A 127,520-nucleotide genomic window follows, 5' to 3' on the forward strand; every position below is an offset into this window, starting at 1 on the left:
GAGGCTTACCAGCCTGGTGATCTGCTCATACCGCACCAGTTCCAGGTTGGGGACTCTGTCCTTGTGAGACGACATCGGACGGGGTCGCTAGAACCACGTTGGAAGGGGCCCTACGTGGTGCTCCTCACTACACCCACAGCAGTCAAGGTGGACGGTATAACTTCTTGGGTTCACGCCACACACGTGAAGAAGGCACCCCAGAATGCAGCAGATCTTTGGAAGGTGGAAAAGACTGATAACCCTCTTAAGCTGCGTTTGCGTCGTGGGGACGGCAGACAGACCGTCCAATCCTAACCCCCACGCTCCTCAACTGCTCACGTGGCAAGTCGTCTCCCAGGTAGGAGATATAACCTGGTCAATCCAAAAAACTGCTTCCCCTTGGACATGGTGGCCAGACTTACACCCTGACTTTTGTAAACTGGCTATAGGAACCCCCGACTGGGATTTCATGGGTCGACGAGGGGGGGGCAAAACAAGCCGGAGGATGCCACTCCCCCCATCGCAAGGGTAAACTAAAGGCATACCCCTATTTTTGCGTGCTTGTGCAGTTAGTGCCTAGAATTTACTATCATACTGCCAATAGTTTCGAAGATGAGTTTGATCAGAAATCTATACTAAGGAAAAGAGAACCAATATCCCTCACCCTAGCTGTGCTCCTGGGACTGGGAGTTGCCGCGGGCGTAGGAACCGGCACTGCAGCCTTAGTTGCAGGGGAGAGAGGATTAACTGCCCTGAGCAATGCTATAGATGAAGACCTCAGGACTTTAGAGCAGTCTATCTCTAAACTAGAAGAGTCCCTCACCTCCCTGTCTGAAGTAGTGCTCCAGAATAGAAGGGGATTAGATCTGTTGTTTTTAAGGGAGGGAGGGCTCTGTGCAGCTCTTAAAGAAGACTGCTGTTTCTATGCAGATCACACAGGAGTAGTCCGAGATTGAATGCAAAAATTAAAGAAGAGATTGGACATGAGGCAGCGAAGCAGGGAGGCCCAACAAAGCTGGTTTGAATCCTGGTTCACTAAGTCCCCCTGGGTGACGTCCTTACTATCCTCCCTAGCAGGGCCTTTGTTAATTCTTTATCTACTTTTGGTTTTTGGACCGTGTGTTTTCAATAGAATCACTACTTTCATAAGAAAAAGAGTCAATGCAGTGCATGCTATGATGCTCCAACGCCATTACCAAGCTCTCCCACGCCATGAGCCACTAATAGTAGACACCGAAAACTAAGTTCTAAGATTAGAACTAGGGACAAAAGAAGAAGTGGGGAATGAAGAATGTAAATTATGTTAAAAATTTAATATGTTAACACCTTAAGGGGCAGTTGGGGCGAGTCTTCTATGAATAGAGTCTATCGATCCCAACTGACTCTGTTCGCGGAAGACTCACCCTAAACTTTTCAGAGAAAATTGAGAACAAGGGAGTGCTACAGAGGGATAAGTTTGGGAGGGTCGGGGTGGAGGGGGGCCAGATGGGGACATGTGTGTGCACCTTGATAGCTGTTTCGCGCCGTAGCAATTCGCGCCATAAAATGTAACTGTCTGAATGTTTTAAATTAACCAATCATGTAAAACCGCGCCAACCTTTTCCCGCTTTATGCTCCCAAATCCTATAAAAGAACTTGCCCCCTAAGGCTCGGGGTCGACCCCTCTGTCTCCTGTGAGAGACACGAGTCGACCCGGAGCTCCGTTCAATAAACCTCTTGCGTTTGCATCAAGTTCGGTCTTCTGTGTCTGTGGGCCCGCGTCATCCCGAGACCTGGTGAGTTGGGATTTCCCTCCCCTTCCCCTTGGGAATCCAACACTTTAAAGAATGTCCCAACCAGTCTTTGGGCTACACATGCAAATGAGGTAGGATTGTTGCTTAGTGCTGAGCCCGTACACGTTACTTGGAAAAAAAATAAACCGTTTCCATCAGTAGCCCAATACCCGCTCTCCAGAGATGCCGAGCGAGGAATTGAACCCATAATAGACTCCCTTTTGCAACAGGGTGTACTAGTTTTTACTTCCTCGCCCTGTAACACGCCAATCTTGCCAGTAAAAAAAGAAGGCAAATTTGACTCAGACGGAAACCAAATCTATAGATTTGTACAAGACCTCAGAGCCATAAACTCTTTTGTAATTCCTCGGCATCCTGTGGTCCCTAATCCAGCTGTCATCCTGACCTCAATACCTGCTGATGCAGCCTGGTTTACAGTAGTTGACCTCTGCTCAGCTTTCTTTTCAATCGCGTTACACCCTGACTCACAATTTCTTTTCGCATTTACATTTAAAGAGAGACAATTAACATGGACTCGAATACCTCAGGGATATTGTGAGTCCCCCTCAATATTTTCCCAGGTCCTTAAAGCTGACTTGGATTCTGTAGTCTTTACTCAAGGCTCCACTCTTGTTCAATATGTTGATGACCTTTTACTCTGTAATCCAACTAAGCAGGGGGCTCTTACAGATTCTCTCCTTCTCTTGAAAGCCCTAGCTGAACGAGGCCATAAAGCCTCCAGGTCTAAACTTCAGTGGGTGCAAATGACTGTTACCTACTTAGGACATGAGATATCTCAAGGCATTCAAAAGCTAACCCCCAAACGCCTTAAGTCAATTCTATCCATCCCTCTCCCCAAAACAAAGAAACAGCTACGTAAATTTCTAGGAGCTGCTGGTTACTGCCGCCAATGGATTCCTAATTTTGCAGCCCTTGCTAAAGCTCTGTATTCTCTTCTCCCAGATATTGTCCCAGAGCCTATTTCCTGGCCCTCAGAGTCATTAAACTCCTTTGAGGCCTTAAAAATAGCTTTGTCCATGCTTCCGGCTCTTGGCTTACCTAATTTTGACAAGCCTTTTCATCTATACTGTCATGAAAATAATGGAATTGCTGCAGGCATTCTAGGGCAATCTTTTGCCTCTCAAATACGTCCTATAGCATATTTCTCATGCCAACTGGACCCTGTGGCATCAGGCATGCCCCCATGCTTACGTGCGGTGGCTGCAGCTGCCACCCTGATTGATAAGGCCAGTACTCTTACATTAGGCTCTCCCATTCACCTCTATGTCCCACATTCGGTATCAGCTATTTTGCAAGTTCATAGGACGCAACACCTCTCTACACGGCGACAGACCACCTATGAACAGGCTCTTTTAACTAACCCTTCCATCATCTTACATCGTTGCAACACTTTAAATCCAGCTACTTTACTGCCCCTTCCTGATGATGGAGAGCCCCACTCCATACCACGTGATTGCCTTGCAACTACAGAAATGGTATCAAAGCCACGAGAGGATCTTTCAGATATCCCTTTAGACAATCCAGACTTACTTCTGTTTTGTGACGGCTCCTGTAAACGAAATTCCCGGGGAAGCATAATAACTGGTTATGCCATAGTTTCCCCACATGAAACTCTTGAAGCTTATTCTTTGCCCACCATAAAATCAGCCCAAGCTGCTGAACTCATAGCTCTTACTAGGGCCTGCACATTAGCAAAAGGAAAAACTGCCACTATTTACACAGACTCCAAATATGCTTTTGGAGTCTGCCATGCTGTTGGCACAATTTGGAAATCCCGTGGTTTCTTAACTTCTGCAGGAACTCCTATTGCTAATGGACACTTAATTGCAGCCTTATTACAAGCTATTCACCTTCCTTCAAAAATTGCCATTGTTCATTGTTCAGCCCATACTAAGGAGACTGATGTCATATCTTTAGGGAATGACAGGGCTGACAGAGCTGCTAAACATGCAGCTCACTATGGACCCCCTTATCCGTTTTCCACCCAACTTTTAAACCTGCCTTTATCCCTGACTGATGTTATTAACTATTAGGCAAATGCCCCACAATCTGAAAAAGACAATTGGATACAAAAGAGTGCCAAACAATTATCAGATGGATTATACATTGGACCAAATGGACTTCCAGTAGCTCCTTTTCTTTTGACTTTTTGGCTTGCACTTATCTCCCACCAAATGGGACATATGTGCAAATGGGGGATAGTTAAGGAACTGAAAGACAATTGGTTTTGCCCTGGCATCCATAAAATTTCTGACCAAATCACCTCCCAGTGCACAACTTGCAAATCTTACCAAGTCTCTGGGAGAAATCAGTGTGATCCAGGAAGTCCTCCCAGGCCCACGTTGCCTTTTGCGGCACTCCAAATGGATTTTATAGACTTGCCTTCAGCTTTAGGTTACTCTCACTGTTTGGTTATTGTCTGCATGTTTAGTGGATGGACTGAATGCTATCCGACCAGACATGCAGATGCCACAACAGTGGTAAAAAAATTAATAACTGAAGTTATTCCTCGTTTTGGCATTCCTTTATGGATTGAATCAGACCAAGGAACTCATTTTACAGCAGAGATAAACCACTTGCTTGCAAAAACTCTGGGGTATTCATTAAAATTTCATACCCCATATCACCCTCAGTCATCAGGGCAAGTGGAACGTAAAAATCTAGATATAAAAAGAACTCTAGGAAAAATCTGTCAAGAAACTGGACTTAAATGGCCAGAAGCTCTGCCCTTGGCCCTTATGAAGATTCAAAATACTCCAAATAGAAGGCATGGATTGACTCCTTTTGAAATAGTTTTTGGACGTCCAATGCCTACTGGTGTCTCTAAACCTTCAATTCCTGGATTAAATGAATATTATGGGAACTTAAGTGAACAATTTGATGCTATGACTTGTTATATACAAAAATTAACTAGTATACTTGAAGCATATCGTCAACAGGTAAAAGAGGCATGGCCACAACCTTCTGACAAGCCTTGCCATCCCTTTCGACCAGGAGACCGGGTGTACATCAAGGTCTTTAGAAGAAAACACGCACTGTCACCTCGCTGGGAAGGACCTTATGAAGTCTTACTGATGACCTGCGCTGCCATCAAAATAAAGGAAAAATCTTCCTGGATCCATGCGAGCCACGCCAAAATAGACCCAGAACATCGCTCTCAAGACAACTGGGAGATAATCCCCACAGGTGACCTTAAACTAAGGATTTCGAGGGCCAAAACCCAGGCCCCAGAAGCAGCCGACATCACGAAGTAGACAGCTTTTCCCAAGATCACGGATCAAGAAAACCATTTCCCCCCCTTGCTTTAAAATTCCCTATATATATATATATATATATACACACTCACACACACAATCTATTAGTGGATATATATATATATTTTAATCATTTATTAGAAAGCTGACTGGAGAGTGCTGGTCTCTATCTGTCCCTCTTCCCTCTCTAAGTCTCCGCTATGGGCTCTTTTCCGATCTGTGTCTTGCTTTTACTAACCCTCTCCTTTTCAACAGGTCGGGCACAGACCAAACACCCCCTCGTGCCAGTTTACCAAGCCCTAGCCACGCTAACTAATCAATCTGACTGTTGGTTATGTCAACAGCTAGATAGTGCAAAAGAACCTGAACTCGTCTTTGTTCCTGCTGATGTGAACACCTGGTGGACTAAGTACGGAAAATGGACGAGTAACAGAGTATGGTATCCGCAACAAGGGAAACTTCACTCTGCTTCTTCTCCTGGTGAGTCACTTGGGCCCCAGAAAGTTTACTTAGAAGGTCAAGGACTGTCCCTTGCCCAAGCACAAACAATAAGTGAAAGTTTTTCCCTCTGCATTGAAAGTAAACATGGCACTGGACCTTTCCTGGGTGATATACCGAGACAATATTGCCGTCAAACTCTGTGGTTTGATTCCGCAGGTGGCATCTTCAGAACTCTCAAGGGAATTGTAAGTGACTCTATCACTACTCCCTCTGGCACAAACATTTGCCAAATCACCAAGTGCTCTGGATGGCTTACGAGCCACTCGTGTGCAACTTGGGGTATAGCAGCTATCCGCATGGTTAAGCTGCCCAATGCCACAGACTATATATGGGTGGATCAAAAATCTGGACTCACCTGGTCAGGTGACAAGACCAGGCTTTATAGCTGTCAGAATCAGACTGCAGGCCTCCTGTACCAGCTATTCCGCAATCTGTTCTGTTCTCGCAGACTGACAGGAGTTCATGGGAAATGGAGATGTTTAGGTAGTAACAGTGCAAGTGGCACAGATCATGAAATAGTCCAGATCCTGGGAACTACAGACTCAATTCTAACCTTGCCTTTAAACTACACTGGTCTTTTCATTTTATGCGGCAACAAAGTGTATAAAGGATTCCCACCTAATTGGTCAGGACGATGCGGACTTGGATACCTGGCTCCTTCTGTCACCAAACACTCCACCTTAAATGCTAGCCAAATTACAAACTTGGGTTCGTTTGATCATAAGATTGTGCCACATAAACGTGCCAGTTGAGAAATCGTGGAAAATCCACTTGTGTATCACAACTCCAAGTTCTTTTCAGCCTTGAGAGTCCTATTCCCCGGCTTTGGAGATTATGAGTTGGAGAAAGCAGTATTAAATCTCTCTATGGTAATGGAACAAGAGTTCAACACCACCATGCAAACCTTAAACATACTCCAGTCAGAGATTAACAGCCTAGCATCTGTGGTGCTCCAAAATCGGCGTGCTCTGGACGTACTCACTGCCCAGCAAGGAGGAGCATGTGCAATCATTGGAGAAAAATGTTGCTTTTATGTGAATCAAACAGGTCAAGTAATATCTAACTTAAATCTATTAAAAGAGAAGATTGACATTTTTCATCAGATAAACGAAGCTCACACATTTTATTGGACTGACTTGTTTCCAGGATTGGGGGACTGGTTTAATGGAGTGTGGGGAAATGTGCTCCGATTTGTTCTTTTCTGCTTGTTCATCCTCATTCTAATCTATGTTCTTTTCTCTCTTTGCAGACTTCTTATCACCCGGGTACTAACACGATTTCTCTCTCCACAGTCACCAGCTCAGCTTTTAATATGTGAAACTTCTAGGGAAGTTTCAGAGGAGGGAACTGATGGTGCTCAGGGCAAGCTGCCCCAGGAAGCACCACTCTGGTATGCGGATTATTTCGAGCTGAAGACAATAAGGACTCAGAGAGCTCAGGAAAAATATTTGAGTTTCCCCTCCCAAACTGCCTAAAGAATTTAAAACCAAAAAATCTGTTTTAGGAAGGGGTTATTATCATGACTGCTATAAAAGATAATTTAGGATAGAGGTTACAATAGAAAAGGCACCAACAAGCCCATCTTATCGGGAGTCCTGTCTCTCTGGCCACATTCTTTGGATGGCCCTGCGAGGAGTTGTCAGACAATCATTTACAAGGGAAGTCTCCATTTGTAAAAGTATCTCCCTCTCTGTATTGAGAAAAAGGGGGGGTGAGCTCATTTCTAGTAACTTATCAATGTGGAAGATGAGGCCTTGGGGCTGTATAATAAACCTTACTCTTGTTTACTGTGCTTTAGTGGTAATCTCCTGTAACTGACTCCCCCACCCCCAAAATCCTCCTTTGTCATTGGCTGAAAATGATATTTAAGACGAGAATTTCTGCTATTGTGTGGAGAAACGCAGTGTCCCTGCTTTCTCCCATGTATACATGTTATTAAACTTGGTATTATTTTCTCCTGCTAACCTGTCTTGTTGATTATTTGGCCAGCCAGAAGAACCTTAAGGGAAAGGGCAGAGGGAGATTCTCCCTCTTCCCCCGACAGGCGTCATGAGATATGTTTGGGAGCAGGGAATGGGAACCTTCAGGAGCCGTTGGAGGCCTAGAGGGCTGGAAACCCTAGGCCGGCATGGGGCCTTCCTGGGGATGTGCGTTTGCTTCACATTTCCACTTTTCCTCAGCGGCTCCTTCAAGGGAGGGACCTACCCTCGCCAGGTGCCCATCACCAAGTTAAGCAACAAGACACTGGCAGTACTAGGCCGTGTATTTGATGCCCATGTTACACATGAAATGACAGATTAAAATTCTTTCTCCAGGTCACAGTCTATATAGCCTGGAACCCATTCCATCCCTTGCTCCTTGACTCCACGTTTGCTCTCTTGAGTTCTGCATAATATTTCAGAACATTTTCTAAAACTCCAGCCTCTTTCACGCCTTCAGGGTGGTGCTGACGAGAGTGAGGCGCAGTCCTGCCTCCGGTGAGTGCGCCTCACTCCTTTCCCTGCAGAGTGAGCAGCCCTGGGAGGCAGGACTAGAGACGCCCGAGGCCAGGTGCCTGGGGAAGATGAAGACAACACCCGCAGCCCTGTTGCTCCTCACGCACTGGGCGTAGGGCTCATGGCTGCTGTCTCACATTTAGTCATCTTTTCCACAGCTCAATGGTGGCACGTTAACTTCTTTGAAAGATGAGAACACCTGGGGTTGAACTTGCCCAGGGTCCGCCTGCCCTCCCACTGCATAAGGTGGAGGTCTTTCCGGGGAGGGAACAGTTTTCCATGGAGAACAGCAGCTCTTTCTCCAAGGCCTGACAATGTAGAGATATCCATTCACATGGGGAGTGGCCTCATCATGGTGCCCAGTGCTTGCTGGGGAGGCCCACAGCCATGTCCTCAGGCGAGGTCACTTCCTGAAATGTCACACTGACTTGTTGCCAGAAGACGGTTCCTGGAGGAGGTGAACTGAGTGCTTTTCCATCTGTGACAGTTTCAAACAGTGCTACACGTGCCCAGCCATTCCTCCTTCCTGGAATCTGGCCAGGCTTGTGACTGCTTCCACCAATAGTGCTGGCAGAAGTCACACCATGTGACTTCCATGAGATGAGGTGATAAAGGATGCTGAGGGCTTGTTTCCTCAGTGATATGAGAAGCAGGATCGTCAGCTGAAACTGACTGGGCTGCAGGATGTTGGCAGTAAGGAGAGAAGAGTGACATTGTCCCCTCAGAGCGAGGTGAATGGATGGGGATGGGCTTGCCCAGCAGCTCCCCCAGGGCCCCTGAGGTTTGAGGATCACTTGCTGAAAGGCGAGCTTGTTGGCCTGGTTGTGTGTCTTACCAGCTTTGTTCTGGTGCCCGTGAGCAGATGAGTGGAAATTTGGCCTTAACTGGGAGTGAGATTTCTTTTAAACTTAATTCACTTAATTTTTGTGTGTATGTGTGAGGAAGATCAGCCCTGAGCTAACGTCCATGTTAATCCTCCTCTTTTTTTTTTTTTTTTTTGCTGAGGAAGACCAGCTCTGAGCTAACATCTATTGCCAATCCTCCTCTTTTTTTTCCCCCAAAGCCCCAGTAGATAGTTGTATATCATAGTTGCACATCCTTCTAGTTGCTGTTAACTTAATTTTAAAGAATGTAATTCCGTGGTTTTTAGTATATTGAGAAGGTTGTGCAACCATCACCACTATCTAATTCCAGAAGATTTTTGTCGCCCCCAAAAGAAAACCCTATACCCATGAACAGTTACTCTATTTTTTTCATCTGCCCCTGGAACCACTAATCTACTTTCTGTCTTTGTGGATTTGCCTATTCTGGACATTTCGTATAAATGGAATCATACAACATATGGCCTTCGGTGTCTGCTGCTTTCACTGAGCATAATGTCTTCAAGATTCATCTATTTTGTGGTACACATCAGAACTTCATTCTTTTTTATAGTCCATTGTATGGCTAGAGCACATTTTGTTTATCCATTCATCAGTTGATGGATATTTGGGTTGGGATTTTGCCCTAAAATTATGATGGAAGGAGAGAAGGGCAAGGGAAAATTGTGATGGGTCATGAATCTAAAAAGGTGAGGGACAACCGTGAAAAGGCAGCTGGATGAGCATCCTGGAGATGCTAGTGGGGTTGACAAGTGTTTGGAGTGAGGGTCCCAGGGAAAGGGAACCAGGAAGGAGGTGGTGGGACGGGCACTGGGTGGACCTGGGAAGTAGTCCTGCAGGGCTAAGGGGTGCAGGTGTGGAGGCAGGTGAAGGAAGTGCGCTCGGAGCATGATCACAGGTGGGAGGTGGGGTGTTGCATGAACCTCTGCATGTGAATAGACATCTATCAGGATTATGGGAGGAGCCTGGATGATGGAGTGGAGGATGGTCAAGGGAATGATGGATAACACCACCAGGGGGGCCAGCAGGGCCACAGTCTCAAGGCTTGAGCCTCTCCTCACTTGCCACTCTTACTAAAGGAACTGTGAAGCTAATAAATGCTTAGCTAGGAAAGATTGAAGGCTATGGATAATTTAATATCAGAATATGAAATCCAGTTAACTGCTTCAGAAGACCAGAGAAACCCATCTCTGAAGTGAATGCAAGAGCCTCCAATTTCCTTAAAGTTGGATGAGATGATGCAAGACTTGAACATACAAAGCTAGTGGTTCCCAATCTTTTTCTACCTCCACATAATTCATACCACTAGCACCCACTGTTACACCCATGAATTTGTCCTCAGGGCTCAGAGTGTTTCTGAATCTTCTGGGGGATTGTGAGAGGCAGAGATGTCCACTGCTGATCCCTAGAACCTGTCCATATGGTGCCCCACATGGCCAAAGGGACTTGATGTGATTACATTAGGATTTTGAAACAACGAGACTATCCTGGATTACCCCGGTGGATCCAGTGTTATCACAAGGGTCATTATAAGAGAGAGACAGGAGGGTCCGAGTAAGAGAAGGAGATATGATGACAAAAGCAGAGACTGGAGTGACACAGGGCCATAAGCCAAGGAATGTGCATGCCCTCTGGAAGCTTAGAAAAGGCAAGGAAACGGATTCATTCCCCAGAGCCTTCAGAAGAAATGCAGTCCTGGTGACACCTTGATTGTAGCCCTGTGATAGACTTCTGACCTCCAGAATGATTAAATAATAAATTTGTATTGTTCAAGCCACTAAGTTTGTGGTCATTTGTTTCTGCAGTAATAGCAAACTAATGTAGGGGTTATATGTGACTTGGAAGTTTCCACGAATGGATGCTGATACTGTGCCCGAAGGGATGGTGTATCCCCCTGGGAAGCACTGGATCCAGGTAAGGGAAAGTGTAGGCATTCTGCCTAGGGTTGGCAACTCGAAGGGAACTAGGGGTTTGTGGTTTGTGGAATGGTTCTCGGTTCTTACAGAAATGTGGGGATTGGTTGAGTAGGAAAAGTCTAACAGTCTGGCTGAGTAGGATGCTCAGACTCTTTGGTGAGCTTGGGACAATGACATTTGTCTGGTAGTAAATGTAACGTCTAGGGGAGAGGCAGCTGCACTTGCAGAAATGGACGAGGATAGTAACTGGTTAGAATTATGTTGAGTCAGCTGAAGGCTGGGGAAAATGGACAAGGGTCCCGATCATGAACTAAGATCTGGCTTTCGGCTGCTTCAGATCCCCAGATCACAGAACACAGAAACAACCGCCATTCCTCTTCTTGGAGCTGGAATTTAATGAAAGCCCACCATCTGGACAACCATGAGATCCCCCACTTGATTTCAGTATCTTCTTGGTGCTCACAATAACCTTCCCAGGTCAGCAGTATTCCTCCTGATTTGTGGATGAGCAGGAGGAAACTCAGAGTAACTTGTCCAAAAGGACAGAACTGGTGAGTGACAGAGCCAGGAGATCTACGTGCATTGAGTCATTTGCTCAGCAAGCAGTCCTTGAAGGCCTGCAGAAGAGAACTCAACGGCCACATTGAGAACCATCGCCAGCCCCAGGGGCTTGGATTATAGTTGGAAAAACATTGTGTCGCTTAATGACAGGGATACATTCAGAGAAATGCATCATCAGGGGATTTTGTTGTTCAAACATCGTAGAGTGTACCTACACAAACCTAGATGGTATCACCTACTATACACCTAGGCTGCATGGTACTAATCTTATGGGACCTCCATCATATATGCGGTCCTTTGTTGACCAAAATGTCATTTTGCAGTGTGACAACTTAAAAAGCAAATTTGCGTATTATTTTACTCTCAAAATGAGTTTATTCAGGAATAGCCAAAAGAATTGCGATTTGGGATGTGTATGCTATGGGGAACCATAGGCAAATCCAGAGAACAAAGGAAGGAAGCTGGCCTTTCTAGAGAAAAAGAGGGAGTAGGGAGTGGCTGTTCTAAATGAAAGTTCAGGGGCTGGTCTGGTGGTGTAGTGGTTAAGTGTGCGCAGTCCACTTCAGTGGCCTGGGGTTTGCAGGTTCGGATCTCAGGTGCAGACCGACACACCACTTGTCAAGCCATGCTGTGGTGGAGTCCCGTATAAAATAGAGGAAGATGGGCATGGATGTTAGCCCAGGGCCAATCTTCCCCAGCAAAAAAAAAAAAGAGGAGGATTGGCATCTGATGTTAGCTCAGGGCTAATCTTCCTCACACACACACACACACACACGAAATAAATAAATAAATGGCAGTCCATTAGAGTAAAGAAACAGTTTAGGGTGGTGACTGCTTGTCATTGGCTGAGCTGTGGCATTTCTCATTGGCTGAGCTGTTGCTGGGCACTGCGAGAAATCTTCCTTCAGTTGTAAAGTGGTTGTACTTCCTGTCAGAGATGCAAGGATACCTCTCTTCCTATTTGAAATAATTGACAATGTGTGATAGGGCGTGAGAACTCCCCCTATAGGCCTTTCCCGCTCCAATTTAGTTGAGTTTTCTCATTCATTTCACAGGTTCACGACTGTAGTCATACATGTAGTAGCTGAATACATTTTGTTCCAGTGGAAATGTGACAGCAAGACAGAAATGATTGTGTACAACTGATTATGGAGAATCCAGGAGAAAACTTTGTCCCAGACCCCTAACCAGAATACTGGGGCTTCTAGCTCCATCAGTGTTTGGAAGCCCACATTTTCTGAACCAAGAAATCAAAATAGATTCTAGGAACATGGCAGAAAGGACTCTGGCCCTGATGCTTCCCTTTCCAACTCCTGCATGGTTGTGGGCCATTGTCAAGTTCAGGCAATTAAGCAAGAGAGGAGCTGCACTCAGAGATTTCACAAAAGGTTTGCACACCATTGAAGAGTCACAATGATCTCTTCTTCCTCTGTAAGTTGTTGTGTCTAGGTGTAACCCCTGGATCTGTAGCAGCCATCGTGAAAACACAATGGGGCCAAATGTGAGGTGCAGCCAAGGACAACAGCAGAAGAGGAAAGGACCCTGGGTCCATGATGCCTCACCAAGCCCCGGAGCCCCCCTGCCTCAGCACTTGTTGGTATGTGGGCTGATGTTTTCTGCTTTTAAAAGTCAGTTTACAACGCACACTGTGTACTCAACTGCTAGTCCCCCACTGCTTCTTTGTTCTTGGAGTTCCAGTTCTTTCAGGGGCTCATTCTCTCATGCATCTCAATCCCTGGGGCTGGATGTGTATTTGTGTAAACCAATCAGCAATTCCATCCTCTTTGCCAGAGATGGTGTAGGTGTGGGCATGCGACCTAATGCTGGACAAGAGTCTTCTTTTCCATGGTTCTTCTCCATGTGAAGACAAATGCTGCAGCCATCTTGTGAACCTGTGGAAGGTGATAGAAAAATGGCAAGTGTTTGGGTCCACAGTGTCTTCACTTGCCACTGACCCAACCCTGCTACCATCTTGCTTCTTGTTATATGAAATGAGTCTCTTATTGTTAAAGCCATTTTAGCTGGGTCATTATGTTATTTGTATGTAGCCAAATGTTTTGAGAGGTTTGGTGGATTCGATCAGAGATGTAAAAGAAACTTTCCACTACAAACAAATGGACTGAATGTATATTTTATTATATAGAGAAGAGCAAAAGCAACAGTCCACAAACAGATCTGAATAGGTCAAATAACAAGAGGGAAATGACACAAATTGATCGGAAAGGGAAACACCAGATTGACTGAGATAGAAGCAGATTCGAATAGGTCATATAATAAGAGGGAAAAACATCAGATCAATCAGCAAGGGAAACACCAGATTGACTGAAAGGAAATGACACAAATCAACCAGAAAGAGAAACACTGGGTTGACTGAAAAGAAAACACATCAGATCAACCAATCTGATCCATGCCCCTGTGCTGGGGAGAGTCCCTTCAATTGACACGGCTAGGTGGGAGTCCAATTGTCAGAGGTCCTGGGCAAGGCGTCCCCCCTACAGGCAAGACTCTCACCAGGCCTCAGTTTCCAGTAGTTTATATAGCATCAGTAATCTTCAGAGTAAGCAGTTACAGAGTTTGCAGAGCAAGCATTTAGTGTTTCCATGCACAAATGGTTATCAGTTGTGTAGGTGCACTAAGCCCCCTGGCTATCGTCCCAGCCTGGCAGTTGTGTACGTGCCTTGTTCTCCCTGGTTGTCATCCTAGCCCAGCACAGATGGCCAGTCCATTCCGAGCTACGATGCCCAAAGAGCCTTGTAATGTTACAATTTGCAACTATCTCTGTGGGAGAATGGCCAGTTCCCACCACATAGAAAGCAGCTTTATATTTCTTTGTGTGCTGGTGGCTGTAGGTCCATGGAACAGCCAAACATGGCTGTACTCACGTCAAGACAACAAAATGTCCAACTACAGAAGAGGTGGTGAAAACATTCTAATATATTATATTTCCCCATGGTGGAGATGGACATGGAGAAGCAGTGATGGTGTCATGGCTGTCCTGCTTAATATCTAATATTCATGAGGTAACATGTTATGATATTTGTTAGAAGTGTCAGAGTGGGAAGTCATCAGTGATGAAATGGAAAATCAAAATAACACTTTTAAAATAACGAAAGGAGAAAAGAAAATGGAATGTATGAGCAAAAATAAGGGGTGAAAAAGGAAGAAGTGAAGTAAATAATAAGCATAGAGCTATAGGAATAATATCAATTATATAGGGTGACCCTAAATTTGAAAAGACAAACTCCTTTATTAAAAAACAGAGACCAGGGGCTGACCCAGTGGGGTAGTGGTTAAGATCACGTGCTCTGCTTTGGAGGCCCAGGGTTGTTAGGTTCGGATCCTGGGCACAGACCTACACACTGCTCATCAAGCCATGCTGTCGCAGGCATCCCATATAAAGTAGAGGAAGATGGGCCTGGGTGCTGCCCAGGGCCAATCTTCCTCAGCAAAAAGAGGAGGATTGGCAACAGATGTTAGCTCAGGGCTAATCTTCCTCAACAACAACAACAAAAAAAAACAAAGAAAGAAAGCAGAGTCCATTATATTAGGTGAAAATAAAGTCTAGTCACATCCTTCTAATTTGTGATACTCTAAACCAAAATGTTAAAGAACAATTGGAAATTAAGCACCACACAAAGTGGCATCTGACAAGAGAAACAAAACAAAACGTGTCAATACTAACGTGGAATCCAACAAAAGTGGAATTTAAGGTTAGAGGCTTAAATGGGAGAAAGACATGTTGGTGTGATCAAGGTGCTATAAAAGAAGATATGACAATTCAAAACCTATAGGCACTTAAAACAAAAATCAATTTTGAAATACAAGGAGAACTTGATTATAGCAAAGAAAAGAAAAAACAATTAAGGAGAAAAAATTTAATATACTGCCTTCAGAATCTGATATATCTAATATACGAAATAAACAAAATAAAAAATTGAGTAATACAATTAACAAATACAATTTAATAGATGTATATAGGATTTTGTACCCTATGGTTTCAAGAACATATGTGTGCTTAACCACACAAAAAAACTTCAACAAATATTGAAGTATAGATTTTTATAGGCCACATTATCTGATGATAAATTGATAAGAGTATACGTAAATAATAAAAAGATCACCAAAAATATTTTAATTACCTGGGCATTAAGAAGTAACCTCCAAACTAATCCTTGAACTGAAGAGAAAAAAATCAGATTACTAACTCCCTTTGAAAAAGAGAGAGAGAATACAACACATCAAAATAAATGGGGCACAGCTAAGCTGTGTAACAGAGTAAAAAATTATAGCCTGAATTGTATTATTAAAGTGAAAAGATCAAAAATGAAGGAATTAGTTTTTTGTCTTAAGGAATTGGAAAAACAGCACAATAAACCAAAAATAAAATAGAAATTTATTAAAGCTAATTAAGATTAAAGCCAAAGTTAATGAAATGGAGAAGAAACGGAAAGGAAAGAATGAGTCTGAAAGTTGGTTCTTTGAAAAGGTGAAGATAATAGATAAACCCCTCGCAAGCCTGATTAGGGAGAGAACAAAAGTGTTATGATATGAATGAGAAAGAGGATAACCACAGGTTCAGAAGAGATTAAAAGAATTATAAGACTATTACACAAAACTCTATGGAAATTTTCCTAATATAAATGAACAAAATTGACCCAAGAAGAAGCAGAAAACTCAAATAGAACAATTATCATGGAAGAGACATGGGCACAAATCCCAGGAGGCTTCATGGCTGACTTTGAATCTAACCTTTAAGGAATAGATGATGCCAAATTGTTAAACAATTCCATATCAAAAGAAAATGGACAGCTTCACAAATTATTAAATGAAGATAACATAATACCCGCATCTGATAAAATGGTATAAAAAAGAAATCTCTCACCCAGCCTCATCTACAAATATGAATACATAAGTTGAGAATAAAATATTTAATCAAATTCAGCAACGTATCAAGAGAATGACACTACGACCAAACAGTTTATTTCAGGAATGCGAGAATGCTTCAGTTTCAGAAAATTTATCAAAAAAATTTAATCAACAGTCTAAAGAACTCATACCCAAGAAAAACTCCATGTAATCAACATGGGAAGTCTTTTAGCTGGGACACCCAACATGTTAGACATTATATAACTCATACTGGAGAGAGACTCCACCTATGTCATGAATATGAGAGAGCTTTCAGCAGGAGGTCTCAACTAATTAGGCATCTGAAAACTCACACTGAAGAAAAACTATTCTGTTGTAATCAATGTGGAAAATCTTTCAGCCACATCCTTGATTTTAATGTGTATGAAAGAGCATAATGAAGAGAAGTCTTAAGAATTTAGTCAATGTAGGAAATCTTTCTGAGTTCTGACTGCTTTTCACACCAAAGAACTCACACTGAAGAGAAGCTTTCAGAGTGTAATCAGTGTGGGAAATGCTTCAGCTGGAGTTCTCACTTTGTTACTCATCAGAGAATTCATACTGCAAAGAAACTGCATGAGTATCCTGGGTGTGGAAAGTCTTTCAGCTGGACTCCTTTACTCGTTAGGCATCAGAGAACTCACACTGGAGAGAATCCTTATAAATGTAGACAATGTGGGAAATCTTTTAGATGGGGCTCTTATCTTATTGTGAATCAAAAAATTCATATGGACAAAAAACCACATAAATGTAATGAATGTGAAAAAGCTTTCAGACTTTATGGAACACCAGAAAATTCATAGTGGAGGGAAACCCTATGCACATAATCAGTGTGGAAAGGCTTTCAGGCAGTGCTTTACCCATCAGAGAACTCATTCTTGAAGAAAATTGTTAAATAATATTTTTTAATGTAATGACGTGGTCAACCTTTGCTCTTATGAAACAGTCCTACAAAAGTTGATCAACTAGGCAGTGTTCTTAATAGCACTGAGACCTAAATCTGAGAAAGAGCCATTACAAGGACAAGAAAATGAATAATATAAACACTGATGTGGGGAAAGTTGTTCTTCAGATGACCGCATGATTCATACAGACATTGAAACCATAGATGGAAATGTAATATTAATGTTCTTGTTTACTTAGACATTTTCCCATTTGGGGCCATTCGTGTAGTTTCTAACCTGTTTTAGGCAGATTCTGTAAGACATAATTATGATGTGAAGTGATAAATGCATGATGTACATGATTGTGCTGTCATATTAAAATGCTTGCACATGCACAAGAATAAAAGTGCAATAGATAAATAGTTGATTTGCTTTTCCCATTTAAAAATATTTAACTAGGGCCGGCCCCGTGGCTTAGCGGTTAAGCACGTGCGCTCCGCTGCTGGTGGCCCGGGTTCGGATCCTGGGTGCGCACCAATGAACTGCTTCTCCGGCCATGCTGAGGCCACGTCCTACATACAGCAACTAGAAGGATGTGCAGCTATGACATACAACTGTCTACTGGGGCTTTGGGGGAATAAATAAATAAATAAATAAAATTATAAAATAAATAAATAAATAAAAATAAAAATATTTAACTAAATGTTCCTGTGATAATTACTTGACAACAAATAAAAACAGTTGAAAAGGAAAATAGAAGCCTGTAGACTACCTCCCTTGTCTGAGGATTTCAGGAAGATGAGGGACAAGGAATTAAGAAGCTAAGTACAACCTGGCTTCTGGGAAGTATTTCTAGAAAAGTGTGAGACAGCCACACTTTCTATCATTTCTATCCATTGGAGAATCCCATCACAGGAGTAAAAGTGTCTGGGCAGCGCAAGAGGTATGTATGCTCAAAACAGTGTACACAATAGTGCCATTTATCCAGTGAGGCAGGGAGCCTCAAAGTGGGAGGGAATCACTTCAGGCCATTGCCTATCTGGTGAGTCTGTCTCACCAGCGTGTCTGACAGGAAGCCAGAGTGGGATCCCTTCCATGAGCTGGGCTGTAGCTTTCCTGGTGGTCAGTACTTTCCACTTTCCCTAAATCAGGAGATCTTAATCAGGGTTTCGCTGACCCCTCGTGCTTCAGGCAAGGGTTTCTGTGGAATGTTGGGTGTTGTATGTCAATGCCTCCTCCCTGGAGGTGCTGGTTCATCAGGCGTTTTTCTTTACACACTTAGAAATTCTAGGGTATATGGCATCAGCAAATGCCTGATTAACAGACTTCTCAAAACAGACCATATATTTATAAATTATTTTTTAATCTTGGCATATAAATATTTGTATGGAAAAATCTTTAGTGCGGCTGAGTGTGAGTCAGGCACTTTTTGGATGTTTTGGGTTGTGCAGATCCATGTTCTATCAAAAACAAGTGACTCTATACTCTCCATAACTGGCCAGAAGTTTCTCCCCTTTTGCTGCCTTTATTAAAATCTAACCCCACCTCCCACATATGGTGCTGTGTTTTCTATGGAAACTATTTGTAGCCCAGTCATGATATACCATCAGCTGGGAAGGAAGAATCGCCACATTTCAGGTGCTCTGCAGCCACCATGAACACCTGTGGGACCCAGCTCCCTTTCTCTCCATACTCAACTCCAAGTGACACCTTCTGCTTAACCAAGTGGCTGCGACTTGTCAGAGATTGCGTGAAGGTGAGGCTGGGGAGAGAACTGGTGTAGGATTCTCTCCAGGGGGCGGGCATTTGATGAAACAGGAGCATCTAAGCCCAAGGCAAGGATCAGAGGGCTTCAGATCCTAGGAAACACTTGGAGCAAAAGGATGGGTGACGTCTTAGTCTGTTCGGGCTCCTATAACAAAGTACCACAGACTGAGTGGCTTATAAACAACAGAAATTTATTTCTCACAGTTCTGGAAGCTGGAAGTCTGAGATCAGAGTGACAGCGGGGTCAGGTTCTGGTGAGACCAGGTTGCAGATTTCTCATTGTCTCCCCGCCTGGTGGAAAGAGAGAAAAAGCAAGCTCTCTCGTGACTCTTATAAGGGAACTAATCCCATTCATGAGGGCTCCACCCTCATGACCTCATCTAATTCTAATTACCTTCCAGAGCCCTTGCCTCCTAATACCATCATCATACCGGGGGTATGGTTTTCACATATGAATGTGAGGGGGACACAAGCATTCAGTCCATAGCAGGTGGTCTGTTGTGGGATGGTGTACAGCAACCCCTCAAGACTTGATCAGCTTTCCTCTACCCTAAAGGGCCAGGGGGTGTCACATTGTCGCTTTGGCCTCCCTGACTATCAGTCTCCTGAGAGTCACTTATAGGGACCTTTTCTCACTTATAGGGACCCCTGTGATTGTACTGGGCTCACCAGGATAATGTCCCCATCTCAGGATCCTCAGTTTGATCACATCTGCCAAGTCCCTTATGCCATACAAGGTAACATATTCACAAGTTCCAGGGGTTAGGATATGGATATCTTTGAGGAGGGCATCATTCTGTCTACCACAGAAAGTTCCAGAAATACCAGATCGGGAGTCTGGAGGTGTGTCTGGGGCAGCAGGGCCAAGGAGGGCATCTGGCTAGAAGGTCTCTGCCGCCACTTCCCTGGATTCCAGCCCTGTTCCATGCCTACTTCTCCAGCTCGTCCTGGCCTGAAACCCTTCCAGCAGGGCCCTGTTCTGCTCAAATTGGCCACTGTCATTTTCTGTCATTTGCTACCAAGAACGACCAAGTTGACCCATTCAGAAGATGTGAGGAGGCGTTTACTCTCCTGCGTGGCTTCAGTTAGTAGGTCCAGAAAGGACCAAAAGATCCTTCCCTACACTAAGCCGATAGGATCCTGTTATTTGCTGAAATCATACCCTCAGCAACAAATAATCAACCTCAGAGCCAGGTCCGCTCTGCACACTCCGAGGTGCATCTTAGGTGTTAATTCAAATGAGACACCGACTCTCAAACTCTTTGTTTAAACGTAAAATCTAGCAGAAGCCTGTAATTCCACCCGAGGCACGGGGGGGAGAGACGAGATGTGGCAACAACCCTTTTCTGGAGCTTAACAAAGAAACTCTCCCAGGACCTTGCAGGCATCAAATGAAAAGAAATCCAGACTGAAGGAGAGACTTTATTGGGAAAGAGTCCTGTAATAGAGAGGAGGCTCTGACCCCAAGATCTGGGTCTCAAATGTTGGGCAGAAAAAGGTTTTGCTTTTACTGAGATGCTGGAAAGAACAGGCATTGGACAGTTGCTCAAGGAATGCCTTTCTTTTTTTTTTTTAGCTGATTTGCGGGAGGGGTGTTTAGGAGGGGCTGTTCTGCATTCTGATGCTGGCCCAGCCTGATGGTATGTCAAAGTCAGGGTCCTGTGGGGAGAAGGGAAGGTTAACTACATTTGGTCACGTCATGGTAACAAGCATTTTGTTCCAACTGATCAATGGGGACAAACAGTTCAGCTCATCATGTGTGAGACAAAGAAAGGGAAAGTGCCTGGCCTGATTCTAGATGAACGAGGGGGTTGTCCTGAGTCTTATCTAAGTCTAAGCCGGGAATGGTGGTCGTTCTTCCCAGTAAGACGTTTCCAGGAACACAAGCGGGGAGAGATTTCTTCCACTGCTGCTGTTTTCCAGGAATACAGGGCTGGGGTAAAGTTCACAGGAAGCAAAGATGTTAACAGAAGTCTATCATCAGGGCCACGCTGGTGACGAGACAACCAATCAGAATTAAAGGCTGTCCTTAGAGGGTAACCTTCCTCACACAGGGCATGGCAACGTCTCAAGTGCAGGTGGCTGGCAAGAATCCTCCCCTCTGCAAGGTGACGCCCTGATGCAGCACGGAGTCTTTCTGCAGCCCTAGTGGCAGAGGGCATGTTCCTGCCCTGTCTCCCTGGGGTTTTTCTGCCCGTATCGGGAAGAGCCAAAGGCGGGAATCCCGTTCGTAACACCAAGAGAAAGAAAAGCAGATTTGAGAAGCTAAAAACTCACAAAATGGGAAGGAAAAGGAGGTGTGAGCAGCACCCTGCCTGGGAGTGGCGCCCTCTGGAGTTGCGTGAGGGACTCTCCAGAGGGGGAATGTCAGGCGGGGCGATGTTTTGTGTCGGGAGCTGGAAACGCACCCAAACCTGGGAGGCGCGGCTGGGTCGGAGGAGTGCCGGCCAGCAGTGCTGCATTCCGTCCTGGGTCGGGGGTGCTCTGGGCTTCTTCTGCCTGCAGTCTCCCCTCATCTGTGTGAGACGAATGGTTCCCGCCCGTGGCACCAATGCCCAGCCTGTACACCCCGACTGTGAGGGCTCCTCCTGGCAGCACTGAGGAAATTGAGGTTCCAGGAGAAGAGGAGACATGGCTGAGACCAAACCAGGAGTTGAGGGAATCTGGGATTTCCAAGCCAGTCTGGTCTAAGACTGGCAGGTAGTGGGAAAAACCCAAGCTCTGGAGCAAGATGGCCTTGGTTCAAATCTGGGCTTCTCCACTTACCAGCTGTGCCAACTCGAGCTAGCTACTTAACCTCTCTGTGCCTCAGTTTTCCTATCTGTTCCATGGGGAAATTAATATAGTGTCCATCTGATAGGGCTGCTGAGAGGAGTGCTGACTTAATACACACTCATGCTTTACTGGGCTGGCAGTCAGTCAGCCCTTAACTACTCCTATTGATATTATTATTATTACTAGCTCTTCTTCCAACCCTCCACAATTTATAAGGGCTAAGTATTAAAGAAGCAAGAAGAGCCAGAAACACTCTTTAAAAGAAGGGCAATGAGGGAAGGCTAGCTCTACTAGACAGTAAAACGTATTACAAAGCATCTACCACTGAAAAATAGTAGTATTGGCACATGAATAGACAGACCAATTCAACAGAAAAGAGAATCTAGAAATAGATTCAACTGCATGAGGAAATTTAGTGTATGATAACAGAGGCACCTCAAAACAGTGAGGAAAATGTAGCCTATTTACCTAGACTACCTAGTGTAACTGCAGAGCCGTATGGCAAAAGATAAAATGGAAGTCGCTCCTCACACCCTACACTAGGATGCATTCTGAGTGGATCAAAGATTTAAATGTAAAATATGAAGCTGTACAAGTACTAGAAGAAACATGGGTGAATTCCCCCATAACTTGAGAATATTTCCTACCCATGAATCAAAATCCAGAAGCAGTAAAGGAAAACATTGATAAATTTCATGATGTAAAAATAAACTTTTGCATGGAAAAAAGCCCACAGCACTATCAGTGACATAAAAAGACTATAAACTGTGAAAACTTGCAATTTGCAATTTAAATTACAGGTTAATATTGCAAATAAATAAAGAACTTCTAAAGTCAGAGTAGAAGACTAACAACCCCATAGAAAAATGGGCAAAATATGATCAGTTCACAGAACAAGAAATGAAATGGCTCTCAAACATATTAAAAGATGCTCATAATTAGAGAAATTCTCACTCACAATTAGAGAAATGCAAATTAGAACTACATTGAAATACCATTTCTTATCAGATTGGCAAAGATTCTACAGTTTGATGCCAACCCAGCTGATGAGACTGTGGGGAACAGGCCCTCCCACACATTGTTGCTGAGATACAAAAAGGTACAACTCCAAAGGAGAGGAATCAGGCAAAAGTACGCACACGTTTACCTTTGACCAACCTTCTAGGGATCTATTCCAAATACACACTGGCAAAAGTACAAAATGACGTAGGCACAGGAACATCCGTTGCAGCACTATTTGTAGGAGCGAAAAGCTGGACATAGCTTACATGTCATCAATAGGGGGCGAGTGGAAGGAACTGCAGTCCTGCCACATAATGGTGCCCCAGGCAGCTGCCAGGGGGTGATCTCCAGCCAAACGGTTAGGTGGAAACTGCAATGTACATCACAGCACTGTGTGTGGTATGGAATCTCTTACCCAAGGAATAGGGTGGGATACATGTGCAGAAGGTATTTGCTTATATATTTCAAATGGAAGGATAATCCAAGATTTATATAAAGGTTACCAGTGGGAGAGGGCAGCAATAGAGGGAGGAGCAGGCATAGAGGCTAGGCTTCTCCGAATGTACGTTTGTTTTTGTAGTTTTCACTTTGGAACCATGAAAATGTTTTTGCATAATTATAAATTAGGTTATTTTTATTATTTTTTTTTTGTGAGGAAGATTAGCCCTGAGCTAACATCTGATCCCAATCTTTCTCTTTTTGCTGAGGAAGACTGGCCCTGAGCTAACATCTGTGCCCATCTTCCTCCACTTTATATGGGACGCACAGCATGGCTTGAGAAGCAGTGCGTCGGTGAGTGCCCGGGATCTGAACCTGCGAACCCCGGGCCACCAAAGCAGAGCACGCGCACTTAACCACTGTGCCACTGGGCCGGCCCCAATTAGGTTATTTTTTAGTGACCTCTAAAAATTGAAAGTAGTCTGAAAAGCTTACCACACAGATAATTATTTCCAGCAACTTTAAAACACAGTAACTTCACTGTGGAGATATATCCTAAAGACAAAAAGAACTGCAAAGAAATCTTGAACTGCAAAGAACTCTGTCAGTAATAATATTGGAGATGAATTTGAAACACAAAGCAACTATGTAACTCCGCTGATATAATTGGGAACTAAAATTTTCAGCATTAGAAAAAAATCAAAGCATAAAATAAAAAATTAAAGAGGCCAGCCCGGTGGTGTACTGGTTAAGTTCGTGTGCTCTGCTTCAGTGGCCTGGGGTTCTTGGGTTCGGATCCCAGGCGTGGACATACACATCACTTATCAAGCCATGCTGTGGCAGCATCCCACATACAAAATAGAGAGAGATGGGCACAGATGTTAGCTTAGGGTTAATCTTCCTCAGCAAAAAGAGGAAGATTGGCAACGGATGTTAGCTCAGGGCCAATCTTCTTCACCAAAAAAATAAAAAAAATTAAGGCCCTGTCATCCTAAATTTGAATTAGAAATATCACGGCAAATCCAAAATGTGTTTTCTCTTAAAAAAAAAATCCCAACTTTGTCCACTGAAGAGGTTTATAATAATAATTACCCTGGTAGTAATGAGTACTCCTAGTGCCCAGAGTGTGGTCTCTGAATCACATTTCCCAGTAAAAAGAACCAGGGCTCCTCAGACAAATGGCCAATTCAAGAGCCGGGATAGGAAATTTACAGGATGAGCCTTGCAACATCTTCTCAGACGGGAAAGCAAAGAAGCAAAGAAGCTATCGAAGGCTACTGAGGGCCTGTCAAAAGGACTCAGGAGCCAGCCTGAAGGAGCTGCTCCTGGCCGACATCTGGACAACTGGAGCATCCACGTATTCACTGCAGTAGATTAAAACACAGAATAAGTTAAAAATCCATACATAAAACACACTCCCTGGCTACCTCTGGAGGATGCTAGCACCTCTTAGTTTTCTCAAAGCAAAGCGAAAGAATAAAGCATTTATCTTGACTTTCCTGAACAAACTGTACCTCAGGGTAAACTGACAGAAGTAAAGCCACAATGGCCACTCCATGACCCTTAGAAACCATCTGCACTGAAGAAATACAAAGCAGTTGCTTGTGATGGGAACTGGCCCTTCTCCCACAATACAAACTGCAATTGTTTATGTCTCAAGACTCTAGGAGCGTCGGGAGCAGGCACACACTGGCCATCTGTGTCCTCCAGACAAATATCGGGAGTCAAGTGCACGGACACACTAGACAACACCTAACGTCTAAAGAAAAGAAACACCAGATGTTCCCATGTGGGCCCTCAATGAAATCCTAAATAAAAACCCTTGCTTAGCATTGCCTGGGCGGGAGTCTCACCTGTGGAGGGGACGCCTTGCCCAGGATCCTTTCTCTCAACCGGCACTCCCTGCCTGGCCGTGCTGTTGGGACTCCCCTGGCTAAACCGTGGATGTTGTGAGTACCCAGTTTGATGTCACTTTCATTTTCCCATTCTTGTATTCTTGCATTTTACTTTTCTTTCGCTGTAGGTGTTTCAGCCTAATTTTGTATATCTCTATTAATAAACAGTCATTGCTTACTTATTAGATATTTGCTCTGAGTGGTCCTTTGGGCAGGAAAGATGCTATTCTTCAACGAATCGGACTCCTATTCCCCGGTTAAAACATAATTGGCACTGTGAGCAGGATTCGGTGAAGAAATGGCTTTCCTGTTCAAACGTGCCAATGTAACCACAACACCTGTTGAGATACCCGGATGGGAAGAGCCCACTTTTTGTGTTTTGGCTGCTGAATGGGCTCATAGATCGGGTCTATGTGAGTCTCGGGACGTCCGGCTTTGCTAGCACCAACCTTTGGATGTGGCTAAGGCACTACAGTCAGTAGAAAGAAAAGGGAAAGATGACGTTTCTTTCCTGGCACGACGGAGATGATGTCTGTTGACTGCCTACCAGTGGGCCATGGAGGATAGAAATAAGGTCCAGAGCTCAATTGACCCATTATATAGATGATATCTTATTACAAGGATTAACAGAGGAAAATATACAGAAACAATTAGTCAAAGCAATAGAGACATTAAAGCTTGATGGATGGGAAACTAACCCTTCTAAAATACAAGGACCAGCAACTACAGTAAAGTTTTTAGGTATGTTATGAAATGCAGGATGACAGGAAATTTTACCTAAAGCCCGCCCAAACATATTGGATTTTGCAGCCCCCATAATAAAAAAGAGGCACAAAAACTTATTGGATTGTTTGGATTTTGGAGAACACACATTCCCCATCTGAGCCATTTGCTGGTAGCCCTATATAAAGTAACCAGGAAAAAATATGATTTTGAATGGGGTTTAATGCAACAAGAGGCCTTTGAAGCTGCCAAACAGGCCATACAAACAGCATTAGATTTATGGCCTGTAAAAGAAGGGCCAATAGAAAGACAAGTAGATGTTACTGACTCGTATGCTAATTGGAGCCTTTGGCAGAAACAAGGATCTAAATGTTTTCCTTTAGGATTTTGGAGCCGAAAACTTCCAGAAGCTAGTGAGTGTTATACTCCTTTTGAAAAGCAATTATTAGCATGCTATTGGGCCCTCACAGATTCTGAAGGCCTAACCTTAAATCATGAAGTACTGCTAAGACCTCAAATTCCGATTATGTCATGGATACAAAGTAACCTCACCACCCATAAAATCAGCCATGCTCAGGAAGCCAATATCATAAAATGAAAATGGTATATACAAGATAGGGCAAAACCTGGGCCTAAAGTAATTTCATTATTACATGAACAGATCTCTATACATGATGCAGAACCCTCCCCTCCACGAGTCTCTCCCCAGACGGAATCTCCCATTAAATGGGGAGGACCTTACGATTCATTATCTGATAAACAAAAGAAGCATACTTGGTTTACAGATGGGTCAGTTAAAATGGTAGGAGGACAACGAAAATGGAAGGCGATGGGCTGGCCCCTTGGCTTAGCGGTTAAGTGCGCACGCTCCACTACTGGTGGCCCGGGGTTCGGATCCTGGGCGCGCACCAATGCACTGCTTCTCCGGCCATGCTGGGGCCACATCCCACATACAGCAACTAGAAGGATGTGCAACTATAACATACAACTATCTACTGGGGCTTTGGGGAAAAAAAAAAAAAGAAAAAGGAGGAGGATTGGCAATAGATGTTAGCTCAGAGCCGGTCTTCCTCACCAAAAAGAGGAGGATTAGCACGGATGTTAGCTCAGGGCTAATCTTCCTCAAAAAAAAAAAAAAAAAAGGAAGGCAATTGCATATAATCCAAACACCCAACAAACAATCATAACTACAGGGGACAACATGAGTAGCCAATATGCCGAATTATATGCGGCATGTCAAGCAATACAACAAAAACAAGGGCAACAATGCCATATATATACAGATTCATGGACAGTAGCTCAGGGAATGGCCACCTGGATACCTCAATGGAGGCATCAACAATAGAAGATAGGGGACAAACAAATACGGGGGCAACCTTTATAGGAGAATATATGGACTTGGAGTCAAACTACTGTAGTTACTGTTTTCCATGTTGATGCTCATAGCCCCTTGATCTCAACAGAAAGAAAATTTAACGCTCAAGTGGATAAGCTTGTACAAATACGCTCCACAGCCACCAATCCAGGATTGGCGAGATGGGTCTACGAGAAAAGTGGACATTTGGGGGAACAGGCGTCATACAGGTGGACAACGCAGAGGGGAATCCTTGTCACACATGATGATATCACTTCTGCCATACAAAATAGTACTGTTTGTCAACAGCTTAACAAAAGAGAAATTCCACATCCATATCGCGGGCAAATTAAACAGGGAACCTCCCCAGCTCAAATTTGGCAAACAGATTATATTGGACTTCTTCCGCGATCATGAGGCTGTATATATATTTGTACAGCAATTGATACCTTTTCTGGATATTTAATAGCCATCCCATTCCATGCAGCTACCCAACAAAATACTATAAAACTCTCAAATTTGATTGTCAATATTATGGTATCCACCAATAAATACAAGGTGACAATGGTTCCCACTTTACAGGTAAGTTGGTAAAAATATATACAAAGGAAAATTATATTGATTGAATATATCATATACCCTATTACCCTCAAGCTGCTGGTCTTATTAAACAAATAAACGGGCTCCTAAAACAACAATTACATAAATTGGACAATGGGTCCCTCCAAGGTTGGCATACTCATCTGATTACAGCCTTAAATATATTAAATAATAGGCCTATAGGGCCAAATGACACTCTCCTGTTACCATCATTATCCTCCCCACCCCCCTGCACAAACAAAAGCCAGTTCACAAGGAGTTGTCTCCTTAAAATATTGGCCCCTTTCGGATAGGGCCATAACCCCATACAGGGCCATGGCTGGGGCCACAGGATTAGATTTGACAACTATTGCTATCGTTCATATACCAGCAGGGGGACAAAAACTTATCTCCACTGGACTAGGGATACAATTCCCGCCCAACAAGTTTGGGCTATTGCAAGGAAAATCAGGCTTGGCTATCAAAGGGACAAATGTTCTGGGAGGAATAATAGACCCTCACTATCAAGAAAAATTAAAATTCACCTTGTTAAATACCAGCACTACTGATATTGTCCTAAATCCAGGGGACAGAATTGGGCAATTACTAGTACTCCCTTTATTAAATCCAAAAATAAAAAAAGGGGATCCTCCTACCATATTAACAAAAAGAGGATTAGAGGGATTTGGATCTACAGATAAATGAAAACCTGGAGCCAAAGTTTGGGTGACATATCCCCCGAATACGTCTCCCAAAGCTACTAAAGTAGTGGCACAGGGACCTACTGCCACAGTAATAATTATGTATCCACAAGATACCAACTTATATCATGTTCCTAAACACACTATCTCTTTACGTGAATAGATGATGTTGCTGATGCACTGTCTAATCTGCACGATGCCTATAGTCACCTCCTGCTTCCTGAGGATACAAGCTCCAATGAACGTCACCGTGGGGACCCTCTACATCAGCAATGTTAGACCAACCGTTCCACACCGATTGGACCAATAACCTGGACCCTGAATGGACAAACTATTTGGGCACATAAACTGACGGTTACTTCCCTTTATCCTAACATTTCAGATCAATCTCATGGTCTCAATACTAATTATTCTATCGTGTTGCCTACTGTTACTCTATGTAGTGGAGGTACATGTGCCTGTATTAAATAAAAAAAAAAAGCCAGATACCCCTTATTTGAATCAATCTCAATTTGTTAGCATATTACCAAATGACACAAGTGCCTTAGAAAATTCCAATATATGGCTACATTTGGCTAAAAATGTGTTAAATGTTACCTCCTTTTACTTACGTAATAGTGATGACCCCAGTAGTTTGGTCCAAGCCAATTTATTAGGAATAGGCTTATCTGATACTTATACGTCCCCTCCCTCTCCTAATACAACTACTGTCTTTTCTATATCTTTCATTCCTATTTCTGGGACCATGTCCACCACCTGTTATTGTCTCAATTGTACTTATATCCCAAATTTTTGTAATACTACTATAACACCCTGCCCGGGGCAATTAACTCTGCCCACAGGGATATTCTGATTATGAGGAGATAAGGCTGTCTCCTATATTCCTGCTGACAACCCTATGGCTTGTAGAATGAGAGTTATTATTCCTTTGCTAGCTCATTATCCCCTTGACACGCATCGACATACTCGTGCACTGGCCACAGATTGTAATCCACATATAAATTTATTACCAGTATCTACTGTTGCTACTCTAGCCTCTTTGCTATTACCTGACCCTAGATTAATTATAACTATCGACAGATAAAACATTTATTCTGTTTATTAACACGTGTGATAAATGATACTGTTAGAGCTCTATTTGTCATTTCAAAAAAATTACAAGAGTTAAAAAAAAAGCCCTGATTCAACGGGCTACTTTAGATCATCTGTTCCTATTGCACAAATTTTCCTGTACCCAAATACCTGGGATGAATTGTTTTAATATTTCTAATAAAACCTCAGCTATAAAAGATATGATTAAGGATCTACAAAATCAAATAGACAATATTTCTTATTCTAAAGGTTTATTTAACTGGTTACTGTAAAATGTTGGATCATTGTTTCAAAATTGTTTACTACTTGTAGTACTTCTGGGTATCCTCTTTATGGGATTGTGTACAAAGTTCACTGGCTGTGCGGCTGGTTTCCTATGAATAATGGAGAGACCACTGCCAAACATAAATTGACGTAAGTATAGCCAAGATGGACGCTTCATGACCCTCAAAAACCATCTGCACTAAAAAAATACAAAGCAGTTGCTTGTGATGGGAACTGGCCCTTCTCCCACAATACAAACTGCAATTGTTTATGTCTCAAGCCTCTAGGAACGTCAGGAGCAAGCAGAGACTGGCCATCTGTGTCGGCTCCGGACAATTACTGGGAGTCACAGTGCACCGACACACTAGACAACACCTAATGTCTAAAAAAAAGAAACACCAGATGTTCCCATGTGGGCCCTCGATGAAATCCTAAATTAGAATCCTTGCTTAGCATTGCCTGAGCAGGAGTCTCACCTGTGGAGGGGACGCCTTGCCCAGGATCCTTTCTCTCAACCGGCACTCCCGCCTGGCTGTGCTGTTGGGACTCCCCCAGCTAAAGGTGTGGATGTTGTGAGTACCCGGTTTGATGTTACTTTCATTTTCCCATTCTTGTATTCTCGCATTTTACTGATGTTCTTTCCCTGTAGCTGTTTCAGCCTAATTTTGTATATCTCTATTAATAAACAATCATTGCTTACTTATTAGATATTTGCTCTGAGTGGTCCTTTGGGCAGAAAAGACACTATTCTTCAACTGATCCAACCACTTTTCCCTGGTTAAAACAGAGGGCAAACAAAAAATTGGTAAAGGAAAGTTTTTCCTTATGGAAGAATTCCAGCAAATAGATGCAGAAGGAATGATATAATTAGAAAACCACTATTTTGTAACTCCTAATGAAATAACGGGTATAAGCAATGATCGCCAATGATTGCTAAGACCATTCTGTGAAAAATGTGGAAGAACTTCGTAATAGGTGGATCAGGCTGTCAATACTTCAATGATCAAAATAAACATCCCAGACGTGCCCCAGACATGTGAATTCTGATATGATGTAAGAAGAAACATATGCAACACCTATGAAAGACTGTCAAAGAAAAGTACAAACTTGAATCTAACTAAGCCTCTAGATCCAACTACCAGTTTAAAGGAAAAACAAGGGAAAGAGGAATGACACCACAAGGGTACCATCACCGAAATCCAGAATGTGGTAAATCCTATGAGAAAAATTTACCTGGTTTCAACACATAAAAGGAAATAAAAGGAAAAAGCACATGAGGGGGAAATCCATAAATTACAAGACTTAAGCATACATTAACTAAATACTAGGTGTGAACTTTGTTCAGTTCCTAATTTGAATAAATAAAATGTAAAAAAATTGACACAATTGGGTGTAATTTAAACACTGGATGCTAGATATTAAAGAATTATTATTAATATTTTCAGGTGTGTTAATGATTTTGTGGTTATGTATTTAAAAATCATTTTTCCCCATTATATCTTTTGTTTCCAATAGGTGTTGGTAACTTTATGTACTGATTTTTAAACAGCTTTACTGAGATATAATTCACATACAATTCATCCACTTAACCTGTACAATTCAATGATTTTTTTTTTTTTTGGTGAGGAGATCAGCCCTGTGCTAACATCTGCCAATCCTCCTCTTTTTTTTTTGCTGAGGAAGACTGGCCCTGGGCTAACATCCGTGCCCATCTTCCTCCACTTTATATAGGACGCCGCCAGAGCACGGCTTGCCCAGCGGTGCGTCAGTGCACGCCCGGGGTCTGAACCGGCGAACCCCGGGCCGCTGCAGCGGAGCCCACGCACTTAACTGCTTGCGCCACCTGGCCAGGCAGGTGATTTTTAATACACTCAGTTTTACAACCATTACTACAATCAATTTTAGAACATTTTCATCACCTCCAAGAGAAACTGATATCCATTTAGCAGTCACTCACATTTCCCCTCAAACTCCCCCAGCCGTAGGCAACTACTAATTGACTTTCTCTATGGATTTTCCTATTCTGGAAAGAAATCGTTATCCTTTAGAGATAGACTCTTAGGTATTTATGGGTGAAATGACATATGTGGGATATACTTAAAAATAATCCAGTGATAGCTGGGAGCAGGTGGGGATAAGACTAAGTTCAAAAAGCAGAGTGCTAATGAAACCGAGCACGAAGAGGTTAAAAAATCTTCCCTGGGCTAGAAGTTAGCAAAAACTTGGAGATAAGCTTTGCTAACTGCAGCTGTGCATCCTCAGCACAATCAACTGTTGTTTAAAACTAACCATATCTTTCTGTCCCTCCTTAGTATATGAGTGAGCTGTCTTTCCCAGGAAATCAAGGTCCAGACATCAAGATTCAGCCTCAAGGCCAAACGCAGGCTGAAGATGAAAACTAACCACAGAAGTCCAGTCAGTCAAGAGAAAGAAATTCAGTCTTCAAGGCCAAACGCAAGCTGGTGGGAAGGTGCCAATCAGCACGGCCACGTGCTCCCCCCTCCCTTACCTAAAACCCCAGCACATGCTCTCCTTCAAAACCTTTAAAACCCCTTGCCTTGCATCTTTCAGGGAGACGGGACAAATTTGAGAGCTCTTGTCTCCTGGCTGATGTCATCCGAAATAAAAACTCTTTCCTTGCCATAAGCCTGGCATTCCAGTTTTTATTTGGTACCTCTTGTGTGGCGGGTAAAGACCCTGGGTATGTATCCGGCAACACTAACAGTAAATAAAGCTGGATAACGTATGGGGTTTCATTACACTATTCTCTTTACTCTTGTATAGTTGAAATTTTCTATAACAAAAACAAAAACGGTGATTTATTATATCATAAGGAAAAGTCCCAAAGTGGGCATAGGCAACATTAGTTGATTCGGTGTTAGCTGATTCAGTGACTCAAGAAGGATCCCATTACTGACTCTGGTTCTTTCCATCTTTCTGCTCTGCCATTCTCAGCATGCTGACTTTGCCTCATGGTGCTGGCATGGCCATACTGTTCTAGACATGACATGCAGACAACACCATCCAGAGGGAATAAAAGGGGACACACTAGTGTCCTATGTCTATTTTTGAGAGAGAGGAAAACTTCCCCGGAAGCCCCCAGCAGACTTGTCATTTCCCCTTGGCCAGAATGCCCTTGCCTAATTCAATCTCATAGCAAGAGACATGAGACCACTTCATAAGTCTCTCCCTTTGGAAGTTAGACTCCAGACTTCCTGGAAGACTCTACAAATCTCAGGGTCATTTTAGCAAGTATGGGGTACGCAAGTAAGGTGACCGCTGTTGGGTAAAGCAACCAACGAGGTCAGCCCCAAGAGAGTCAGGCAAGGAAGGCTGGCCACAGGAGCACCAGACACAGAAGCACAATCCAGGAGCTTACGCGGCCTGAGGTTCGAGCAGAGCCAGAGTGGTCCCCGCCAGAAGGTCGGCCGGGGAAGGTTTCCTGCGGTCCCTGCTTGAAGAGCCAGGGCGCGTCAGCAGGCGGTGGGTCTCAGACTCTGCTCCCTACAGGCCGTGAGCCTGAACATACACACAATGGCCAGACCAGACACAACACAACTCTGACCCACAACCCCTGCAGCCATCGGCCCCAAACAGTCAGGACTTGGTCACTAACTGCCAGCTTCCCTATTTTTTGCCCCTTGTCGCACTAAGGACCACTGGAGAAAGCCAAAGATGCTCCCCTCAGGGAACATGGGTGACGCGCTTCTAGTTAGCCGGCCTCCAACTTCCACACGCGATCAACCGGGCGCACGGAGCCCTTCCTGTCTGTCTCATGAAGCTTTCCCTCTCCGCCGCCGGCACCGAGCCTTGCCAGGCGCACGGGACGGCGGCGGGCGCTGAGGAAACAGCTCTTCATCGTCCTCCTCAGGCGGTCCTCGTTCGCGCCCACGCAGGCGAGGCGTCGGGAAGGCCCACGAGGAGCAGACGAGGCGCAGCACGGATCAGACACGAATCCAACCCGCGACGTCGGTCGCCGGCGTCCGCGCCGTGGCGTCGCGGCCTCAGTCGCCGGATGAGGAGAATCAGAGTCGTCCGTTGATCCGGGGCCGCGGGGAGAAGGGCGCCAAGGAGCAAAGCCGAAGGAAAGCAACGCCTTAAACCACCACACGAGCCGCTGTAAAATGAAAAAAGCTGTCTCGTCGACACCCGGCCTCAGGCTCCAGCTGGCGCCCAGACACCGTTACCCTCCACGCCACAGCCGGCAGAAACCGCCACCGGCGCGCGGCCTTCTGGGACTTGTAGTTCGTTGCGCCGAGCTCGCGCACTTCCGCTGCCCACCGGAAGCGCCGTCATTGCCCCGCGAGCTCGGGTGAGTCTGCCGTCTGGGACCCGGGGCAGAGGCTCAGATGTTAGCGGTGTGGAGCGGGATGGAGGACGGGGCCTGGGCGGGCGGAAGTGACCTGGGCCGCTCCGTGGCAGGGAACGGGCCCGCCGAGGTCCCTCCTCCTGCGGCGCCGGGCAGCGGCCTGTCAGGTTCAAGTCTCTCCGGCTGCAGGAACCGGGCGGGAGCTGGTCCAGTCGGGGCCCCGCCTGCAGCAGAGCCCGAGTGGGTCTGATCTTGTCCGAAGCTGCCTTGCTGAAGGACGGGGCAGGGGCCGGGCTGGTTGAAGCTCTCCTACCGCAAAGGAGGCCCTGGGTGGAGGCTGCAGCGGCCTGTCAGCACCTAGCTGGTGGTGAGGATCTCAGGCCGGCATAGGGGGTCTGGGGCCTGCCCACCCAGCCCAGCCTAATGTCTCGTTTCCTCCCTCAGTGCATTGAGGCCGCCCACCCCCAGGAGGCGCTCTCTGCCGGAGGTGGTAGCCAAGAGCCTCCTGGCAGCGGCCCCAGAGGCCACCCTAGCCCCAGAACATGGACACGTTTTCTTCCACTGGTACGTGAACTTTGAACTCAGTTTGAATAGAAAATATATGTTTTCCAAGTGAACAAAGAATTTGGGGCAGTCCAGGCAGAGCAAACAGCATTGACAGACTCCAGGGTGTTGGGGCCTACGTTGGTTGTGTTTGCTGACGCCCCAGGTTAGGGGCTGCAGAGGTGAGCAGGACTGGAGGTATGGAGAGCAGGGACACGAAGCTTCTCTGTGCTGAGGGCTTGGGGTTGGATTTCAAAGAGCCTCAGGGATTAGAAGTATCTGGCTGTGGAAATAACTCAGTGCAAGGGGGAGTGGAAAGAGCAGGACTTTGAGTTTCCATTTCTAGTGAGAAACCAGGATGGAGATCACAGTGCAAGAGAGAGAGAGAAGGAATTTCTGGTCACTCTCAGCTGTGTTTGGGTTGAGGAGTCTGTAGAGGGTATGGCTAGATGTGGAGGAAGGAATGGCAGTGGCAGGGTGCCTGGGAGGGAGGTCTGGGCTGGATATGAAGCCTGGAGTAGTACCTGAAACTCCACCCCACAGGCGGGGAAAGAGGAAACTGGAAAAGGGAGGAGAAAGAGCACCCTCCTCCCCAGCCCTGCAGCCCAGAGGGACCCTGCCAGACCAGTGCCCTTCAAAGTCCAGCATGAGGAACAGAAGGGGAATTTTATGTCCAAGTATAGTTGGTACGACTAAATCTGCCACTACTGTGTGTCAGCACGATGTTAAGCTCTATAAATGCAACTCATTTAATCCTCACAGCAGCACCATGAGGCAGGGCCTGCAGTTCTCCCAGATGTCCCAGGTGAGGAAACTGAGGCCCAGAGAGGTTAAGGAGGGCTGTTCAGGGTTCCACAGTGCCAAGTGGTGGAGCTGGGACTTTGAAAGCAGGCAGGCTGGCTGCAGAGTGGGTGTTCCCAGCCCTTGCCCTTGGATGCCTCTGGGCAAGGAAAGAGAAGATCAGAGGGTGGAGATGGACACAGACAGTGGGAGATTGCTCAAGGATGGGCAGGAGTATCAGGACAAGATGGTTTCATGTAGGGTCTTGGGCACCCTTCTTGGGTGTAGTGTGCGTTTGTGTGTGTTCAGGAGTGAGAGGGCAGGGAAAGGAGGAGGGGACTGGGAGTATTGGCCCTTCTGTCAAGGGCTCATCTGTGAGGAGCAGGAGCATAGGGGTAAGGGTGGGGCACTGGGATTCAGGAATTACCTTGACCAGAAGGAAAACCTTTCCCCTGAGCAGTTGAGAGGACCCACTAGGGAGGGTGCAGGCCTAGAGGAGTTTGTGTGCCAGGAAGGTGGAGTCGTCCAGGGTCATCCGTTGGAGTGAATTGGGAGGCGGGATTGCACGGAGAGGATAATGGTGAGAGGGGCCGGAAGAGGGAGTGAGAGCATCGACTTGCTGCTGTAAGTGGGATGGAGATGGAGTGGATGTCGGTGTCCCTGCATACCACCCAGGACTCAGAAGCTAGCAGGGGCAGGCAGAGAGGGCAGCCGGTGACCTGGGGCAGATTGTGCAGAGCATCCAAGTGAGAGAGGCTGACTGGTGGGCCCCGGATGGAGGATGCGAAGAAAGAAGGCAGGGGCAGTGGGCTGGGCAGGGGTGTACCAGATGGGGAGGCTGAGAGCCAGGATGGCAGTGTGTTTAGGGCCATGGGTGCAGAGCTCCTGGCTTCCTACTCCCCAGCTTCACTCAAGCTTTTTCTGCCTCAGTGTCCTTATCTACAAAATGGGGACGATACTGTTAATCTCACTTGTGGGGTTGCAGGGAGGATCAGATGCATGAATTCAGGCAAAGTGCAAGGCACAGCACCTGGTTTATAAATACAGCCTGAGTCATCACTGGATTCTGAGGGGTGAAAGGCAAGGAGAGTGAGCCAGGGGAGGAGATTGGGGTCAGAGGCCCCATGCTGTTTTAATTGACGTCTTGACTCAGAACGGCTTTTTGCCTTCATCAGCCATGCAGTTTATTTTGCTATGGATTACCTGTTCATGTCTGGTACTTGCTCCTCTTCTTTCTCATAAGTCTTTATTTTAATTAAAGAAGCTTGAGTATCATTTTGTCGAGTTAAAAAAATGATCCGTTTGATATTTTTATTGAATTTACATATTAAATTTAGGGGAGTTAATTATTTTTTTAACAGGATTTGGTGTTCTGATCTCAGAGCAGAGGGAATTGGCCTCTCTCACACTGTTGGGGGGAGTCATAGTGGTGTGAATGGCAACAACCATTTGCCGGAGCTTCTGCAACATTTACTGAAATTTTGAAATGCAGCCACCATCCTTTTGACCTTGCAGTTCTACCTCTTGGCATTTCTGTTTCAGAAATCCACAAGTGTGTAAAATATACGTGCAAAGCTGTTTGTTGCCCATTACTTGTAATAGCCAAAAAACGGGACAAACTTAAATCTCCATCAAAATAACTTATGGTCCCTGGGTAGAATGGATGAGCAGAAAGCCATATAAAGGAGTGCAGCTGATGTGTGTATGGATACAGAACGGAGTTCAGGAGCCGTAAGTGAAAAAAGCTGCCAATTAGTACACATTGATTACATTTGTGTGTGTGCATGTGTGAAGATAAAGCACATATTTTATACAGTATAAAATAAATACGAGCTGTTAGACAACATTTCTGGAAAGATACGCAAGAAATCACAGCCTTCCCTTTTGAAAATGGGACAGAATATTCTGACATTTCGTCTTGCACCTTTGTTTTTTATATCATGAATATGTGTTGGTTTTTTAAACATTGTACCATTATGATTGTGACAGTGTTTGATAAAGAAATAAAAACTTTTTTTAATTTTATTTTTTTATTTATTTTTCCCCCAAAGCCCCAGTAGATAGTTGTACATCACAGCTGTACATCCTTCTAGTTGCTGTATGTGGGACGTGGCCTCAGCATGGCCGGAGAAGCGGTGCGTCGGTGCAAGCATGGGATCCGAACCCGGGCTGCCAGCAGTGGAGCGCATGCACTAACCGCTAAGCCACGGGGCCGGCCCAAAACTTTTAAATATTTTTTTAAAAATATAAACCGTTGGGGGCCGGCCCCGTGGCTCAGCGGTTAAGTACGCGCGCTCCGCTGCAGTGGCCCGGGGTTCGCAGGTTCAGATTCTGGGCGCGCACCGACGCACCACTTATCAGGCCGTGCTGTGGTGACATCCCATATAAAGTGGAGGAAGATGGGCACAGATGTTAGCCCAGGGCTGGTCTTCCTCAGCAAAAAGAGGAGGATTGGCATCAGATGTTAGCTCAGGGCTGATCTTCCTCACCAAAAAAAAAAAAAAAAATCTAAACCGTTGTTGTTAATTGGTTGTAATTGTTGTGTAGGTTTCAGGAAAGGATTTTTAAAGGAGACCAAGCTCTCTGTAATGATAGAAAAACATAATGTTTTTGGTAGGCAGAATAATGGCCCCAAACATATCCACATCCTAATCCTCAAAACTTCTAGATATATTAGGTTACATGGCAAAAGGGTCTTTGCAGGTGTGATTAAGTTAAGGGTCCTGAGCTGGGGAGATTATCCTGCGTTATCTTGGCGGGACCAGTGTCATCACAAGGGTCCTGGTAAGAGAGAGGCAGGAGGGTCAGAGTCAGAGAATGGGGTATGAGGACAGAAACAGGTCAGAGTGATGCGATTGCTGACCATGGGCCACAACCAAGGATTGTAGGCCCCCCTAGGGCCCCCAGAAGGAACGCATCCTGCTCACATCTTGGTTTTAAACCAGTGACCATAAGATAATAAATTTATGTTGTTTCAAGCCAGGAAATTTATGCTAATTTGTTACAGGAGCAGTAGGAAACTAATACAGAGTCGAATTAATTTTCTAAACTGTTTCAATAGAAATTGAGGGTTATGAGGAGAACAAAACATAGATGTTAAAGAGGATTGAATTTCTTGTCTCCAAGCAGGCAGGCAGGCAGGCAGGCCTCCTCACTGTTGGTTTGTGGTAAATCAGTAGAGATAGTGAAGTATAGGTAGGTGTTTAAAGTGTGACAGTTAGTAATAGTGGAACAGGAACATATGGTATAGCTTCCAAATCACCAAAGGGAAAAGCACATTTAAAGGAATTTGAGGGCCGGCCCCATGGCTTAGCGGTTAAGTGCGCGCGCTCCGCTGCTGGCGGCCCGGGTTCGGATCCCCGGCGCGCACCGAAGCACCGCTTCTCCAGACATGCTGAGGCCGCGTCCCACATACAGCAACTAGAAGGATGTGCAACTATGACATACAACTATCTACTGGGGCTTTGGGGGAAAAATAAATAAATAAAATTATTTAAAGGAATTTGATTCCTCGTGAAAAAGTAGAGAAGAAAAGCAGAAATAATAGAAAACATGATCTGCAGTGGGAGGAATGAGACCAGTTCTCACAGTCAGTGTGATAGATGAAACTCTGCTTTCACAGGCACTTTCAGACTGAATTAAAAGTAGGAAAATTAAAGTTATGTGCTGTTTACAAGGGACAGATGATCAGGGTGGCAAGGATGGGCATAGGTATATTGGTGAAAGCAAATAACAAGGAAATGGGTGGCAAGATAACGTCAGATAAAGTGAAACTTTAGTGCAACAACATTAAGAGAAAGATACTTTTAGGGATAAAAGTTAGGCTGTAGGAAGATAGAATAATCTTGGTTATTGTTTGTGTACACCAGACACCATCACAAAGCTATAAAGCAAAAACTTACTAACATAAAGGAAACATGAGAAAAACCACAGGGGGTTGAACACATGTTTTAAAATTTGGCTGATCAAGAAGACGAATTAGAAGATAAAATATAAAAAGCAATTAGAATATAAAATAAAATATATAAATTTAAATTATTTTAAATGTAATATCAAGCTGGATTATGTGTAGTTATTTATCTGCACACCTTTCTCTGTGCCGTGCAGACAGAACTGTTTGCTTTTCCCAGGGAAAATTAAAAAGATTGATCTGGACTTTCTTCTCTGTACACGGGCTGTTCCTTCATCGGATCTGTGAATCATGGAGTTCCCTCGGTCCTGGGTCCTCTTTTCTCTCTGTAATTTCATTATTGTTCTTTAATTTAAACACTACTAAGTCTTATGGATTTAAATATCTTTATGTTGTTGGTGCCCCAGTTCCTTCTCAGGCTGGCAGATCTAACTGCCTCTGTAACATCTCTGCTTGGAAATTGTGTCCAATCTTAACCTGTCTTGATTCTCCTCCCTGTCCCCCACATCTGTCACACAAGCCATTCTGCCTCCAAGGTAGAGAATGAATCTGCTCGTTTCTCTCCATCACCCTGCAGTCCTTCGAGTCCAGGACTCTGACAGTAGCCGCTTCTCTTCTGTCACCGCAAGAGAACTCCCTCTTGCTACCTCTTTGTATTCACACCCAGCCTGCACCCCATCCTGTCCCTTGGCAACAACTGGTATGTTCTTCATCCCTATGGTTTTGTCCTTTTGAGAATGTTTTACTAATGCATTCATACATTATATAATTTTTTAAAACCTCTTTGTTTTGAAATAATTATAGATTCTTAGAAAGTTGTAAAAACAAAAATGTGTGGGGAGATCCTGTGCACCTTTCACCCAACCTCCCTCAGTGTCCACGTCTTTCATAACTATCTACAATATGAAAACCAGGACGTTGATATTAGTGCTTTCCAAGGAGCTTATTCAGATATCACCAGTTTTACATGCACTCATTAGTGTGTGTGTATATAGTTCTATGCAGTTTTATCATGAGTTGCTTCATGTAACCACCTCCACAGTCAAGATACAGAACTGTTCCATCCCCACAAGGCTGCCTGCTATGTGTTTATATCGATACCCACCTCTTCCCCCCAGTCTCTAACCCGTGGCAACTACTAATCTGTTCTCCTCTATATTTTTATTATTTCAAGAATATTATAAAAATGGAGTCATACAGTATGTAACCTTTTGGGCTTGGCTTTTTTCACTCAGCATAATTCCTTCAAGGGTCATCCAAGTTGTTGCATGTATCATTAATTTGTTCTTTTTTATAGCTGAGTAGTATTTCATGGTATTGAGTATCACCGTTTATTTAACCATGCACCTATTGAAGGACATTTTGGTAGTTTTCAGTTTTGGTTATTATAAATAGAGCTGCTATGAACATTTGTGTACAAGTTTTTGTGTGGACATAAGTTTTCATTTCTCTGAGATAAATGCCCCAAGAGTACATTTGTTGGATTATGTGGTAAGTCCATTTTTAGTTTTAAAAAACTCCCAAACTGTCTTTCACACCACAAATGGCTGTACCATTTTACGTTCCCACCAGCAGTCTGTGGGTAATCCAGTTTCTCCACATCCTCTCCAGGATTTGGTATTGTCACTTTTTTTGAATTTTAGCCATTCTAATGGGTGTGTAGTGATATCTCATTTTGTCTTTAATTTGCATTTCTATAATGACTTCTTATGTTGAGCATCTTTTCATGTGCTTGTTTGCCATCTGTATATCTTCTTTGGTGAAATGTTTTTTCTTGTTTTTTGTCCGTTTTCTAATTGGATTTTTTTTTGTTTATTTAATATTGAGTTTTCACAGTTCTTTATGTGTTCCAGCTACAGGTCCTTTGTCAGATATGTGGTTTACAAATATTCTTCCAGTGTATAATATGTCATTTTCATCCTTTCACATGGGCTTTTACACAACAAACATTTTTTTAAATTTTGATATTATTCCAACTTATGACGTATTATGCTTTTGGTATCAAGTCAAAGAACTCTTTGCCTCGTTGTAGGTCCTAAAGATTTTCTCCTATATTTTTTTTTAATATTTTGTTTTATATATGTCTGTGATCCATTTTGAGTTGATTTTCATGTAAGATGTGACATAAGTTGAGGTTCATTTCTTTGCCTATGGATAATCTGTTGTCGGCACCATTTGTTGAACGTTTGTCTGTCCTCCGTTGGATTCTTTTATACTTTAAAAAAATGATAATAAACTGGGCATATATTTCTGGGTCTGTTTCTGGGTTCTCTGTTCTGTTTCATTGGTCTAGGTGTTCTTCTCTCTGCTTATACCACACTGTCTTTTTTTTTTTTTTTTTATAATTTTATTTGTTTATTTATTTTTTCTTCCAAAGCCCCAGTAGATAGTTGTATGTCATAGCTGCACATCCCTCTAGTTGCTGTATGTGGGACGTGGCCCCAGCATGGCAGAAGAAGCGGTGTGTCGGTGCGCGCCGGGGATCCGAACCGGGCCGCCAGCAGCGGAGCGCGGGCACCTAACTGCTAAGCCACGGGGCCGGCCCAATATACCACACTGTCTTGATTCCTGCAGCTCGGAGTAAACCTTAACATCAGGCAGAGTGATTCTTCCCGGTTTATTCGTCTGTTTCAAAATTGTTTTACATATTCTAGGGTCTTTCTCTTTCCATAGGAATTTTAGAATAAACTTGTCTATGTCTACAAAAAACCCTGCTGGGATTGTGATAGGATTGGTTAAACCTGTAGATCAATTTGGGGAGAATTGACAAGTCCTCTAATCCATGAATGTGATATGTTTCTCTCTCTTTTGTTTAATTATCCTATGAGATTGATGTTTTTCACTAAATTTAATGCCCTTGAGAGCTATCCAGGTTGTTGCATGTATGATAGTTCATTCTTTCTATTGCTGAGTAATTTCCCATGGTATATATGTACCACTCTTCAACTGTTCACCCATCAAAGGACATTTTGGTTGTTTCCAGTATTGTGTTATTATGGAAATTTCTGCTATCAACATTTGTGTACAGGCTTTTGTGCACATGTTTTCATTTCTCTGGAATAAATGCCCAAGAGGGTGATTGCTCTGTGACTTTTAAATAAATTAAATAAATTTAATAAATTTAATTTAAATAAATTAAAATTTTTACAACTTTGAACATTCCTCATGAATATTATTTATTGAAAGCCTTACTTTAAAAGGCCCACAATAAAACATCAAGAGGATGTTCCACAGATTGCTTAACTCTTCGCATTGAAGGTTTAGGCTACATCCCCCTCCATCCTTTTTTTTTTTTTCACTATAATGTGATCTACATCTTTAGCCTTAAAACATGCTCCGTCTTTTCGATGATGGGCTTTCTAGACTCGAGATCTTGATAACTCAGGCTGTTGGTATACAGAGCAGCCACGCTGCTCTCCATTTGTAACAAATTCCCTCCGAGCAGCTCTTGTCACCACACCTCAGCCTGCGTTTGGGGTTCTTGGTTCTGGTGAGGTTGGGTAGCTTCCTGGCTATTCGTTTACTCGTTTCTGACTTGGCTGTTCAGACTTCTTGACTTTTATCTATTCGTGACTTTTAAAAAGAAAATCATGAGTTAGGAATGCCCTTCTAGATGTTTTATAGCCTCAGCTCACCCATTTCTCAGAACAAGTCACAAAGAGATGAAAGCAATAAATTAAAAAGGCAGTCAGCAGAAAAGCTTCTGTCCTTCAGAACTGTAGGAGAATAGATTCGTGTTGTTTTAAGCTACCACGTTTGTGCCAGTTTGTTCCAGCAGCCACAGGAAACTAATACACCAGGCAACAGCTTGCTTGTCCCTTGCAGCATTTGTCAGCAGAGTTTCCAGCAAGTGGGGTATGGGGTACTGTGGCTCTGGTTTTAGATTGAGGCCTCTGCTCTGGTGCAGCACAGCCTGGCACATGGCTCATCCTCTCAAGCCACAGGAGCCAGACCCCAGCCTCTGCCAGCTTCCTGCATGGGCCCTGAAGGCCCATATCCGGAGGACCCCACACCCACCACCACTTTGCTTTACTTCACTCATCCATGGAGATTTCAGTGATGCTTTTTATCCTTGCTGTGTCCCTTACGTGCTTTCTTTTTGTATCTTATCTGTCATTGGAGCAGAGTGGACACCTCAGTGTGTGAACTTCACTAGAAGCCCAGAGTTTCATTTGCATGGCCCCTCATTGGCATGGAAGCAGTGACTTGAGGAGTCACTCAGTCACAGCTTTGCAGAGTAACGAGGTGCTTGTCAGATGGAAAAGCATATACTGATGACTGGAGGTGCAGCATCGTGAGCTTGGGGAATTGAAAGATGTTCCTGTGCCTGAAAGACACAGTGAGCATCTGAACCAGCGTTCCATGGGTAGTTTTAATCCAGAAAGGAACTTCCAGAGCCTGTGGAGGAATTTGGACTTCCACCTGTGGAGTGGGAAGCTGCCACTCAGAAGAGTGATGTGATAGAAGCTGCATTCCATAGTGGTCCCTGTGGCCTCCAGGGAGAAAGGGGGAAAGACAGGAGGCAGGACCCAGTCGGATCTGCTGTGGTATCCCAAGCAAGAAGCAATAGCTGGGCCAGGCATCAAGGACCAAGGGTGTGGAGAGGCACATGATATTTGAAAGGCGGGGACCCCAGGTCTTTGTGACTGACTGAATGTGACAGGTGAGCATGAAGGAGGTGTCAAAAAGAACTTTCAGTGTCCCAGCTCAACCCCCTGCATTCTCAGGACACAGATAAGGATCAGGTGTTAAAATAAACATTTCCAGATTAAGAAGTATGTGAGTGGTCTGCAGTGCAATTGGCAGAGACAAGGTGTAGGTTTGTGGCCCAGGAGCCTCTGTGTTTGTTATCACCTATCCTCCTCTGTCCCCGACCCTCCTACCTCCCTCTTTGTAAGGATCTATGTGATGACATTGGGCCCACCCAGAAAATCCAGGACAGTCTCCCCATTTCAAGATCCTGAACTGAAAAGCATGTCCAGAATCCCTTTTGCCATGGGAGGTAACATATTCCCAGTTTCTGGGGCTTAGCACCTGGACATCTTTTGGGGACTATTATTCAGCCAAACACAGTCATGGTAAAAAAAATTTGCAAAACCCCAATCAGTGCACAATGGAAGGGGTCAGCTGAGGCAGGCGGCCTGCACCATGGGCAGAGGAGGAAAGAGTGGAAGGGGATGTGGACACAGGTTTGGTGGCATCTGGTGGGTGATAGCCTTTTGTGTAGGTTGCCTTTTCCTGGTCAATGAGAGATGAGGATCCTGAGAGTTGGCTGTCACTTCTGACCTAACTAGCCTCTGAGTTCTCCATTTCACTCGGGAAGAGAAGTTGGTGAAAATAAAGGGGGCTGAGTGATCTAGAGCCTCAGATTTTCTGCAGATCTGCTAAACTGTGAGATTGCCCCCTAGCTGAAGTCCTGGTGCCCCTGTGACACAGCCTTGCCTTCAGGTTCCTTTCTGTCTGTGAAGCCGAGTTTCTTATCCCCAGCACTGTCGACGCAGGAGGCTGGGTCGTTCTCTGGTGAGGCTGTGCTGTGCGCTTTAAGATGCTTAGTACATCTCTCACCTCTACCCACTAGATGGTAGCCAGTAGCTTTCCCCTCCACGCCTACCCCTGGGCAAGTTGTGACAACCATAAATGTCATCAGACATTGCCAGATGTCCCCTCAGGGCAAAACTGCCCCTGGTTGAGAACCACCGCTTTACAGAAATGGCCGACTTTCTCACATGTCGTGGAGGTGTGTTTCGTGTTTCTCTTGGTGGCCTTGTCCTTTAATTGAGCCTGACACTCACTGTAGTGGGGGGGGGTGGGGTCCCTGAGGAAACAAAGACAGTTTATCAGGCAGGATATCCCCAAGGGCTCAGAGGGGACCTCCCTGCAGCTGGTTGGGGAAGGGACCTTTCCTTGGGTTGTGCAGGGCGGGACAGCCCAGGCCCGACGAGTCAGCCCTTTGTGCACTCGCCGTGTTAGGTGTGCACTGGGGGCAGTGTGGCCACTCTGAATCGTTGTGGGTGGATGGAGCTTTTGCCTTTTTGGGGGGAGGTTGCTTTGTTCTTTTGAGTAAGTTTAATGCTGGGAGTCAGGTAAGTGTGTGCTCGCACCAACTCTAAGAGACTTGCATGTTGAACGTTTTGTCACAGACTTATGTTCTGCCTTAAACGTTTTTTAGTGGGATATGAACGGTTCTCCCCCCAAGGTCCTTATTTGATAGCAGTTCTGATCATTCTGGCATTCCATTCCTTGTATGTGTATTGCTGCCATATCTGTCCTGGTCCAGCGCCAGGTCATAAACAGCCCTGCATTGTGAAGGCATTGTCTTCTGCATCAGCATTGAAATAGCTGCTCAGCCCTCTCTCTTCTTTTTCTAGTTATTCTTGGAGGAGTTAAATGCTTGTTTTGCCTGAAGAGCATTAAGTTTGTGTGAGGAAGAGAGATGGGGACCCGCCATACAGATTGTGCCCAGAAGGAGAGCGTCCTTGCAGAATTAAGGGAGCTCTCAGCCCCCATCTGTGTGTGGAAGCAGTCGGGTTCGCAGAAGAGATTGTCTTGGAAACGAGAGCTGGCGGGAAGCTGCCCCCGGGGGTTTTGTGGTTCCAGTAACTGCAAGTGTTGAGGCTCTGGCCGGCTGCGGGTCCTGTGTTCCTGCTGGTGGTGGCCTGGAGCAGGCCCCCCTGACACACTCTCTCTGGGGCTCAAGACCTAAGAGAAACCCCGGCACCCGGAGAACCACAAAGAGGAGATGACACTGGTGGAAGAACTTACCCAAGCATTTGAAGGCAAAGGTGAGACCTGCCAGAAACACAAGGCTCGGAGAGAGCATGATTTCCCTGATGGGTGACTCAATCCTTGATTCTCCAGGAAAATGGGTTTTATAGAGAAAGTGGGGTGAGGAAAATGCCAGCGTTCAAACCTGGGAGAATGGTGAATGTCTGCCTCCTGGAAGTCATGAGTGGCAGTGGTCGGTCCCTCCGGGCCTCTAGGCCAGGTGGTAGTTGTTCCGAGTTTCAAGGGGGTGAAGGTTCAAGCTTCTTTGTGAACCAGAGGCACCAGGCAAAGCAAAGGCGCATCTTTGGAGTGAGCAGTTGTTGGGTGTGAGCAAAGGCACGGCCAGGGTGTATTTCAGGAATGTTGGGCCATGCCAACGATCAGTGACTGGGGAGATAGTGCGCGTGCCTGCATGGGCATGAGTGTGGGTGTGCTTTTGGTACAGGTAGGGTGAGCAGGAGTCAAATATGAGGATGGATTTGGGGCAAGATTCTGGAGGGGTTTTGCTTGGCTGTCTCAGTGGGACAAGCAGAGTGGGAAGCGATGACAAAGTGAAGGAAAGCAGAGGGTGATAGGCGAGCTGCCCAGGCCATGGGGCAGCACGCTGGCACCTCCAGAACAGCGTGAGGGAGGGTGCACCTGGGACAACACCCTGTCACCAAGTTCCCTTAGCTGTCCTCTTGGGGATTTTCATATCCTCCTTATCCCCATTCCCCTCCTCCCCATTTTTGGAAACCAGCCGATGTTTCACTGTGGTTTTTTTATTTATTTAACTTTAATTTTTTTTGTGTGAGGAAGATCAGCCCTGAGCTAACATCCAATGCCAATCCTCCTCTTTTTGCTGAGGAAGACTGGCCCTGGGCTAACATGCTTGCCCATCTTCCTCTACTTTATATGGGATGCCGCCAGAGCATGGCTTGACAAGCGGGGTGTCGGTGCGTGCCCGGGATCCGAACCTGTGAACTCCAGGCTGCTGAAGTGGAGCATACGCGCACTTAACCGCTGTGCCACCGGGCCGGACTCATTGGGATATTTTTAAATTGTACAATTGTTTTGTCACTCCACCTCCACCTCCCCCTATGTAGTCTTGAAATGACAAGAGAAACTGGCCCTCCTTTGTTTGAGTGCTGAGGGGCGACTGCGTATCTGTGGGCTGGCAGTTCAGACACCCCGGCTCGTGCCTGGGCACTTACCTTGAGCCTGGGTCATCCCAGACCCGGGCAGCTGGCCCACTGTGCCCCTGGAAAGCCAGCTTAGCCGCCTCGGCTGACCTCAGAGCCTTGGACAGGGAGGCTGCGTGGTCAGAGCCCTGCCTCTCTGCTCCTCACACCCCAAGGGGATGTTCCTCTGCTGAGCTGGCCACCTCTCCTTTGTCTGGGGCTGGGGGTGGGCTCGCAAGCCTGGGAGTTCTGAGGTGGGGCTGAATCCCTAATTATTCCCTCAACCCCAGCCTTGCCTTCTGAGGATGTCTGCCCTCTTCACGACAGCTTCTTCAGGTATGAGAAGGAAATGGAAGTGCGTTCTGAGCCGATCCCATCCCAGGTGAGTTAGGGAGCTTCACTCTCTGCCTCAGTCTCCTTGGCTGTAAAATGGGTCCAGGAATAGCAGCTGCCTCTTCAGGCTGGCACACACGAGAGCTCAACAGTGCTTCCTTATGCCTTCGGGAGAAACCCGTGGGCTCCTTGCAGGTAAAGTGCCTTCCCTGCATGTATGAGCCAAGAGCTCCTAGGACCAGATCCAGCCCAAGTCTCCCTCACCTGGTTCCCTGGGCCAGGTCTCTGCTTCAGACTTTCGATTCTTGGTGGTTGCTCAGTGGGCCTTGAGGGCAGGCAGAGCTGAGCCTCTGAACTCTTAGACGCCTGCAGCACGTGGCAGGGCGAAGAGCAGGTCCCTGACCTCGTTCAGGGTCCCAACACCACATGCATTGTCTGCATGCTTCCCGGGTGCCAGAGCTCAGTTCCCCTCACGTCCTGTGAGACTCCCTGATGCCGGAGGCTGTCTTCATAGTCACGTCAAGGCAACTCATGCTGGAGAAGTTCATGGACACGTCCAGATGTCCGGCTAGTAAGTTGTGAAGCTGAGATGCCAACTCAGGCCTGGCACTGGGCCAGGGCACCTGGCCCCTTGCCTGCCGGCCTTCCTTGAGAGCAGGCTCAACCAGCCTTTTCTGTAAAGGGCTAGGTAGGAACTGTTCTAGGCTCTGCAGATCACATACGCTCTCTATCATATTTTTTTCACATGGTCCTTTAAAAACATAAAACCCATTCTTAGTGTATTAGTTTTCTCTGGCTGCTGTAGCAAAATACCACAGACTTGGGGGCTTAAACAACAGACATTTGTTTTCTCACAGTTCTGGAGGCTGGATGTCTGAGGTCAAGGTGCTAGCGGGGTTGGTTTCTGGTGAGGACTCTCTTCCTGACTTGCAGATGGCACCTTCTCTGTCCCCACATGGTGGGGAGAGAGGCCTCTGTATCCCCTTCTCCTCTTATAAGGACACCAATCCCATCACATTAGAGCGCTCCCTTATGACCTCCATTAACCTTAATTACTTCCGTAAAGGCCCTGTCTCCAAATACAGTCACCTTAAGGGGTAAGACTTCAATGTGTGAATTTAGGGGGAAACAATTCAGCTCATGGCATTAGCCTTCTAAGAACACACCACAGCCCTGATTTGTCCCATGGGCTGGAGTTTGCTGACTGCTGATGCAGAACATCCTCTTTGACTGGCTTCAGATCTGTGATTTTGTAGAGAAGTGGGGGGTGGGGATCTGAGTGGGGTTCCGGCATTTCCCAGGAGAGAGAGTCAAGATCACTGGTGGAACCAGCAAGACGCTCAGAGAGAAGTGATAACACCATGGGCCTGGGTCTGTGTCTGAGCTGAGTACAGCCCAAAGGCGAGAACCCTGGGGGTGCTCCTGGACATCATCTTCAACACACACCGTCTCCCGGCCCTGTGCTGTCCCAGCCCCCCAACCTCCACATCAGGGAGGCAGGGCCCCATGATAACACTCTCCTCTTTCAGCCCCCTGTGAGCTTCAAGGATGTGGCTGTGACCTTCACACAGGAGGAGTGGGGACAGCTGGACCCAGCCCAGAGGATGCTGTACCTCGACGTGACTCTGGAGACCTGCAGCCACCTGGTCTCCCTGGGTAAGGTGGGCTCTGGGACTCAAAGATGTGGCTCTTCTCAGTGGTGTTGCCCAGACTGGGCTGAAGCATTCCAGAAGTGGGTCCCTTTGAGATGCAGATCCTGGGTAGGCCACTTGTTCAGCCTCCACGGCAGGTTTGTGACTTGTGGTTCAGGGAGCAGGGAGTTTTCCCTGGGGTGGTGCCAGGGCCCTCCTAGTCCATCCACATCTGACCCCAGGGCAAAGCGCTGGGCCCAAGGACGTGGTTCTCCTTGTCTCTCCTTGTCTCCAGGCAGAGCACCAAGTCATGTGTTTTTCCCCCATTGACCAGGGCTTCTGCTTCCCAAACTGGATGTGATCTCCTGGCTGGAGCAAGGGGAAGACCCTTGGAGGGTGAAGCAGGGACCTCTCCGAGGTGAGAACAAGCCCACAGCCCAGTTGGTTAACATGGGCAGAAAGCTCTCCATAGACCCTAGGTCCGAGGATGAGGGAGGCCGTTTGCAGGGAACTTCCTCGGTGTTCTCTGCTGCCTCCTCATGTCTAACAAGGCAGCCGCGTTCTCATCCACATCAGCCTGTCCCTCCATCCTAGCCCATGGAGAACACATGTCACTGTCGTCTGGCCATTTCTCACCCGTGGGTTCACTCTGTTCCTGTCATCCCTTTGGTCTTCACCCCTCACCCACCTTGTTTTATTCCCAGGTCCTCATGCTCCCTTTTTCCCTCGAGCCCCTCGTGCTGGCTTCTACCTGGGGCAGCAACTCCTCAGGCCTCCCCTTCAGGACTAGTCTTTGCCCTGCAGTTGGACGTCCACCCCCTCCTGCGTGTTGGATGTTCACATGACTTCTAGATGATGCTGAGGTGTGGTGAGAACTTGTGTGTCCTAGGAAATGGCAGCAACCTGTTCTTTCCAGGATTCCTACTAAGTCGCCATTCCTGGACCTGCTTCTCACCTCTTCTCATCCTACAGACCCGCCTCCTTATGTGTCCCAGTGTGTCAGCCTAATTGGAATTTTTTTTTCTTTGACAGCTATATCAAGATACAGTTCACATACCATACAGTTTGCCATTTTAAAGTTTGCAAAGGCTTTTGGTATATTCATAGCACGTGCATCCATCACCACAGTCAATTTTAGAACATGCTCATCACCCCAAGGGGCTGCTTCTGATTTTTTTATTGTTTTGTTTTAATCAACAGACTTTATTTTTTAGAGCAATTTTGTGTTTACAGAAAGTTGAGCAAAAAAGTACAGAGTTCCCATATACCACCCGCCCCTCACCCACAGTTTCCCCTGTTGTTACTATCTTGCATTCTGTGGTACATTCATTATAATGAATGTGTATTGATATGTTATTATCAATAGAGATCGATAGTTGATGTTAGGTTCACTCCTGGTGTTGTACATTCTGGGGTTTGGACTGAGGTATAATGTCATATATCCACCATTGCAGTATCCTACAGAGTAGTTTTACTGCCCTAAAAATCCTCTGTGCTCCACCTGTGTATCCCTCCCTTCACCCTAACTCCTGGCAACCACTGATTATTTTACTGTCTCGGTAGTTTTGCCTTTTCCAGATTGTCCTATGGTTGGAATCATGCATTGTGTGGACTTTTCTGACTGGCTGCTTTCATCTAGCAGTAAGCATCATGTTTGTCCTTCACACCACCTTCTGACGTTCACACCACTTTCTGACATGCCCCCAGCCTGGAGGCGTTGAATTTATTGCATGTGTTCCTGCTCTTTCTTACCCTGTAACTCTCTTGCCTGCAGCGTGTTATTTTTTCCTCTGAAGTCTCACCTACTTTTACTTATCCTTGGTCCTCAAATGATGTCACTCTGAATTCATTTTACTGGCAGCATCTCTCTTGTCTGTCATAGAGTTACTTTCTGGCTGACCTGCACAGTCTGTCTTCCTCATTTCACAATCCTGACAGATACACTGCTGTAGAATGTTTAACCTCCTTTGCCCAGTTTCCAATGGCTAGGCACAACATGGACACATCTTAGCCACCCAAATATTTCTTTCCTCCTTCTCGCCCCCAAATACTCTTTCACTCCGCTTCAATGAACTATTGTTGCGTTTGAAAAAGTTCTCATCATCAGAGATTCCAAGGCCACACCCCAAAGGAACACAGCAGAGTTTTGAAAGGAGAACAGTTGTGGGGTTGTTGAGTGTAGGTAAGGACCTTGCCCAAGAGGGAAAGGCTGTCTTTGTTTCACACGAGGGAAACATCCTCCTGAAAGTTAAGAGATGGCCAGAAAGTGTAGTTAACACTTTGCTAGATGGAGGATCTTTGTCTCCTTGGTGAGCACAGAGAGCAAAGTATGGGGACTTGGAGCAGAGGCCTTGATAGCACTGGATGTGAGTGGCTACATAACTGAAATGGGCAGAGTGACAAGTAAAGGGGGACTCTTGGAGAACCAGGCAAGAGTCCTGAGCTGGAAGCCTGTGGCACTCGTTGTTAGAGGCCTGATATCTTCAACAGAGGGAGGAGTCCCCATTAGGACTGTAACAAGGGTGACTTTATCAACGGTACTGTGTACTGACAGTGCACTGTATGCCACACACCAGGTGAGGCTCACATATTGACTTGTTTACGCCTCACAGTAAACCTTGTAAGCTACACGTTCTTGTTCTTGGCTTACTGCCGAGGAAAATGAGCCTCAGAAGTTGCCAGTTGGTGAAACCTGGTTGCAGCCCAGTCTGGCCAACCATGCTGCTTCAGGGCCAACAGTGCTTTTCTGGGGAGTCTGTGGCATCAGTTCTGGAGTGGTTCAAGAGACTTTTTTCCTCTGTGAGCAGCCTGAAGAAATGGTAGAAATGGTGCATTAAGAATATTAAGTCAGTATTGGTATTGAGAGTCCTGTTTCAAGATCCAGAACTAGAAAATAGATAAACTAAGATTCTGGGTCAGTAATTTAGGTAGAGGCACCAGTTAGGATACTGTCTTAGTTTCCTGTGGCTCCTGTAACAAATTACCAGCTGAATGGCTTAAAACAACACAAATTGATTCTCCCACAGTTCTGGAGGCCAGAAACCCAAAATCGATACCATTGGGCTGAAATCAAGGTGTCATTAGGGCCATGGGAGGCTGCAGGAGGAAATCTGTCCTTGTCTTGTCCAGCTTCTGGTGGCTGTGGTGTTCCTTGGTTCATGCCCACATCACTTCAGTCTTTAAGGCCAACAACTTCAAATCTCTTTGCTCCATGTTCATATCACTTTCTCTGTGTGTATAAAATCTCCCTCTTCCTGCCTCTTATAAGGACATTTGTGATGACAGTTAGGGCCCACCAGATAATTTCCCCATCTCAGGATCCTTAACATATCTGCAAAGACCCTTTTTCTAAATAAGGCACCATATTCACAGGTCCCAGCAGTTAGAACATAAGTATCTTTTGTGGTTATTGAGGGCTGTATACCACAGATCCAATTCTTTCAGTGGATTCTCTAATCCTCACCCTCCCCTGCTTCTTCTTATTCCTTTGCTCCCTCTTCGGGGACCAGTCCTCCTGGGTCACCACCTCATTATCTTTGCTTGTTTTTTGTACTTTACCACTGATTTCCTGTTGCTGATCCATCCCTCCCTTTCACATCCTATGTGAAATTACAGGCCGTGGATTAGAAACCAACCCAGAGACACCTCTTCATACTTGGTGGTCTCCTTCATCCCACCCTCCCCTCAAATGCTTCTCCATCATTCAGGCATTTTGGATTTCTTTCAGACTGGAAGACTACTCTTGAAAAGAAAGAGCCAGCTTCCAAAGAGGATATTGCTGTGGAAGAACCATCCCAACGTGTGGAAGTGAAAGGCTGCATCCGGGAAGAGGGCCTGTGGTCGGTGTCATTAGAAGTGCAGGGTTGGAGGGACCAGCTAGGGGAGCACAAGGAGGCTTCTTTGAGTCAAACAGAACTCACCTCAGAGAGACTGTTTACTCAAGAGGAACATTGTGAGCATGACCTTCGGGGAAGTCGTCTGAGCTTAAGCCTTGTGCCTCCAACATTACCCACAAGAACACATTTCCATAAGTTAGACTCACAGGTTAAAAAGTTGAAACAGAATTCTGTTTTCGTTAATCATCAAAAAGACTGGGCTGATCTGAAACCCTGTGAAAATCATCAAAGTTCTAGAGCCTTCTGTCAGAGCATTTACTTGAATAAACTTGCAAATGATGAAATGGGAAATAAAAAACCTTATGAATGTACTGTCAGTAGTGGCTCTTTCAACTATGGTACCTCCCTTCATTTTCGTAATATAATTTTTTCAGCAGAGAACAGCGATGACTGTAAGGACTATGGAGATATCGTTAATCATAGCATGTCTCTGAGTGAACACAAGCCAGTGCATTTTGGGGAAAGTCAGTGTGAGTGTGATGAATGCCTTGTACAAACTGAAATAAGTGATCCTGGAGAGGCACCATTCAGATGTGAGGAGAACTGTAATGCCTTCCGTGTGGCCTCATCTTTTACTGACTGTGACGTTCAGACCAGAAAGAAGCCATATGCGTGTAATCAGTGTGGAAAATCTTTCAGCTGTTGCTCTAAGCTTGTTGTACACCAGAGGACACACACTGGAGAAAAGCCCTATGAATGTACCTGGTGTGGGAAGTCTTTCAGCCAGAGCTATGACCTTGTTGTACATCAGAGAACTCACTCTGGTGAGAAGCCCTACGAATGTAACCAGTGTGGGAAATCCTTCACCCAGAGTTCCAAACTTATTAGGCATCAGCGAACTCACACTGGAGAAAAACCATATAAATGTCACGAATGTGGGAAATCTTTCAGGTGGAACTCGAACCTTATTGTACATCAAAGAATTCATACTGGAGAGAAGCCTTATGAGTGTGCTCATTGTGGAAAGTCCTTTAGCCAAAGCTCTGACTTTGTCGCACATAAAAGGACACACACTGGGGAGAAGCCCTATGAATGTAACCAGTGTGGAAAGTCCTTCATCCGAAGCACTCAACTTATTAGGCATCTGCGAATTCACACTGGAGAGAAGCCGTATAGATGCAATCAGTGTGATAAAGCCTTCACTGGGAGCTCTCACCTCACTGAACATCAGAGAACTCATACTGGAGAGAAGCCTTTTGAATGTAATCAGTGTGGGAAAGCCTTTACTGGGAGCTCTCACCTTCTTTCACATCAGAGAATTCATTCTGGAGAGAAACCATATGAATGTAGTGACTGTGGGAAAGCTTTTCGGCAGCGATCACAGCTTGTTGTGCATCAGCGAACCCATACTGGAGAGAAACCTTATGAATGCGGTTATTGTGGAAAAGCTTTCAGCCAGAGGTCTCCCCTCATTGTGCATCAGAGAACACACATTGGAGAGAAGCCCTATCAGTGTAACATGTGTGTTAAAGCTTTCAGTCAGAGGTCACGCCTTACTGAGCATCAGAGAACACATACTGGAGAAAAGCCTTATGAATGTATCGACTGTGGGAAAGCCTTCAATGATCGGTCAACCCTTACAAAACATGAGAGAACACACACTGGTGAGAAACCCTATGAGTGTAACCATTGTGAAAAGGCCTTTAGCCAGCGGTGTCAACTTACTAGGCATCAGAGAATTCATACTGGAGAGAAACCCTATGAATGTGATGAGTGTGGGAAATCTTTCAGTTATAATACATCCCTTGTTCAACATGAGAAAACTCATGAGAGAGAAACCCTATGAATAATCAAGATGGAAAAGCTTACTGCCAGGCCTACTTTACTAGACATCAGATGACCGAGGTATGAATCTCAGAATGTGATTCAGTGACCCCATGCATCAGAATTGCTTGGCGTAAGTGTTGAAACCACACGTTACCAAGCTTACCCTGATCTACAAAATCAGAATCTCTGGCAGTAAAACCCAGGAGCCTGCAGTTTCCAAAAGCAGCGCAAGTGATTTGTATGTACACTAAAATGTGTTTACTACTTCCTTTATCTGAGAAGCTATGATCATGACCACTGATGAAAAACTTTCAGTCAGAGCTCTTAACAGGAGTTGGGTACAGTACCATTCTGAATTTCCTACCAGATAATCTTTTTAATACAGCCACCCACCCAAACTTAATCAGATGTTGTCCCTGTAACACAGTCCTGGAAATGATGGGGGACTTGAAGATATTCTTGATACAGAGCCCCAGACACTTCATCTAGGAAGAAATCGTTGTATAAGGAAGTTGGTGTTGAGTGATGAAATATGAAACCAGCCATTTTCAATGTAAACCAGCAATTAACAACACGAATTAAAGGAAGACTGAGGATGGGAAGTCTTCTGAAATGGGTTTTGTTCGAATTAAAAGTAGGTTCTGAATATTTCAGGGACTCTGTTGTGCTCTAACTCAACTTTGTTGCTGAGTTAGGTTGACTATAATCAGAACTGGGTGCGTAGCAATATGGAAAATATCAGGTGAGTGAAAACAGGGCCCAAAATAGTATGTACACAAAACATTACAACCACATAAAAACATGTAACACAGAGGGTGGGTTAAGAACGTCAGCTCAGCTGCATGTTCAAAAAAAGGCTGAAGTGTAAATCAACAATGGTGAAGAACATGGGAGAGGCCATTACTGCAAGCTTGAGCAAGGTGAAAGCAGGTGGGAGATGTCGCCTTCTGGTGCAGAGTGGGAAAGGCTGAAGCCAGGAGCGTGAAGAGGGCTGCAGCAGTGGTGGTCACGGACCTCTCAGAGATGCAGACTGATGGGTGGGCCAGGGAAGCAGGGTTAATTGGAGGTCTGTCCATGAACTCCAAATTTTCTCCCCCCATCTCCCCTTTTTTCCTTGTCTTGCATTAAGTATCTGGCTGTGGGTAAGCAAAAAATAAAGCAGGGAATGAGTTATGTGCTAAAAAATTAGTCTGGGGGACTAGGGAATCTGGTGTATTCTCTTGAACAAGGGCTGCCTTGTTTTGGAGTTTCAAGGACCTGCATCCTAACAGCTAGTTCTTGCCCTTTCCTCCCTAAAGCAAGGTGTGCTATTAAGCCAGCCCGACTCATCTGTGGAGCTTTCCATCTGCTTTCCAATAGCCACTTCAGTATGGATGGGAGCCAAGGAGTAACAGGCTTGAAGAGAGCCTTCAACATGGAAGAAAAAATGTCTAAGATAAAACAGAAAAACCAACCCCAAAGAGTACAGCTCTTCAGGGGAACCAAATATTTAAAATGTTTTATTCTAAGAGCAAGTCAAGAAATACTTGCAAACAGAAGATAAATACAAGATGCTGTTTAAAAAAGAGAATTATGATAACAAGAATAGACTATGAAATTAAAAGTAAGGTGGTTGGGCCAAAAAAAAAAAAGAAAAAGAGAAACTTCCCAGAGCTGAAGGAAGATCTTCAGATCATGCCAACCACTATCCAGGATTGATAAGATCCATGCAGCCTGAGAAATTGAGAACACTACAATTAAAAAGACATCACAGAAACTTCTGGAGAGAATAATTTTGAAACCAAGAAAGGAATATGGTTTTGTAAAGAATGTTTCTTCAAATTAAAAAAAAAAGGTAATCAGAGACTTCAAGGTAAACAAAGTGTTCAAGAAAATGTACAAATTGTACAAGACAATTGTCCAAATGTGAAGCAAACTAGAAAGGAATATTCATTTGACCCTGATCCTAATAATTCTTTCTGGAAGAGGCAGAGGACTCATGAAATTGGAATAAAAGAGAAGGAAATAGAATCATTGTTTTGATTGGCCCGTCACTGAACAGTGTTTGCGTAGATAGGATATAAACAGTAGGTACTGGTTTTTTTAATTTGAGAAAGAAACCCAGAGCTGTGACAGGATTTCATGATGGCAACAGAGTAGAGCACCATTGTCATCAGTCCTGTCACAAGCAGTCACAGCACAGCCTGCAGCTGTTATAAAGTAGAAGGAAAAGAGAAGTGTGTGTGTGTGGGGGGGGGGGTTCCCTGTAGCCTCCTCTGAGGAAGTAGGCTTTTAAATATAATAGGTTAGAGTACTTAGGAGATCAAAATTAGAGCTTGAAACTAATATGACAAAAATTGGAAGCAAATAGAGGAGCAGTGATGTCAAGTCTCTAGGCCAGGAAAGATCAGAATTCCAGAGGTAGCCTCAGGAAGAACTGGAATGGAAATGGTAAAAGTGGTTGGTGGGATATGTGACCGTTGGGTGGGGTGGGGCGGGAGACACTGCTTTCCATTTTAAACCTTCTGTAGTATTTCATTCCCTGGTGGTACACTTTTTATTTGGGTAACATTATTTCAAGTGTGTACCTATAGGCAAGCAAAACAACATGAGGACATCTGTGATTGTTTTGTGGGATTATGTACAATTTTCCTTCTTTTGATTCAGTGTCACTGTGAGAGTAAACTGACAATTAAAATAGCAAGAACAAAAAAAAAGATGTCAGACTCTTCCATTTGGCCAATTAGAGTTGATTCCAGTAGGGCAGGAAGCCTTCTGGGCCTCTTATAAGTCCCTGGAATTAAAGGAGGTGGTTTAGTCTTTTAAGACTTGATTTTCCAGAAGCCTTATCACGAGGAAGTCAATGGGCCCCAAGAGTAGGGACCTGAAAGGTGCTGGCATCTTGGTACAACTGGGTAGAATCCCTTCTGAACGGGCAAGACAGGTGTGTGAGTTTGCATAGCCACCAGGTACTGAATGTACTTCCCCAAGGTCACTCTGGCGGTTACCGGGTACCTTTCATAAACCCCTTTAAGTAACATAGCCCTCATGATTCATGTAGGACCCTGAGGTTGAGATGGGAAATCCCTTGCCTACGGTGGCCTGGACAGAACAGGTAGGGACTTTGCTTCCTGGTTGAACACTCAGTCCTGCTGCTGGGACCAACGTTGTATAGCTTTCAGAAGATGCTGGAGCCTGGGAGGAAGGACCTGTCCAAGAGATCCTGCACAGTGAATGTTGTTTGACTGCTTGCTGATCAAACATCTGAGACATGTTTCCATTCAGCAAGTCTCGAAAGTAGCCTCGTTCAACGAAGGTGCTACTAGAGGCTCAGGTACGGAAGATGCCTGTGATGTTGCAGTGTGCTCAAGTCCCTTCTTTCCGAAATGGAGACACCACACGGGCTTGGCAGCCATGTACTCCTGGTGACTACACCCTGTGGGAGTCACACAGGAAGGATATGTGTGCAGGGAGTGGAAGGACGGCAGCTGGTGTGTACACAGGGAGTGCATCCAGCCCTGTCTGATAGGTATTCTACCCTTTCACGAGTCAGAAACCTGAGGCTCTTCAGGACCCAAGAACTGGGCTCATTTGAAATAGGAATCTGAGACCTTTCCACACAAAATGATTCTCACACCCAGAGGCCAGTGGTTCCAAATCAAAATGTGCATAAGACCCACCTGAAAGGAGGTGTTAGAATTGCAGGTTCCCAGGCCCGTCTTCAGAGAGTCTACTTAGGCTGAGGTGGTACCTAGGTATTTGCATAGTTCAAGGACACTTTCTCTGTTTTTTTTTGGTAAGCTTTTGTAAAGAGGAATCTTGGAATTGTATATACATATACAGTCATGCGCTGCATAATGATGTTTTGGTCATCAACAGACCGCATATATGACAGTGGTCCCATAAGATTAGTACCACGTAGCCTAGATGTGCAACAGGCTGTACAATGTAAGTTTGTGTAAGTACACTCTGTGATGTTTGCACAATGATGAAATCACCTGACGATGCATTTCTCAGAACGGTGTTCCCCTTCAGCGATGCATGACTTTGTCTGTTTCCTCTTTGTTGGTTTCACTTAGATTTGTGGCTTACTTTAAAAAAGACCCTAAACAAATACCAGATCTGTTAGGGGTGACCCAGGGGCTGCTTTTAACATAAAACAAATGCATCCACATGTTTTGTTACAACTAGCAGTGGAACTATTGGGGGTTCACAAGACTAACCCAACATCCAGAGATTTTCTAGAAGAATTCATGGGACTCAGCATATAGTTGTACTCAAGGCTAGATTTATTGCAGCGGTATAACAAGGATACACAGTTGGATCATAAGGGAAAAGACATGCGAAGGCTGGAGGAACCTGCATGCAGGCTCCCAATGCTCTCCCTCCCCTGAGGGGGTCATACAAAGCGCACTGGGGACCAGGCAAGTAGGCACCTTCTGCCTAGCATGTACCACATTCCGGACTCCCAGAAGGAAAGGGGAGGCTCAGTGTAAATCGCATTGTTTGCACAAACAGTCTAGGCACAGGGAGACATCCTTATCAGTTAGGGTGCAGACAACATTCTAAGAGCCAAGTTCCCAGATGCCAGCCAAGGGCCAGCCCTGCAAACAGGACCTTCTAAAACTCACAGCCTCAGGCCTGCTGTGTTAATCCTTTTTGCACAAGCTTTCATACCTCTTCAAACATGAATACAGTTAGCAGTATTCACAGTACCTGTTCCATTAAACTGTTTAAACTGCAGCTCTGGCTACACAAGTGGATAAAGCACATGGTTCATATAGTTCTTGCTTGAGATTGGTTTTCTGGAACATATCACACCTGTCTTGATGTTCCTTTCCGTGATTCCATCTTGTGGGATTCCACCTCCAGACTTGAATCCCATTTGGACTGCTCCAGGCTTAGCTTATAATTTTATTTGTTTATTTATTTTTCCCCCAAAGCCCCAGTAGATAGTTGTATGTCATAGCTGCACATCCTTCCAGTTGCTGTATGTGGGACGCAGCCTCAGCATGGCTGGAGAAGTGGTGCGTCGGTGCGCGCCCAGGATCCGAACCCGGGCTGCCAGCAGCGGAGCGCGCGCACTTAACCACTAAGTCCAGGCTTAGCTTAAATGCCACAGTGTCTTGATAAGAGAACAAAAAAATGATGCTCCATTTTTTTCTTTTATAACTTCCCTGAACATAATATGCAAATTTACATATTAAACATTCTTGATAACGTGTGAGTCCAGTTTACCAGCTGAAACTTTTATTTACTCTGCAAGTTACTCTGGAACTTTTATTTACTCTATAACCCCGCCGCTCCCACTGCCCAAACACACAAAAAATGTCAGCTCATGAAGGTAGCAACTTTGTCATCTTCACCACTAACAGTTCCTGGTACATAATGGCCATTCTTTGTTCAATGAAGAAATGTTGAAGAACAGTTTTTTATTTTTATTTTATTTCATTGTATTTCTTTACTTGAGCACTGGAGGGATGATGGAGGAAACAGGAGCAGATTTGGGGGGGAATCAGAAGAGTTTGGACAAGATTATGGACCCACTAGTCATTCATCAAGTTTTCCTCAAGGTGCTGTGTGGCCTAGGACACTTATACTCACCTCTTTGTTCCTCAGTCCCCTCCCTTTAGATGAGGAATGTTCCCCAGGTGCCATTTCCTACTGCACAGGCTGGGACCAAGCAGTCATCCTGTGAGGGGGTTTTCAGGGACACAGAGTGAGTTAGTGGCCAAGTCCAGGCTGGAACTAGGATCTTTAGAGGGAAAAATGTCGCTCCAAATGACAGAACTGTGCCCAGCTGTGTTCTCAGAGGTGGGAGGGGGAGTAGAGCATGTGGAGAGAGGCCCTCCAGTTGGAGCTGAGAAGATGCAGATAGCTCAGTGGTGGCTTTTGTGTCTCCTGCACACGTGGAAACCCTTCCCACATGCTGGGCTCAGAGCAAGTAAGGAGAGATCACCCTTTGCCTGCTGCACACTGAGGCCACACACCCAGCCATCCCAGGTGGAAAATAGCCTATCTGTCGATCCAAATTTGAGGACTTTACGTCTGGCCACTTAGCAGGAGCCTTTCTCTGCTAGTTGGGGGGTTCCAGTCACCCTGCAGCCTGCCCTCGGAAACGCTCAATCCCTGCAAGGTCACCTCCCCCGGTGGTTCTCCTGGTGCTTGGCCCCATCTGTGCTGAGCTCCCAAGGAAGATGATCAGAGCAACCCAGCAGCTTTCTCCCATGAGATGGGAGACAAGGGAGCTGTTCCTGGCTGCCAGGCAGAGGGCCCAAGGGGGTCTGCCCCAGAGAATCCAGAGCAGAGAGGGTACCCGATAAATGCTGACTGAACAAACATAGAATGATCTGTGGTAGGCAAATGGTCTGAAACTAGCTGGCAAAAGTAACGCTAAGACAAACCAAAGTCCTTAGACGAAATGACTCAAACATGGCCTAGCAGTAGGTATGTAGATCTAACCTAGGTGATTAAGGAAATAAGAACTTAAAAGGTGAGTCACTGTTCCTTGCCCAGTGGCTTTGCAAAGATTGTATTAAAATTGTAAAGCCTTATGTCAGGGGTTGGTGAGGGAGACACACCGATGGAGAAGTGTCGAGGGGCAGAGTTTGGAAAGGGACTTGTCTGGATATGAAGAACTTTACAAGGTTTCAGACCACTTGACACAATAACCCTCTCTGTTTTGCACTGGGATATTTTATAAAATATTATATGAACCATTAGAAATAGTCCAACTGAAAACCGGTAGAAATACTAGGAAAATGGGCCGGCCCCGTGGCTCAGCGGTTAAGTGCGCGCGCTCCGCTACTGGCGGCCCGGGTTCGGATCCTGGGCGCGCACGGACACACCGCTGCTGAGGCCGCGTCCCACATACACCAACTAGAAGGATGTGCAGCTATGACATACAACTATCTACTGGGGCTTTGGGGGAAAAATAAATAAATTAAAAAAAAAAAAGAAATACTAGGAAAATGGATAAATCTACAGTCATTTGGGCAAACTCTAACATATTTCTCTCAGAAAAATGGCTGAGGAAGCAGTGATTCACCATGAAGCAAAGATTAACAAGCTTGACATAAGCGTCACAATACTTACATTCATACACTCATAAAACACACACACACATTTGTGACCAAATAGGTTTTCAAATAGGTTAATACATATCTCCTGCCGGGAACACAGTGAGCCCTTTCCATGGACTGACAAGGATTTTCGTCACATCAGAAAAGTTTCCTCGGGGCCGGCCCCAGTGGTCCAGCAGTTAAGTTAGCGCATTCTGCTCTGGCGGCCCAGGGTTCGCCAGATCGGATCCCAGGCGTGGAGCTACTCACCACTCATCAAGCCATGTTGAGGCGGTGTCCCACATAGAAGAACTAGAATGACCTACAACTGGGATATACAACTATGCACTGGGGGCTTCTGGGGGACAAAAAAACTTTGCTCAGTGATTGCTTTGATGAATAGCTTCTTCCTCTGTTCCCCTTTCTCCATCTGGAGTCCCCATTATTTGCCCATGAGGTCTTCTGGATCTGTCTACCAGGTCTCATCTTTTCCATCAAGATCCCCGTCTCTTTATATTTTTGTTCTGTCGTGAGCTATTTCTTCTGTGGTTCTCAACAGAGACCCTCCTCTGTCCCAGTTTGTCTACTGAGGTTCTTAACTTGAAAGTCATTTTTTTGGCCCCAGAAAGTCTCTATGCTCTAGTTGGGTCCCACTTTAAATAGATGAATTGTGACTAATGTCTCAGTAAAGCTGTTAAAAATAATAAATGCAGGGAGGGGCCAGCCCCGTTGCGTAGTGGTTAAGTTCGCATGCTCTGCTTTGGTGGCCTGGGGTTCACAGGTTTGGATCCTGGGTGAGGACCTATGCACCGCTTATCAAGCCGTGCTATGGCAGGCGTCCCACATATAAAGTAGAGGAAGATGGGCATGGATGTTAGCCCAGGGCCAGTCTTCCTCAGCAAAAAGAGGAGGATTAACCACAGTTGTTAGCTCAGGGCTAATCTTCCTCACCAAAATAATAATAATAATAATAATAATAATAATAATAATAATAAAAAGAAGGGTTCAATATGCTTGTATAGAAAGATTTCCAGAAAATTATTAAATGAATAAAAGCAAGATAAAATTCAATGTGTGGTAGCCACCACTTGTGTAAAAGGGTGAAAAATATTTATACATATTTACTTGTGAACGCATGAAATACCCAGGACACACAAGAAACTAAAAATAGTTACCCATGAAGGAGGGAAATTGGTGGTGGGAGTCAAGGGAGAGAGGGAAATCTCACAAGATACCCATTGTACCTTATGAATTTCTAACCATGGGAATGTATTACTTGTTCAAAAACACAATTTTTACCTTTATAAAAACAATGATGAGGGCCTGAACAAAGGCCTGTGTAGAGGAAATAGGAAAGAGCAAGAAGGAGAGACTTTTAGGAGCTAAAAATCCACAAGCCAGTTTCACTTTTCTGATACTGTGTAACAAACATCCCAAACATGGCGGTTTAAAACAATGACTTCTTTAATTTCTCACCGTTCTATATAAGTTGACTGGCATCAGCTGGGTGGTTCTTCTCACTTAGGGCCTCTCATGCAGTTTCAGTTAGAGGCAGCCGGGGCTGGAGGCATCTGAAGGCTCAGCATCCAAGATGGCACACTCGCACACTGGCAGTTGATGCTGGCTGCCAGCTTCGAGCTCAGCTGGGACTGTTGACTGGAGAGCTCACATTAGACCCCTTCACCTGGCTTGGGCTCCTCCCAGCATGGTGGCTGGGTTCTAAGAGGGAATCTCCCTAGAATGAGCATTCCAGGAGACACAGGCAGAATCTGCAAAGCTTCTTAAGATACAGCCTGAGAAGTCACATCATCACTTCTGCCGCATTTTATTGGATAATCTGTCAGGGTCAGCCCAGAGTCAAGGGGAGGGAAAATAAATTCCGCCTCTCAGTGGGAACAGTGACAAAGAATTTTGGGCCATCTTTAATCCACCACGGAGCCTCAGTGACCAGGAGTAATAAAGAGGAATCTAGGGTGACACTCAACTTATGATACAGACGACTCAGTAGGCTGAGGCGACATGAAGGAGCAAGCAAGGACAATATGTGTGCTTTTGGACAGGTTATACTGAGGTGCTCAAGGGGCATCAAGGTGGAGCTGCCCAGTTTAGATTGTTATCCAAGGTCAGGGAAAACCATGGCATATGCCTTTATTTCTTTTAAGTCTCACAAGAGAGCTGTGCAAGTGTGTTCTTTGAGCATCTGAGGCTTGCACTTGCTGTGATCTCTGCCTGGGACACTGTCTCCCTAAATATCTCCATGGCTCCCTCCCTGAAGGGTCTCCTTCAGGCCTCCACTCACACGCCCCCTCCTCAGAGAGTGGATTTTTAAGCATATAGAGAAATAGTGTGAAGATGCTTTAAAGGGATTTTCAAAAGAAAGATGCAGATGAAAGCAGAGTGAGCTCTTGAGACTGGATGAAGGTGTGCAAGAGGTCTCCCACCTGTCCACTGGGCTGACCACATTGTGTAACATCAAGCATTACTGTCTATCTCAGAACATGCTACATTCTCCATTTTCTCCATTTGAGGTGGCTTAGAGGTAGAGTTGGAATTCTCCACAGTTTTCCTATTGGCTTTGAGTCAAGGTAGGCTATGCTTATATAACAAATAGACCCAAAGTGAAATGGCTCCAACAGTAAAAAAGAAGTTGATTTCTCAGCTTAGGACAGAGGTTCCAGAGGGAAAGAGGAACAGCTGTCCTCCAGGGGCATCCCACAGAGACTCTTTTTTGTTTTCTTTTTCCTGTTTTGTTTTGTTTTTTTTTTTTTTGCTGGGAAAGAGTCACTGGGAACTGGGAAGTTGCCAATCTTCCTCTCTTTTTTTTCTCCCTGCCAAAAGCCCCAGTACATAGTTGTATGTATTCTAGTTGGAAGTCCTTCTACTTCTACATGAGCCACCGCCACAGCATGGCTACTGACAGACAAGTGGTGTGGTTCTGCGTCCAGGAACCAAACTGGGGCTGCCAAAGCAGAGTGTGCCAAACTTCAATCACTAGGCCATCAGGGCTGCCTCCCACAGAGACTCTTAATGCTTTTTGTGCCATACAACCCTTCGACAATCTGGTGAAGCCTGCAGACCCCTTCTCAGAATTGTGTTTGTAAACGCATGACATAAAATGCACAAGATTACCAAGGAAGCCAATTATATTGAAATACAGTTATCAAAATAAATTAAAAAGAAACCATTACAATAATATGAGAGCTCCCTTACTAATGCATTAAATGCTGCAATTTAGTAGTCACCCTAGTAACTACCATAATTTTGGAGTAGTGATGAGTCACATGGTATTTCAAGATATCTGCAATACTGTTCTGTGATACGAAAATGTGTGAATTCTCTTGGTGACAAAGTCACAGATCCAGCTAATACCACTGTGGTTTGTGACCAGCATTCAAAATGAAATGGAGGAGAGACATTTCTTATGTTTATCCATAAAAGAGACCTTTCCTTTAGGAAACTTGCACGGATTCCCATCCCAGAGATCTACTTCCCAGATGAGCCCAGAAGCTGGGCACATGACCCAAGCTGGGCCAGAGTCCCCCATCTCCATAGCCATACCCTCTGGCCCAGAACTGTGCATGTGACCCAGGCTGAACCAATCATAGCTCTCCAATCCTCTCAAGTCACGCTCATTGGCCCAGTGTTAGGCACATGACCTAGGCTGATTCCCATGGGGTCCTGATCCCATCGAACATGGAAGATTACATTTAAGCAGCAAAAGACCAAGTACACACACAAAAAAGGACATGCAAACTTTTAGTAATACAATAATGAGCTTGAAGCAGCAGATTCTTATTGAAGATTTATGTTTAAAGAGAAATCACCTCCTCAGATGTCCCCGGACCCTGATCATCCACTGGGTCATCCATCCTAAAAACTAAAATCTCATCACCAAATTCTCTAACAGTGCAACAAAATTACAAATTAATAATTGAGAGAAAGAGCTCAATTGTGACCAGCATTCAAAATGAAATGGACGAGAGACATTTCTTATGTTTATCCATAAAAGAGACCTTCCTTTAGGAAACTTGCACTGATTCCCATCCCAGATATCTACTTCCCAGATGATATTTAATCTGGGATATTTAAAATCTGGATATTTAAAAATGTCATCCAAAAGCTATTTGGTCAAAGAGGAAAATAATCATCTAAATTTGTTTAGATAAAAAAATTAAAATACTCCATGTCAAAACCATAGGAATACATACAAAATTATTATCAAAGCTTCCTTTTAAAAAAAAGCCTATACTATAGACAAGTGTGTCTCAAGCTTTTTAGTCTCAAGACCCCTTCACAGTCTTAAAAATCATTGAGGATCCCAAACAGTTTTTGTTTATGTAGGTCCTATCTGTGAATATTTGCCATATTAGCAATTAAAACAAAAAAATTAATATTTTATTAATTTAATTTATAAAAATAAGTACATTATATGTTAGCACATGTTATGGGTTGAATTGTGTCCCCTGGAAATTTACATATTGACGTCCTAAACCCATACCTCAAAATATGACCTTATTTTGAGGTAGGGTCTCTGTAGAGGTAATTAAGTTAAGAAGAGGTCACTAAGGTGAGCCCTGCTACAATATGACTGGTGTCCTTATAAAAAGGGGAAATTTGGAGACAGACACGCACACAGGGAGAAGTCATGTGAAGATGAAGACAGAGATCTACAATCAAGGGACACCAAAGATTGCCAGCAAACCACCAGAAGCTAAGAAAGATGGATAGGGCAGAGTCTCTCCCTTTCACGGCCCTCAAAAGGAACAAACATTGTCAAAACCTTGATCTTGGACTTCTAGCCTCCATAACTGTGAGACAATAAATTTCTGTTGTTTAAGCCACCTAGTTTGTGGTACTTTGTTCCGGCAGCCCTGAGAAACTAATACAACTTTTATTTTTTAAAACCTACTTTATGGGGCCGGCCCCGTGGCTTAGGGGTTAAGTGCGCGTGCTCCGCTGCTGGCAGCCCGGGTTCTGATTCCGGGAGCGCACCGACGCACCGCTTCTCCAGCCATGCTGAGGCCGTGTCCCACATACAGCAACTAGAAGGATGTGCAGCTATGACATACAACTATCTACTGGGGCTTTGGGGGGAAAATAAATAAATAAATAAAATTAAAAAATAAATAAATAAATAAAACCTACTTTATGGAAAGTAACTACATTTTCCAAAAAAAAAAAAAAAATGGTGATTAGTGGCATTATATTTTTTCAAATCTTTTTAATGTCTGGCTTGACTGAGGGCAGCTGGATTTCCATAGCTCCTTGTGCCTTTGAGAATTGTAGAACTCTCAGCACATAAGAACTCAGTCCGAACCTCTGTACTAAGAGACGACCAAACTCTAGCATGCCTTCTAGAAGCATGAGGCTGTGTTCCTAGGAAGACCCCAGCCTCCTATTAAAATGCCTGCTTGAGAAATGCTGCCAGGAGAATTTGCTGTTCTAGCCAACACCTGAGAATAGGCCCCTGACCTCCCTTTCTGAGAGCATTTACTAAACAGGGCTTAGAATTGTGAATCCTTTCTCTGTCCCTTTGAGATGTCTATGTGTCTCCTACAACTCAGAAGTGTCTTTCTCAGGGACCTGAAAGCCATTCCTTTGAAACATAATCATCAGGAAGGAGAGGGGCTCTGTCTCCAGTCTCTGTGGGAGAATAGAATCCTGACTTTGATAATTGCCGGCTAGCAGACACAGCTGGCCTAATCATATTTACACTGACCAACCTTTTGTAATTTTTCACAAGCCCCCACTCTCTCCTGCTTCCGATTCCCTCATTCTCCCTTTAAAATGCCCAGTTACCTCTGCACAAACTCAAATGGAGCTCAGCTCTTTTCCTTACTGTCAGCAGTTACTGAATAAAATCTGTTTTCACCACTTTAACTAATATCCAGCTTTGTTTATCTTTAACACCTTCAATCTATTGCAATATTACTCAACCAGAAAACTCTACTGTACATTTGTGAGAAAATGAGAGTGGGAAAAAAAAGTGGTCTGGAACTCACTGACTCAGAGACAGTCTCAGGAACCCCCATGGTTTCCCTGGCCCACACTTTGAGAACTACTGCAATAGACAAAACCCTATAATACAATCAAGGAGAAAACAAAACTACAAGTAGTAGGAAAGAAAAAATTAAAACAATAGGGAAACATCATGCATCAAAGATTCAGCATCATTAGAACCAGGAGGAAAGTTGAGCCCAGTGACTGAATCCAGAATAAATACACAGGCTGCTCCTAAGGAGAAGATAATAGATCTACCCCGCAACCCCAACCTCAGACCTTCTCCACCCTCTGGGGGACTGCTGCTAAGGGGAAAGCGATATACCCTCCCGGGACCTTCTCTGCCCACAAAGAAGGGAATACTGTCTGGAAATTTCATTGGGCTCCCAGTAGAGGCCAGATTTGGTCTCCTGGAGGCTGGGTGATCCACGGTTCCCACAGCAGCTGCTGCCACCTGCTCAGGTGAGTGAACACGCCTGACATATGCTCCTCCTGGTACTGCTGACTCTGTGGGGAGGGTCCTGCACAGGGTGACAGAGGACATGCCCAGCAGAGAGCAGAGCAGTTGCTGGACTGTAGGGGAGGAAGAGAGAGGCAGAGAAGAGAGGGCAGGGATGGGAGAGTGTGGACATAGCCAGCTGCTCCATCCCTACCAGTGACGACTGTCGTCCACCCCTTTATCACGTTGGTGATTTATCGTCTGTCTCCTCCTCTACACCATACGTGGGGCGGGGAGGTGGTTAGGAGAGTATCTCTGTTCACTCCCTTGCCGTGTGCCCTGTTCCTAGCACACAGTAAATGATCAAATATTTGTTATGGCTCAACTGCATCCTGGTGAACATCTGCTTTTTCCTCCCCCTCCCCTTTTTTTTTTTTTTGCTGAGGAAGATTGGCCCTGAGCTAACATTCGTGCCCATTTCCTCTACTTTATATGGGACACCGCCACAGCATGGCTTGACCAGCGGTGCTTAGGTCCGCGCCCAGGATCCGATTCTGCCAACGGGACGCCGAAGCGGAGCGCGCACACTTAACCGCTACGCCACAGGGCCGGCTCCTCCTTCATCTCTTTAAATAAACTTTTTAATGGCCTCTAACAGACCCACAGAAATGAGACACTGCAAAGGGAACAGCACAAATTGAGAAACAGAGCGTGATCAGCTCTCGGAAACCCTCCATGCCCCCTTCCGTCACTAGCCCTCCAAAATCTAATACATTAACGAATGTTAAATGTTCATGCAATTTCGGTGCATAGAAATATGCTTTAGGTGCAATGGCAGAGTAAAACAGGGAAGCCCCAGGCCTGCCCCTGTGCATGTCCAGCTGGGAGGCGCAGGCCCCGGGGTTTCAAGCCCGGGCCCCCACTCCAGCGCGGACCGACGGCATTCTGAAGTGGATGCCGGGACAGAAGCTCGGCCCCCACTCCGGTGTAGACAGACCGCATTCTGAGGTGGATGAGGGGGCAGAGGCTCGGCCCCCACTCCGGTGTAGACAGACCGCATTCTGAGGTGGATGAGGGGGCAGAGGCTGCGGCCCCCACTCCGGTGTAGACAGACCTGCATTCTGAGGTGGATGCGGGGGCAGAGACAGCGGCTCCCACTCCAGTGTAGACAGAGCGCATTCTGAGGTGGACGCGCGGGCAGAGGCTGCCGGACGCTGTCCGCCTGCCCGCCATCAACGCGCCGCCGCGTCGTGCTGACGCGGACCCTCAAGTGCGAGGCTGGGAAGACGATCTCCTACCATCCGGGTCCCCTCGGAACCCGCCGCACGCCCTTTTCGGGGACGGAAGCGCAGGTTACCTGCCGCCCGCGGAGCATCGCAGCCGCAGTCGCGTCCGGCCCCACCCAGCCAGGACCGCCTTGCCCGGGCCAGCGGCCTGAGCGCCCCCATTGGCCGACAGCCAGCTCGCCTCCATTGGCTGAAGAACAAGCGAGCGGAGGCTCCCATTGGTAGAAGGCTCGACGAACGAAGGCTTCCATTGGCCGGGCGCTGCGGCACGCCGCACGGCCTTCTGGGAGTTGTAGTCGCAGCGTCTCCTGCGCGGCCGCCATTGTTCTGCAGGCGGTGAGTCCAGCGGGTTTTGTGGCGGGGGAGGCTGTCGGGTTTAGGGTCGTCTCGGGCGCCTGTCCTCGACTTGTTGTTCCAGGATGGACCCCGAGGAGGGAGCGGCGGCATTGGCGATGGCTACAGGGCTGCCGGCGGAACGGCTTCAGGTAACAATAGTAATAATAACAACGATGGCAGCGGGCCCCGGGCCAAGCGTCTCCCGCAGATAGTGACCCTTAACCCTCGTAGCGCACGGTGAGCAGGGCACGGACCTTATACCCCTTTACACACGGGGAAACAGGCGCAGTCCGGGCGCGCCGACTGGCCCGGATGCTGAGGGGTGGAGTCGGGATTCGAACCCTGGCCCTCTGGTCCCCGAGTGCGCATGCTCCGCTGGTACCGGCCCCCCCCCCCCCACTCCCCCGCCGTTCTCGGATGCAGCTTAGGGTCGTTCCCGAGGATAGGGTGGCCCCGCTCCCGCCAATGCCCCTCCCCCGCCGCAAAGGCCGACCACCGTGATGACGGTAATAGTAACCATAGCGTCGGCCGGGCGCGGAGATAGCAAGTGTCATGGAGTAGAGATACCGTAATGTACGGAGTCGGCAGACCCCCACCGAGAGCCCCGCCCTGCAAGACCCCTTGCCTGGGGGCGAGGCACAACCCCGGGAGGTAAGGACGGGTCACCACGCACCGCGTTAGTGGGGCGGGAACGACTACCCGGGTACCCCCACGCGGGGCCGTGGGAACCGCAGTCCAGGGCGGTCAGTGCTTGCAAGGCCATCTGGGAAGCTCCAGCAACTCTAGACAGTGTGGCCGCTGCCTGTGTTCTCCAGAGGTGTCTCCACGTGGCAGGAACCAAAAATAATTCATCATTCGCGAAGCTCGGCATCTTTGAAATTATGTACTTCTTGTCTTTTTTGTTGTTGTTTGCGGGGGTGGGGGGGTGGGGGTTGCGTTATTTCAGATTTGGTACGCAAAGCTAAACTATTGTTAATCTTAGATTTACACGTTTTCAGATGTGTGTTATTGCAGATTTTCATGAAATGCACCCACACTGTAGTTTGCTTTTGCTGTGGATGGGGGTGGGGCAGGGAGTGAGCAGTGTCAAAGAAAACCAGAGCTGAACAGTAGTTGAAGCAGTAAAACCAGATTTTATTCAGCAATAAGGGGCAAAGAGACCTCAGTATAAAACTGGGCTCAATTCCAAATACAACAAGGAAAAGTGGGGATTTATAGTGTGGGGGGCAGGTAATTCTTGCTAAACTGACCTAATGGGATTCTAGCTGAAGCAGGCCAAGTGTAAGATATTACCTGGAGGATTGTGGGGGATGAGGGCTTAGAAAGGATATCAAGAATGATCAGGTATGGAGGGTGGGGATTCTGGCTAAACTGACTTGACAGATTTTTGGTAAAATTGGGTGATGGAAAAATGGGTGCGGAAGCCTAAAGGTCAAGGCCTAGTTGAGAAGAAGGTTCATGGGCCGGCCCGGTGGCTTAGTGGTTAAGTGCGTGCGCTCTGCTGCTGGCAGCCCAGGTTCGGGTCCCGGGTACGCACCCACGCACTGCTTCTCCGGCCATGCTGAGGCTGCGTCCCACATACAGCAACTAGAAGGATGTGCAGCTATGACATGCAACTATCTACTGGAGCTTTGGGGGGAAAATAAATAAATAAATAAATAAAAAGAAGGTTCAGAAGAGCCAGAATAAAGTTTATTCAAGGAGAGAGTCTTTGTCAGCAGTAAGAGAGGCTTAAGAGGAAGTGTATTAGTTGTCTGTTGCTGTGTAACAAATAACCCAAAAACTCAGAGGCCTAAAACAGTAATAAATATTATCTCACAGTTTCTGGTGATAGGAATCCCGGAGTGACTTAGCTGGTGGTTCTGGCCTGGCCTCATGAGGTTACAGTCAGGATGTCAGCCTGGACTGTTGTCACCTGAGACTTTACTGGGGCTGGAGGATCCACCTCCAAGATGGCTCACTCACATGACAGTTGGCCTCAGTTTCCCCCACGTGGGCCTCTCTGTGGAGCTGCTTGGGTGTCCTCACAGCGTGGCATCAGGCTTCCCACAGAGCGAGTGATCCAGGAGAGGGCAAGGTAGAAACCACAATGCCTTTTGTGACTTGGGTCAGAATTCACACTGTCTTTTCCATAGTATCCTATTGGTTACACAAGTCAAACCTGCTCAGAATAGGAGGGGACTACACAAGGGCAGGGGATCACGGGGGGCCGTCTTGAAGGCCGGCCACCACAGCAGGCGAGGACCAGAAGTGGAGGGCTTTAGGTTCAGTGTATTAGCTTCCTGTGCTGCTCTAACAGATTACCTCAAACTTGGTGTCTTAGAACAATACACATTTATTCTTACAGTTCTGGAGGTCAGAAGTCTGAAATCAGTGTCACTGGGCTGAAATCAAGGTGTGGGCAGAGCCAGCCTTCCTGTCAGTGCTCTAGGGGAGAATCTATTTGCTGCCTTTTCCAACTATGTGAGCTATAATCTTTGCATTCCTTGGCTCATGGCCCTTTGTCCATCTTCAAAGCCAGCAGCATAGCATCTTGCTTTAGAAGTCACATTGCCAGGCCGGCCCCGTGGCTTAGTGGTTGAGTGCACGCGCTCCGCTGCTGGTGGCCCGGGTTCGGATCCCAGGCGTGAACTGACGTACTGCTTCTCCGGCCGTGCTGAGGCCGCGTCCCACGTACAGCAACTAGAAGGATGTGCAACTACGACATACAACTATCTACTGGGGCTTTGGGGGGAAAATAAGTAAATAAAATCTTAAAAAAAAAAAAAAAGTCACATTGCTTTCTGCCTTCATAGTTAAATCTCACTCTACCTTCCCCTTAGAAGGACAGTTGTGATTGCACTTAGGGCCCACCTGGATAATCCAGGGTACTCTCCCCATCTTAAAATCTTTAATCACATCCACACAGTCCTTTTTGCCATTTATGGTAACATTCACAGGTTCTAGGAACTAGCATCCAGATATCTTTGGGGGCCATTATCCAGCCAACCATAGCCAGGATGAAAGGGGTCATCCTGTATTCAAAGGTGAGAAGGAGCCATTCAAGTGTTTTAAGCAGTAATAGCATGGGTTTGAGAAAAACCATTCAGGCATCTGAGGGATGGGGGTAGGAGCGATACTGAGAGCTAAGGCACTGGGAGGGGGACGGGGGGCCCAGTGACTGGGATGCTGGTTGAGGCTAGGGTGCCAGTCCACTGTGGGAGAGAGTGTGGAGGAGAGGGGTCTGTCATAGCCCATCCCTCCAGGCCCCCACAGTGCAGAGCAGGAGGAGGGCTGCAGGGGTCTGGTCTGAGGTGGAGCAGCAAGGAGTAGGCTCTTGCTAGAATTCCAGGAGGAGACCTGAAGGATTCATGCGATGACACTGAGAGGTCCCATGGCCTGGGTGGACCAGTACATGTGGACCCAGGGCCTAGGCTGTCACTGGCAACCCGTGCTCCGTGGGTGGTGATGGGTGGGGGCAGGAGGCACAGGGAGCAGGTGTCAGGGTTGGAGGACCTTCTGATTGGGAGGTGAGGATACAGGGATGGGAGTAGAGACCTCTATTTCCAACCAAAGGGTTCTGCGTGTTTCCTGCACGGTTTTTGTCAGAGTCACATGCCACTATACTGTAATTTCTTTAATATTTTTTAATTGTGTTTTTTCTTAAAAGAAAATACCCTTTTAAAATTGAGGTATTTAGTATGTGATTTTGATTTGCATTTCCCTGGTGGCTAATGATGTTGAACATCTTTTCATGTGCTTATTCACTGTTTGTATATTTTCTTTTATATCTTCTTTGAAGAAATATCTGTTTAGATCCTTTCCCCATTTTAGTGGGGTTGTCTTTATTATTGAGTTGTAAGAGTTCTTTGTATCTTCTAGATACAAGTCTCTTATCAGATATGTGATTTGCCATTATTATCTCCCATTATGTGGTTATCTTTTCACTTTCTTGATAGTGTCCTTTGGAGCACAAAAGTTTTTAATTTTGATGAAGTCCAATTTATTTATTTTTTTCTTTTGTTGCTTGTGCTTTTCCTGTCATATCTAAGAATCTTTTGCCAAATCTAAGGTTATGAATATTTATCTATGTTTTCTCTTTTTTTTTTTTTGTGAGATCAGGCTTGTGCTAACATCTGCCAATTCTCCTCTTTTTTTTTGCTGAGGAAGAATGGCCCTGGACTAACATCCATGCCCATCTTCCTCCACTTTATATGGGATGCTGCCACAGCATGGCTTGCCAAGCAGGGCGTCAGTGTGCGCCCGAGATCCGAACCCGCAAACCCCGGGCCGCCACAGCGGAGTGTGTGTGCTTAACCACTGTGCCACCGGGCCGGCCCCCTTTGATCCATTTTGAGTTAACTTTTATGTGTGGTTTGAGGTACAGGACCAACTTTACTCTTTTGAGTGTGGCTATTCACATGTCCTGTAGGAAGTGTTTTACAGTCGCTTAATCCCCATCACAGCTCCCAAGGAGTGATTCTTTGTAGACAAGGAAACAAGGAGGCAGAGGTGGATACCTGCCCTGTGCTTCTTGAGAAAGAAGTGGCAGAGCCAGACCTCTGATCCAGAAATATCTAGCTTTCGACCGTGGCCAGAGCCAGCCCAGAGAAGGGTTTCATTTGTGGGACACATTTTAGATATATTGCATCAACTTATAAAAATTGAAAGTTTTCACATAAAAACATGAGCTAATTTTTAGCTTCTCACCAGAGATTGGCAGTTCTGATGACACGGGGCCTGTGTTTCCCCATGATCAGATGGTTCTGATTCCCGGCTGCCACTTCAGACAGAGCACATATTACCCGTCTCCTGCAGTGCCGCCTCTCACAGGTTAAGTGCCCTTGTTGGCTCTTATGCTGGCCCGCTTCGGTGGCTTGTGAGCCTGCTCAGTCCCTGGAGGCAGGTGGGTTTCTGACTCTAACTGAACACCCCTCTTTTCAGGGAGGATGATGGGCCTTGCTTTGAATCAGAGGATTAGTTAGTGTATCAGTTAACTGTTGCTGTGTAACAAACTATCCCAAAACATAATGACTTAAAACAGTAACCATTCTTTAGCCCACAAATCTATGAGTCAGCAGTTTGAACTGGTCTCTGGCCTGTGGCCCCCACACCTGTCTGAGGTCAGTTGTAGGTCAGCTGTGATTCGCTTGGATCTTGCCTGGATACTGTCACGTGCCCTCGTGGTACAGCTCACACCTGCATGCAGCAGCCCAGTAGGTGCCCGGTAAGACCTGACTCGCCTCACTCAGAACGTGCACTCTTTCAGGACACCAGCCTGTCCGTCTTCTTCCCCACTCCTCCTCCTGTTACCCAGAGTGCTGGTGGGGACGGTTCACCTGATCGAGAGTGTGTGTGATGTTTCAGGAGCCGGTGACCTTCCGGGACGTGGCTGTGGACTTCACCCAGGAGGAGTGGGGGCAGCTGGGCCCTGCCCAGAGGACCCTGTACCGGGACGTGATGCTGGAGACCTTTGGTCACCTGCTCTCTGTGGGTAAGCCCCACCTCCCGAGCTGACGATCAGATTCCTGTGGTGACTTATTCTTTGTGGGTCGTGGGTCATAGGGCCTCTGAGGTGTAAGGGCTTGACCTTGGGCTGGGTATTAGGGACCTTGGGTCCTCATTCCCTGTGGGACATGCAGGCAGGGGAGTTCTTGTCCCAGTGCAGAGCCTTCACCTTGTTGGGAGGCGTCTCTGCATCCCCGTGGTCAGGAGTCTAGGGCTGGAGCCGGGCTGGTTCTTTCTCCCCAGAGCAGACCCCACATCCTGTGTCTTTCCTGTTTCCAGGGCCTGAGCTTCCCAAACCCGACGTCATCTCCCAGCTGGAGCAAGGGGCTGAGCTGTGGGTGGCGGAGAGAGGAACTGCCCGGGGCTGCTGTCCAGGTGAGACCCTCCGAGCAGGACCCTCAATAGGGGCAGCCCAGGAAGTGACAGCAGACAGGCTGCCTGGAAAGGGTGGTGTGTTGGGGTCCCCGAGACCACCTGCCGACCCAGAGATTACAGCGAAAGGATAGAGGAGAGTCAGCAGAGGGAAAAGGCAGATGGGGGCGAAGTGCAGAGGAAGCCAAGCGCAAGCTTCCCAAGTCCTCTCCTGGCGGAGTCACCCCAGACGAGCTGCGTCATCCCCAGCAGTGGCTGTTGACAACACGGGAGAAATGCTGGCTACCAGGGGAGCTTGTTAGAGGCTCTGCCAGGGGTTTTTATTGGAGGCTGGTCACGTTGGCACCCCCTGCCTGGCACAGACCACGATTCCAGACCCCCAGGAGAGTGCAGATGTTCGCCATAAACTATATTGTTGGTCCAAAAGGTTTGGGCGCAGTGAGCTGCTCTTATCGATTAGGGTGGTGGGAACTCTCCCGAAATCCAAGTTCCCAAACTAGCCAAGGCCAACCTTGAAAGCTGGCCCTCTGAGGACAGCAGCCTCGGGCCACCCTGTCAGCTCTTCCCTGCACATGGGGTCTGGGCCCTGTGCTCTAGTCCCCTGCCTGGAGTGCTCCCCGCGCTCCATGGCCTCCTCACCTGTGCTCCCCTTTCTCAGAGGCCGTCCACCTCTTCTCCAGGGGTCAGAATCCTGCCCCTTCCTCCCTTTCATATTCCCTCTCTCACCAGCCTTCTCAGCAGGCCCTTTCCACAGGACCATTTCTGATGTGTGAACTTGCCCTTCATCTTCTCCATTTCCTTCTTGCCTGCCCCATTCTGTAAATCGGTTCCCCACACCTTTCTGTTCTCTTAGCAATAAGGATTGTGTTCAGCTGTAAATACCTGAAAACTGTGGTAGAGCAGCTCAGAGAGAGTCATTTTTCTCACAAAGCAGGAACCCAGAGGCAGCCACTGCTGGCTCTGGCTCAGCATTCCGCTGATGCCAGGGCTGAGGATCTGATTTTTCTGCCCTTTCCTTGGGATTATGGTGTGGCTGCCACAGCTCTGACCATCACATCTGTGTTCCAGGCAGGGGGAGAGGGAATTGGGAACAATGGTGCCAGTCACATTTGTCCTGTTTTATCAGAACTTCGGATGTTGTCCATTGAGGTCTCCTTGGTCAGGACTGGGTTGCATCCACCTGCCCTCACCCCAACTGCTAGGGAGGCTGGAAAGGGGGTCTGGATTGTCATAATTGGCTTATGCAGGTGCAGTCCCTTCCCTAGGGCTGGGGCGTTGGTACCCTGAGCACATTTTTCGAGAAGTGGGCTAATGGCCACGGGATGCCCAACCAGCAGCACCTGCGGCCCCGCCTTCTGCTGCCGGGCTTTCTGATCACCAGGGAATCACAGGTTCCTCCACCATGGAGGTGGCCCGTCGCCCTGGTGTGGGCAGTGTGTCTGCAGCAGATGCAGGACTACAGGTGACCGTCTCCTCTGGGGCTGTGGAGCCTACAGCGCCCACACATCTGACAGCTTCCAGCCCCCACTGCTGGCCTGCACCCCTGGGTCCTGAGCTGACTCCTGCCAGGCCAGCCCCTTCTGGCTCCTTTGGTCTGAGCAGGCCATAGAATTCACCCATTTATTTATTTATTTATTTATTTTTGTGAGGAAGATCAGCCCTGAGCTAACATCTGCCAATCCTCCTATTTTTTTTGCTGAGGAAGCTTGGCCCTGGGCTAACATCCGTGCCCATCTTCCTCTACTTTATATGGGACGCCGCCACAGCATGGCCTGACAAGTGGTGCATCAGTGTGCACCCGGGATCTGAACCTGGGCTGCCAGCAGTGGAGCACACTCACCTAACCGCTACGCCACAGGGCCGGCCCCGAATTCATCCATTTAAAGTGTACAATTCAGTGGTTTTGAGTATATTCACAGATTGCTTATCCATCACCACTGTCTAGTTCCAGAACATTGCATCTCCCCAAAAGTCACCCATTAGCAGCACTATGATTTGTTTCTACCCACAGAACACTTCTGACACTGAATGTGTGGGTTTTCTCCACACTGACAACCAATTCTCCAACTCTCCAGATACTAGCTGCGTGTCCAGTGATTCAGTCCAGTTCTGGCAGTTATCTTGTGGTTGGCACAGACCCCACAGCTTAAGGACTCAGTCCCGTAAGACCACCCCACTTCAGACGTCAGTCAATCAGGGCTCCCCAGGCTTCTGACAAACTGGCTATAAGTTGGGGGTTCCCACAACCCCTCCTCAGGTTCAGTAATTTGTTAGGACAGCTCACAGAGCTCAGGGAAACAAATTTCTTGATTTATTATAAATGATATTTTAAAGGATACAAATGAACAGCCAGAGGTCAGGGGTGGGGCTGAAAGTTCCAACCCCCTAATCACATGGTTGGTTCCTCTGGCTACCAGCTGCCATCCTGAAGCTACCCAGGGACCTCCAAGAGTCACCTCATTAGCATAAACTCATGGTTGATGGGGGCTTATTATGAAGCACAAATGACGTTCTTCTCACCCGTTTCCAAGGAAATTCCAAGGGTTTTAGGTGCTGTGTGCTAGGAACTCAGGATGAAGACCAAATATATATTTCGAATTACATGACAATATCACAAAGCGATCACTGCCTGTCACCCGTTCCTTCTAGCCTCTGGCAACGGCTCATCCAGTTTTGGTCTGTGGATTTGCATATTCTGGATATTCCACTTAGGTGGGATCTTACACTATGTGGCCTTGTATGTGTGGCTTCTTTCATGAGTATAGTGTTTTCAAGATTCAGTCATGTTGAGGCTCGAATCAGTACTGCATTCCTTTCTATGGCTGAGTAACATCTGTTGTGTGGACAGACCACATTTATTTATCTGTTCATCCGTTGATGACATTTGGGTTGTTTCCACTTTTTGACTCTTATTAATAGTGCTGCTGTGAACATTCCTGCACGAGTTTTTGTGTGGACTGACTCGTGTATTTTTATTTTTTTATTTTTTTGTGAGGAAGATCAGTCCTGAGCTAACATCCGATGCTAATCCTCCTCTTTTGGCTGAGGAAGACTGGCCCTGGGCTGACATCCGTGCCCATCTTCCTCTACTTTATATGGGACGCCGCCACAGCATGGCTTGACAAGCGGTGCGTCGGTACACGCCCGGGATCCAAACCTGCAAACCCCAGGCCGCCGAAGCGGAGCGCGAACACTTAAGCACTTGTGCCACCGGGCTGGCCCCCTGACTTGTGTTTTTATAAGATCCCTCTGGGTGCTGGGTGGAAAGTCCAGTTTGGGGGCCAGAGGCGAGCGAGAGCAGGGGCCTGCCACCCGGCCAGCCTTGGCTCCCCCAGCACCTCTCCCCTAGCCCAGCTCCTGGTCATTCCCTCTGTCAGAAGCCTGTATTTTTGAGTACCTGCTACCTGTCAGCTCTAGGTGCTGGCTGTGGACATAACTGGTGTGGTGAGATGGATCCTGAGTGAATGAATATGTAGAGTGTGCTGTGGACAGAGTTCCAGCAGGTGAGGGGGCTTCCGAGGGCTAGGGGCGAGCAGGGAAGCCTGGCCCCCAAAGATGTCCACGTCCTAATCCCCGGAACCTGTTCTGCTGGATTATCAGGCGGCCCATTATAATCAACGGTCCTTGTGTGAGGGAGGCAGGAATAGAGATGTGACGTCAGAGACAGACTTGAAGATGCTAGGCTGCTGGCTCTGGAGGTGAAGGAAAGGGCTGAGGAATGCAGGTACCTCGAGAAGCTGGAAATGGCGAGGCAACGATCCTCTCCTGGATCCTCCGGGAGTGCAGCCTACCGACACCTCGATTATAGGACTTCTGGCTTGCAGACCTGTAAGAAAATAAGTGGGTGCCGTTGTTAGGTGCTAAGCCTGTGGTAAGTTGCTACAGCAGCCATGGGAAACTAAGACACCTTCACTTCACTGCACCATAAGGAGGGGAGAGCCTGTGCTTGCTTGAGGGGCCATTCTTGTTCTGGAGGATTCCGGGACTGGGGCTGGTCCTCCCACGGTTTCCTGAAGACATGTGGGCACTTCCACTTGGGAATCTGGCCTGTCCAACTTAGGGTTTCTAAACTGGGCTCCTTGTCTCCCCCCAAGTCTGCTCCTTCCTTGCTCTGTTCAGTGTCTCCCTCCCTGGCTCCTGAGGGCAGGGCTTCCGTCTGTCAGGGTCACTGCTTTGTCCTAGCACCTGGGCTTTGCGGGCCGCGTGCAATCTCAGTATTTGTTTTCTGTCACTGCTGTAACAAATTACCGAGAACTCTGCTGCTTAAAACAACACACATTTATGATCTCACAGTTGTGTCAGTCAGACCCACTGCTTTGTCTGCTCCGGGTCTCACAAGGCCAAAGTCAAGGTGTCAGCTGGGCTGGGGGTGCTTATTGGGAGGCTTGGGAAGAATCCGAGGCAGCTCACTCAGGCTGTTGGCAGGATTCAGTTCCACGTGGTCGTAGGACTGAGGTTCCTGTTTCCTTGCAGACTGTCAGCCAAGGGCTGTTCTCGGCCTCGAGAGAAGCTGCTTGTTTCCCTCTGCACTGCCAGCCTCTCCCTTCTGCCTCCTTCTCCTGCTTTTAAGGGTTCAGGATTGCTCTGGGCCCACCCTGATAATCCAGCATCCTCTCCCTATTTTAAGGTTGAAGGTCAGCTGGTGAGTGACCTTCATGTCACGTGTAGACTCTCTTCACAGCACTACCTAGGTGACTGCCTGATTGACAGCTTTAGAATTCTGCCTGTCTCTGTCACATATTCTTCTAATTTCTTCAGCCCTTTAAAAACATAAAAACCGTTTGTAGCTTGGGGGCTGTAGTTTGCCGGCCCCTGATTTACCTGGACCCATGGCAGATGCCTAAGAAATTTTTGTTGAAAGAATGAATGAGTGAAGCTGTGTTTGCAGAAGGGGCACTTGGTGTCAACATAAGAGCAGAATTGGGATTTGCCTGGAGGCAGGGCACGTAGGTAGGACATAGGCCTCTCTGTTTTTTCCGAGGACCTCTCAGAGCTCTTCGGTTTTCTTTCAGGCTGGGAGCCTGGACCTGAAGGCCGAGTGCCACCCAAGGAACAGGGCCTTCCTGAGGAGGAGTCATCTGGTGTCTTGGAAGGGGAAGGCTTCCTGAGGGATGTTCCCTGTCCCGCCACACTAGGGGAAGACGGGGGATGTGAAGGCCAGGTAAAGACACCTGAGGAGAATTCAAAGCAATTGGAATTTAGCCTCGAGGAAGCACCAGTTGAAGATGGAGGCTACAAAAGTCTCGGACTTGGAGAAAACTGTGTCCTGAGTTCAGACCTAAATCCATTCCTGGAGATAACTAGGAGAGAAGGTTTCTGTACTTACGACTCACAGGTTACAGACTCAGAGTGTAAGTCAGGCTTAGTTAGTCAGCAGACAGGCAACTCAGGAGGACAGCCGTGTGACAGCAGCGACTGTAGCAGAGCTTCCAGTCAGGCCGTTCCTGTTTTGGAACTTGCGCGTAGCCAGATACAGGATAAGCCCTACAAGTGCACGGACTGCGGGAAGTCCTTTAACCATAACGCACACCTCACAGTGCATAAGAGGATCCACACGGGAGAGAGACCTTATATGTGCAAAGAGTGCGGGAAAGCCTTCAGCCAGAACTCCTCCCTGGTTCAGCACGAGCGCATCCACACGGGAGACAAGCCCTATAAGTGTGCCGAGTGTGGGAAGTCTTTCTGCCATAGCACACACCTCACTGTCCATCGGAGAATTCACACCGGAGAGAAGCCCTACGAGTGTCAGGACTGCGGGAGGGCCTTCAACCAGAACTCCTCCCTGGGCCGGCACAAGCGGACACACACCGGGGAGAAGCCGTATACCTGCAGCGTGTGTGGGAAATCCTTCTCGAGGACCACGTGCCTGTTCCTGCACCTGAGGACTCACACTGAGGAGAGGCCCTATGAGTGTAACCACTGTGGGAAGGGCTTCAGGCACAGCTCCTCCCTGGCCCAGCATCAGCGGAAGCACGCTGGGGAGAAGCCCTACGAGTGCCGCCAGAGGCTGATCTTTGAGCACTCGCCAGCTCTAACCAAGCACGAGTGGGCAGAAGCCCTGGGCTGCGATCCACCTTTGAATCCAGGCCAGAGGGCTCCCCGGAGCGACAGGCCCTTCAGGTGTAATCAGTGTGGGAAGTGTTTCATTCAGAGCTCCCACCTCATCCGGCACCAGATAACTCACACCAGAGAGGAGCCCCGTGGACGGAGCCGGCGTCGTGAGCAGCCCTTTGGCCGGAGCTCGCACCTCAGCCGGCATCAGCATCAGCACCTGCACTCAGGCGAGAACCCTGGGGGCGAGACCAAGGCGGGACAGCCTGCAAGTCGTGCGCTCGCCCTGTTTGACATCCACGAAATCATGCAAGAGAAAAACCCAGTGCACGTTATCGGGGTGGAAGAGCCTTCCGTGGGCACATCCGTATTATTTGACATCAGAGAATCCACGTAGGGGAGAAACTCTACAGAAGACTTTTGAACCACAGGTACAAAAATGTGGTAAGTCCACATATTGTATTCACGGAAAGGGGTACATGGGTAGACATGCCAAATGTGACCTCTGATGTCCTAGGGACATGGTGCTTCCTGACACCTGAGATGGTGGTTCTCGAGTCTGTCAAGCCCAGTGCCCCTTTAACCACAGATATTTTGTCTGTTCCCTCTATTACCATGAAATGAATTCATAGATACTGTAGCCTACACACGTGTAATGTCAAAAAATCAGTATACAGCCCTGTTTTGTAAAAGATAATAAAAGGAAAGTAATTTATGACAGAGTCAAGTGTCCTGGGTTGGTGCAGTATTTCTCCAAGGGACTGTGTGTGTTGTTACACCCAGTAATCCCGGGCATTGCCTCTTGCTTGCCATCTGACACACGGGGTCTGGTGTTGGCCACGGAAATATTGTGAGGGGCCTTCCTGTACAGGATGTGATTTTCCAAAGTGGTGACTAACTCTTGCAAAGTTTTGGACAGAACAAAATGCTGTTGCATTTCTGGAAGATTCTGTATAAAATTCTAAGCATGCAAGAATTAATTTGTGTTAATTTTTTGTTTTTTTTTAAGATTTTATTTATTTATTTTTTTCCCCCCCAAAGCCCCAGTAGATAGTTGTATGTCATAGCTGCACATCTTTCTAGTTGCTGTATGTGGGACACGGCCTCAGCATGGCCAGAGAATCGGTGCGTCGGTGCGCTCCCGGGATCCAAACCCTGTCTGCCAGCAGCGGAGCGTGCGCACTTAACCGCCAAGCCACGGGGCTGGCCCTAATTTGTGTTAATATGTGAAGTTGACTTAGGATCTCAGTTCATATATTACGAACAGGTTGTTTCACACATACAGGGGCCATTTCTGCACCTCACAGTCATTAGAGCACGCTTGGCTCCTGCCCACACGTCAGCCACACTCGTGCCCAAATCAAATGACAGAGAAGCCCCCAGGAAGTCCCACAGCATTCCCTGGGGGTGTCACAGCTCCTGCGGAAAACCATTGCCTTAGCACAGCCAGTGTTGCTGTACACCAGAGGTTCTCAGTCGGGAATGGCTCTGCCCCCAGGAGACATTCGGTGATGTCTAGAGACGTTTCTGGTTGTCATGACTGGTGGAAAGGGAGGGTACCACTGGCATCTAGTGGGTAGAGGTCAGGGATGCTACTAAACATCCTATAATGCCCGACAGCCCCCTCAACAAAGAATTATCTCTCCCTGAATGTGCCAAGGTAGAGAAACCATGCCGAGCACTGCAGCCAGCTTTTTCCAAACTTTGAAAATTGATTGATCAGGGCTGTACTAACAATCCTGTATGTTTGATTTTAACAATTGACATCATTAGCTAATTTATGCACGACGTGTTTTTTCAGGTTTTTTTTTTCACCATTTTGCAGCATTCATAATTGGTGAAAAGAAGAGAATCCACTTATTTTTCTGAGTAATCTAAATTTTAGCATTTTATTGTGGACATTGCAAAACACAGATAATATATTTTCACTGGTACCCTTACCTGCCACAGGATTATTTTCACCTCAGTCCCAGAAATCATGTCATTTCATCTGTTCTTGTGAATATATCTCTAAAAGGAAAGACTTAGGTTGGACCATGGGACAAAGCCATTTTCATAATAATTCTGAGCCGTCATTTGCCTTTTGGCCGTGTTGGTGTCTCACCGGGGCAGCAGCGGGTGTGGGTGAAACTGCCAGGGACTGAGGCCCCAGGCCGTGTTCATGTTCTTCCTCACTGGGCATTGCAGTAAAGAAAAAAATGCTCATTTCACATAGGAATGTGATGAAGCAGGAAAAATTATTAATTTTATTAAATCTCAAGTAAAACTATTGCTTTTATCACATCTAAACAGAAATAACAGTAATGCCTCAAAATATCATCCAGTATCTAGTGTTCACAGGTTGCCTCATGACTTTGTTTTGTTTTCTCCTTGGTTTGTTCTGATCATGATCTAAACAAGATCCACACAGTGCATTGGTTGATATTTTTCTTAGGTATCTTCATCTCTCTGTCTCCTTTCTTTTTTAGTCTCTTCTTTTTTGGGGGAAAAGAACAACAGGGTACCCCAAGTGCTGTCCCCATCCCGAGCCTGCCCGTCAGGTCCTCCTCGCTCCGGCTGGTGGGATGACTTTTGATGGGGCGTCACGCCCCAGGCTGTGCTGAGGGGCCTCGTGAACCGTGTGACCCCCTCTCCTCTCAGGTCATCTCCCAATCTTGCATGGGGTCTCTGCTGGAGGTCTCAGTTGTCAGTGCCAGGGAAAGCCGGACCCCTGAGGAAATGGTTTATTTTTATACGATGCAAGATATTCGAACATGGCCATTTTAATGTCCGCAGTCAGAAACTTCTTATCATCTTGCTTTCCTCCGACTTGACTCCTGAGGAAAGCAAAGCTCTCTGATTTTGTCTGTCTCTTCTTGAGCTAAAGAAGGACACTGTGATGAGGTGTGATCCCTGGCGTCTAGCAGCACAAGGGATAAAAAAACCAGACTTTAAACCTACTGCCCAGTTTCTACCCTAAAATGAAACAAGTCATGGACTATCGGTGAGCACCACGCCTGTCCCGCGGGGCGCCGAGTTCTGTGCTCCATTGTATAGAACGGCGGCGTTTTGTTTGTGTGCTTGCAGTTCCCATGGCAGTTGCCTCCTAGTGAAGTTAAACATAGACCATAAACATCAAAAATCGGAAGGACGGAAAATTGATCACAGCACATCTCAGCTTGTAGAAATTGGTTTCCCAAAAATACCCGCAGAAGGGGTGCTGGGTTGGCAGAGCGTAGAGCTGCGTGGCTGAATCGTCGTCCTAGAAGGAGACAGCAGCAGGTCTCTGGCAGTTGAGCTGCATGATCAGCACTCTCGCTGCCAGAGCAGCACGGTTGAGTGTCAGAGCTCGGTCCAAACTTCTCGTGTCCACTATTGTCCTTTGGATGCTGTGTGTCACAGCTGATGCAGTTTCCATTGTGGCAGAGCTGGCTTCCAGGATGCTCAGAGCCAGCTGTGCAGCCCGTCTCTAGAGGTTCTGCGAGACCCCCCGAGGCCCTGGTTTGTTGCTCTGCACCCTCCTGTCCTCTGGGCCTGTCCTCACGTATTTTCCTTGTCAGCTGCCACTTTTTACGGTGACTCTGTCCTCGTACCTTGGCCTGCACCACTTTCTATTTCATTCGTAGTGGATAACCTTCATTTACTAGCTGGGAAAAGGGGTGTTTTGAGACAGACAGTGCCTCAGTCTTAGTTCTGTGAGGTAGTACCATTTTACATAGAAGGAAAATATGGCACAGGACAAAGGTAACTAGTAACTGGAACAAAGCTAACCATCCCAAGGTTATACAGCTAGGAGTGGAGGTAGATTTTGAACTCAATACCCAGTTAACGGTGGCTTAAGCAAATTAGGCTTTGTTCAAGTGCTGTGCATTCAGTGGCTCACTGATGTCAGAGGCAGGGTTTTCTTCAGATTTCTCAGCCTTTCCCTCATGGTCACAGGAAGACTGCTGCAGCGTCAGCCATTGCATCCACAATCAAGACTGGAAGCAGACAGGGAAGGGCAGGCCAACACTCATCTCTGATGAGCTTTCATAGAAGAGGCTGTTCCAGAAGCCTCTAGCAGATGCCCACTTCTGTCTCATTGGCCAAGGCTAGCTCACAGGGCCACCCTTACTAACGAGGGCCTCGGAAAGCTAGTGTTTAGCCTCTCTAAGCTCTGGTGGAGACCTGTGCCCGCAGAGGAGGTCTGGGAAGTGGGGGTGGATAGGCAACTAGCAGCGTCTGCCGTCTTTCTTGTCTGGTCTTTCCTTGGAAGAATTGTTGGTGCTCCCCGTTGCCTGGTCAGGTGCCGCCACCTCGGCGTCTCTTCACCTGCTGGATTGTCCAGCCTGCTGGCCAGGCCCTCCTTACAACCCTCAGTCCCCTGGCGTTCTGGGATGCTGCACTCTTCTGGATTCCTTCCACCTTTTGAGGGGCTGCTCGTTCTCCCTCTCTTCTTAAATGTTGGGGTCCCCAGGGCATTGTCCTGGGGGCCCATCTTGTGCTTCACACCCTCCCCAGCTGTCCTCCTCCACACTCGTGGCTTTGCACTGCTCACTCCCAAATCTTGGTCTCGGGTGCCGAGTTCTGAACTTAAGGCTGGAACAGCAGCTGTGTGCTGTGGGTGGCTCCCCCTGGATGTGCCACAAGCTCCAAGAACACAGCCTTCGCAGAACAAAATGTCCTTTTCCAATCCACACCAGTTCCCCTGGCCCGGGCCTTTCATAGGGCATGTGGCCGTCCATCAGCCCATCCCTGAAGGCAGGAGACAACTGTCCTGTTGGTCTCACCATCTAAACCTCTCGGCTCTCTTCTCTTCATCTGGTTTCCACTACCGCTCCTGGGGCAGGATGACCCTGAGGAAAGAAGTGACGTGTCACCAACTGGCCCAGCCACCAGAGCCCCACTTTTGACCGTTCCTTCTCATTGCCCCATCAGTGGTGTGGGGTGCAGGCTCAGGAATGCTCCAAAGGCCGGTGCCCTCTGGTGGGGGAGGCCCAGCTGTAGCTTCCCAGTTCTGGACAGCTCGGGAGGCTGGGCCTCGATTGCCCCGTTCCCTCCACCTTGGCCCCCAGAATGGCAGCTCCTGAAGGGTCAGGTTTCCACAGTTCTCACAGTGGACGCTGGGTGAGCCGAGGTCACGATGGCCTCACTGGGTAAGCTGGGAACAAGCTCAACACTGTTGGCACTCACTTCCCTCTCCCGATGTCAGAGATCTCGGCAAATTTTCCACTGTTCGTTTCAGGTCACATTTTCTTCTTTCTTTTTTTTTTTTTGTGAGGAGGACCAGCCCTGAGCTAACATCCAATGCCCATCCTCCTCTTTTTTGCTGAGGAAGACTGGCCCTGGGCTAACGTCCGTGCCCATCCTCTTCTACTTTATATGGGATGCCGCCACAGCATGGCTTAACAAGCGGTGTCGGCGCACGCCCGGGATCTGAACCGGCGAACCCCGGGCTGCCACAGCGGAGCGTGCTGCACTTAACCGCTTGCACTACTGGGCAGGCCCCTAGGTCGCAATACATGGTTTTATCAGTTTATAGAAGTAAGGCAAATTAATTGTAGCAAAACCTGAAAGATGCACAAAAGTAAAAGAATACACAAGAGTATGAAGATATATTTAAATTTTAATCCCTCATACTCCCACCATCCAGAGATGGTCATTACCATTAAGATTTTGTTAATTTTCCTTGTAATTATTTCTTAAAATATACATGTGTGTGTACATATAGTGTACACTAAATCTTATAGATACACAAAAATATATATATGTAGTTATCTTGTGTTTAGAAAATTGGAATCCCTTCTGGTTCTCTTGTGACACATACTTCTTACTATATTTTGAGCATTTTCCTCTGACAGTGCATTTCATGTAGCTTTTTAAATAAACTTTCAGGAAAATTGTAGCAATGTGACCTCCACCCAGCACTTTACCAGCCTTGACTTTTATCCAAAAAGTAGCTCAATTTCCAGCTAAAGGTGGGGAGGGAGGGTGTATTGCTATTTATAATAAGAAGGTTTCCTCCACATTTCCAGGGGGAGTATAAATTGATACAGCCTTTGTGGAAGGCAGTTTATCAGTTGCTATCTAAATTACAAACACAAACCCTTTGTCTCAGTAGACCTCTTGCTGGGAATGAATCCTACAGATATATTTGTACAGGTGCAGACTGTTTGTACATGGTTTTCACTATGGTATTGATTTCAAAAGTAAAAATTTGGAAATAACCTCACTGTCCCTCATGGGGAACTGACTAAGTGATGTATGGTGGAAGGTACACAGCCTTAAAAATGGGGCCTGTCTTTATGTACTAATGTGGGAAAGATCTCTCAGATACCTTGGTAAGAAAAAAGGTGTAAACTACAGTGTATAGTATGTTTCCACTTGTGTAAAAAGGAAACATTTGCTTACACACACACACACACAATCTCTGAAGGGTACAAAGTAACCAGGCGTAGTTGTCGTTCTTGGGGAGGAGAAATGGGGGGGAAAGGATGAGGAATAATTTTTCTCTATATCTGATATTTTTGGAATTTTGAAACGTGAAAGTATTACCAGTTCAAAAAATAAATTTAAATTAAAAATCTCAACTCTTTCAAATTAAAGTTTGATAATTTGTTTCGTTATTTACTGTCTGTCTCCCCCACTAAAACGTCTGCGTGACTGTGCATCTTGGCCACAGCTGTTCTGTATACACACGTGCGTGTAAATGGATGTGTTAATGGAACCAGCTGAGTGTAAAGTAGCTTTGACTCAGTGAAGGTTCCTGGAAGCTGCTTGTAGCACATGAATTTCCAAGTTATTTTATTAAATTCCGTATATCAGCCAGCCCAAATTATGACAGCCCACACACAAATTGTGGCCAATAGCCAAGACCCCCATTTTCAATATCTCCTTGCACATCCTTAGAGCTATTCAAGTCCTTTCCCAAAAAGGTAATTGGGAAGAAATCTGCATCCAGTCTGAAAAGCAGTCTCCCAGTTCTCTTGTAAGGAGATCCAAGGTGAACATCTAGAATGTGCTGTCCTGTGTGGTAGTCACTAGCCACATGTAGCTATTTAGATGTAATTTTATTTTATTTTATTTATTTTTTTTTTGTGAGGAAGATCAGCCCTGAGCTAACATCCATGCCAATCCTCCTCTTTTTGCTGAGGAAGACCGGCTCTGAGCTAACATCTATTGCCAATCCTCCTCTTTTTTTCTCCCCAAAGCCCCAGTAGATAATTGTATGTCATAGTTGCACATCCTTCTAGTTGCTGTATGTGGGACGCGGCCTCAGCATGGCCCGACAAGCGGTGCGTCGGTCCGGGATCCGAACCCAGGCCGCCAGCAGCGGAGCGCGCGCACTTAACTGCTAAGCCACGGGGCCGGTCCCAGGTGTAATTTTAAATTAACCAAAATTAAAAATTGTTTCTCAGTCACACTAGCCACATTTCAACTGCTCACTACAAATAGAACATTTCCATCATCTCAGAAAGTTCTTTTGGACAGTGCTGATCTAATGGTAGCTGGCTGAGAGAATTTTTTTTTTAATTCCCCTTGTGATCAGCTGACTAGTGGGCATGAAGAAGGGCCTGCACTTCAGGAGTCAGCTGCTCCACCAGGTCACACAGGCCTCTGCTCATGGGTGAAGTTTTCATGTCCCTACATTCATGTCCTACATCCAGGGACGTCCCTTAATTAAGGAAGGTAATTTGCATCACACAGGGCCTATCCATTATTGATTTTTTTAGGGAGTCATGGATATACAGAAAAATGCATGTACAGACATTCATTGCATATGTTTATAGTAGCTCAATTTCCAGCTAAAGGTGGGGTGGGAGAGTGTGATCGTGATCTATGAGAAACACATATTTGGTCTTTATCCCCGTTTCTGGCACAGAGCTCCTACAATGCTTGGAATTTCCTAATTGATGGGAGGTTGAATTACTCGCCAATGATTTAATCAATCGTGCCTATGTAACGAAGCCCCTATAAAACCCAAAAGGTCAGGGTTTGGAGAGCTTCCAGGTTGGGGAACACGTGGACATGCTGGGAAAGTGGCGCCTCTGGCGCCTGGAGAGTGCATGGAAGCTCTGTGCTCCTTTCCCCATAGCCTGCCCCATGCATCTCTTCCATCTGGGCGTTCCTGAGTTATATCCTTTTGTAATCAACCTGCAGTTTAGTAAGTAAACGAGTTTCCTGGAGTCTGTGAGCCGCTCTAGCAAATTGATGGAACCCGAGGAGACGGTTGCAGGGACCTGGATTTATAGCCAGTCCCTCAGAAGTATAGCCAGTCCAGGTAACAACCTGGACTTGGCGACTGCTGTGCGGGGATGGGGGGAGTGCAGTGTGGTAGAACCGACCTCTTAACCTGTGGGATGTGATGATATCTCCAGGTAGCTAGTGTCATAGAATTGCTTGTTAGTTTGGAGGAACACCCCCCCCCAACGTTGAAATTGAGTGCAGAATCCAAAAGAGAGGGTAAATAAATTATGGTAAATTCATATAATGGAAAACTATGTAGCCATTTAATAAAGAATAGTTTTAGAAAAATATTTAATGAAGTGGAGAATGTTCAGGGTCTGGAAAAAAACAGTATGTAAAATCTGATTATGATTGTTTTAAATTATATATACGGGAACAATCAGACAAATCTAAATTGGAGGATAGTTTGGAAAACTGACTTGGTTTCATGAAAACTGTCGGGATTATTTTAAAAAAAAAAGCTGAGAGTCCGTTCTAGATTGAAGCCAACTCGAGATGAGTCTTTAGTTTCGGCGTGAATAAGATGAAAACAAAAATGTACGTACGACGTTACTGGGAGAAATTAGCATACAGACTGTGGCATGGATAACGGCGTGGTTTCAAGGTCGTTTCCTGCGTGGGTGGAACAATGTACTTGTTCTTAGGGGACTTTTGCTGAAGGATTTACAGCGTTCGGGGGAAAATTCCCCAAACTATATACTTATATATGTATGTGTGTACGTGTATGTGTGCAAGGAGAAACAGAAAAAAGTACATGCGTTGTGTACTTAACCGAACAGACACAAAACTACCCTGGTCAGGACACGTCCGGTCCCTCGTGCGGCCAGCGCGCGCAACCGACAAGTTCCCACGCTGCCCTCTGGCTACGTCACCCTCTGGACTCCATTTCCCAGGAGGCCATTCACCCTGTGCCCGGCCGGTTCCAGGCACTCGGCGCGCAGAGCCCTCTGGGAGGTGAAGTCCCGGGCAGACTGCGGGCCGCTCGGCGGAAGTGAAGGCCGGAAGTGCCTTTGGCGGATGTGCATAGGCGGCGCGCGCGCGGGTGGCAGCGCCGGTGGCTCTGAGGTGACTGCGGCGGAGGTGAGTCCGAGGTCCCGGCGGGGCGGCAGGGGTGAGCGTGAGGTCCGGGGAGGTCCTGGAGGGGAGGGCGAACCTGGGACGGCCAGGCTGTGGGGTCGGGGACAGGGGTGCCCTTGCCGGGGGTGGCGGGGGAGCGACCTGTGCGTGCAGGTGCGACCTCGGGTGTGTGCGTGTGGCTGGGTGTGTCACAGGGGAGGGGTGTCCTGCATGTGTGACACCACCTGTGTGTGCAGATGAGACCCCAGTTGTGTACCTGTGGCCAAGTGTGTCACTGTGAATGCATATCTGTGGGGAGGGAGTGTTGTGTGTGTGTGACGCCCCTGTGTGCAGGTGTGACCTCACGTGTGTTCCTATATGCCACATACGCCTTAACCATCACTGCTCATTCGCTTTTTTCCCCAGCCCCTGGCAACTGTTAATCTACTTTCTCTCTTGGTTCTGGCCATTTCATGTAAATGGGACCATACAATATGTGGGGTTTTTGTGTCTGGCTTTTTTCACTGAGCATAGTGTGTTCAAAGTCCATCCGTGCTGTGCCACGTGTCAGTACTTCATTCGTTCTTATAGCTGAATTATATTCCGTTATGTGGATGTACGCCAGTTTGTTTACCCAAATAAAGCTGCTGTGAACATTCATGTACAGGTTTTTGTGTGGACATGTTTTCAGTTTGGGCGATGAGGCAGTTGGTCTGTCCAAGGGGAGCCCATGTGTATGGCTGTGGCCACACTTAGCTCCTGCTGCCTGTGTTCACCGAGCAATACTCCATTTTCCAGGATCTCAGTGCCCGACCATTGTGTGGGAGTAGACAGGAGGAAGCAGTGGCTCTGGGCACAGGAATCCATCCCGGCAAGAGTCACCTGCAACCTGGGACCTCTGCTTGGGACTAAGACCACAGGCGCCGTCCTGTAGCTGCTGAGGCCAAGCAGCGGGAGACAGAGCAGAGTGGCAGGCCATGGAGCCCAAGGTGCCAGGTGAGGTGGATGTTGGTGTGGTTGTCACAAGGCTGGACATTTTCATAAACCAGATCTCCCTCAAAACATGCCCTGCTCCTGCTGCCTTCACTCTACTGCCCTGCTCTCCTCAGCCTAGTCCTGGCCACCACCTCCTCACAGGTCTCCTGCCTCCCCTTACCACCTCTATTGCCCTCTGCACAGCACCAGAGGGGTCTTTAAACCCTGAACGGTGCGGCCACCTCTCCCCTTAAACCCTCCATTTCTGCCCAGGTCCTCAGAGCAGGGTCCACAAACTCTTCTGTAAGGCACCAGATAGCAAATGTTTTCAGCTTTGCAGGCCAGGAGGCAAAACCAAGGATGTCATGTAGGTGCTTATCTAATGAGAGAAAACACACCACCACACACTTTTTTATGCTGAGGAAGATTCGCCCTGAACTAACATCTGTCACAGGTCTTCCTCTATTTTGTATGTGGGTCGCTGCCACAGCATGGCCGCTGACAAGTGATGTAGGTCTGCGCTCAGGAACTGAACCCCGGCCACTGAAGCGGAGCGCGCCAAACTTAACCACTAGGCCACAGGGCCAGCCCCCATCCACACATTTTTTTCCTGATGAAATCCAGAACTTTATTTATGGACACTGAAATCTGAACTTCATGTAACATTAGTCTTCTTTTGATTTTTTCCCCCAGCTACTTAAAAATAGAGAAGCTATTCTTAGTACACAGGCTGTACAAGGTCAGGCTGTGTGGCCAAGTTTACTGATCCTAATTTGGAACAAATCCACACTCCTTCCCATGCCTTCCAAGCCCTGAATGACCTGATTTCTGCCTGTTTTCAGGCCTCACCTACGGCTCTCCCATTGCCCATCACACTCCTCCCCCACCCCGCCTGCCACTCAATAGGGTACAAGCTTAGCTTCTACCTCAGAGGCCCTCCATAGCCACCTAATCCAAAACAGGTGCCACACACATCCACATTATGTTTTCTTAGCACTTACCACATTTGAAGACTTTACACTTGTTCCCATTCTTCATAGACTATAAGTTTCATGATGTGGTGCCCAGTCCGTAGAGTATTTGTTAAATGAATGAATGAACAGCCTTCCACAAGAGGAACTATTCTACCTCATTTTACAGATAGAAAACCGAGGCCTCAGGGGAATTGAGCAGCCCAAGGTCACCCAGCAGAGAATGGTGAAGGTGAATCTGATCCTAGATCTGACAGACTCCACTCATCCATCATGCTCTCTGTTCCCAGCTTAGGAACGACACTGAGAGGAAGGTGTGGGCACTGGGTGCATCAGGGCCCCAGGAATCTGCTCACCACTCTTACCTCTGTGGGGAGGAGCAAAAGGCCCCTCGTCAGCCCTTCCCTCCTGGGAGTCTCTGTCAGGACCTGAATTCAGGACAACTGGGACTATTGATTTTCTCTCTTCAGAGCACTCACTCCTTTGTCCCCAAACAGTCCCCATAAAGAGGCATCCTGACAAGCGTCTGCTGCCACTGCTGTCCGTAAACCTGATCGCATGGAGCTAAGACCTTAGACTGTTAAACAGCATATATAATTCACTTTGTATGAAGTTCAAGAATAGGCAAAACTCGTGTGCTGTCAGGAATCTCAGCAGTGATCACCTCAGGACTGGGGACAGCCTTACCTGGAAGGGGTGCCTGGTGGCAGTTGTCCATGGTGCTGAAATGTCCTAGCGCTGAGCTGTCCAATATGGTAGCTATGAGCCTCGTGGATATTGAAATGTGAATTAGTTAAACTTAACTGAAATGACAAATCCGGTTTCCTAGTCACACAACTGCATTTCTACTGCTCAGGAGCCACGTGGGGCTGATGGCTGCTGAATCAGACAGCACAGCCCCAGAACATTTCCAACCTCATAGAAGGTTCTAGAGCTTGATCTTGATGGTGTGTGCATTCGTCAAAACTCATTGAACTGAGCACTCATACTTCTGTTGAAAAAATCTTTTTAAAGGCACAGACTTGAGTCAGACTGCCCAGGTTTGAATCCCCACCGGCCCATCACTTGTTCATGACTTTTAATTTAATCTCTCTGTACCCCAGTTTCCCCCGCTGTATAACAGAGGATGATGATAGTACTTCATTGTCCTCACGTTAGGGAACTCGGCTGGCATTGCACAGTGAGGCCTCGAGAAGCTCATGGCCTGGGGGTGGCATGGGGCTGCCACACAGGTGGCTGTGGCCGCCCACAAGGGCTTGGCCTAGGCTCGTGGATGGTTTCCTGTTTTAGAGGCAGGTGTCTGAGGCCCAGCCTCCAACCATGAAATCACAGGAATGCTTTCTGTGGAGCCCTGAGCCCAGTGACCTCTTGCCTGGCTCCCAGGCTGGGAGGGGAGGGAGGGTGTGAAGGTGGTGTGGCCTTGGGCAGCAAGGACACCATGAGGTGTTTCTGTGTCGTGTTTCGTTTCACAAAGACTTTCCATGGCACAATGCCACCCGTCCTCCCAGGAGCCTGTCCTTGCTGTACCCAGAGGGAAATAGGCCCAGAGCAGGGCTATGGCGAGTTAGTGGCACACAGTGGAGCCGCAGGTCCAGGGCTTCCTGTTCCAAGCGTGGGTCCTTCCCTGGGTCACCCTAGGTCCACCATGGCTGTGTGTACCCCTGCACCAGAGCCCAGGTGGGGTGCCATGTCCCCAGACTAATTATGGGGGGTGCGGGTCACCCCATCTGTCCGCGTGGACGCCGCCTTTTCCTTCCCGTTTCGATACCTCAGTTTCCTTCCTGTAAAGTGGACCTGGTAGCATTGCCTCCCTCGTGGGGACAGAGTGAGGATCAAGCAAGCTGATGGGAGGTGCCCCCTGCGTGCCTGGCACAGAGTTAATGTTGGGCTGTGGTTCGGCTGAGCCCTGGAGGGAGCAGGCCCAGGGTGGCAGTGCAGGAGGAGACACCTGTAGGGATGTCGGTTCTGGGGGCCAGGGCCCCTGGGGAAGGGGCCAGTGGCTGACAAGGGGAGGGCTGTGCAATGAGGCCCTGGGGATGGGGGGGCCTGGGGACTTTGGGCTGGTGTCTCTGGGGCTGAGGGTGAGTCTGGCCTCCCTCCCCTCCCCTCCCCTCCCCCAGCTCTTCCTTCTCAGGGGAGAATCAAGGAGGACAAGCCTGAGGCCCAAGACACCATGGTCCCAGCAGACACCTTCCTCGTGAGTTTCCAGAAATGCCCGTGGTCTCAGCAGGCACACTCATTTCTCTCCCCGCTTCTGTGGTGCTTCTGTCCCTCAGCGCTGGGAGCCCGCGTCCCAGAGCAGGGCCCCTTCCTCTGCCCTGGCCTCCCCTGCTCCTCCTGCCCCCGGGTGGGGCTTAGTGACCTTGTCACTAATTCAGGGCACTTCGGAGGAACCCCTGCATCTGGGCAAATCTGGTACATGGGCTCTTTATGGCCTCTCTGTCTATCAGCCAGATATGCAGGAAAGGGACAGAGCAGGGCTTGGCAATGCAGACACCCGGGAGGCGTTAGCAGGCGAATGAGTGAGTGGTGCCCTGAGAGTGGCTAGATAGGAGGTGGGGGCTTTGGGTGTTAAGAATGGTGAGTAGTTACTCTGAAATCAATGCTGCCTCCTGACAGGCCCCTTCTCCACAGGGTCCCTAAGGACACAGCCACACACAGGCAGAGGGGCTGTTGCCAGGGCCTGGGGGTGCCCCTGTGGGGGCACTAAAGGCCAGTTTGGGGACACATGTTGTGGCTGGCACCGAATGCCATCCCAGCCTCCAAGCCTCCCCTGCCTGGCCCTGAAGGGGATGGAGACCACACAGATGGCTTTGTAGGGGGTTGGCAAGGGCCGTCCAACTGTCCCTCTGGGGGCCGCAAAGCTGAACACTTTGGGAAGTGATGAGGAATCACCGTGTCTTAATCTTCTCGGCTGCTCTAACAAAATACCACAGCCTGGGTGGCTTAACCAACAGCAGCTTATTTCTCACAGTTCTGGAGGTGGGAAGTCCAAGATCAGGGTGCCAACAGGGCTGGGTTATGGGGAGAACCCTCTGCTGGGCTTGAAGACAGCTGCCTTCTCACTGTCCTCACATGGCGGAGACACAGAGAAAGGGCTTTGGTCTCTACCCTTTCCTCTAAGGGCACCAGTCCCATCACGGGGCCCCATCCTCATGACCTCATCTACACCTAATCACCTCCAAACAGCTTCACACTAAGGGTTAGGGCCTTAACATAGGGATTTGGGGGAGATACAAACATTTAGGTGGGACCCCGGTACCCAGTATCAAGGTGATAATACTGCCAGCTCTTGGCTTAGGCCACTCAGAGCATGAGCCCCGACAATGACAACAGGGCGTTTCCCAGAACATTCACATCCTGCCATTCCCCACAGGGCTACCTCTGGTCACACGTGGTCCGTGGCTGAGCCAGTGCATGTGGGATGTTTCAGAAGCCAGTGACATTTAAGGACGTGGTTGTGGACTTCACCCCGGAGGAGTGGGGGCTACTGGGCCCAACGCAGAGGATCCTGTACCGCGACACGATGCTGAGGAACTACAGCAACCTAGTGTCCCTGGGTGAGGCCTCCCTGTCACCTCTTCATCCATGCTACTTGTGTGTGTATGTGTGTGTATATGTATCCCCTGCCTCATCCTCGGCCACTCATACCCAGGTGTGTCCTTGCTCTGACCAGTGTCCCCCAGCCGAGTCCCCTCGGTGCAAAGACTGGACGCCCCACCCCACATCACCAGGTAGAGACCTTTCCCATGCCTGGGACATATGCACTGCACTATTTGGCCCTGGCTGACTTGTAGCAACAATATCAACATTTTCCTGCTCCCTTCTCGCCATGGGCAGGACTTCCCGATTCCAAACCACACGTGATCTCCAAGCTGGAGCAGTGGGAAGACCCCTGGACTGTGGAGAGAGATGCCCCAAGAGGTCCAGGTGAGTGAAAGGAGGGTCTCCCGATCAGATCTGTTTATTAATTTTTTTTAATTTAATTTTTTCCCCCTTCTTTATTGAGGTATAATTAACACGTAACAATCCTATATATTCAAAGTGGTGTTTTGATATGTTTTATACTCTGTGAAATGATTACCACAATCAAGCTTATTAATCCGTCCATCACTGTACATAGTTATTGTTTTTTCCCCCCTGTGGTGAGAACACTTAAGATCCGCCCTCTTACGAAAGTTCTGGTGTACAACGCTGTGTTGTAACTGTAGGTCAGTTTCTGTCTCCTCCTAGGGCAAGGAGGTGCAGTGTACACCCAACAAGAAAGAGCCGGTGGGTGCAGGAGCCCAGAAACAAACCCAGACTCACTCAGCCGTCACTCTCTTGGCCCTGACAACCACTGGTCTGCTGTCTGTCTCCATGGATTTGCCTGTTCTGAACCTTTCATATAAGTGGAATTTATATAAGTGTATTCATGTATTTTCATATAGACATATAAGACAAGATGTGGTCTTTTGTGTCTGGCCTCTTTCACTTAGCATAATGTTTTCATAGTTCATCCACATTGTAGTGCATATCAGTCCTGCATTCTTTTTTTTTTTTTTGGTGAGCGGGATTGGCCCTGAGCTAATATCTGTCACCATTTCTCCTCTTTTTGCTTGAGGAAGATTGTCACTGAGCTGACATCTGCTAGTCTTCCTCCATTTTGTATGTGGGACGCTGTCACAGTGTGGCTTGATGAACAGTGTCTAGGTCTGCACCTGAGATCCGAACCTGTGAACCCTGGGTTGCTGAAGCAGAGCTTGCAAACTTAACCACTACACCACCAGGCTGGCCCCAGTCCTTCATTCTTTTTTGTGGCTGAATAATATCCCACTGCGTCGATAGACCGCATTTTGTTTATGTGTTCTTCACTGGTGGAGAGTTGGGCTGTTTGCACATTTCGGCTACTGGGAGTGGTGCCGCCATGAACATTCATGTACAAGTGTTTGTTCGATCACCTGTTTTGCGTTCTGTTGGCCAGGCCCTGCTCCACTGAGGGCCTGGTTGTAAAACAACCCCTCCGGTAGCTGACAGGTGGGGTGGCTCTCGGTGGCTTTGGCCACTGTCTTTCTGTGTTCCTCTACCCCTTTCCTTCCCCACTGTGCGGAAAAGGGTTAGCACGGGAGGCGTGTGGCTGCCGTTCCCAAAAAGGCCTAGGACAAACTTGGATTTCTATAGGGTCCCAACCATTGCCTAAATGATCAGAGTGGCTCACTGTGCCTAAACCATTTATGCGAACAGTGTGGTTTATGCTGGACACCTGCTTTCCTTCTGGGGTTCTGGAATTTTGGTACATGCTATGCGTGGGTACCTGCACGGCCAGCCCCCACTAAAGCCCTGGGCACCGAGTCTCTAACGAGCTCACCCGTTAGACAGTGCTTCCACGTGTTGCCAGAACCCCGTGCTGGAGGAGTGGGGCGCGTGCTGTGTGGCTCCCCTGGGAGAGGGCTCCTCGCCCCACGCACCTTTCCCCTTTGCTGATATTGCTCCGTCCTTTGGCTGTAATCAGTTCTAGCTGTGAGCCTGACTCTGCTGAGTGCTGTGAGGCCTGGTGGGACCCCACCCACCCACTCTCCTGTCCTCAGTCCCCATCCCCTGCCTCAACTGCGGGAGCCCCTTCTGAAAGTCGCAGGTCCGCACCGTCCTGGCCAGCAGCTCGTCCTGGCGGCCCAGGCTGACTGCTGAGGTTCTAGGTTGGCGGTGCACATTCAGAGTGGGGTTTGAGCATGTCTCTTTGCTTGTTTTTCAGACTCAGAGCCTGGGTCCCGAGCTGCATGGCTGCCTCCAGACAAAGGCGCTCTGCCTCAGGGGCAGACGATGGGACTCACAGGGCAGGATTTCTGGCACACCGTCCTGAGAGAAGTCACGGAGTGTGGCGGCCAGGTGGCAGAAAGACAGTGCCAAGCAGTGACGCCCAGCCAGGGGGGGATTAGCCCAGAGTGGAGCCTTGCAGGAAGGTTCCCTTGGTGCCCGTTCCTCACTGAGCATCAAGATGCTCCCCCGGGGGCGCAGGCTCCCACAGGCCACAGTCACAAAAAGGGCCTCGCATGTGTTTCAGTCCTCGATCAGGGGCCCCCCTGCCAAGGAGAGGGTGTGTGTGCGGAAGCCTATGGCTCTTTCCCAGACCTTAGTCACCCACGAGGAGTCTACACTGTGGAGGGCGCGCTGGCACGTGGCAGATGGGAGGATGCCTTGGGCAAGAACTCGAGCTTCGTGAGCTGTTGGCTGATTCCCAGCAGGCGGAAGCTCTACGCGTGCGAGGAGTGCGGGAAGGCCTTTGGGCAGAGCTCAAACCTTGTTCAGCACCAGAGAACTCACATAGGCGAGAAGCTGTACGCGTGCTGGGAGTGCAAACGCGCCTTCAGCAAGAGCTCGTCCCTTGTCAAGCACCGGCGCGTCCACACGGGCAAGAAGCCCTACGTGTGCAGCCACTGTGGCAGGCGCTTCCAGGAGAACTCGTCGCTGGCCAAGCACCGGCGGGTGCACACAGGCGAGAAGCCCTACGCCTGTGGCGAGTGCGGGTGCACCTTCAGCCAGAGCACCCACCTCATGCATCACTGGCGAGTCCACACCGGGGAGAAGCCGTTTGCCTGCTGTGAGTGCGGCTGAGCCTTCACTGACTCTTCAGCCCTCCTGATCCACCACAGAAGCCACACTGGCGAGAGGCCCTACAAGTGCCGTGTGCGCTGAAGGGTGTTCACCCTCAGCTCGTCGCTGGCCGAGCACATGCGCTGCCACACGGGAGAGAAGCTGTACGTGTGCCGAGAGTGCGAGAAGGCCTTCAGCTGGAGCTCGTCCCGTCAAGCACCTGAGGACACACACAGGTGAGAAGCCATATGTGTGCAGCGAGTGTGGGTGTGCCTTCAGCCAGAGCTCCTCCCTGGCCAAGCACTGGCAGGTGCACACAGGCGAGCGGTCCTACGTGTGCAGAGAGTGCGGGAGGGCCTTCCGCCAGAACTCCTGCCTGACCCAGCACCTCAGGATCCACAGCGGCGAGAAGCCGTTCACGTGTGGGGAGTGCAGGAAGCCCTTCAGTGACTCCTCGGCCGTGGTCCTGCACCAGCGGGTGCACAAGGGCGAGCAGGCCTACGTGTGCGGAAAATGCAGGAAGGCCTTCAGCCAGAGCAAGGTCTTCACGCAGCACGAGCAGATCCACACGGGGGAGAAGCCCTTCATGTGCGGCGACTGCGGCAGGGCCTTCACGCAGAACGCCTCCCTCACCCTGCACCTGAGGACACACACCAGGGAGAAGCCCTACAAGTGCAACGAGTGTGGCAAGGCCTACATCCAGATGTCGCACCTCACCGAGCATTACCGGGTGCACACCGGGGAGCGGCGCTACATGTGCAACGTGTGCCGCAAAGCCTTCAGACTTGGCACACATCTCCTGCAGCACCAGCGCGCCCACGTGGGTGCCACGCCGTTCACCTGTAGCACGTGTCGGAAAACCTTCCCGGAGGCTGCGGCCCTCATTCTGCACCAGAGGATTCATGCTGGTGAGAAGCCCTTTGAGTGCCACAAATGCGGCAGGGCCTTCAGCCAGAGCAGGTCCCTGGCCCAGCATCAGAACATTCATTCCAGGGGGAGGCCGTGAGACCATGGCAAGTATCAGAAATCCCTCAGCCACTGTTTGGTTCTCTTACATCGATGACCTGGGGACGTGCCCAGTGTGGCCAAGACCCATCTGCCCTGGCTGTCCTCCATCCTGCGGATGGGCGAGTGTCAGGAACTCAGGGCCAGTGCAGAGCAGGCCACATTGCACATGTCACACTTCTACTTGCAGTGTCACCTGGTCAGGTGACAAAGCTGGCAGTGGGCCTCAGATCCATCTTCTGGATGCTTCTCCGTAACCTTCAAGGGGAGCAACGGCCACCCCCAATTCTTCACCTACAGGTTCCCCCTGGATGCCCACCAGGTGGTAGGAGAGAGCCACAGTGTGAACCATCTTCCTCTCAGCAGGCCTGGAACAGCTCATTTCAAAGTTTTTGCCAAAGGAAAACTGTAATTTAAAAAAAAGGCTATTTTTAAAAGATGATTTTCAGTTGTTGGTGCCTTGTATTAACTCAGGCCACTTGGTTTTGTTTTCCCCCCTCAGAAAGTAAGCTCTCTACGCTGAACTGTGGTGTGTCACAGAGTCCAGCTGTTTAGAAAGAAAACTCTGTGTCATTCCTCCGCTTCACACGAGGACTTCATGAAAGTCAGACCGCGATGTCAGTGTAAGGTTTCAGCACTTTCTGAGCACTTGCACACACTGTCCCATTTCATCCTCTCGGCAGCCCTGGGACACAGGTGTTTTTATCCCCCTTCAGAGACAAAGTTGCTGAGACTTTGAGAGGTTAAACCCTTGCCCAAGGCCCCCTGCTAGAAGCCACTCACTTTTCAGGATGAAAACATTCGAGTTAGCAGGTGAGGACAGGGGGACAGAAGGGCCTCCTTCCCTTTCAGCATATGCCCAGAGGTCTTTACTGTGAGGGGGCAGTTCTAGAATATAAAGTGCCCTTATTTTTTTTATTTATTTTTTTTTTATGAAGAAGATCAGCCCTGAGCTAATATCCATGCCAATCCTCCTCTTTTTGCTGAGGAAGACTGGCCCTGAGCTAACATCCGTGCCCATCTTCCTCTACTTTATATGGGATGCTGCCACAGCATGGCCTGACAAGTGGTGTGTCAGCGCACGCCTGGGATCTGAACCCGGGCCACCAGCAGCAGAGCGTGGGCACTTAACCTCTATCCCACGGGGCGGGCCCTAAAGTGCCCTTGAGAGAGAGAGACGGCGGGATGATTGGGTTCCCCTGAAGAAGCAGGTTGGGCTGTTTGCTGACTTGAGCAAAGGCAAAGCAGGAGACGTTGGTTAAATGCCTGCTAGGAGCCAGGCGTTTGTTCCGATCACAGTATGAGCCTTTCAGTGTCTCGTGCAGCTTCGCTCAGGGGTTCTCTGTGGCCTCACCCGCCACAGCCCACCTTTCCAGGCTCGTTTCCCATGTCCCACCGCCAGCCTGTGTTGACCAAACCTACCTCTTCCCTGTTCCTTGGACAACCCAGCTTGTTCCGGTTTCCTGTCCTCAGCATCAACTCCAGGGTGACTCCTCCCTGGCTGAATCAGAAGCCTGTCCTCGTGTCCCCACAGCAGCACATACATTGTGTTGTCGTTGTCTGTGTCCTTGTCCCGAGCCCGCCCTGGACCAGGAGCCCCTTTAGCACACACTCATGTCTCAGGTGCCTCTATCCCCATCACCCGGCAAATGTAGGGCCAAAGTAGACAGGAAACGAGTGAGTGAACCAGTGAGACACTGAAAACAAAACGACAACTGGGGGGGTCCCCAAGACCACCTGCAGATTCGAGGACTCACAACTCAGAAAAGCTGACAGACCCTTCATGGTTTATTGCAGTGAAAGGATACAGATTATAGTCACGACAGTGAAAGGTGCACAGGCTGGAATCCAGGAGAGAAGGGTCACGCTCCCAGTTGTCCTCTCCCGATGGAGTTGTACAGACAGCTTACTTCTCCCAGTAACAATTGAGTAACAATACACGTGGACTACTGCCAACCAGGGAAACTCACCCAGGCCTGGTAGGTTTTATGGGGGTTGGTCACAGACATGGAGGGCTCGCATGACTGACCTTACTCAGCCTCCTGATGTCTCAGAGGTCAACCTGATGCAGCGTGACCCAAGGTCCCCGTCATAAACCACACTGTTGGCAGACTGGCGTGGCCCAAGGCCCCCAGTAAACAAAGACACTCTTCCCAGGTGGGACATTCCAAGGGCTAGAGGTTCTCAGGAGCTGATCAGGGGCCAATCCATTGTTGCAGTGTGCAGAGTTTGGACACCCCAAGTCTGCCGCGTTAACCCTTTACTGCACACTGAGCCAACACAGCTGCAGCCCAGGGATGCCTCTTCTCCTGGCTGAGGGCCCAGCTGCTACTGCAACACAAGAGAGAAGGAGCGCCAGTCTACAGGCAGTATTGGTCGGGATGCTCAGGAGCTTCTCAGCAGAGGAGGCAACTTGGTTTTGCAGGGGCAAGACCACTTCGGGGGGGTGGTGCACGTTTGGGAGAGCACCCTATGAGAGCCCCAGAGACCAGGCCGAGAGGCAGAAAGAACTGGTCAGCCATTGGGCCTCTGAGGCACCACATGGCGTGGATGGGGCAGGGTGTGCTTCCGGCTCTGCCGCATACCCGCTATAGCTTGTCAGGGGCCACAAACTCAGCCTTTGTAAAAATAGGGACCGTGTCCCGGCAGCAAGGCAGAGAGATGGGGAGGGATGTGATGGTGCCAGCCCTCAGCTCCCTTCCTGAGGCGTGGTCAGACATGAGAACCAGCTACATGCATCTCCATGGGTTTGAAACCCAGCACTGCCCCAGCAAGCTCTGGGTCTTCACTCCTCTGCCTCACTTTCCTCGTCTGTAAAATGGGGGTGGTGATGAGGGCCACTGCCAGCAAGGATTGAACGTGCTAACTTGTAGAGGAAACGTGTCTGAGGGCCCCTTGTCCCGTATGAATGTTGTTCCACCGGGAAGCAGCCTCTGCCCGAGCGAGGTGGTGTGGTCACGGGTTGGCTGTGGTTGAGTGACGAGAAAGGAGAGCAGCCAATGACAAGCGTGGGTGGCACTGCAGCAGTTATAGGGGCAGCAGCTTTCAGACGGGGAGGACCTGAGCTTTCCTGGCATCTGAGGGTCAGGGTGGAGGCTGACAAAGCGCCGCTGGAGCAGGGGCCTATTCAGAGGATGTCCCTGGGGCGGCTCATCCCTCCCATAAGGCCAGAGGGCCTTCAAGTTCTTGACCTGTTAGTATTTGTTGTTCTTCCGTGTGTGTCTCACACCAAACGCCAGTGTGCCAAGCGCTGCCCGGACCCTGCGCGGAGAGCACCTGTGGGCACTGGCTGCAGGGAGCAGAGGCTGGACCTCAGGCCATGGGGCACGGGGGCGTCCAGGCCCAGCTGGACAGTGCTGGGGCAGGAGGTGAGAGGAGTCCACATGGCCTCAAGGCTCTCACTTCAGCCCTTGGGGTCGTCCCCCTGTGGGCTGCAGCCTGTGACCTGGGTGTCTCACACACACACAGGTGCTCACACACACACCATCACACGCTCGCACCTGACAGATTCTCTCCATGACCAAACTAGTCAGGCTCTTCTGAGCTCTCTTTTTGACTAGGCCTCAAACCCTGGGCTTCTGGATCCTTCCTTATAGAGTCCAGTTCTAGCAAAAATCTTACTAAGTCAGTTTAGCAAGAATATCTCATCCTCCACATCCGAGCACCCTGGGTATCTGTTCCGATTGCTCATCCCCATCCCCAGGTGACGTCTGACCACCTGGCCTGCCTTCAGCAGGAATCCCCTCACCCCCTGAGGCTTCCTCTTAGTAACCTACCCACGGACCCCCATCCTGCTTCTCAGCTGTAAATTCCCACTTGCCTGTGCTGTATTCAGAGGTAAGCCCAGTTCTACACTGAGATCTCTTTTCCCCTATTACAATAGTTTTTCTTTTTTTTTTTTTTATAATTTTATTTATTTATTTTTCCTCCAAAGCCCCAGTAGATAGTTGTATGTCATAGCTGCACATCCTTCTAGTTGCTGTATGTGGGACGCGGCCTCAGCATGGCCGGACAAGCGGTGCGTCGGTGCGCGCCCGGGATCCGAACCCGGGCCACCAGTAGCGGAGCGCGCGCACTCAACCGCTAAGCCACGGGGCCGGCCCTACAATAGTTTTTCTTAATAAAATCTGTCTTTACCACTTTAACTCCTGTCCAGCTCTGGGTAGTTTTGTGTGTGTGTGTGTGTGAGGAAGATTATCCCTGAGCTAACATCTGTTACAAATCCTCCTCTTTTTGCTGAGGAAGATTGGCCCTGGGCTAACATCCGTGCCCATCCTCCTCTACTTTATATGTGGGACGCCGCCACAGCACATCTTGATAAGCAGTGTGTATGTCCATGCCTGGGATCTGAACCTGCGAACCCTGGGCCACCCGAAGCGGAGTGCACGAACTTAACCACTACGCCATCCGGCCAGCCCCGGTAATTTTTTCTTTAACAACACACACTCACTCCCACACTCTTACACATTCCCCAGGGCAGCTTACCAAGAATGCCAATGCAGTTACCTGGCAGTGGGAAATCTGGACCTCTCCCCCAGGAGCCCTGAGAGTGTGGGGTTCTGCTGACTTGCACAGTGGTGGGTGCTGAGAGGGTCTCTGGGGTGGAATCCAGGGCTGAGGGGCAGCTGCTGGGTCTTCCATGCAGAGGCTGGGTGGTGGGGGAGCCAGCCTCTGGGTGGGAGAGTATATGTGTGTGTCTGTGTCTGTGTGTCCACATGTGTGTCTATGTCTATTTTTTTTTATAACATCGTTATTAAGATAAAATTCACATACCATAAGTACAACTCAGTGGTTTTTTGTATATTCACTGAGATGGGCAACCATTACCACTAACTAATTTCAGAACATTTTCATCACCCCAAAAAGAAACCCCATACCTATTAGCAGTCACTCCCTATTCCCCCTCCTCCAAGCCTCTGGCAACCACTAATCTACTTTGTCTCTATGGATTTGCCTTTCTTGGATATTTCATATAAATAGAATCTTACAATATGTGACCTTTTGTGTCTGGCTTCTTTAACTGAACATGTTTTCAAGGTTCATCCATGCATCAGCACTGGGTTCCTTTCTATGGCTGAGTAATATTCCATTATATGGCTAGACCACATTTTGTTTATCCATTCATCAATCGGTGGACATTTGAGTTGTTTCCAGTTTAGGGCTGTTATGAAAAATGCTGTTACAAACATTTCTGTACAAGATTTTGTATGGATATATGTTTTCATTTCTCTTGGAATTGTTGGGTCATGAGGTAACCCTTATGTTTAACTTTTGCGGAACCACTCAACTGTTTTCCACAGAGGCTGCATCATTTTCCATTCCCACCAGCAAAGTATGATGGTTCCAATTTTCCACATCCCTGCCAACACTTGTTGTTACCTGTCTTTCTGATCATAGCCATCCTACTGGGTGTGACATGACATCACAGTGTGGTTTTGATTTGCGTTTCCCTGATGACAAAGGATGTTGAGCATCCACTCATGTGCTTATTGACCATTTGTATATTTTCTTTGGAGAAATGTCTGCTAAGTCTTTGCTCATTTTTAAATTGGATTTTTTGTTGTTGTTGAGTTGTAAGAGTTCTTTATATATTCTGGATACAAATTGAGTATTTGTGTGTCTGTGTGTCTTTAAGTGGGTCTGTATGTCTGTGCATCTGTGTGTCTGTGTGAGTCTAAGTGTGTGGCTGTGTCTGAGCAGGCACAACTTTGCCTTCCACTGTGGACAAGGGGAAGCAGAGGGTGTCATGATCGTCTGGGAAGAGGGGAGGGTTTATTATCTCCATATCTCCACGATACAGAGAAGGAAGTAGGGGGCCAGAGACGTGAAGTCATTTGCCCAAGTAAGAGAGTAAGAGGCAGGACTGGGAACCGAGATCAGCCGGGTCCCTCTCCGTAGACTATGCTTCCTATTGCATCACACTGTTTCTTAGCCAGTGGTCCTCAGTGTTGCCTGCACATTAGAATTGTCTGGACACTTTTATAAATCTGGATACCCAGGCCAAATCCCAGACCAATGAAATTAGGATTTGTGATAGGTAGAATAACACCTCCCTTCTCCCCCCTCAAACATGTCCACATCCTAATCCCCAGAACTTGTGAATATGTTACCTTACATGCAAAAGGGAATTTGCAGATGGGGAGGGTATCCTGGATTACCAGGTGGATCCATTGTAATAAGCGTCCTTATAAGTGAAGGAGAGAGGCAGGAGGGCCAGAGTCAAAGAAGATGTGATGACAGTGAGACAGGGACACACAACAAAGAATGTGAGGACAGCCTCTAGAAGGTGGAAGAGGCAAGGAAATGGAGTCCCCGTTAGAGCTTCTAGAAGGGGCCAGCCCTGCCAACGTGGTGATTTTAGCCCAGTGAGACCCATTTTGGACTTCTGACCTTTGGAAATGTAACAGAGTTTTGTTGTTATAAACCATGATGGGGGGCCGGCCTGGTGGTGTAGCAGTTGGGTTTGGGCATTCTGCTTTGGCGGCCCAGGGTTCGCCGGTTTGGATCCTGAGTGCGGGCCTACTCACCACTCATCAAGCCATGCTGAGGCGGCATCCCACATAGAACTAGAAGGACCTACAACTAGGATATACAACTATGTACTAGAGCTTCGGGGAGGGAAAAAAAAGAAAAAAGAGGAAGATAGAGGAAGATTGGCAACAGATGTTAGCTCATGGCCAATCGTCCTCAAAAAAAAAAAAAACCCACGACATTTGTGGTAATTTGTTACAGCAGCCATAGGAAACAAATACAGCCTTTCTAGACACAAACCAGACCAGTTGAGTAGAGCCAACTGCACCAGGTGGAAAACAGGAAGAATGATGGTTCAGAGAAATGATAACAGAAACCAGGAAAATCTGGGGCTCCCTTCACTGGTGGGTGGATGGGGAGGCAAGTTCTGCTTCGAGGCAGGGAGGTGTCAAGGTAAACATGCAGGGACACATCCATGATGTGAAGCTGCGCTTGGCAGAGGGGCCAGGGCTGGGGGCTGGGATGCAGGAGCTGCCAGACATAAAGCCTTTGGCAGTGCAGACAGGGAGAAGGTCACAGGCAGAGTTGGCAATCTGGATTAACTGACACTGCCCAGCGAGTGCCTGGTGCACAAAAGGGGCTCAATGAACATGTGCTTTATTGTTATGATTGTTGGGGGGGGCATCTTGGGGCTCTGCCTTCCACAACAGAAGTGTGACAGCAGAAGGCAGAAACCCACAAGGAAGGGCAAGACCCAAGGAAATGAAGGCAACCAGTGCCATCCACAGGCCAAAGCCCAGCCCAGTGCTTGATGGATGAGATGAGATTGGTTGGGGAAAGCAAAGGATTCCTTGAATTAGGCCGCCTGTGGTGTGTCTACCACTGGTCAGAAAATGCAAAGGGATCATTTACACAAAATATCCAGAACAGGCAAATCCACAGAGGCAGAAAGCAGATGAGTGGGTGTCAGGGGCTAGGGGCAGGGAGAATAGGGAGTGACTGCTAATGGGTATGGGGTTTCTTTTTGGGGTGATGAAAGTGTTCTGGAATTAGATAGTGATGATGATTGCACAACCTTGTGAATATACTGAAAACCACTGAATTGTACACTTTAGAAGGATGAACTTAAGGTATGTGAATTACAGCTCAAAAAAATGTTCAAAAATTTTAAAGGGGAACCAAAATGGAAAGAGGAGCAAAGGGGAAAGCCTGGGAAAGGGGCGGGAAGCAATGAGAGCCTGTGAGGGATGAGGGCGACAAGGTGCCTCAGGCCTTCAGGATGGTGGGAGGTGACACAGGACATGGCGAGAGCACGGCCACCAAGGCTATTCCCTGGGGTAGAGCTTCTGGTGCTGGAGGAGGTAAAAACTGTAGCGGAAGGCTTTGCCACACTCGCCACACACATACAGCTTCTCTCCCGTGTGGGTACACTGGTGCTCGACAAGGTAGGTGCTCAGGCTGAAGGCCTTGCCACTCTCTGGGCGTTCATAGGGCTTCTCGCCCGTGTGGGTGCGCTGGTGCTGGCTGAGCTGCAAGCTCTGGATGAAGGCCTTGCTGCATCAGCCACACACATATGGTCTCTCCCCACTGTGCATCCTCTGGTGGGTGACAAGCGCCGTCTTCCACATGAAGGTATGCCCACACTTGCCACATATAGGGCCTCTTGCCTGTGTGGACCGGCTGGTGCTGGGTGAGGTGCCCTTGAAGGCCCTGCCGCAGTCCAAGCACTCATAGGGCTTCTCACCCTATGAGTGGATCTTGTGATGCTCAATAAGCATGGAACTCTGCCCAAAGGGCTTGCCATACTCAATGCGCTGATATGGCTTCTCACCACTGTGCATCCTCTGGTGGCGGATCAGGGGCGAGCTTCTCCTGAAGGCTTTCCCACAATCCTAACACTTATAGGGCTTCTCCCCTGTGTGAATCCGCTGGTGTTTCTGCAGGTCTGAGCTCCCCTGGGAGGCCTTGCCACACTCCCTGCATTTGTATGGCTTCTCTCCAGTGTGGGTCCTCAGGTGCAGTGTGTGTGTGGAGTTCTGAATGAAGACTTTCCTGCACTCGCGGCATTCATAGGGTTTTGCTCCAGTGTGGATCCTCTGGGGCTCAGTGAGCTTAGACCGGCACCGAAAGACTTTCCCACAGGTGCTGCATGGATAAGGCTTTTCCTTGGTGTGAGTCCTCCCTCTCATGCACAGTGAGGGCTGAGTGCAGCTTGAAACTCTTCTCACACAAGATGCACCTGCAGGGTTTCCTGTTCAGGAAACCTGCGACACAGCTGGATCTGGAATCTGCTCAAAGCTCCCTCCATGTGTAACTAACACGTGCAGTTTCTTCTCCACAGCAACACTCTCTGGTTTGATAGGGCTGGAAGGTATCTCAACACTTCTCACAACTTCACTGCCCCCATAGCCTCTCCCCACACTAGGAGTTTCCATGCTGGGAACTGACTGTTGCTTTAAATTTTCTTCCCAGAAAAGAAAATGTTCCCCCACGTCCTCAGCAGGATTTCTGTTCTGGTTCCTTGAGCAGGCTTCAGGAGCGCCAATGTCTGTGAAGGCAGAGCCCCGTGAGATGTCTTCTCTGATGACTCCCGTTATCATCCCCGTGAGGCATTGCAGCAGGTATTTGGATATGCTCTGTGGTCACCTTCCTTGATCTGAAAGAAACCAAGATCACAAATGTTGATTTTGTTGACTATCCTGAAAGAAATCGAAAGGATTGATGAAGCGGATGGAATTATTGGCTTGATTCTTCAACCCTCCTGTGTACATACCCTTGGCCATACTTGCGGTTCCTCCCACCAGAGGCAGCATGGATGCCTCTTCCTTGACTTTGGGTGTAACCCTGTGACTTGGTTTGGTCAAGAGAATCTGAGTGGAACTGCAAGTATGTCAGTCCCGAGCCTAGGTCTCAAGCCCACTGGCATCTCTGCCATCAGAATGAGATGAATTTGCCCTATGAGCCCTGCAACACAAGCGCAGCATATGTGGACCCAACCTGGAGCCTGGAGCCAAGCCCAGCCCAGATCAGCCAACCCTTAGACTCACAAGAGAAATAAGCACTTATTGCTGTGAGCCACTGAACTATTGTAACTATTTGTTGCAGAGCAATAGGTGACTAATACAACTGTCAAATTAAAATGAATACTCCCTGAAAAAGATGAGGTTTGAAATCTGGGGAGAGGATGAGAAAGAGACAGAGGCAGAGAGGAAGAGGAGAGTCTACTCAGGAGAGCCCAGCAGCCCACAGCGCTGGTTGAACAGTGAGAGAATAAGCACAAAAGGGGTGGCCAAGCGAACAGGGCCTTCCGAGGTCTGGGGTAGGGAGTAGAAGGGCTACGGTGGGTGTGGGAGGTAAGTGAGAATCCAGCTGAGCAGCTCCAGCTCCAGGGAGCATTGTCTGTTGGTCTGCCATTCATTCACTCCCTCATTCATTCTCCAGCAAACTCTTCTCAGTGCCTGGGCCTGTACTAGGCACCGAGGGTGCCCCAGCCTCAGGCTATGGAAAGGGTAGGACTCCTCCCAGCCCTAACAGCACAGACTCACAATCTGGGCAGAGAAGAAGGCATGGAGGACAGCCTCCACTGACTTTCCAAGTCACCCCATACCTGTTAACTGTCAATCTGGCTCTTCCTTCTTGCCCTCCCAGGCACATGAGTCTCCTCCAGCTGCTGCCCTCTCTCTCCCTTCTCCTCCTCAGGAGATTCCCAGGAAGTATCCCCACACTCACACCAATGCCCCTTCACCCCCTTATGGACTGAATTGTGTGCCCCCCCAATTCCTATGTTAACATCCTAACCGCCAGTACATCTCAGAATGTGCCTGTATTTGTAGGTAGGGCCTTTAAAGAGGTAATTAAGGGGGCTGGCCCCGCGGCATAGTGGTTAAGTCCAGCATGCTCCACTTTGGCGGCCCAGGTTCCCAGGTTCAGATCCCAGGCGACCTACACCACTCATCAGGCCATGCTGTGGCAGTGACCCACATACAAAAAAATAGAGGAATTGTGGCACAAATGTTAGCTCAGGGCTAATCTTCCTCAAGCAAAAAAAGAGAAAGATTGGCAACAGATGTTAGCTCAGAGCGACTCTTCCTCACCAAATAAATAAATAAACAGAGGTAATTAAGGTTAAATGAGGTCATATGCATGGGCCCTAATCCAGTATGACTGGTGTCCTTATAAGAAGAGGGAGAGGGGCCGGCCCGTGGCTTAGCGGTTAAGTGCGTGTGCTCCGCTACTGGCGGCCCGGGTTTGGATCTCGGGCGCGCATCGACGCACCGCTTCTCCAGCCATGCTGAGGCGGCGTCCCACATACAGCAACTAGAAGGATGTGCAACTATGACATACAACTATTTACTGGGGCTTTGGGGGAAAAAAAAAGGAGGAGGATTGGCAATAGATGTTAGCTCAGGGCCGGTCTTCCTCAGCAAAAAGAGGAGGATTGGCAGGGATGTTAGCTCAGGGCTTATCTTCCTCACAAAAAAAAAAAAGAAGAAGAAGAGGGAGAGAGGGGCTGGCCTGGTGGCATAGTGGTTAAGTTTGCGCACTCCACTTTGGCAGCCAAGGGTTCGAAAGTTCAAATCCTGGGCACAGACCAAGGCACCACTCATCAAGCCATGCTGTGGCGGTGTCCCATATACAAAATGGAGGAGATGGGCACGGATGTTAGCTCAGGGCTAATCTTCCTCAGCAAAAAGAGAAGGATTGGCAACAGATGTTAGCTCAGGGCCAATCTTCCTCACAACCAAAAAAAAAGAAGAAGAAGAAGAGGGAGAGACACCAGGGGTGTGCTCACAATGAGGAAAGGCTACGTGAGGACACAAGAAGAAGGCGGCTATCTGCAAACCAAGGAGAGAGGCCTCAGGAGAAACCAAAACTGCCAACGCCTTAATCTTGGACTTACAGCCTCCAGAACCGTGAGAAAATAAATATCTGTTGTTTAAGCCACGAGGTCTGTGATATTTTGTTATGGCAGCCCTAGTGAACTAACATACCCCCCAAGATCATGATCTACCTTCAGGCTCCCAGGCCAGCCTTGCTCTCCCTTTCAATGCTGCATTTCAACCCACCAACCCTGTCAGCTCCACTTTTAAAACAGATCAATATTTGACCACTTATAGGCACCTCTACCTGCACCACCCAGATCTGACCTGCTCTGCTCACCAGGCCTCTAGCAGCTTTCACCTCCTGGATCTCCCTGCCTCTACCCTCACCCCAACAGTCTTCTCCTATAACAGCTAGAGGAATCCTACAAAGAGCTCAGTCAAGCACAGCCCTCCTCTGCTCAAAGGCTTCCCATGGCTCCCACCTCTCTCAGGGGAGAAGTCAAAGTCCATTCTTGGCCCAGAAGCCCTGTAAGATCTGCCCCCACAGCCCTCCCCTTCCTGACCCTGTCCTCTCCCACCTCCTTCCCTCAATCCACTCCAGCTGGGCTTCCTTGCCTGTACTTACCTCGGGGACTTGGCAATTGTGTTCCATCTACCTGAAACACTCTCCCTGAGTCCTTCCCTCTGTTCAGCTGATATGCCAACTCCTCAGAGAACTAGCTTGTTTCTTTGATTACCGTCTGTCTCTCCACACAATAACATCAGCTCCATGGAGGCAGGCCATGCCTGTCCTCTTCACTGCAGTATCCGATCTGGAATGGCACTGGCCCCTACTGGGTGCTCAGTAAGTATCTGTGGAAGGAAGACACAATGTGCTCATTCTGGCTACAGGGAAGTTTCTTTTTTTTTTTGTGAGGAGATCAGCCGTGTGCTAACATCTGCCAATCCTCCTCCTTTTTTGCTGAGGAAGACTGGCCCTGGGCTAACATCCGTGCCCATCTTCCTCCACTTTATATGGGACACCGCCACAGCATGGCTTGCCAAGCAGTGCGTCGGTGCGCTCCCGGGATCTGAACCGGCAAACCCTGGGCTGCCGCAGCGGAGCACGCGCACTTAACCGCTTGCGCCACCAGGCCGGCCCCTACAGGGAAGTTTTTGAGGAGCTGCAGGGGACATGGTCAGAGGCTGAGGCCAACAAGCACAGCCCAGACCCACACAGCATCTCCTCCCTCAACGCCACATCTGCACGCAGGCTGGGCCACCATGCTTCCTGTCCTGGGCCCCCAGCCAGAGTCTCCTGCTCAAAGTCTCTCACACACCCATATGCACACACAGAGGATAAGTTCTCATACTCAATCACACATCTTGGCATCCACTGTGTCACACAATCCCACCCATGATCACAATCACAGTCACTGTACAACATACAGTATAATCATAGAAAGTCTGGGACCTCCTATGACCATCATAGAACGTCAGGCCCTCCCCATCACCTCCATGACTGTCTCACAGACACCATCACACATTGTGACAGCCACACACAGATACACCATTATCACGTATGGTGACTAACACACAGGTCTCACACACACAGAACTACCCACACAGGTGGTCGCAGAGAGTGACACATGCAGCCCAACCTCCAGGTCACATACAGTCACACAGGATAGACATGTGGAATCACCCATACATGGTTAGTGAGCCACACACACTACACACGTGACACACACCCCTCACAAAGGCACTCAAACCCCTCACCCCATCACACCAGCACCCACACCCCTCACTCCCTCACGCTAGCACCCACACCCCTCACACACCCCTCACTGCCTCACGCTGGCACCTACATCCCTCATACACCACTCACCCCCTCACGCTGGCACACACACCCCTCACTCCCTCACACTGGCACCCACACCCCTCACACACCCCTCACTCCCTTACGCTGGCATCCACACCCCTCACAAACCCCTCACCCCCTCACACTTGCACACGCACCCCTCACACACCCCTCACTCCCTCACGCAGGCACCCACACTTCTCACACAGCCCTTACTCCCTCACGCTGGCACCTACATCCCTCACACACCCCTCACCCCCTCACGCTGACACACACACACCCCTCACCCTCTCACACTGGCACCCATACCCCTCACATACCCCTCACCCCCTCACACTGGCAACCACACCCCTCACCCTCTCACGATGGCACCCACACCTCTCACCCCCTCATGCTAGCACCCACACCTCTCACCCCCTCATGCTGGCACACACACCCCTCACTCCCTCACGCTGGCACACACACCCCTCACACACCCCTCACCCCCTCACGCTGGCACACGCACCCCTCACACACCCCTCACTCCCGCACGCAGGCACTCACACCCCTCACCCCCTCAAGCTGGCACACACACAGCCCTCACCCTCTCACTCTGGCACCCACACCCCTCACACACCCCTCACTCCCTCACGCTGGCACACACAACCCTCGCCCCCTCACGCTGGCACACACACCCTTCACCCCCTCAAGCTGGCACCCACACCACTCATACACCCCTCACCCTCTCACACCGACACCCACATACCACACCCCTCACACAGCATTCACACCCCTCACACCAGCACCCTCAGGCCACAGCCCCTCACACATTCCTCACCCCCACGCATCATACACAGTTTCGCCACCCTCACTCCCTCTGGCTGCACCCCCCACTAACCGCCACCACTACCCCACAAGCACCGGTCCGCAGTCCCCACGGCGCACGCGCCCGCCCAGACTACAACTCCCAGCGTGCCAGGGGATGCTCGGGGCGGCGGGGGTGGTGGAACGCGGCGCCTTCTGGGAATTGTAGTCCAGGTGGGCGGTCGCACAGGCCGTGGAACATGAGACGCGGGACATGCTGGGAGTTGTGGTCCCTGCGGGCCGGCGCGCCCAGTGGGCAGCGCGGTGCATCATGGGAGTTGTGGTGTCGATGAGCGGGTGCACCGGAGGGGTGGTCACTCCCGCACCTCGGCGTCCGCTTCCGGAAGTGTCAGCCCGCCCCTGGGGTGAGGTGGGTCTGGGTGGGGTCCCGCCGGGGTCGGGGCCGGAGAGGAGCACCGCAGGCCTCGAAGCCGCGAAGGTGCGGTGGCCCGAGCGAGATTTGCTGGACCGACCGCGCGTGGATCGACTGACGGACTGTGAGTGCGGGACCGACCGGTCTAGTGTGAGACGAACTGACAGACAGAGTGTGGGACCGACGGACAGACGAAGTGTAGAACTAACTCATCAAATGTGGACCAACTGACTGACCAGTTGTGTGTATGTGTCTGACAGACTTTATATCTGACTCATCTTGTGCGTTTCTGACTGACAGGTTGGGAGTGTGTGATCAAATGACCCGATCCAGTGTGCGACTGGCGGAGATGGTTGTTGTTTGACTGAGAATTTGTAGGTGGGTTGTGTGATATTGGGAGTGAGAGGGTGGGTAGGTGACTGCCTATGTGTGATTTCAGGTGTGATTGGGAGGCTCCGTGGATCTGACTGGGTGAGATGGTGACTGAATGATGATGAATGACTGTCGGAGTGATACCGTGTGATGGAGATGCTGTGAGGGCCTGTGTTTATTTGACTGACTATGGGTGACACTCAGAAAGTTTGTGTGCCTGGGTATATTTTGGGGTATGACTGACAGACCGTGCCTGAGATAGGGTGCGTATAACAACGTGATTGAGATTTTGTCAGAGGGACTGAAATTTGGGTCACTTGCAGAGAGTTCACCAGGCATGTGACAAAGCATTTGTGCTTTGCTGTGTGCTTATGGATATGTCCCCCAGCGCCTTCTGCAGGCTTAAGTCTGGCAGGGGGCTATGGAGGCATCAGATTGGGCGTTTACCACATGTTTGCTGTGTGCCAGGCCTGTACTGGACGCCCATTGTGGATCGCCTTGGGTAACCTCGCAGCAACGCTCTGAGGTAGGTGCTGTTATCAGGTCGATACAAGTAAGGAGTGAGAAATGAAAGGACCGCTCTCCTCAGTTGGTTGAGGAGTCATGGACGGGGGGACCTCGACCTGATGTGAGGTCAGCATGTTGGGAGTGGGCCTAGGTAGGTCCATGTATGTATTTTTCGGAGACTATCATCAGGGATTTTCCAGAATAGGGGCTCCAGGGGTGCAAAAGGGAGCTTGGAATCTGTCGCTGCATTTATTGTCATCCCTGCCACCCCTGCTCCCCCTCCCCTGTACAATGCCTCCCCGCATCTGTGGATGACCATGCTCAGCCTTTCCTGGTCCCTCCGTTTGCTCAGCACCTGTTTACTGTGCACTTGCTGTAGGCCGGGCCCCAGGCACTGTGGCTCTGGCGTGCCCAGTCCCTCTGGGGAAACATGGTTACAGCACAGAGCTGGGGCAAGAGAGACCAAGGGCACTCAGAAGGATACTTAGCCCGCTCCCAGGTGCTGGGACGGCTCTTGGAGAAGATGGCCACTACAGTGGGGCCTGGCAGACCAGGAGAAATTAGTCAGATGCAGAGAGGGATTTTAGGACAAGAGAATAACAGGGACAGAGGCTGAGAGGAATGGGGATAATGGCATGGGCAAGGTGACAAGAGGTCGAAGTGAGCTTTACAGCGGAGTTAGGAGCTAGAACACAGCTTCGCTGCAAGTTGCTGTCTTGTTTTACTAACTTTCACTTCTCCCTGTGCCCAAGTCCAACGCTTATTATCTGTCTTTTTGATTATAGCCATCCTAGCAGGTGGAAAGTGGTGTCTCACTGTGGTTTTGATTGGCATTTCTCTAGTACCTAAAGATGTTGAGCATCTTTCCATGTGCTTATTGGCCATTTAAATACCTTCTTTGGAGAAATGTGTATTCAAATCCTTTGCCATTCTTCAATTGGGTTGTGTTTTTATTATTGGAGTTGTTCTAGATACAGGTCCCTTATCAGATATATGATTTGCTAATATTTTCTCCCATTCTGTGGGTTGCCTTTTCACTTTCTTGAGAGTGTCCTTCAAATCACAAGTTTTAAATTTTGATGATGTCCAGTTTATCTGTTTTATCCTTTGTTACTTATCTAAGAAGACTTCGCATTATTTTTAAGTGTGTGTGGAACATTGACCAAAATTAACCATACATTGGCTCACAAACAAAGTCTCAGCAAATTTCAAAGGATTGAAATTGACCAAAGCACATTTTCTGAGCACAACAGACTTAATCTGGAAATCAGTAATAAAAAGACACTTAGAAAACCCCAAATTGTTTGGAAATGAAGCAGCAGAGTTCTAAATAACCCATGCGTCAGGAAGAAACCACAACAGAAATTATAGAATATTTTGAACTAAATAATAATAAAGATGCAACATTGCACTTGTGAATGTGCAGCTAAAGCTATGTTGAGGGAAATTTTTACCCTTAAATATATGTATTAGAAAAGAAGAAAAGCTGAAAGTCAATTATCTAAGTACCCATCTCAAAAGCTACAAAATAATTAGCAAATAAAGTGAGGGGTTGATCATGCCACTCCCTGGGGAGTGTGTGAGAGGGGAGAGAGAGCTAGCTCTGTGGGAGGAGTGCCCCTCACGCCGACTGGCCACAAGGTCAGACCGCCTGGGTTTGCAGCTCAGCAACCGCCCATCCCTTCACTATCTGGGGAATTTGGGGCACATCTCCTCTGTCGTGTCTGTTTTCATATCCATAAAATGGAAAGAAAGTTCCCACCTCCTGAGTTTGTTGTGAATTTTATTTTATTTTATTTTTAAATTTTTTAAAATAATTTTATTTATTTTTCCCCCAAAGCCCCAGTAGATAGTTGTATGTCACAGTTGCACATCCTTCTAGTTGCTGTATGTGGGACGCGGCCTCAGCATGGCCAGAGAAGCGGTGCGTCAGTGTGCGCCCGGGATCTGAACCCGGGCCGCCAGCAGCAGAGCGCGCGCACTTAACCACTAAGCCACGGGGCCGGCCCTGTTGTGAATTTTAAATGAGTTACTATATGCGAGCATTTAGAGCAGTGCCATCCTGATTACTTTGATCACCCATGTCTGTGTGAGAGGGAGGCACGTCTCACAGGCCCCAAGCCCACATCTGCCCTGCTCTGCAGGCGTAAGGGAGGGCCCCAAGTTCCACATGATGATGAAGTTCTGACCTTCCTGCAGACCCAGTTCCCAGGCTCCAGCCATCTCGTGTCTCACTGGAGCGCTGCTGCCTGATGGCCGTCCCCAAGAGCCCCCTGAGCCTGGTGCCCTGGGAACAGGATGGCTTCCTACGAGTGAAGGTGGAGGATGAGGAGGCCAGCCTCTCCCAGGGCCAGGAACCTAGCCTTGGCCACACTGCCCACCCCGAGGCTGCACGCCTGCGCTTCCGGCGCTTCTGCTATGAGGAGGCATCCAACCCACATGAGGCCCTGGCCCAGCTCCGCAAACTGTGCCGCCAGTGGCTGCAGCCTGAGGCGCACTCAAAGGAGCAGATGCTGGAGCTGCTGGTGCTGGAGCAGTTCCTGGGCGCCCTGCCCCCCAAGATTCAGTCCTGGGTGGGGGCCCAGTGCCCCAAGAGCGGCGAGGAGGCTGCTGTGCTGGTGGAGGATCTGACTCAGACACTGGACAAGAGAGGTGAGGGAGAGCGTCGGGCAGGTGTTCCCAGCACACTGGGGCAGGGTCTGGACTGGAACAGGGCAGTGCGGGGTTTGAGTTTGGGGTCGCCCACACCCTGTTCTCACGTTTGTACCTCACCCAAACTCTCACACGCTGTGCCTAGCAGGTCTGTTCTGACTGCTAAAGACAAAAAGCCCAGCTCAAACCCACTGAAGCAAAGTAGGGAGGCTTCACGACTATATCCAGAAGCTCGGTTGACGGCATCAGGACTCTGTGATCAGGGAAGTTGGGCTTTCCTACGTTAGCTTCCTTCTTAAGTAGCTTCTCTCTGCAAGGGAGACAAAGTGGCCCAGCAGTGCCAGGCTTATGTCTTACAACGTAGAAACACCAGGGGGAGAACAGCAGAAGGTCCCCGGGCTGAGCCCCCCTCAACCTGCCCAGTCTTGTGCTTGTCTTTGGCTGCCCAGATCCCAGGGACTGACATGAGCAAGGGCAGTTCCCCAAAGGAAAACAAAGCTGCTGGAACCAGATGAGGGGGCCAGATGCCTGAGGTGGGGTAGGGACAGAGACGCCAGGTGTCCCCATGCACCCCCTCTGAGCCCTCCCCGTGCTGGCTTTCAGGATCTGGGTGGGTCAGACCTGCCTCAGGCCGGAGACCCACACAGATGTCCCACATAGACTGTAAGACCCACATGGATGTCCTAGCCCCAGGAGGTCCCGTGGGTCGCGGAGAAGATGCTGGGACAGTCCAGAGCAGGAGTGAAGGCTCCTCCTGGAAAGGCCCAGCCCGGCCCAGCCTGATGGTAGTAGGTGGTGGGGTGGGTGTGCCAGGCTCCAGGGAGAGTGGGTGAGAGGAACATGGAGTTTGGACACAGAAGAATCCCTCGAGGCTTGGGAGATCCAGCCACTGCTCCGCCTCCTCCTGGCTGTGTGACTCTGTCCCACAGTTTCCCTGTCAGTAATGGGGACTGTAGTGCAATACGTACCCCAGTGTCACGGAGGGGTATAAAGGAGGCAGCACCTGTGCAGCAGGTGAGACGGTGCCTGGCACAGAGTGACATGCGGTAACGGTAGCTGTTAGGACAAGTTGTCCAGCTCCTTGAGAAACAGACCTTTCTAGAAGAGGTTGGTCAGGTGGCCTCCCTTGGCCCCATCAGCTATGCCCATGCAGATGTCGCAGGGTCAGGGTGGGGAGGGAGAGAGTGGTCCCATCCTCCTGCAGGGTCAACAAAGTCTTCAGAGAAAAGGCAAAACCATGCTGAAATGACGAGAAAGAGCCAGCGGTCCAGGCAGAGGGAAAGGTGGGGCCAAGGCCCGGTGGTGTGATATGGACTGGTGCATTCTGGGAAGAGCAGGTAGTGGGATGTTTCTAGATAGAGGAAGAAATAGAGGAAGAAAAGGAGAGGCAGGACCTAGCATGGGGCTGGGGAGTTTGGGAGTGAGGGGAGGACAGTGGGCCTAGAGGAGGAGGAGCAGATGCTAGAGCTGAAATCCCAATGTGGCCATCAGCTAACTGTATGATCTTGTACAGGTTACTCAACCTCTCTGAGCTAATCATGTGATCTTGTACCAGTTACCCAAGACCCTCCCTCAGCTGGGCCTCAGCCCCCTTGTCTGAAGTGCAGTCGTGGCCCTACCTTCTTCTGAGAGCAGAGTGAAGCTGAAATGAGGCAATGGAAGTTACCCGCTGCGCTTGGAGCCGAGCACATAACAGGAGCCTGATAATGGCCAGCAGCCCAGTATAGTATCCCTCTCTTACAGATGAGGAAACTGAGGCCCAGAGGAGGGCAAGACTGCCCAGGGCCCTGGAGCTGGGGCCGCACTGAGGGCTCGGGCAGCAGTCACTCCACCCCTCCCCCTCCTTCCAGACTCTGTCCCATGAACCATGCCAAGTGAGGGTCCTCGGTGCCCTGGACACCATCAAGGGGAGGTCGGGCGGGCAGGCCCTCACCTCGTACAAGCCCAGGCTCCGGTTGCCGAGCCAGCTCTGCCTTCACAGCCTTCTGGGGGCTCGGGCAGGCCAGGTGGGCGCGTCACCCACTCGCCACAGCAGCAGGTGTCTACTTGGGGTTCAAGGTAGTGTCTATTGTGGAAAATTTCACAACGCCGGCCTCCGGGGTTGATTCCCTCATTCAGCCGGTACTTACTGAGCACATGCCAAGCCGTCAGGCCCAGAGGGCAGGCTGCTCGCCGCGTGCGGGATGGAGCCCCCCCTCAACCCGCCTCGACCTCTCTTGACCCTCACCCCCTCCCTCGATCCCTTGCATCCTCTCTTGATCTCTCTCTCTTGCAGATCAGTTCAACCTCAGGGTTTTCCTTCTGACACTTGAGCCAAAATCAGGAGCCTTGAAGAATGGAGAGTTTGGGGGGTGGGGATCGGAAACTGTGATGCAGTTTTTGATGCTGTGGGAGGACAACCCTGTGCCCTTTTGCTGTCTAAGACACCAGACGAGAAACTTTCCTTTGGAAATGGGGCGAGGTGTCAGCAGTGGCCCAGGTCTCCCCTTGCAGAGCGAGGCCTGGCCCCTGCAGAGTGGGGGAGGCCTGGGGTGAAAAGAAGGCTGACGCTGTCGTTCGGATCGTTTCAGGATGGGAGCCGGGAGCTGAGCTCTCCGAGGCCAGCTGTAAGCAGAGCGATTCCGAAGAGTCAGAGCCATCAGACGAGGCCACTGAAGCCCTCGCGGGCGGTGACTCCCCGGGACCCGCCTTTGGCGATGCCTGTGAAGCCGAGGGCAACTCAGAGAGGCGGGTGGGACTCTCAGGGGAGGTCTGGACAAAGTCCGTTGCCCGTGAGATGGATTTCAGGGAAACTTCAGGGCCTCACAAGGACACCTCCACAGAGCAGCCCGGCTGTGAATCTGGTACCTTGGGGAATAGTCCCGGTGTGTGGCCAGACTTCACCTTGCAAGAGAAGACTCTTTCAGAAGAGAAATTCGATCCATTGGATGGCTATGGGACAGAGCCTCCGTGCAAGGACTCAGGGAGGAAGTCCTCCAAGTGTGGCGGATGTGGGAAACTGTTCCGGAGCCCCTCGGCCCTTGAGGCACACCGGAAGAGCCATTTTCGGAAGACGCCCTACACCTGCAGTGAGTGTGGGAAAGCCTTCAGCCGGAGCACCCACCTGGCCCAGCACCAGGTCATCCACACGGGGGCAAAGCCCCACGAGTGTAAGGAGTGTGGGAGGGCCTTCAGCCGGGTCACCCACCTGACCCAGCACCAGAGGATCCACACCGGGGAGAAGCCCTACAAGTGCGGGGAATGTGGCAAAACCTTCAGCCGCAGCACCCACCTCACCCAGCACCAGCGGGTGCACACGGGGGAACGGCCCTATGAGTGTGACGAGTGCGGCAAGGCCTTCAGCCAGAGCACCCACCTGACCCAGCACCAGCGCATCCACACCGGGGAGAAGCCCTACAAGTGCGCCGCCTGTGGGCGAGCCTTCAGCGACTGCTCTGCCCTAATCCGCCATCAGAGAATCCACTCCGGAGAGAAGCCCTATCAATGTAAGGCCTGTCCGAAGGCCTTTGCACAGAGTTCCTCCCTCATTGAGCACCAGAGGACCCACACGGGCGAGAAGCCCTACAAGTGCCGCGACTGTGGGAAGGCCTTCAGCCGCAGCTCCGCCCTCATGGTCCACCTGAGGATCCACATCATGGTGCTGCAGTGACCAGAGAGAGCCCTCGGGACACGGCACAGCCTCCCATCAAGGCTCAACCTGAGAGGAGCCCTGAGTTCCGGAAGAGCCCAGAGTAATGGGGTGGGTGATCGATGAGTCCCCCCAAATGATAAGGTGCTTGAGGGCAGACTCTGGGTCTGTCTGGGAACAACTCTGCCTTTAGGGACCCGGATGGAGGCCTCAGAGCTGGGGCGATCAGGGTGAAGTTTCTCTCAGGACTCGGTGGTCCCAAGATGCTCTGGGCAGAGGTGCTCCAACTTCACATCCCCATGTGGCTGCTCTTCTTGCCAGTTCCTTTCCTGCTCAGCCCGGGAGGGCCGCCTGCCCACACCTGCCTCTGTGCCTTCACACCTGCCTTTCACCCCACCTGTTCATGTCTAACTCCAAGGCCGACTTGTGAGGCTGCCTCTTCCATGAGGCCTTCTCCGGACCCGCGGTCTCTCACATTTTCCCTGTCTCAGTCGAGGGCGTGGCTTGACACTTGCAGGGCACCTGTTTCTCCCTCCCGCCTCCTTCCACATCCCACAGGTCATCAGCCCTGTTGGTTTTACCTAAAACTCACCTCTAGTCCATCTTCTCCACCATCATCACCTCATGTGAGCCCTCGTCGCCTTTCATCTGGATTCCCGCCCGGGTCTCCTCCTGACCCCTTTCTGCCTTCATTCTCCACCCCCTACCCTCCGTTGTTTCATTCTCCACACCGGCCTCCAGGGGGCTCTTTCGACAACCCAAATCTGATTGTGTCACTCTATGCTGGAAAGCTCTCCAATGCGTCACCTTCCACAGCAGAGCTTCCTGAGTGGGTTACACGTCTGCCAAGATCTAAGGTGCTTTGGGCCCCAAGCAGCCTCTCCAGTGATCCTCGTATGTGCATATGAATATTGTCATTTTTCTGGGTGTGCAATGATGTGAACATGGTCTCAAAGTACTGCCCTATGGGATATTCACCTACCGTTCATGCTCGCTCGTGACCCAGCACCTGGCCTCATCTCCCTCCGCGGTCCCACCTTCCCTTCACCAGCCACGTGGAACTACATCTGATTCCTGAAGAAGCCATACTGTTTCCCGCCTACGTGCCTTCGTACCTGTGCCTGGAACCCGCCTCTCTGCTTTCCTCCAAGATGTTTCAAATCTCCTTCCCAACAAAGCATGCTCACCTCCTCGAGCCGACGTCAGCCTGCCCTGCCTGCTCCAGAGCCTCCTCCTTACCTCGCTCACACCTCTTGCCATGTTGGGTTTACTCCCTGTAGAGCTCGCAGTCTGCTTCCCAAGGACACTGAGCTTCCACAAGCAGGGCCATGTCTTATTCTCAGCATCCACAGCACACAGGACACAGGAGGCCCTGATCCATGTCTGTTGGATGAATGTGCTGTGGTGCCTTCCCGGAGGCAGCTGCCATGCTCGGCCCTGCACTGTCTCCCTGCAGCTGTGGGCCCTGCGGGGCGGGGGCAGTCTGATTTCCTCAGGGCCCAGTACTCAGAGAAGCCTGACATGCAGTGGCCTCAATAAAATGCTACTGTATTGAGTCTGCCCTTTGTGGCCCCAGAGCCCCCTGATGCCGTGGGCTCGGTGATGCCAGCGTCCTGTCAGTGTGCCCCCTGGCCTTCTGTCACAGTTCTGTACCCCTGGCCTGCTTTCAGGGTCCACGTCTGTAACCGGAGGTCACAGCCTCTGTTCCTAACCATCAGGGCGTCAGTCTTCTTTCTCTATTTCTCTGACGATCCCATTGTGTGTGAACCAGCTGACCCGACACACCATCCCTCCCGGTTCCTCCTGTGTCTCAGACTCGTTTCCTCTCTGTCTCCAGTAAACACTGACACCAAGACTGACCGAGGAGTGAGGTTCAGAACAGGAAGGTTGAGACCCAGGGAGACAGAGGTCTTGTGTCTGGGTCTCTGAGGGTCCCAGACACACCCGGACGCAGGCCGACTGACTGCCACACACAGTGCGGCCAAGGGTGAGACTGAGCGAAAGTCGACTGACAGGGACAAACAGTGACGAGAGAGACACGTTCGCAGTGAGGTGATCGCATGGGCCTCTGACAGGCTATGGGGAGCGGAGAAGACGTGGGCCCGACATCAGGCTGCAGAGCCCACTCCTCCCGGCACTGCTTCTAGGACCCTGGATAAGTGACTTCCCCGAACCTCAGTGACTGCTCATCTGGGAAGCAGAATATTAAGACCTGCCTTGTGCAGCACCTGACCAGGGCCTGGCCACTGGCGCCGACCTGTAGCGTCCACCTCCACCTCTCTCTGCCCTCGCTCTCCCCGCCTCTGTCACTGAGGAGCGGACTCTCCCTCCCCCAGCACTCTGAGCATCTCCAGCACCCGTTTTTTCATGAAATACATGTCTGCCCATGTCTGTCTAAAGGGGGAGGTAGTCAGGGGAAAAAAGGAATCTTTATTAAGGGCCTACGTGTGTTGGCCAGTCTGCCAAATAATTTATATACATCATCTCCTTAATCCTCACACAACACTGAGGGCAGGACAACCATCCCATTTTACAGAGGAGAGGACGAGAGGTTGGAGGGCGTAGGTGACCAGCCCGGTTTACACCGCCAGGCCTGGAAGCACGGATGTGAGAGCACATCCAAACACGTCAGCAATTTCAAAGCACTGGTGTACTCACAAACCAGGTAAGACAAATACTAACAGACGGAATTTCTTTCACATCCAGGCGTATGTTCTTTGGGAGAAACACACCTCTTCTCCTCTAAATGGAAAAGCTGAAGGTGAAGGAAGAGGAGAGGATGTCCAAGGCAGGCCCGAGGCTGACAGAAGCCAATGGAGGTACATTAACTTCAGACAAAATGGAGGTTAACGCAGAAAAGCATTACTAAGGTCAGAGAATCATTCTATTTTTATAAAAGGGACAATGTATTAGGAAGATGTAATAGTTTTAAACCAGACAGGTCATAAGAGCCTTACTATGGGACAGAATCACAGTGAGAAACTGATGGAACCATAAGTGTGGTTGGAAATGCTGCCACATTCTTTGTGATGACAGCAGAAAGAATATTTGAGGAAATAATGCCTGGAAATTATCCAAATTTACCAACAGGTATAAACTTACAGGTTTGGAAAGCTCAGTGAACCCAAACAGCATAATCTCATAGAAATCCATGCCCAGACATATCATAGCCGAACTGCTGAAAACTAAAAACAAATTAAAAAATTTTGAAAACAGCATGAGAAAAACTACCCATCACATACAGATTGATACAAAAGATCATGGGTTTCTCATCAGAAATCATTAAGGCCAGAAAGCAGAGAAACAACATTTTTAAAGTGCTGAAAAAGGGGCTGTCAATCCAGAATTCTATATCCAACGAAAATACACTTGAAGAATGAAAGCAAAATCGAAACATTCTCAAAGCAAAACTAAGACAGTCTGTGGCCAGCAGGCCTGCTCTAAGAGAAATGCTACAGGGAGGTATTTTGCGGGAAGGGAAATGATAGCATAAGGAAAACTGAAACTTCGAGAACGAAGGAAGAGTAACTGATTACAGATATTTGATCTTTAGCATATGTACGGCTGTTGAGAGCAAAATTGATAACTTGTCAGGGAGGGTTTCACTGTACATTGAATGCAAAGAGGAGAGGGGTTCAAGATCCAGTTAGCGATGTAGTTGAGGTTTGTACGTTTTACTGTATATAACTTATATCTCAAAGAAGAACCATTAGTGTACAAAATAAAATTTAAAAAAAAGAGGGCAGGATAAAGAGGTCTGTGTAGTGACAAAGCTTTTCCATTCCACTTCAAGTGGTAAAATATTAATTCTGGGTAGACTGTGAAGAGTTAAGTATACATATTGTAATCCCTAGAGAAATCACTAAAAACAACTATACAAAGAGATGATCAAAAACTCAATAGAGGAAATAAAATGGAACTCCAGAAAGCATTTAAGGAAAAGGAAAGCAGAGCCCACAAGAAGGCAGGAAAAGGAAAACAGGGATCACACAAGGAACAAATAGAAAACAAAAAAGAAGGAGGTAGGGCTGGCTTCATGGCTTAGCGGTTAAGTGCGCACGCTCCACTGCTGGCGGCCCGGGTTCGGATCCCTGGCGCGCACTGACGCACCGCTTCTCTGGCCATGCTGAGGCCGCGTCCCACATACAGCAACTAGAAGGATGTGCAGCTATGACATACAACTATCTACTGGGGCTTTGGGGGGAAAACAAATAAATAAATAAAATTATAAAAAAAAAAAAAGGAGGTAGACCCAAATCCAAAGGTATCAATAATTCTATTACATGGTAAATGGTCTAAACAAACCAATTAAAAGAATTTGCCAGAATGAATTTTAAAAAAATAAGAAACCCACTTTAAATATAACAATACAGGTAATTTAAAAGTAAAAGGGTGGAGAAAGATACAGAATACAAAAATGAATCGAGGAATGCTGGAGCACCTGTATACTGTCATATGAGGAGACTTCAGAACAAGGAAAGGACCAGGGATAAAGAGGGACAGCACGTACCGATGGAGGGTCATTTACCAAGAAGACACAACAATCCCAAATACACATGTACCTAGTAACAGAGCCTTAACATACGGGAAGCAAAAACTGAGAGAACTGATAGAAAATAATACACAGGTTCGCAACTATAGTTGGAGACTTCAACACCCCTCTCCAGAATCAATAGAACAAGGAGACAGAAAATCAGTAAGCATACAGAAGAACTGAGCAACACCATCAACCAACTGGATGTAATTGACAAAGGTGCCAATATTTGACCTTTTTTATCCACAAAGAAGTAATTTCCTATGATTTAAGCAATACAAACCTATTTTTAAGCCTAACATTAAGCTGTTACTGATGTTTACCCCAAAAAAGCAATGATCTCAGTTTCCACCTGAAGAAAATGACAAACAACAAATTAGTTCAGAAGTAAGTAGAAGGAAGCAAATAGTAATGATACAAGTAGAGATCAACAAAATAGAGAAAAAATGAGCAAGCAAAAAGTTAATTAGTTCCTTGAAAAGATTAATAAAATTGAGAAGCCCCTGCCTAGACTGACAGAGAGTGGGCTCTGGGATCACTTCTGCCCAGCCCTCCTGCTGCAGCCACAGGGGCCTTGAGGACGGGGGTTTCCTTGTTGTAGGAGGAGAGGGGGTCGCACCTCCACCCTGTGAGGAACCTGGCCGGTGTTGGGCGGGCCCTAGAGCCGGTAGACATGGAAGAGCCCTCCAACCCATCGGTCACAGGCCAGAGTGGGCAGGTCACTCACTGAGGTTCCCAGTGAGTGTAGCCAAGCAGTCCCGGAGCTGGGACCCTGTCTCCCTGGGGGGACGGGGGGGGGGGGGGGTCCCGCCTTGCAAGGAACATCTGTCC

General features: G+C 48.3%; 5 protein-coding genes across 12 annotated transcripts; all 5 read left to right on the forward strand.

Annotated features, from left to right (window-relative positions):
• Window positions 1-34,120: 34,120 nt before the first annotated feature.
• Window positions 34,121-57,750, forward strand: ZNF544 (zinc finger protein 544). Its single transcript, XM_058530624.1, has 8 exons — window positions 34,121-34,435; window positions 34,513-34,632; window positions 45,670-46,083; window positions 47,517-47,608; window positions 49,089-49,215; window positions 49,525-49,608; window positions 50,754-50,831; window positions 52,918-57,750. The coding sequence occupies exons 3-8, from the start codon at window positions 46,041-46,043 to the stop codon at window positions 54,870-54,872; spliced, it is 2,379 nt and encodes a 792-aa protein (XP_058386607.1). The 5' UTR covers window positions 34,121-34,435; window positions 34,513-34,632; window positions 45,670-46,040; the 3' UTR covers window positions 54,873-57,750.
• Window positions 57,751-69,937: 12,187 nt separating this feature from the next.
• Window positions 69,938-82,840, forward strand: ZNF8 (zinc finger protein 8). Of its 3 annotated transcripts, none has more exons than XM_058530639.1 (5): window positions 69,938-70,103; window positions 72,894-72,980; window positions 75,301-75,427; window positions 75,721-75,816; window positions 80,826-82,840. In XM_058530639.1, exons 1-5 carry the CDS (start codon window positions 70,038-70,040, stop codon window positions 82,259-82,261), a joined length of 1,812 nt encoding a protein of 603 aa, XP_058386622.1. In that variant the 5' UTR covers window positions 69,938-70,037; the 3' UTR covers window positions 82,262-82,840. The 3 variants fall into 3 exon arrangements, with proteins under 3 accessions (XP_058386622.1, XP_058386623.1, XP_058386624.1); XM_058530641.1 differs by lacking the exon at window positions 69,938-70,103 and adding an exon at window positions 70,111-70,605; XM_058530640.1 differs by lacking the exon at window positions 72,894-72,980 and having other exon boundaries at window positions 69,939-70,103.
• An 8,257-nt stretch (window positions 82,841-91,097) lies between these two features.
• LOC131397561 (zinc finger protein 300-like) lies at window positions 91,098-99,782 on the forward strand. 6 transcript variants are annotated; one of them, XM_058530666.1, is made up of 6 exons: window positions 91,098-91,149; window positions 91,924-92,121; window positions 95,192-95,268; window positions 96,505-96,631; window positions 96,912-97,001; window positions 98,803-99,782. In XM_058530666.1, exons 2-6 carry the CDS (start codon window positions 92,103-92,105, stop codon window positions 99,660-99,662), a joined length of 1,173 nt encoding a protein of 390 aa, XP_058386649.1. In that variant the 5' UTR covers window positions 91,098-91,149; window positions 91,924-92,102; the 3' UTR covers window positions 99,663-99,782. The 6 variants fall into 6 exon arrangements, with proteins under 6 accessions (XP_058386649.1, XP_058386650.1, XP_058386655.1 ...); XM_058530667.1 differs by lacking the exon at window positions 95,192-95,268 and having other exon boundaries at window positions 96,448-96,631; XM_058530672.1 differs by lacking the exon at window positions 95,192-95,268.
• LOC131397763 (zinc finger protein 79-like) lies at window positions 99,780-100,647 on the forward strand. The gene is made up of 2 exons (XM_058530813.1): window positions 99,780-99,877; window positions 99,921-100,647. The coding sequence occupies exons 1-2, from the start codon at window positions 99,780-99,782 to the stop codon at window positions 100,645-100,647; spliced, it is 825 nt and encodes a 274-aa protein (XP_058386796.1).
• Window positions 100,648-114,944: 14,297 nt separating this feature from the next.
• LOC131397559 (zinc finger and SCAN domain-containing protein 22-like) lies at window positions 114,945-123,715 on the forward strand. Its single transcript, XM_058530659.1, has 4 exons — window positions 114,945-115,120; window positions 115,837-115,894; window positions 118,075-118,527; window positions 121,098-123,715. Exons 3-4 carry the CDS (start codon window positions 118,128-118,130, stop codon window positions 122,174-122,176), a joined length of 1,479 nt encoding a protein of 492 aa, XP_058386642.1. The 5' UTR covers window positions 114,945-115,120; window positions 115,837-115,894; window positions 118,075-118,127; the 3' UTR covers window positions 122,177-123,715.
• Window positions 123,716-127,520: the final 3,805 nt, after the last annotated feature.

The sequence above is a fragment of the Diceros bicornis genome, chromosome 34, assembly GCF_020826845.1.
Source record: "Diceros bicornis minor isolate mBicDic1 chromosome 34, mDicBic1.mat.cur, whole genome shotgun sequence".
Taxonomy (NCBI): domain Eukaryota; kingdom Metazoa; phylum Chordata; class Mammalia; order Perissodactyla; family Rhinocerotidae; genus Diceros; species Diceros bicornis.

Coding starts and splice junctions, on each gene's coding strand:
- ZNF544 (XM_058530624.1), top strand. CDS start 46,041: ATGACACTGGTGGAAGAACTTACCCAAGCATTTGAAGGCAAAG. Junction 47,609..49,088: donor CTGAGCCGATCCCATCCCAG/GTGAGTTAGGGA, acceptor CTCCTCTTTCAG/CCCCCTGTGAGCTTCAAGGA. Junction 50,832..52,917: donor CTGGCTGCTTTCATCTAGCA/GTAAGCATCATG, acceptor GATTTCTTTCAG/ACTGGAAGACTACTCTTGAA.
- LOC131397763 (XM_058530813.1), top strand. CDS start 99,780: ATGCGCTGCCACACGGGAGAGAAGCTGTACGTGTGCCGAGAGTGCGAG. Junction 99,878..99,920: donor GCACCTGAGGACACACACAG/GTGAGAAGCCAT, acceptor GTGTGCCTTCAG/CCAGAGCTCCTCCCTGGCCA.
- LOC131397559 (XM_058530659.1), top strand. CDS start 118,128: ATGGCCGTCCCCAAGAGCCCCCTGAGCCTGGTGCCCTGGGAACAGGAT. Junction 118,528..121,097: donor TCAGACACTGGACAAGAGAG/GTGAGGGAGAGC, acceptor GGATCGTTTCAG/GATGGGAGCCGGGAGCTGAG.
- ZNF8 (XM_058530639.1), top strand. CDS start 70,038: ATGGACCCCGAGGAGGGAGCGGCGGCATTGGCGATGGCTACAGGGCTG. Junction 70,104..72,893: donor TGCCGGCGGAACGGCTTCAG/GTAACAATAGTA, acceptor TAACATTCACAG/GTTCTAGGAACTAGCATCCA. Junction 72,981..75,300: donor GGGTCATCCTGTATTCAAAG/GTGAGAAGGAGC, acceptor GTGATGTTTCAG/GAGCCGGTGACCTTCCGGGA.
- LOC131397561 (XM_058530666.1), top strand. Junction 96,632..96,911: donor CAGCAACCTAGTGTCCCTGG/GTGAGGCCTCCC, acceptor CGCCATGGGCAG/GACTTCCCGATTCCAAACCA. Junction 97,002..98,802: donor AGATGCCCCAAGAGGTCCAG/GTGAGTGAAAGG, acceptor CTTGTTTTTCAG/ACTCAGAGCCTGGGTCCCGA.